The sequence below is a fragment of the Salvelinus fontinalis genome, chromosome 39, assembly GCF_029448725.1.
Source record: "Salvelinus fontinalis isolate EN_2023a chromosome 39, ASM2944872v1, whole genome shotgun sequence".
NCBI lineage: Eukaryota > Metazoa > Chordata > Actinopteri > Salmoniformes > Salmonidae > Salvelinus > Salvelinus fontinalis.
The window spans coordinates 13492016-13608998 of NC_074703.1; the positions used below are offsets into that span (position 1 = coordinate 13492016).

Consider the following 116983-nt stretch of genomic DNA (forward strand, 5'->3'; position numbering starts at 1 on the left):
TATTGGAAACGACTGTGACCACGATGATGATGATGATGATGATGATGATGATGATGATGATGATGATGATGATGATGATGATGATGATGATGATGATACTGGACAGGTTTTACAGGTTGTAGACCAGCTGCAGTCAGTCTGGTGTCAGCTCTGCCTCAGCCAGTAGCACAGTGAGCGGCAGGCCAGCCACTAACAGAGCAGCCATTCCCTGGGTCTTGATGACTTCCAGATGACAGCCCAGACAGCCTGGCCAGAGAGAACTCAGCACTCAGTCACAGTCAGAGAGAGGGGGGAGGCAGAGATAGGGAAGGGGAGGAGAGAGAGAAACAGAGAAACAGACAGGGTGGTGGAGAGGAAAGGATGAAGCAGTTGCATATGAAGTGGTTTAGCAGTGCTCCAGTCAGCGTTCTTACCTAATTCTCCTGATGGTTGTTTGTACACAGCTCTCTCCAGCTGGGGCCTGGCTGGCTGCTTTGATTGGCTGGTGACTGACTCACATTCGGATCCCAGGAAGACAGACAGACGGCAGGCAGTGTCAGTGTATGTGTGCTGGGCCGAGAGTCAGCATGATGCATCGGTGGGGTCTACTCATCACTGTGTTCTACTGCCAGCTGTATCTGGCTGCTGCTCAACACTGGAGGAAAGGTAGGACACCTGAGTACTTCACAGAGTTTAGGCTGACTTCAGGTCAGTTTCAGGGGTCAACATAGGCACGTTTATAGAAAGTTAATGGTTGTTGTGTAGACGTTCTCAGAACTAAGAGCAATAAGATGGAATGAACTGCATTTTGGAATCAAAGGGAAAAATATACAATATGGTTATGTATTAAGTATCGTTGTGTGTTATTATAACTGAACGTTTTGCTGCCAAATAGATTATTTATGTGGAGTTAAGTAGGCAAAAAACAATGTTTGCAGACTTTTATGAGATTTAATGTTATTGAAGAAAAGACAAATGTTTTGTTTGCTTTGGCAAGGCTGTGGGTGTTAGTCTCCTGTATGTATATGATTGTGTTGACGAGAAGGAGAGCAATGATATTTTCTGAATATCTTTCAACAAAGTTCACAGCGAATAACAACTTCACGTGCCTTCTTGTAATTGGATCCAAACATTTGGATCCACATTCATACATTTTCCCTCCCTCCCTCCCTCCCTCCCTCCCTCCCTCTCTCCCTCCCACACACGTCAATGTTTGGTTCCTTAGAAATGTCGACGGCCGAAAATAGATCCCTCCAAATGAAGGAATGTAGGAGGGTGGATTTCAATGGAAATCACTGAATCAGTCACATGATGTTGAACCTGCCTCAGGAAACGCGACTTAGCTCAGGTCTTTGCTGGCAGATGAGATCCAGTCATATGCATGATGTGTCTGTGTGGATACGAGCCTGACATGATTAGATAAAATAATACAAACTTTATTTGTCCCAGCGGGGAAACTGGTCTGTCAATCAGTCATGTGTCTCAGTATCCATTCTGAAAATAGTCTTACATTATTACATCCATGTCATACTAGTACTAAGCTTATCTACTGTATGGCTATTGAACGTCAGATCACCCCTAAAGACCACATCTGCATATTTATGATTTGATAGAGGGGACAGACAGACAGTGATTTAGAATAGGGGACAAACTGTAAGCGTAGCCCATGTGACTGTCTCTGGCCCACTGTGTCCCTCTGACTGCTGCCAAATTCTTCCCCAGCTGTTTTGACTGTAGCAGCTTGGAAGAACATCTGCATATCTGACTTGATGTATTGTTATCCCTTCAATATTGAGACATATCTTGTCCCATATTTGGAGCTCTCAGGTCTTCGGTCCACTGGGAAAGTTCTAATTAGGACATATACTTAGCTTGCTCCAGAGTGTGTGTATTCTGTGGAAAATATCACTTTAGACAATGCAAATGTGTCGACTGGTTAAGCAAACATCATTCATCAGTTGTAGTATGGGAAATGTTCCTGATTTTGGTTTTGGCTCTGACTTTAATCCAAATAACCATTACTGTAAACCTGGAAGGACAGTGACCTCTGTTTTTGCTGCTGTTCTCAAATCACGACACAATTCCAGCCAGGACCATTTAGCACTGCTTGTAATTAATGGCTTTGTGTTTTCCCCTGGCTCATTGCAAGTGCTTAGAGGGAGATTACAAGTTCCCTGCTTGTTTGTGAGGACACAGGGGACAGTGTCCTAGCAAACACTGATTATTTAGTCTAGCAAACACTGATTATTTAGTCTAGCGCTACAGTGGGCCGAGAAGCTCGAGCGATGATTGGTTTCTTCTAGCTCAGAGCTTTGAAAACTGAGATCTGCTTTCATAGGTGGATCATCCACTTTAAATCAGCAACCACTTATTCCATATGTGATCGGCTAGATTCGGACACCGAGTCTACTGTGCATCAGACGACTGTGTTGGCCCGCTGAGCTAAAGCCTAGACATTACACGAGTCTTCAGGTCTCAGGCAAGGTTACACATCACATGGGCATTGCACGTATACGTTTCTTTGTGTTGCTGTCGTTCTGCTGAGGTGGAAAGAAGGTTCCCTCCTGTTCTTCACTTCTGAATCGAGCTCAACACAGTGGACTCAACTTATCATCTGTGTGTGGAATTCCAGCTCCACCTACCTCCACTTATAGATACACACTGGAAGGCATCAGGAAAGGATGTGCTCCTGGATGGAAGTCAACATTGGGGCTTAGGCTTTCCAGTACATACTGAATCAGCCCAAATCTGGGTGAAAACGATGACGGCAATGTCTGGCATTCCTCGCAGCTGCTGCATGTATTGCGCCTGTGCAACTAGTGGTGAAACCCATACATATTGCTGGCCTTTTGGAGCAGCCATTTTGGAGCTAATATCTCCACAGAGGTACAGCATCGCCTTAACATCAAATGATTCATGGAAAACGAAGCATGGAAATGAACCTCATAGACCTCATAACCTCACTGTTCACACTGGCTCTGTGCCAATAAAAGTTGTTGTCCCTATGGGTGTGTTCTGTATGTTTATACATTCCAATGCTGCTTCTTTAACCCTGTTTCTGAATGGGGAGAATGTGGCAAGTGTTGTCCTGTCGAGAGTGTGAGGCCTTGGTGGCGGGACGGTTAGGAATACAGTGGAGGGGGACTGGGAGTAGCAAGAGCTGGTCTTGGATCAGATTACAGTCGAGTACAGTCGGAGAACAGTGGGTGGAATTGTGCTGGGTGTCAGTTGACCAGAAGCTGATTCCTGATCAGTTTCCATTGAGAGGGCCAATGTTTAAACTATGACCCTCATTAAGCTCAGTGAGCCTATATTTCTCTTGGCTCAAACAGCAGATTACTGTACAGTGATTGGATATCTGGCTTAGATTAGTAACAGAAGCACCTTCTACAGTAGTAGGGAATCTAACCAAGCTCAGATAGATACAACACCTGCCAGAGAGTGACATTCTACGAGAGAATGAGTAAACTATGGTGTAAAGTATGGACAAACAGTAGCCCTCCGTGTTATGTTTCATAAAGCTTAGTCACAACAGCGTTGAACTCTGAACTATTGGGAGAAAAACTTAATTTTCCCATTAGTCACGCTGTGTTCCTACCATGACCTTTCTGTTCTGTCCAGGGCCCAGGCATTCCTGAGACAGACTGAAGCACTGCATGATCGATGGTCTGTTTGTGTCCACTTCATACATGCTCCGACTTCCAATCAAGCTTCTTATTTGGACCTTGTCTGTCTGTACCTGACCCTTCAACCCAAAAGCACATGGCCCTGTACTTTCAAAACAGTCCCTGCCAGGTATTCAGTGCTGTAATGGAAAAGAAAGCAAATAAGGTATTGAGGGAGAGATGCTGTTGAAACAAACTTTCTTTGGGTTGAGCTGGGTCGTCTCTAGGTCATGTTAACAACATTTCTCAATGTGTCATATTTTTCTGTTGAGGTCAAATACTTGACCACAAGAATGTCTCTATGTACTGTAGCTGTCTCTCAAACTGGTGAAGGGTATTACCATGTCACTACTGTGACTCCTGCCTCAAATCATCCCCTCACTGTTAAGAAGCTCAGAGTAATACAGAGAAAACACTGTTGAAAGAAGCCGCTCAAAGCCCCATTATCTCACTTAATGTTAATTTTAATTTTCTAGGTCATTTTTGAGAAAACAGGCGAGTCATTTGTAGATATAATAACTACTACATCTCCCCTACAGGTGAAATAATAGGTGTGAAGGAGGTGGTTTAGTGAATGGTTTTATCTGAGATCAGAATACCTGCCTTAGCTGCATTTAGCTCAGGAGCTGCCTTTAGCTCAGCAGTCTTGTGGTATGCAAGAGACCAAGGTTGGAACCCAGTAAGTTTGTGTCCAGGTGTTTCTCTGCTTCTGCTCCTGGTTAGCTCCCCTTATAAATGACAGAGCTGCCTTAGTCTGCGGTCCTGAAGGCTGAGAGAGAGGGCTTTTATGAGGAGCAGACCACAACTCCTGAACTCTCCGGCCTGCTGCGGCACATATGCCCTGACACTTTGAAATCTGACCGCCCTACCCTATAGCCAAGCCCTATAGACACACCTGGCTCTTTGAAAAGAGGGGGCATCTATAACGTGGGACATACCAGCAATTACCGGTGTCAGAGATTTAAGGGTTTCACCCGGTTTCACATAGGGACATCTGCTGCAGTTTACACTGGTTGTCTCCCACAAACCTGGGGCTAGATAGTTTAACCTATGTAGACATGTTTACAGTATGCAGTAAGTGTTGGATTTTACATGACCTATAGCCACTGTGTCAATGTATCTGACTATATTGTATACTGTAGACCTATGCCACTGCGTAAATACTGCAACGTGTGCTGAGTTTGACTGACCTCCTGGTCTCAACAACGGCAACCATATTGACCCGCTCAACGGGAAATTCTGGATCTATTGTATTTCAGGCTTTCTTTTGGTTGCCATTGGTTTAATGAGTCATTCAACTACTCAAAATGCTATCTCTCCTCTTCTCACTTCCTCTCTCCTTTCTCTTCAGCCCTTTACCCATCAGCTTTTACGGTGAAGCGTGGCACACACTCATTGGTCAACCCCACCTTCCAGAACACTGTGGAAGATGTTAACCTGCTGTTTGAGGTGAGTCGAAAATAGCCAGCTCTGCTGAAATTACATTAACTTCTACTTGGTACTCATCCCGGATCCGGGAGCAACCTCATCAGTAAAAAAGCTGACTAGCATAGCCTAGCATAGCGCCACAAGTAAATACTAGCATCTAAATATCATGAAATCACAAGTCCAAGACACCAGATGAAAGATACACATATTGTGAATCCAGCTATCATTTCTGATTTTTAAAATGTTTTACAGGGAAGACACAATATGTATTTCTATTAGCTAACCACGATAGCAAAAGACCCAACTTTTTTTTCCCACCATTTTTTTACTGCATAGGTAGCTATCACAAATTCGACCAAATAAAGATATAAATAGTCACTAACCAAGAAACAACTTCATCAGATGACAGTCTTATAACAGATTTGTTGTATAGCATATGTTTTGTTCGAAAAATGTGCATATTTCAGGTATAAATCATAGTTTTACATTGCAGCCACCATCACAACTCTCACCAAAGCAGCTAGAATAACTACAGAAACCAATGTGAAATACCTAAATACTCATCATAAAAACATTTATGAAAAATACACGGTGTACAGCAAATGAAAGACAAACATCTTGTGAATCCAGACAATATTTCAGATTTTTTAAGTGTTTTACAGCAAAAACACAATATAGCATTATATTAGCTTACTACAATAGCCTACCACATAGCCCCATTCATTCAACATAACGTTAGCTATAGCGAATAAACCAGCAAAATATATGAATTTTTTCACTAACCTTCTCAAACTCCATCGGATGACAGTCCTATAACATCATATTACACAATACATATATGGTTTGTTCGAAAATGTGCATATTTAGCGGCACAAATCGTGGTTTTACAATGTGAATAGTAGCCAAACTGCAAACAAAATGTCGGGAGAAATCTTGGGAGAGGCACCTAATCTAATCAATAACTAATCATAAACTTGACTAAAAAATACAGGTTGGACAGCAAATTAAAGATACACTAGTTCTTAATGCAACCGCTGTGTTAGATTTTTTAAATTAACGTTACTACGACATACAGCTTACGTTATAGCGAGACCGCGCCAAAATTAATGGCGGAATATTAGTCTAAACAATTTCGACAGAAATACGAATTAACATCATAAATTGTTCCTACTATTTGATGAGCTTCCATCAGAATGTTGTACAAGTTGTCCTTTGTCCAGAATAATCGTTGTTTGGTTGTAGAAGGTCGTCTTCAACTGTGTAATTAGCAGCAAACGTTAGCCATGTGGCGCAGAAGTGTCGAATTCAGCATAACGCAGAACAAAGAAAATCCCGAAAATCGCAATATACTGATGTAAACTGATATAAACTCGGTTTAAAATAACTACATTATGATATTTTTAACACATATATCAAATTAAATCAGAGCCGGAGATATCTAACTTATAAAACGAAAGCTTTTCAGAGCGCAATGCAAGACGTCCATCTTGCGTCAGGCCAGACGCTGAAAAGACCAGACCTTCCGTTCCAAGAAGTCTTGTTCGGCCTCAGATCTAGCTAGACCCCCCATTCCAACTCTCACTGCCTACTGACATCTATGGGAAGGCGTATGCAGTGCATGTCGACCCATAGATTCCATGCAAATTAATAAACTGACCCTGGAACAGAGCCCTCGATTTCAGATTTCTCACTTCCTGATAGGAAGTTTGCTGCAAAATGAGTTCTGTTTTACTCACAGATATAATTCAAACGGTTTTAGAAACTAGAGAGTGTTTTCTATCCAATAGTAATACTAATATGCATATTGTACGAGCAAGAATTGAGTACGAGGCAGTTTAATTTGGGAACGATTTTTTACAAAGTGGAAATGGCGCCCCCCTATTGAGAAAAGGTTTTAATGGGCTTAAAGGGGATTTAACTCATTGTGAATGTTACATGGAAACAAGAAGATTGTTGTCAGATAAAGTTCAATCTTCCACAAATGTAAGTTGTATTGCAGGCTCACAGTCTGTAATAGTCTGGCTCTTCTCTCCGACCCACAATGGATCATCTAGAGACCTCCTCTCAGAAAGTTTTGACTCTATTACTTAATAATGTTCTGACATTGAACTCCATATCCCAGAGGCCCCTGCTTCTTCTCGTTGTTGAGCCAGACCATATCCACTGTGGGCACAACCCAGATTCATCCACACATATTACAGCTGGTATATACAACATTATGTCTGGACATATACCGCTCAACCATCCTCCGCTCTGATGTTCGAGTGGAAAACATGCACACAGAGGTTATAGGCTATTCAAGGTTTGTGAATCTTGTGGGGTAGCAGCAAAACATGCTGCATCAGAATCAATGCCACTCAAGATTTTATATTCGCCATTGCTTCTAAATAAAATATCTTAGGCATAACAAGTCAAAATTACCTGATAGCTCATCTCTTGTGCTTTTGGGAAGAATTCTTGACTTTCAGAGACTTCTTGTGAGTGCCAAATATCAAATTGGCCCATATTGCACTTATGGAGATCTGAGAGCGCATAGGGTCTAAGGGCTGATTTGGAATTGGGCAATACAGTATGGGAAGAGGCTACATTTCTACAGTTTGTTATGACAGAGCTCTGAACATAGCTGAGCAAACAACGGAAACCAAGAAGTATGTGTGCAGTAAGCAAAGTTGGAGAGCTCTTGTCTTCAGCAGTGGATCTATGTGTGTAGGTGTGTGTATCTCCTCAGAGTTCCATTCAGAGAGAGAAGTGAAAGTTAAAGACGTATTGAATGTTTGACTCCTCTTCTCCTACTAATTAAAGAGCTGAAACATTTCCTGTTTGATGTGAATCTTGTGGGTACTACCGCTTGTCGTGCTGCAGGGACATGGAGGTTGGAAGTGGGAAGGGCAGAGGCAGAGAAGCTGTAGGCAAAGTGAACAGTCCTCATGGGTTCAAACTTTCTGAATTTCATACAGTTGAACTTGGGCAACGAGAGTCATGGATGGAGCAGGAACGTAGTTTTGACCTACTGGGAAAGGGAAGCTGAAGCCTCAGTCAGCAGTCGTCATCAGTAGCAGTGTGTGGGTAAAATCACTGGGGAAACCAAGACAGGATAAAAAAACATATTACAACCTATGTGTTGTGATAATTGCGTTGTTTGCTTTATAACCTGTTAGTTCATACGCATTGACACCACGATATATAGGCCTAAGGCCGAGACAATAAGAAAACACAGTGGCAGAATAAATTCAACCAGACCTTTGTTTCATCATTACAAAACCAGAGCGCAACCTCTGTCCAGTGAAGTCCACAAAGCATATTGAATGTAACAAACAGTTACATGACCTACAGCATGGTCAAGCAAATTAACGTTTCTGACATTTCCGGACTACTAAACAACTATTGATTTAGAACCACGGAGAGTTACCACAAGTCGCAAAGAAAACAGGAGCTGCCTCCACTATTCCAGCACCATTTCATCTTCAACATTTCAACATTATAAAATCACCTCTGCTTAGTCTAATACAGTGACAACTAAAAGACGCCAAAAACGATTTAGTTCAATCAACGTAAGCTAAATATGATGTGGCTTTCCATGGTTCAGATTTTTCTCTCTCTCTGTGTGTGTGTGTGTGTGTGTGTGTGTGTGTGTGTGTGTGTGTGTGTGTGTGTGTGTGTGTGTGTGTGTGTGTGTGTGTGTGTGTGTGTGTGTGTGTGTGTGTGTGTGTGTGTGTGTGTGTGTGTGTGTGTGTGTGTGTGTGTGTGTGCAAGTAGAAAAAAACATGTTGACTCACCCCACTTGTAGAGAAATGCCAATGCATTCCTCCTCTTTCATGTTGCCTAAACGGTCTATGACTCTGTCATACAGCACATGTTTTTATTTTTTGTTGTCCCAGGCTACCTAGTTAAAATACTTGCTCGCTAGCCTAACTTCCTTTCATGGGCAACATTAGCTAGTTAACCTTCTACATCTAGCTACATATTGAACTTCCATCCTCTCAGGCCAAGGGCACAATGTATGAATTTATCCTTGGATCAGAATCACGGTTATAATAATTTGCCAGTATGGTGAATTAAGTAAAACCACAAGTCCAAATCCCTATCTCCATCGATGGCTAGTTTAGGAAAGGGCCAGTTTTAGCTAGCTAGCTAGCCACCGAAGGACAAGAACACAACGAAATGCAACAATTCAAGTTGTTTTTGTCAATGACGTTTGGGTCTCGATGTGATGTGATAGAAGTGAAGTCTAATCCAAACTGGCTTCCCTTGATGCTTTTTTTTGGTGAGCCAGGACCGGTTTTTATTTTATCCTTTTTTTATCAAGGGAGGCCAAATGCCAAACTATTTTTGACCAGACATCATCAGATAGATGGCCTATACATACAGAGACAAAGGGGCGCAATTTCACTCGCTTTAATGCTTTCTCTGGTGAGATGCATTCTGCCTCTTGCGAATTGAAGTAAAATTCTGAAAGACAGACATGAAAGATACATTTAAAAATAAATATTGGACAATATTTAGGGGAAGCCTGACTTCCCTTGGCATCCATGAATACATTCCAACGGGAGTCAGGTTACTCAAGGTAAATCGTCCCTCTATGCATGGAAGGAACGGAAACCTATTTTTAAGGTCTTAATTATTGAGTGTTTAGTCCGATTCAACAGAGGAATAAGGCAGCAAACATCTTTTGTAATGTATTGTATGACCCCTGGTGGTAAGAGCTTGACTTGTGTTCCAGTTATACCATTGGTGGTGCATGAGATGAGATTCACCCTGACTATGTGTGGGAAATTGCTCTGTTGATTGAATCATTCAATCAGTCAATTGATTAAATCAATCAAACAATCTCAGAACATGACGTTATTGAGATGACAGATGGACAATTGCAAAGTGGATCTGATAGAACCTGTAAAGAATCTGATACAACTGTGTCTGTCTTCTAGATCCTGCTGGCAGGCCTGCAGATCGAGGGTGAGGACAAGCCCTTCGTGATCCCAGACAAGGAGCTGGCGTCTCTGAGGAGGGTCCAAAAGTTGGAGGTTATCTGTGAGGATGTCCTGCCCAAGAGACTCTCCGAGATCAGACGTCTGACCTCCCACATGTCCCAGCGCAGAGGTGCCCTAAGCAGGGAGGACTTTGAGCGCACAGTGCTCACTATGGTGTACACTGCCCAGACTCTGGCTCATACCACCTCCCAACACCAGAAGGCGCTGTGGGGAGACGCCCTGCTGCAGCTGTTCAGGGCCATACAAGAAGATCTGACGCCTCCACCCAGGACACCTCAGCACAACTAGTGTTATGGACATGTGGACACATTCTTTTAGATACTGTAATCTGTAATATACTGATCATTTTATATTGTAACACAAGTCACTTTTTGGCAGAAAAATGAAAGGATGTTTTCTATTGAGTTGTATTGTATAATCAAAATGACTGTTCTGATAATGTAATGTGTTTGGTTATGATCAAATGATATGATCTAATCATATTGAAAGGAGGATGTGGGAAAAGGAGGGATGTGAACAATATCCTGTTCATGTTCTATCTACCGGATTCCACCTTGTTCCAGGACTTCAGATGTAAACAAACATTTTGAATATTTCATCAGTCACTCTGTCATGATTCATTACAGGTCTTTATCAAATCTTCTGTCATAATCTTCTCAGTTGTTTATCACAATCACATAATCTTTTCCAAGCACAGTCCTGTTGGGACAAGGAGCTTCATGAAAAAATAGTTCCATGAGGTGCAGAAATATTGTATTGAACTGTAACATTGCTTTGGTGAAGACAGGGGTATCAATTTGCTCAGCTTATTTCTCTGCAATTGATATTATAATAAAATAATGATCAATATACATATTTTTTTAACTGTAACATGGTTATGGCCATGTTATGAACCAAGCTAAACATTGAAGAAGACTGTTCAGCTGAAAAGTATGTGTATGCTATCCTGATGCAGTAAAAAATATTATTTATATATAATAAAGTAAGCTTTATGCAACATCTTTTAGACTGCAGACCCATTACAATTTTTTGGGCTTATCTGGTTTTACAGGTTTTACGCACCAATAATACTTTTTGGAGAGCACTATGGTCCTCTTTTGGTATGGCCTTGTTATGATTATGTGCAAATGATTGATATGACTTGAGAATGTTCATTCACATTTGCAAAAACGTGGTGAAGGATTTGCCTCAGTCCCAAGCTGTTTTTATTTTGGAATTAGAGGATTTTAGCTGCTCTAGCCTGCAGGGAAGATGTCAGACTAGATGTGAGACATGGGGCCTCAGGCTTTCTACACATCCCCCAGATCTACACATTCCAGCTCTTCAATGGCTACAGAGAAAGGCGAGTGCCTAATCTGTGTCCTGTTTGCGACATAGTCCACCGCTGTTAGAACAGACTTTCCATTGACATACTGTTGCCTACAATATTTCTCACTCTTCCACAGCCTACAGATGACAGGTTCAGGGTGGTGGCCATTTTGCATGGACAACTCCTCTCCTTCTCTGTGTTCAGTTGCTATTGTTTCCGGATGGTGATAGAACTGGTCTAGCTCTCCTGGTGGTCACACATCAAGGCAGGGGTGAGTCCATGCCCCATGCTCCTGGTAGAGCCCACTAGAGCCCTCATTGATGAGAAACTGCAGATTGTGGTGAAGAACGTTTTTCCCCAAGAAAGGAGATCACCCTTCGTTCCTTTCAGCGCTCTGATGGGAGGCGTTCGGCCATTATGCCAGTGATGAAACGGGGATGGTCAAAGGTAAGAACAGGTATGGTTTTGGGCTTGTGTTCCTACTTTGCCAGGTGTTACTATCTATGTTTGTGATACTTCATGCAAATATATTTTTTTGAAAAATTACAATATTTTGACTCGTTTATCAACTGTACAAATTGCTGTAGTAAAGCAACTGAGTTGTGTTATTGTCCTGTACCGTGTGTGAAGTTGCCGAGGACATCCGTTTTTGTGGTTCTTATGTGGGCTTAGAGTCCATGGGCTTACTGTGGATCATGAGGCCAGTGTCTGGCAGTGAAACACGACCCAGGTACACACACACACACACACACACACACACACACACCAAATTACATTAAGATATGCCTCTGCTCCTGTATGAATTCTGAATTATTTTCAGTTAGCTCTCCCTACATAGTTGACTGTTTTTTTTCTCCCTGTCAGGTTGAGGAAGAAGGACATCTGTACTCCACTGCTGGTCCAGATCTCTGTGTACAGTGGCCACATCAGCGCCAGGACTTCAGTGAGCAGGCTGCTGTATCCTGTACAGTCGTAGAGCGCTGGTGTATGGCCCCCGTAGTCCAAAAGATAGACATCAACAAGGACGGAATCCAGGGAACCCTTTTTATACCAGCAGGTGACTAAACAAGATATTTCGTATGCAATTAAATATCCTAAAACGCATTTCGGTATATCATTAGACCAGAATGTTCTTGAAGTGTGACCAGAATGACCTTGAAGTGTGACGGACTGTTAGATAATGGATGCAAGTGTAACAGATATGTATACTATACTATACTATATTACTGTATATGTTTTCCTCTATAAGGTCCTGGACCATTCCCTGCTGTGCTGGAGCTATCTGGGGGAGGAGGGGCATCACTCCTGTTTGAGCATCACTCCTCCCTGTTAGCATCCCAAAGCTACGTCTCCTTAGTGTTGCAGTACCCCACGGACTTCTCTACAACAGTTGCCATAGGATGCAAGTACTTTGAGGTATTTGTACATTTCATTGTGGAAAAAGATGCAACAGGCCTGAAGTGTGTGTGCTCTGGAGTTTCTTGTGAACCTGTCGCCCCTACTTCAGACAGCCTTCACTATGCTGAGACCATCCCCAGGTGGCCAGTGATAGAGTGGCTATAGTTGGCTTCTCACTGGGAATCCTTATCCCTGGCCGTTTACTCTGATGTCATTAACGTGAGTATTCCACACCTTCCTCTTTGAATTTGACTTGTTTGATTGATAACCAGTTAATTAGTGAACGCAAATACTGTAAACAATTATTTTACAGGTGCTCCAAGATGGCGTAGCAGTGTAGACGTCTTTGTCCTGTCGTGTCCCGTGTCCCTTGTATATATCTTTTTACATCTTTTTCTTCGCATATCTTTTAAAAATACTTTCTTAAACCTCAACTTCTAAATACTCTCCTGCAACCCGCCTCACCCAATGTGGCGTGGATCTGCTTTTTTCTAAAGTATTTCTATTTACTTCTGATCTGGAATCCATCTACTGAAGATAGCCAGCTAACTGCCTACCAGCTATCAGTTAGCAAACCATTGCTAGCGGTCATCAGCTAATAGCTCGGAAAGCTCTCGCTAGTTCGAACAACGTGACTAAAACCAGAGCATAACGGACCTATTTCTCTCCATATCCCCGGATTCCTACCGCAAACTCTGAACATTTTCATCTGGATCTTCGCAACTAGCTAACCACAATCCCGGGTGACCACTCCTGGCTAGCGTTTCCATCCCGGAGCAAGCACCAATTAGCCTGAAGCTAGCCCGGCTAGGGCTCCTGTGCTACCACTGAAGCCCACTCCTGGGCTACAATATCCGGACCCCTTTACTGCCGGTACGGAGCACGGAACCCCGCCGATCCTCTACGACTGGAATACCTACATAATCTGCCCGAGGACTCCAACAGGCCCCTCAGGCGTGACGCCCGCCGAAGGCCCATTCTGCTAACCTACTAGGCCTGTTAGCTACCTAGAGCTACCTGGAACCCTACTAATTCCACGACTGGTCTATCGACGTCACCGCACGAAGAGGCAAAACAGACTTCCCCCCCCATCGCGACGTCCCCCAAAGGCTAACTTGCCTGCCCCGGTCTGCTAACTGCTAGCTTATCTTGCAGCTAGCGCAGCCAGGAAGCTAGCACCAGTTAGCAAACACAATTCTACAATTCACAACCTCTCTTTCGCCATCGCTATCCGGCTTGGATTCTCTGTCGACACGACCACGTCTGGTCTGCAGACGTGCCCTCAACTGGTGCCCTCAACCGGCCTCCGTCTGAGCAGACCCCCTCCGTCTGAGCAGACCACCCCCCGGGCTACTAACTTTAAACGCGTGCTAGCTTAGTGGAGGCCTCACTGCTCCATCTACGGCTGCCCCCTGGACACTATGATCACTTGGCTACATAGCTGATGCCTGCTTGACTGTCCATTAATTCATGGTACTCCATTCTGTTTATTTGTGTTTTTTCTGTCGGCTCTGTGCCTTAACTCAGGATCTGTGTGTAGTTAATCCGACCCTCTCTGCCCAGTCGTCGCCATTTTTACCTTCTGTTGCTGTGTTAGCTGACTAGCTGCTGTTACCTCACCTGTTGTTTTAGCTAGCTCTCCCAATCATGACCTGCAATCACTTTATGCCTTATTGTATGTCTCTCTCAAATATCAATATGCCTTGCATACTGTTGTTCAGGCTAGTTATCATTGTTTTGGTTTGCAATGGACCCCGTAGTTCCACTCTCCGTACCTCTGATACCTCCTTTGTCCCACCCCCCACACATGCGGTGACCTCACCCATTGAGACCAGCTTGTCCAGAGATACAACCTCTCTTATCATCACCCAGTGCCTGGGCTTGCCTACGCTGTACCCGTGCCCCACCATACCCTGCTCTGCACATTATGCCCAGAATCTATTCTACCACGCCCATAAATCTGCTCCTTTTATTCCTTGTCCCCAACGCTCTAGGCGACCAGTTTTGATAGCCTTTAGCCGCACCCTCATCCTACTACTCCTCTGTTCCTCGGGTGATGTGGAGGTAAACCCAGGCCCTGCATGTCCCCAGTCACCCTCATTTGTTGACTTCTGTGATCGAAAAAGCCTTGGCCTCATGCATGTCAACATCAGAAGCCTCCTCCCTAAGTTTGCCTTACTCACCGCTTTAGCACACTCTGCCAACCCTGATGTCCTTGCCGTGTCTGAATCCTGGCTTAGGAAGGCCACCAAAAACTCTGAGATTTCCATACCCAACTATAACACTTCCCGTCAAGATAGAACTGCCAAAGGGGGAGGAGTTGCAATCTACTGCAGAGATAGCCTGCAAAGTTCTGTCATACTTTCCAAGTCTATGCCCAAACAGTTCGAACTTCTAATTTTAAAAATTAATCTCTCCAGAAATAAGTCTCTCACTGTTGCCGCCTGCTACCGACCCCCCTCAGCTCCCAGCTGTGCCCTGGACACCATCTGTGAATTGATCGCTTCCCATCTAGCTTCAGAGTTTGTTCTGTTAGGTGACCTAAACTGGGATATGCTTAACACCCCGGCAGTCCTACAATCTAAGCTTGATGCCCTCAATCTCACAAAAATCATCAAGGAACCCACCAGGTACAACCCTAAATCCGTAAACATGGGCACCCTAATAGACATTATCCTGACCAACTTGCCCTCCAAATACACCTCTGCTGTCTTCAATCAAGATCTCAGCGATCACTGCCTCATTGCCTGTATCCGCCACGGGTCCACGGTCAAACGACCACCCCTCATCACTGTCAAACGCTCCCTAAAACACTTCTGCGAGCAGGCCTTTCTAATCGACCTGGCCCGGGTACCCTGGAAGGATATTGACGTCATCCCGTCAGTCGAGGATGCCTGGTCATTCTTTAAAAGTTACTTCCTCACCATATTAGATAAGCATGCTCCGTTCAAAAAATGCAGAACCAAGAACAGATATAGCCCTTGGTTCACTCCAGACCTGACTGCCCTCGACCAGCACAAAAACATCTTGTGGCGAACTGCAATAGCATCGAAGAGCCCCCGCGATATGCAACTGTTCAGGGAAGTCAGGAACCAATACACGCAGTCAGTCAGGAAAGCAAAGGCCAGCTTTTTCAAGCAGAAATTTGCATCCTGTAGCTCTAACTCCAAAAAGTTCTGGGATACTGTAAAGTCCATGGAAAACAAGAGCACCTCCTCCCAGCTGCCCACTGCACTGAGGCTAGATAACACGGTCACCACTGATAAGTCCGTGATAATCGAAAACTTCAACAAACATTTCTCAATGGCTGGCCATGCCTTCCACCTGGCGACTCCAACCTTGGCCAACAGCCCCGCCCCCCCTCGCTGCTACTCGCCCAAGCCTCCCCAGCTTCTCCTTTACCCATATCCAGATAGCAGATGTTCTGAAAGAGCTGGAAAACCTGGACCCATACAAATCAGCTGGGCTTGACAATCTGGACCCCCTATTTCTGAAACTGTCCGCCGCCATTGTCGCACCCCCTATTGCCAGCCTGTTCAACCTCTCCTTCGTATCATCTGAGATCCCCAAGGATTGGAAAGCTGCCGCGGTCATCCCCCTCTTCAAAGGGGGAGACACTCTGGACCCAAACTGTTACAGACCTATATCCATCCTGCCCTGCCTAGCTAAGGTCTTCGAAAGCCAAGTCAACAAACAGATCACTGACCATCTCGAATCCCACCGTACCTTCTCCGCTGTGCAATCCGGTTTCCGAGCCGGTCACGGGTGCACCTCAGCCACGCTCAAGGTACTAAACGATATCATAACCGCCATCGATAAAAGACATTACTGTGCAGCCGTCTTCATCGACCTGGCCAAGGCTTTCGACTCTGTCAATCACCATATTCTTATCGGCAGACTCAATAGCCTCGGTTTTTCTAATGACTGCCTTGCCTGGTTCACCAACTACTTTGCAGACAGAGTTCAGTGTGTCAAATCGGAGGGCATGTTGTCCGGTCCTCTGGCAGTCTCTATGGGGGTACCACAGGGTTCAATTCTCGGGCCGACTCCTTTCTCTGTATACATCAATGATGTTGCTCTTGCTGCGTGCAATTCCCTGATCCACCTCTACGCAGACGACACCATTCTGTATACTTCCGGCCCTTCCCTGGACACTGTGCTATCTAACAACCAAACGAGCTTCAATGCCATACAACACTCCTTCCGTGGCCTCCAACTGCTCTTAAACGCTAGTAAAACCAAATGCATGCTTTTCAACCGTTCGCTGCGTGCATCCTCACGCCCGACTAGCATCACCACCCTGGACGGTTCCGACCTAGAATATGTGGACATCTATAAGTACCTAGGTGTCTGGCTAGACTGCAAACTCTCCTTCCAGACTCATATCAAACATCTCCAATCCAAAATCAAATCTAGAGTCGGCTTTCTATTCCGCAACAAAGCCTCCTTCACTCACGCCGCCAAACTTACCCTAGTAAAACTGACTATCCTACCGATCCTCGACTTCGGCGATGTCATCTACAAAATAGCTTCCAATACTCTACTCAGCAAACTGGATGCAGTTTATCACAGTGCCATCCGTTTTGTTACTAAAGCACCTTATACGACCCACCACTGCGACCTGTATGCCCTAGTCGGCTGGCCCTCGCTACATGTTCGTCGTCAGACCCACTGGCTCCAGGTCATCTACAAGGCTATGCTAGGTAAAGTGTCGCCTTATCTCAGTTCACTGGTCACGATGGCTACACCCACCCGTAGCACGCGCTCCAGCAGGTGTATCTCACTGATCATCCCTAAAGCCAAAACCTCATTTGGACGCCTTTCCTTCCAGTTCTCTGCTGCCTGCGACTGGAACGAATTGCAAAAATCTCTGAAGTTGGAGACTTTTATCTCCCTCAACAACTTTAAAAATCTGCTATCCGAGCAGCTAACCGATCGCTGCAGCTGTACATAGTCCATCTGTAAACTACCCACCCAATTTACCTACCTCACCCCCATACTGCTTTTATTTATTTACTTTTCTGCTCTTTTGCACACCAGTATCTCTTCTTGCACATGATCATCTGATGATTTATCACTCCAGTGTTAATCTGCTAAATTGTAATTATTCGATTTATTGCCTACCTCATGCCTTTTGCACACATTGTATATAGATTCTCTTTTTTCTACCATGTTATTGACTTGTTTATTGTTTACTCCATGTGTAACTCTGTGTTGTTGTCTGTTCACACTGCTATGCTTTATCTTGGCCAGGTCGCAGTTGCAAATGAGAACTTGTTCTCAACTAGCCTACCTGGTTAAATAAAGGTGAAAAAAAAAAAAAAAAAAAAGACACACCCCTCTCCTATTTGCCAACATATTTTGGATAATTCCCCTCTTTTCCAGCCCAGATGTATGGTGTGTATATGTGGCAGCCATGTTTTCCCTTTCAGATTGTCCCTTGTGTCAATAGCTGACAGGTACAACATGTGAATGTGTTTTAACCTATTCCAAAGCAATAGTAAATGACCTCATGTTGGAATGCACTGAAATAGTTTTTTGCTCAAATCCCTAGAAATATGCACAAGATGCACTTTGATGAGAACAACCATTTGATCTGGAGAGACACGATCCAGCCCATCACTGAGAGTGGCCCTAAAGTAGAGGTGATGGTATCTTTCAGACTGCATTGTATGCACACTATACTGTATGTATTTGTACAGTGAGGAACTGACATGTGTTTGGACCTATAAGTGTCCATTACTGATGGTCATTGGAGAAGCTGACCAGAACTGTGCCACTGCAGAATCTGTCCAGGATGTAAGTACTGTACATTTTATTTATTTAGTAGACATTTGTCCAGAGCAACATACATGAGCAATTAGGGTTAGTCACTTCAGGGATTCAAACCAGCAACCTTTCAGTTAATGGCACCACACTTTTAACCACTAGGCTACCTGCCACTACTTGATAATGCATACAAGTTGACACACTAAAAGGCCTATCCCAGATATCACCTGACCTCTGACCTCTATGCACAGATGCGCAGTACAGTATGTTGGAGAGGGCAGGGAACCTGTGTCTTACCCTGGGGCTGATCACCTGATCAAACCTTTCTACACTCCTCACTTCTGCCCCAGCACCTTCCTTAGGCTTTACACCAAGAACAGGGGCAAAGGTGAGGGATTTTACAGAGCATCTCTCATCTGCTCTGACTTACTGTACGGCTAGATCAAGGACCCAGTCGATAGTATCACTAGACATTACACATTACATTACAAGTCTCTGAAAGGGATTGTTTTCCATTAGTATTTTTACCCTACTGTAAAACCGTGATGTGTTGTTGCAGTGATCATGTTGTGGGGAGGGAAGTCCAAATGGAGGAGGATCCTGGAGTTCCTTCAGAAGAACCTGTACCAAAGACAGGACCCCTCTGTCCCCTCAGAGCTGTGATATCCTCCTGGACTAACTCCATTATAGTTGTCGCTTCTCTAGCTTCATTATCTGTCAGGGCCCTATTCTTGAAATTAAAGAGAGACAATATTGGTTGGATTTGTTTTTACTCACCAGGTGGCAGCATTGTACAGTCTCTTAAATGACTTGTAGTTGTCATAGTAGTCAATGTCCTGACAAATACAAGGAGGAAGAAGAGGAGATGGTCGACATCCGCCTTTCATCAAAGTCCTTATGGGGAACCCTTTCTGTTTAAAGACCTTGGGTCAGACCTTGGCTGCTCGGTCACGGTTGAGTTGGGGTCTTCCAGCCAACCTGGTTTGGATTCCAAACTCCTGTGAGGTAGCATGAAGTGTTATTGATATCAGCTGAGTTGGAGAGAATGAACACCGCTGTTTTTAACTCTGATCAACTGCATACTTTTTTATTTTTTAGATGTCACCCATATATTCTCACTTCAGACTCCATTCTGGCAAAGGGGACCGATGGCCTAAACATCTCCATGTGTTGCACATATATTAAACCAATAGCCTGGTCCCAGATCTGTTTGTGCTGTGTTGCTCCTATGGTCATTGTCATCCCAAACATCGTCATGCACAAACAGATCTGGGACTACGTAGGCTACTAAACCAATGCCTTTTCTAGTGATGAAGGATAAATTCCAATCTGGCAACCCTCCGTGCCATTAATCTAAGGCCTTGTCTAGTGATGAAGGAAAAACACCCAATCTGGCAACCCGCCGTGCTGTTAAACCTTTACAGACTCAGCAGCCTTGTGGTGTGACTTGGCATCCCCCCCTTCCCCCCTATTATTATGAGGAGGAAGTAATCCAGCGCCTGTATCCCATGCATCAGACACACTCTCCGGCCCCGCCATGGAAAACATTCCACTGGCAGCCCCTAAGCACGGCCAAAATGGGCCAAATTCCTACTTTTGAAACTCCATTGAAAGAATATGTTCATGTTGTGAGCCGAAAAAAGGGGAATAATAGATTAAAGCGATTTTAAAAGAAAACATTTGCATTAATCATTGTCACACATGGCGGCGGTAGAGAAGAGGACGGAGGGGAGGGGTTTAGAGACACAGTCAGAAACTCCAGATGTTATGTTCAGATGTTCTGATTTATGAGCTATAGAGCCAGGCACAGTGTGATGCTATTACCCAGATAATGATGCCACCTAGTGACCATGGCAATGTACAAATCCTGTAACTCTCTGGTTAGGGTCCATGCCATGTTAAGTGGGCAACCCACAGAACACTAGATCTAGAATCCCTACTCCCCAGGGGCTGATAGTGAGGTAGGATTTTAGAAATGTGACCCACCCACTTTTAGTACAGAGGTGGAAGGGAGGGTTGAAATACTTCCCTGTCCATCCATAGAATTTTGACAGACTGATATAGCATGTATAATGGTTAGGGAGCCTGGCTTTGACAGTGAGAGGGGAGAGTGGGGATTGTGCCAACAGCGTGTGCGTCTGCGCTCACGTGCTTGTGTGTATGTTTGTTTCCTATGTGTTAGTCAGGGAATGGGATACCTCAGTGTATCCAACAGCCAATTACACAGTATGAGGAGGGTAGAGTCCAACCCATAACAACCTACATTAACAGCCTGCATGAGCTCATGAGATCAGCCTGAAATTAAATAAACACACTACCACTACTTTGAATCATGTCACCAAGAACAGTTAAAACTACGTCTCAAAACAGATCAAATAAATAAAAGCTGTTTAGTACATTTACGTATGCCATGCGTTCATTTGATTGGGTTAATATATGTGTCTGTCGCTGTTTTTGCCCTCAAAGGTGAGTTTCACAGCATAGACTGTCAATCTACTTCTTGCCAAGCACTTGCCCGCTTTGATGTGGTTTCTTGGGGAAGGCTTCTCCTCCAAAACCCCATAATGCTCAGTAACCGAAGCGGCCACATTTATCACAGCTCTTGGAATTCTGGCATTCTGCTCCATGTTCCCACAAAATGAATTTGTTGTGCATAGCACCCCTGACACAGTCGATAAGCGATGGGAGATCGTTGTCAAGGAGGGAGTGATGAGGCTTAGGCATGAGGTGGTTCTCTCTTACTCCCCCATACAGCTCTTATCTAGTATTGTTGTGTAGAGGTGCTTAGTTCTCATGAGAGTTCTGGTATTGTTACGTAGGGCTGCTGGGTTCTCATGAGAGTTCTGGTATTGTTGTGTAGAGGTACTGGGTTCTAATGAGAGTTCTGGTATTGTTATGTAGGTTTGCTGGGTTCTCATGATAGTTCTGGTGCTGTTATGTAGAGGTGCTGGGTTCTCATGATAGTTCTGGTATTGTTGTGTAGAGGTGCTGGGTTCTAATGATAGTTCTGGTACTGTTATGTAGAGGTGCTGGGTTCTCATGATAGTTCTGGTATTGTTGTGTAGAGGTGCTGGGTTCTCATGATAGTTCTGGTATTGTTGTGTAGAGGTGCTGGGTTCTCATGATAGTTCTGGTATTGTTGTGGAGAGGTGCTGGGTTCTCATGATAGTTCTGGTACTGTTATGTAGAGGTGCTGGGTTCTCATGAGAGTTCTGGTATTGTTGTGTAGAGGTGCTGGGTTCTCATGAGAGTTCTGGTATTGTTGTGGAGAGGTGCTGGGTTCTCATGATAGTTCTGGTATTGTTGTGTAGAGGTGCTGGGTTCTCATGATAGTTCTGGCATTGTTGTGGAGAAGTGCTGGGTTCTCATGATAATTCTGGTATTGTTATGTAGAGGTGCTGGGTTCTCATGAGAGTTCTGGTATTGTTGTGTAGAGGTGCTGGGTTCTCATGAGAGTTCCGGTATTGTTGTGTAGAGGTGCTGGGTTCTCATGATAGTTCTGGTATTGTTTTGGAGAGGTGCTGGGTTCTCATGGTAGTTCTGGTATTGTTGTGTAGAGGTGCTGGGTTCTCATGATAGTTCTGGTATTGTTATGTAGAGGTGCTGGGTTCTCATGATAGTTCTGGTATTGTTATGTAGAGGTGCTAGGTTCTCCTGATAGTTCTGGTATTGTTATGTAGGGTTGCTGGGTTCTCATGATAGTTCTGGTACTGTTATGTAGAGGTGCTGGGTTCTCATGATAGTTCTGGTATTGTTGTGTAGAGGTGCTGGGTTCTCATGATAGTTCTGGTATTGTTGTGGAGAGGTGCTGGGTTCTCATGATAGTTCTGGTATTGTTATGTAGAGGTGCTGGGTTCTCATGATAGTTCTGGTATTGTTATGTAGAGGTGCTGGGTTCTCATGATAGTTCTGGTATTGTTATGTGGAGGTGCTGGGTTCTCATGATAGTTCTGGTATTGTTATGTAGAGGTGCTGGGTTCTCATGATAGTTCTGGTATTGTTGTGTAGAGGTGCTGGGTTCTCATGATAGGTCTGGTATTGTTGTGTAGAGGTGCTGGGTTCTCATGATAGTTCTGGTAGTGTTGTGTAGAGGTGCTGGGTTCTCATGATAGTTCTGGTATTGTTATGTAGAGGTGCTGGGTTCTCTTGATAGTTCTGGTATTGTTGTGGAGAGGTGCTGGGTTCTCATGAGAGTTCTGGTATTGTTGTGTAGAGGTGCTGGGTTCTCATGATAGTTCTGGTATTGTTATGTAGAGGTGCTGGGTTCTCATGATAGTTCTGGTATTGTTGTGGAGAGGTGCTGGGTTCTCATGATAGTTCTGGTATTGTTATGTAGAGGTGCTGGGTTCTCATGATAGTTCTGGTATTGTTGTGGAGAGGTGCTGGGTTCTCATGATAGTTCTGGTACTGTTATGTAGAGGTGCTGGGTTCTCATGAGAGTTCTGGTATTGTTGTGTAGAGGTGCTGGGTTCTCATGAGAGTTCTGGTATTGTTGTGGAGAGGTGCTGGGTTCTCATGATAGTTCTGGTATTGTTGTGTAGAGGTGCTGGGTTCTCATGATAGTTCTGGCATTGTTGTGGAGAGGTGCTGGGTTCTCATGATAATTCTGGTATTGTTATGTAGAGGTGCTGGGTTCTCATGAGAGTTCTGGTATTGTTGTGTAGAGGTGCTGGGTTCTCATGAGAGTTCTGGTATTGTTGTGTAGAGGTGCTGGGTTCTCATGAGAGTTCTGGTATTGTTGTGTAGAGGTGCTGGGTTCTCATGATAGTTCTGGTATTGTTATGTAGAGGTGCTGGGTTCTCATGATAGTTCTGGTATTGTTATGTAGAGGTGCTAGGTTCTCCTGATAGTTCTGGTATTGTTATGTAGGGTTGCTGGGTTCTCATGATAGTTCTGGTACTGTTATGTAGAGGTGCTGGGTTCTCATGATAGTTCTGGTATTGTTGTGTAGAGGTGCTGGGTTCTCATGATAGTTCTGGTATTGTTGTGGAGAGGTGCTGGGTTCTCATGATAGTTCTGGTATTGTTATGTAGAGGTGCTGGGTTCTCATGATAGTTCTGGTATTGTTGTGTAGAGGTGCTGGCTTCTCATGATAGTTCTGGTATTGTTGTGGGGAGGTGCTGGGTTCTCATGATAGTTCTGGTATTGTTATGTAGAGGTGCTGGGTTCTCATGATAGTTCTGGTATTGTTATGTAGAGGTGCTGGGTTCTCATGATAGTTCTGGTATTGTTATGTGGAGGTGCTGGGTTCTCATGATAGTTCTGGTATTGTTATGTAGAGGTGCTGGGTTCTCATGATAGTTCTGGTATTGTTATGTAGAGGTGCTGGGTTCTCATGATAGTTCTGGTATTGTTGTGTAGAGGTGCTGGGTTCTCATGATAGTTCTGGTATTGTTGTGTAGAGGTGCTAGGTTCTCATGATAGTTCTGGTATTGTTATGTAGAGGTGCTGGGTTCTCATGATAGTTCTGGTATTGTTGTGTAGAGGTGCTGGTTTCTCATGATAGTTCTGGTATTGTTGTGTAGAGGTGCTGGGTTCTCATGATAGGTCTGGTATTGTTGTGTAGAGGTGCTGGGTTCTCATGATAGTTCTGGTAGTGTTGTGTAGAGGTGCTGGGTTCTCATGATAGTTCTGGTATTGTTATGTAGAGGTGCTGGGTTCTCATGATAGTTCTGGTATTGTTGTGGAGAGGTGCTGGGTTCTCATGAGAGTTCTGGTATTGTTGTGTAGAGGTGCTGGGTTCTCATGATAGTTCTGGTATTGTTATGTAGAGGTGCTGGGTTCTCATGATAGTTCTGGTATTGTTGTGGAGAGGTGCTGGGTTCTCATGATAGTTCTGGTATTGTTATGTAGAGGTGCTGGGTTCTCATGATAGTTCTGGTATTGTTGTGTAGAGGTGCTGGGTTCTCATGATAGTTCTGGTATTGTTATGTGGAGGTGCTGGGTTCTCATGATAGTTCTGGTATTGTTGTGTGGAGGTGCTGGGTTCTCATGATAGTTCTGGTATTGTTGTGTAGAGGTGCTGGGTTCTCATGAGAGTTCTGGTATTGTTGTGGAGAGGTGCTGGGTTCTCATGAGAGTTCCGGTATTGTTGTGTAGAGGTGCTGGGTTCTCATGATAGTTCTGGTATTGTTGTGGAGAGGTGCTGGGTTCTCATGATAGTTCTGGTATTGTTATGTAGGGGTGCTGGGTTCTCATGATAGTTCTGGTATTGTTGTGGAGAGGTGCTGGGTTCTCATGATAGTTCTGGTATTGTTGTGGAGAGGTGCTGGGTTCTCATGAGAGTTCTGGTATTGTTATGTAGAGGTGCTGGGTTCTCATGAGAGTTCTGGTATTGTTGTGGAGAGGTGCTGGGTTCTCATGAGAGTTCTGGTATTGTTGTGTAGAGGTGCTGGGTTCTCATGAGAGTTCTGGTATTGTTGTGTAGAGGTGCTGGGTTCTCATGATAGTTCTGGTATTGTTGTGTAGAGGTGCTGGGTTCTCATGATAGTTCTGGTATTGTTGTGTAGAGGTGCTGGGTTCTCATGATAGTTCTGGTATTGTTGTGGAGAGGTGCTGGGTTCTCATGATAGTTCTGGTATTGTTGTGTAGAGGTGCTGGGTTCTCATGATAGTTCTGGTATTGTTGTGGAGAGGTGCTGGGTTCTCATGATAGTTCTGGTATTGTTATGTAGAGGTGCTGGGTTCTCATGATAGTTCTGGTATTGTTATGTAGAGGTGCTGGGTTCTCATGATAGTTCTGGTATTGTTATGTGGAGGTGCTGGGTTCTCATGATAGTTCTGGTATTGTTATGTAGAGGTGCTGGGTTCTCATGATAGTTCTGGTATTGTTGTGTAGAGGTGCTGGGTTCTCATGATAGGTCTGGTATTGTTGTGTAGAGGTGCTGGGTTCTCATGATAGTTCTGGTAGTGTTGTGTAGAGGTGCTGGGTTCTCATGATAGTTCTGGTATTGTTATGTAGAGGTGCTGGGTTCTCTTGATAGTTCTGGTATTGTTGTGGAGAGGTGCTGGGTTCTCATGAGAGTTCTGGTATTGTTGTGTAGAGGTGCTGGGTTCTCATGATAGTTCTGGTATTGTTATGTAGAGGTGCTGGGTTCTCATGATAGTTCTGGTATTGTTGTGGAGAGGTGCTGGGTTCTCATGATAGTTCTGGTATTGTTATGTAGAGGTGCTGGGTTCTCATGATAGTTCTGGTATTGTTGTGGAGAGGTGCTGGGTTCTCATGATAGTTCTGGTACTGTTATGTAGAGGTGCTGGGTTCTCATGAGAGTTCTGGTATTGTTGTGTAGAGGTGCTGGGTTCTCATGAGAGTTTTGGTATTGTTGTGGAGAGGTGCTGGGTTCTCATGATAGTTCTGGTATTGTTGTGTAGAGGTGCTGGGTTCTCATGATAGTTCTGGCATTGTTGTGGAGAGGTGCTGGGTTCTCATGATAATTCTGGTATTGTTATGTAGAGGTGCTGGGTTCTCATGAGAGTTCTGGTATTGTTGTGTAGAGGTGCTGGGTTCTCATGAGAGTTCTGGTATTGTTGTGTAGAGGTGCTGGGTTCTCATGAGAGTTCTGGTATTGTTGTGTAGAGGTGCTGGGTTCTCATGATAGTTCTGGTATTGTTGTGTAGAGGTGCTGGGTTCTCATGATAGTTCTGGCATTGTTGTGGAGAGGTGCTGGGTTCTCATGATAATTCTGGTATTGTTATGTAGAGGTGCTGGGTTCTCATGAGAGTTCTGGTATTGTTGTGTAGAGGTGCTGGGTTCTCATGAGAGTTCTGGTATTGTTGTGTAGAGGTGCTGGGTTCTCATGAGAGTTCTGGTATTGTTGTGTAGAGGTGCTGGGTTCTCATGAGAGTTCTGGTATTGTTGTGTAGAGGTGCTGGGTTCTCATGAGAGTTCTGGTATTGTTGTGTAGAGGTGCTGGGTTCTCATGATAGTTCTGGTATTGTTATGTAGAGGTGCTGGGTTCTCATGATAGTTCTGGTATTGTTATGTAGAGGTGCTAGGTTCTCCTGATAGTTCTGGTATTGTTATGTAGGGTTGCTGGGTTCTCATGATAGTTCTGGTACTGTTATGTAGAGGTGCTGGGTTCTCATGATAGTTCTGGTATTGTTGTGTAGAGGTGCTGGGTTCTCATGATAGTTCTGGTATTGTTGTGGAGAGGTGCTGGGTTCTCATGATAGTTCTGGTATTGTTATGTAGAGGTGCTGGGTTCTCATGATAGTTCTGGTATTGTTGTGTAGAGGTGCTGGCTTCTCATGATAGTTCTGGTATTGTTGTGGGGAGGTGCTGGGTTCTCATGATAGTTCTGGTATTGTTATGTAGAGGTGCTGGGTTCTCATGATAGTTCTGGTATTGTTATGTAGAGGTGCTGGGTTCTCATGATAGTTCTGGTATTGTTATGTGGAGGTGCTGGGTTCTCATGATAGTTCTGGTATTGTTATGTAGAGGTGCTGGGTTCTCATGATAGTTCTGGTATTGTTATGTAGAGGTGCTGGGTTCTCATGATAGTTCTGGTATTGTTGTGTAGAGGTGCTGGGTTCTCATGATAGTTCTGGTATTGTTGTGTAGAGGTGCTAGGTTCTCATGATAGTTCTGGTAGTGTTGTGTAGAGGTGCTGGGTTCTCATGATAGGTCTGGTATTGTTGTGTAGAGGTGCTGGGTTCTCATGATAGTTCTGGTAGTGTTGTGTAGAGGTGCTGGGTTCTCATGATAGTTCTGGTATTGTTATGTAGAGGTGCTGGGTTCTCATGATAGTTCTGGTATTGTTGTGGAGAGGTGCTGGGTTCTCATGAGAGTTCTGGTATTGTTGTGTAGAGGTGCTGGGTTCTCATGATAGTTCTGGTATTGTTATGTAGAGGTGCTGGGTTCTCATGATAGTTCTGGTATTGTTGTGGAGAGGTGCTGGGTTCTCATGATAGTTCTGGTATTGTTATGTAGAGGTGCTGGGTTCTCATGATAGTTCTGGTATTGTTGTGTAGAGGTGCTGGGTTCTCATGATAGTTCTGGTATTGTTATGTGGAGGTGCTGGGTTCTCATGATAGTTCTGGTATTGTTGTGTGGAGGTGCTGGGTTCTCATGATAGTTCTGGTATTGTTGTGTAGAGGTGCTGGGTTCTCATGAGAGTTCTGGTATTGTTGTGGAGAGGTGCTGGGTTCTCATGAGAGTTCCGGTATTGTTGTGTAGAGGTGCTGGGTTCTCATGATAGTTCTGGTATTGTTGTGGAGAGGTGCTGGGTTCTCATGATAGTTCTGGTATTGTTATGTAGGGGTGCTGGGTTCTCATGATAGTTCTGGTATTGTTGTGGAGAGGTGCTGGGTTCTCATGATAGTTCTGGTATTGTTGTGGAGAGGTGCTGGGTTCTCATGAGAGTTCTGGTATTGTTATGTAGAGGTGCTGGGTTCTCATGAGAGTTCTGGTATTGTTGTGGAGAGGTGCTGGGTTCTCATGAGAGTTCTGGTATTGTTGTGTAGAGGTGCTGGGTTCTCATGAGAGTTCTGGTATTGTTGTGTAGAGGTGCTGGGTTCTCATGATAGTTCTGGTATTGTTGTGTAGAGGTGCTGGGTTCTCATGATAGTTCTGGTATTGTTGTGTAGAGGTGCTGGGTTCTCATGATAGTTCTGGTATTGTTGTGGAGAGGTGCTGGGTTCTCATGATAGTTCTGGTATTGTTGTGGAGAGGTGCTGGGTTCTCATGATAGTTCTGGTATTGTTGTGCAGAGGTGCTGGATTCTCATGGGACGTCTGATATGCTCTGTTTCAACACAACCCGCTGCAAGGGCCTTTAACTAAATTCGTCCCGGTGTAATCCTACAACAGGTGCTGGCTTCCCAAGGGAAAAATGTTCATCTTGTGTGTGTGTGTGTGTGTGTGTGTGTGTGTGTGTGTGTGTGTGTGTGTGTGTGTGTGTGTGTGTGTGTGTGTGTGTGTGTGTGTGTGTGTGTGTGTGTGTGTGTGTGTGTGTGTGTGTGTGTGTGTTCGCGTGTGTAAGGGCTGTTGTCCTCCTCTTCCTCAGATGAGGAGAGGAGAGAAGGATCAGTGGACCAATACGCAGCATTAGGGAAATATGCCATCTCTTTATTTGACACGACGGCACACGAAAACAAAAACACTTACAAAATTACAAAACAAGAAAACGACGTAGACGAAAACCTGAACATGAACTTACTTAACTAAAACGTAAAACTCACGGACAGGAACAGACTACATCAAAACGAACGAACAACCAAACAGTCCCGTATGGTGCATACATCGACGACACAGGAGACAATCACCCACAAACAAACACTGTGACAACGCCTACCTAAATATGACTCTTAATTAGAGGAACGCCAAACACCTGCCTCTAATTAAGAGCCATACCAGGCAACCCAAAACCAACATAGAAACAGAAAACATAGACTGCCCACCCAAAACACACGCCCTGACCATAAACACATACAAAAACAACAGAAAACAGGTCAGGAACGTTACAGCGTGTGTGTGTGTGTTCGCGTGTGTGTGTGTGTGTTCGCGTGTGTGTGTGTGTGTGTTCGCGTGTGTGTGTGCTCGCATGTGTGTCATTTAATAATTTTTTTCCCCCATTTTATATTTCTCAGTTTAGTTAGAAAAGCAATGGTAGATACAGTAGTCGCAATAGATCCATGATAGTTATAATGCCAATATGATACTGATGAGATCAATTTGTTTCAGACCATTTCTGTCGATCCATCTGAAATTTGATATATGAGCATTTACATATTTATACTGAACAAAAGTACAATTGCTCATGCAACAATTTCTGGGATTTTACTGAGTTACAGTTCATTTGAGGAAATCAGTCAATTGAAATAAATACATTAGGCCCTAATGTATGGATTTTACATGACTGGGAATACAGATATGCATCTGTTGGTCACAGATATATATTTTTTTAAGTATCTAGTTTGACCGCCCTTTGCTTCATGCAGCGCAACACATCTCTTTTGCATAGAGTTCATCAGGCTGTTGATTGTGGCCTGTGTAATGTTGTCTCTCTCCTGTACAATGGCTGTGCGAAGTTGCTGGATATTGGCAGGAACTTGAACACGCTGTCATACATGTCAATCCAGAGCATCCCAAACATGCTCAATTGGTGACATGTCTGGTGCGTAGGCAGGCCATGGAAGAATTGGGACATTTTCAGCTTCTAGGAATTCTGTACAGATCCTTGCGACATGGGAGCGTGCAGTATCATGCTGAAACACGAGGTGACGGTTTAGGATGAATGGCACGATAATGGGCCTCCGGATCTCGTCACAGTAGCTTTCAAATTGTCATCAATAAAATGCAATTGTGTTCATTATGCCTGCCCATACCATAACCGCACCGCCACCGTGGGGCACTCTGTTCACAACGTTGACATCAGCATACTGCTCGCCCACACAATGCCATATAGGTGGTCTGCTGTTGTTTGGCCGGTCATACTTACTGCCAAATTCTCTAAAACAACATCGGAGGTGGCTTATGGTAGAGAAATGAACATGAAATTCTCTGGCAACAGCTCCCTCAAAACTTGAGACATCTGTGGCATTGTGTTGAATGACAAAACTACACATTTTAGAGTGGCCTTTTATTGTCCCCAGTACAAGGTGCACATGTGTAATGATGTTTAATCAGCTTCTTGATGCTGTTTAATCAGCTTCTTGATATACCACACCTGTCAGGTGGATGGATTATCTTGGCATAGGAGAAATGCTCACTAACAGGGATGTAAACAAATTTGAGCAAAACATTTGAGAGAAATATACTTTTTGTGAGTATGGAACATGTCTGGGATCTTTTATTTTAGCTCATTGAACATGGGACCAACACTTTACATGTTGTGTTTATATTTTTGTTCAGTGTACTTTTTTCTTTGGATCATGTGGTTTAACTACTTGGGTACCCCCAACGAAGAATTCAGGCAACACTAAATCTAGGTCATATCTCAAAAAGATTCCCTTGTGGTAACGGTTGGAATTTGCAGATACTGGATGCCTGCTGGGTCTGTTTTTGTTACACCTCAGCATTTGATTGGTCCATTAAACATGGGATCACAGGTGTTTTACAGGTACTGATTGACTTCCACAAGGCTGGAGAGGAGACCATGAACAGCTCAGACGTGGTTTCTTCAGATATAGTTGCTTACATGTGAATAACTCCATTTCTTTCATCAGGTAAAGATAATCTTTCACAAAACTGATCCTCCTGAAGAGCTATGTCAGCTCACACAAGCCCTGGCAGGTGCCCAAATGAGAGCGGAGCACGCTGCAGTTAAATCACATCTGAACTCATCACTGTCACTGTAATGTAGGCTGTGACAAACAGCATTTTCCATCTCATATCCAGCATTCGTTTTTTTGCGTCGTCGTCATTAATTTGATGACACATGGGATTGATGCAGGCAATATAAACAGAAAAAGGAATGTTTCAAGCAGGCTTGTTCTAATTGAAATGTGTTCCAGATGAGTCAGAGTTATCACATTGTGCGTGTCAAGGTGTGTGTTGGGGGGGGAGGGGTCAAGGTGTGTGTTGGGGGTGTCAGGGGGCGTGTTGGGGGGTCAGGGGGTGTGTTCAGGGGGGTCAGGCGGTGTGTTGGGGGGTCAGGCGGTGTGTTGGGGGGGGGTCAAGGCGTGCTGGGGGGGTTGGGTGTGTTGGGGGGGTCAGAGGGTGTGTTGGGGGGTCAAGGCGTGTTGGGGGGGTTGGGTGTGTTGGGGGGTCAAGGCATGTGTTGGAGGGGTCGGGGGGGTGTTGGGTGATCGGGGGGTGTTGTTGGGGACAGGGGCTGAGTTCGGGGGTGGGGTTGGGGAGTGTATTGGAGGGGTCAGGGGGTGTATTGGGGGTCAGGGGGTGTGTTGGGGGGTCAGGAGGTGTATTGGGGGGGTCAAGGTGTGTGTTGGGGGGGGTCAGGGGGTGTGTTGGGGGGGTCAGGGGAGCGTGTTGGGGGGTCAGGGGGTGTGTTGGGGGATCAGGGGGTGTGTTGGGGGGTCAGGAGGTGTGTTGGGGGGGTCAAGGCGTGTTGTCGGGGTCAAGGCGTGTTGGGGGGGTTGGGTGTGTTGGGTGGGTCAGAGGGTGTGTTGGGGGGTCAAGGCGTGTTGGGGGGGTTGGGTGTGTTGGGGGGTCAAGGCATGTGTTGGAGGGGTTGGGGGGGTGTTGGGTGATCGGGGGGGTGTTGTTGGGGAAAGGGGCTGAGTTCGGGTGGGTTGGGGAGTGTATTGGAGGGGTCAGGGGGTGTATTGGGGGTCAGGGGGTGTGTTGGGGGTCAGGGGGTGAGTGCCGGTGGCTGTATCCCTCAGGGAGTCTTTAGCTACACTCTCTGGTGAGGGTCTGTTGACTCTGTCAAATAGCTGTTGGCATGGCCCACTGATTAAACGGTAGAAGAAAAGAAGGAAGGAGAAGAGGGGGTCAGGGGGACCCAGAGGCCCCTGATCACTTTGGCATGAGGCCGACCGAGACCTACAACCATTCAGCCCGCCAGGGACGTTTTTGCTACTGAAAAAGATCAAATCTGTGTTCTTACTGGACAAGTTTGGTAGTATACCTCCACGTTTCTCTCTACACCAAAATGTTTTCTCTACTGAACACCACCCAGCAGTTAATGCCAGAGGAGCAACAGCCTTATCACGCGCCCACACTGCCCCTTACTGCCCAGTCCCCACAATAGACTCAGTGTATTAGCTATGTGGTTACAGCAGTCTGTTTTTGATAGACTCTCTCACTTTGGACATTGTGCAAATGTATCTGCCATCACAGGCTTGGGTTTCTCTCCCCTTGTTGCTTGGCATCTTTGTGGAGGCGGTTATCACACAACTGATTTTTCTATTGGTTGTCGTCCAAGGAGAAACTCTTGTGTGATTTTCTTGGAAAACATAAGAAGATAACTGTGAGTAATGAGTAAACAACTGGCTCCATGAGGTGTGCTGACTGGTGGAAAACACCTTGAGAATAAACACTGCACTTTCCTGCGCTGAGGTTTAAGGCCAATGGTTACTGACCCAGAAACAGACGGTTGGACTGAAACAGTCAAACACTTGACTGTAAATGAACTCCAAACTGTTTAGGTCCTTGGCAGATTTCCATCCTAGCATTTCCTCTGTTTATTTAAGAAATAATCATTAAAAGGGTAATCTGCAGTTGAAACAATAACAAAGCATAATCCCCGCCCATGTTTCGGTAATACATTTAGCTGTGAGATAGGGCTGGAGAAATGTAACCACTCTCAAATTCATAGACAGAGCTATGGATGCAAGGACTGACCGTTCATGATATAAATATTACAGTTTTTTATAGTGTTTGTTTACATTTACTTTGTTTACAAACATTGGAGTAACTAAGCTCATGAAGCATTTATAAGTTATATTCTTCAAGAATCAATTAATTCGTCATTAATGTATACATCCAAAAATGAATGTATCAGCTGCAGATTGCCCCTTTAAGTGACTATAGTATCTGTGGTCAGCAGGCTCTGTTTTCTCTGTAGCCATCTTTGTATGGTTTTATTGTGCATCGTACTGTTGTGTCAACACATACAGGAAACCCAGTGTTAGGCGTACGGGGAATTAAAGTGTGTCAGTGTGCACATACAGTACCTGTGTGCTTGCGTGCGTGTGCACGTTCGCGCATTCATCTTTGTGTGTGTTCCCCTCAGATGCGCTCCAACCCACCCCTGAGCTGCCAGTCACCAGAGGCAGCAGGGCCATTATGTGTGTGTATGTGTTCAGTGTGAAACTAGCTGTGCAGACGTGTGTGGCCCTCGGGGAGCCAACCTGACCCTGTGAGCCGTTTAGTCAAACTGCTTATCCTTCCATTTCAACACGCCATCTGATTTGTATTTCAGGGGAATGTCCACCTACAGTATGATGGACCTTAGGGGTATGACAGTCTCCACTTGATGACCTCATCAGTAAGAGACACATGTAACATAACCTCCCTAGATCATCCCTTAGTCGTCACCGCTGGGTGGTGGTGCCTTATGGGAGTGGTGCCTTATGGGAGTTTTTAGCGGTATCCATCTGACAGACATTGTTTGGCCAAACACACCCCAGGCTTTATTCCACAACGGGGAAAGTATGTTTACTTGGATCAGAGGGTAGAAAGTAAAAAGCTGTTGGCTTGGTGAATCCCTCTTTCCCCTCCTTTCTTGTTAATGGTGTTTTTCAGGGGAACAGATGTGTTGACTGAGTCACACAAGGACTCTGCAGATGCTCTGGGTTGAGGAGTTGAAGCATTCGTGTCCTGGAGAATACATCACACACAGTAGGAGGGATATATGATGTGGTGATCAATGTGTCCACATGAGGATTCATGTAGAGAGAGATAGAGAGAGAGAATATTAAAGGAAATGGGGATACCTAGTCAGTTGTGCAACTGAATGCCTTCAACTGAATGTGCCAATGTGTCAACTGAAATGTGTCTTCCGCATTTAACCCAACCCCTCTGAATCAGAGAGAGAGAGATACAGTGCATTCGGAAAGTATTCAGACCCCTTGACTTTGTCCACATTTTGTTACGTTACAGCCTTGTTCTAAAATGGATTAAATAAATACAAATCCTTAGCAATCTACACACAATACCCCATAATAAAAAACAGAAATACCTTATTTACATAACTATTCAGACCCTTTGCTATGCGACTCAAAATTGAGCTCAGGTGCATTCTGTTTCCATTGATCATCCTTGAGATGTTTCTACAACTTGATTGGAGTCCACCTGTGGTAAATTCAATTGATTGGACATGATTTGGAAAGGCACATAACTGTCTATAAAATATCCCACAGTTGACAGTGCATGTCACCGCAAAAACCAAGCCATGAGGTCGAAGGAATTGTCGCTAGAGCTCCGAGACAGGATTATGTCGAGGCACAGATCGGGGGAAGGGTACAAAAACAGCATTGAAGTTCGCCAAGAACACAATGGCTTCCATCATTCTTAAATGGAAGAAGTTTGGAAACACTAAGACTCTTCCTAAAGCTGGCCACCCGGCCAAACTGAGCAATCGGGGAAGAAGGGCCTTGGTCAGGGAGGTGACCAATGACTCAATGGTCACTCTGGCAGAGCTCTAGAGTTCGGAGAACCTTCCAGAAGGACAATCATCTCTGCAGCATCTCAGGCTTTTATGATAGAGTGGCCAGACGGAAGCAACTCCTCAGTAAAACGCACATGACAGCCCGCTTGGAGTTTGCCAAAAGTCACCTAAAGACTCTCAGACCATGAGAAACAAGATTCTCTGGTCTGACGAAGCCAATATTGAACTCTTTGGCCTGAATGCCAAGTGTCACATCTGGAGGAAACCTAGCACCATCCCTACGGTGAAGCATGGTGGTGGCAGCATCATGCTTTGGGGATGTTTTTCAACGTCATGGACTGGGAGACTAGTCAGGATTGAGGGAAAGATGAACGGAGTAACGTACAGAGAGAGATCCTTGATGAAAACCTGCTCCATAGTGCTCAGGACCTCAGACTGGGGCAAAGGTCCACCTTCCAACAGAACAACGACCCTAAGAACACAGCCAAGACAATGCAGGAGTGGCTTCGGGACAATACTTTCCGAAGACACTATATCTTGGCATCACTGACAGACTTTACAGTTATGATCATGTTTGCTCCTATCTGTTAAATAGGCCTATGATTGATGTGTAGTCAACTAAGGTACGCATATAGCTCTAGGAATGAGCTTTTACTGTTCCTCATCCCACTGATATATATGTAGGCGACATAGTGTATGTCCATATGCACAAAGCTTCAGCCTGGCCTTTGTGATTCCCTCCCAATACAGCCGACTTGTAGTTTACCCAGGAAATCCTTGTCTGGTTAGTGTGCCAAGATTGCCCAAAGAGAGGTTATCTAGCGAACATCTGCTCTTTGTCCTGAGCGTTGGCTTTGGTTCTCCTGCAACGTGTTCAGTCTCATAGTCCAGACATGGAATCAGCATGGAACTCTAAACACATCATGATTAGATAAGAGGCTTTCTCTTTATCACATTCAAGTCTTTGCTTTACAGCTTTGCGGTGACTCTCAAGGACATGTATGCTGATTATGCAGAACAGTAAATGTGTTCATTAATCTGGTCCAGTATATGGCTTGAAGCGTGGAGTCCTGACCCAGTGACGGCTCCATAAATAAGTCTATGAGTCCATTAATGCAGTCGGTACTGCCTGACATGGAGCCATTCAGCTAGAAACACAGAGAATCAAAACTCACTGTTACTTCTTACTAAACCCTGACTCATTAAAACATTGATAACAGGTTCTAGTGTCCATAACTCAACACACACCATGCAGGGAACCTCTCATACATTTGCAGATGCAGCAATGGAAGAAGTGACCGCTGGCCTAGCGCCGGACACATGGCAGATGAACCTTGGTCCTCTCTGGGGCTGTAATGAGGAAGAGGGCCCATAGCGTGCTGGAGGAATATGAACCACAGGTTAATGTTGACAGAATCAATCAGAGCCTAAGTAGAATTACCTAAGCCTGTCCCGCCCGGGTCCCCAGGTCATCCATTCACATAATTAGCAAAGTACTATTCATCTACAGAGGGACAGGGGCTTGGATACAGCCCCCTCAGCACTCTGAGGCTGGGCCAATTAAATAGCTGGTATTAATACAGCCATGTACACACACACACACACACACACACACACACACACACACACACACACACACACACACACACACACACACACACACACACACACCTCTGGGATTAGAATACAGGGGTGGGCATCCCATCGGCCCCTGTGGATTGGGCCTTATTGATCTGGCCTGAAGTCATCCCCTTTAAAACATGAGGGACTCAATAGGGCGGTCACACTGTTGGAGTAATATAACTGATTGGTACTGTTAGGTCAGAGACCTGGGTGCAATTCAATTGTTGGACGTGGTAGTAAAAGAACTAGCAGCATACTCAAAATATGCCTCTTCAATTGAGTGAAAGTGAATGGGAAGACTAGGGGGTAAGGATGGCTTGATTGAAAGAAAAAAAGCTCCCGGCACACTGCACTTTCATAGTGTCACATGTTTATTTTGTGCCAACGTTTCACCTTCACACCCGTAGCTTGTGGTGGGAGAACGGTCTGTGAGTATGAGGGTGTTCTTGTTTGTTTTCTGTTTCCAATATGTATGTCTTATCGTCACCTTGCTCCCAGCCTTGCCTCATGTTGTCCACATGTGTTTCTAATCCACCCTGCTGACTGCCTGATCGTTTGGTGTAATGAGCATATATCTTATGATGCAGAGCTGGCCTTAACACTGCAGCAACCCTCCCTCAGAGAATGAGCTCATATCTAAGCTTCCAACATGAAGAAGAAAACAAGCAATCTGTAAGTGATTCCAGGATATGGTCAGGAAGATATTGCAATCAGCGGGCTATACGGAAAGTCTAAGATCGTCAAGATGTACTGGTGAGAACGCTTATGGAAATTGTAAAAAGTTGCACGTTGTCTAGCGATTTACAGTATATCCACATACTGTATCATTAAATTAATGTATATTTGATTGATGGTAACACTTATTGAATACCAGAAATTGTAGGACATTGTTACATGCAGTATACACCTACTACTTGTTATTGTCAGACTTTACGGATGACATTTCAAAAAGCCTGGAATGAAAGGAATGGGTAGGTTTAATTGGTCACTTATCTCTTTATTTAGCTGTATTTGCTTGATCAGTGGCTTTCAGGGAAGTTTATTTGTTACTAAGCTATTTTTAAAATGCCCAGAATAAAATAGCTATAGGGCCGTTTTTCTTTCACTTATCTGAAATATGAGAGGAGACAAAGGCAATGCCTTTCTAATTCAAAAAGTTAAGACTGGAATATGTTAAACCTAATCTGAAAAGACGTAACAGTGGATAGACAAGAGAACTCACTTCCTGTTCAAAATGCAGACACCAATCAGAAGTAGTACTTCTGCAGAGAAACCTATCCACCCACCAATAATGCAGTTATTGATTAACATGTCTGAGGCTCAAATCAGTCTCTTTGCTGCTGATTGGTTTGCTCTTAGGGGACCTCCTGATTGAAATGTGGACCCAACATAACTAATGGTCTGCTGGCATAGACCGAAAGAGCTTCTGGAACGCAACTGGTAAGCGGAAATCAAGTGTCACTTTTCTCCTCTTTCCATTAATGCACTCGCTGCAGTTCCTTTTCACATGAGGAGGCGTGCAATCCTAGCAGAGCCTTCGCCTGTTAAAAAAAACATTCATCAACAAAGTAACAATGAGGCTGATAGCAGGCCTTTAAAATGAATTAACCCTAATTGAATTCCACTGTGCTGATGACAGAATGCGTTCAGATCCTGATTTGTGGCTGTGATTGGTCATGCACGCCTGTTGACCCCTGGCCCCAGGAAGCATATAAAACAGCAGGATGTTTGCACAAGGCCAATTCATAAGTGCTGCGTGACACAGTGGCCAATATCCCATCCCCTCCCTTCTCTGTGCTAGCCTGCCAGCCCACTCTAATCCGATAAATTTGTCTTTGTTTCTACCTAATTTATACAGCATGTGGAGGGAGGGACCACAATACACAGGGCCCCTGCCTGCAGTTACTCATGGAGAATGAAGTCACTAGGTTAAATGAAAATGTATAGCTTTATTGATCATGTGATTTGTAGATAAGGCACTCCTTGGTGAAGGGAAAGCATGGTCACAATGCAATTCCATTTGTTTTGATTAGGGATTGGGTTACATTTTGTCATGTTTGGCTGGATGTTAGAGGTTAAAAGCATTATTCCTGGTGACTGGGGTTCCTGGAATGGTATCTGCTCGTAAACAAAACGTCACTCTGAAGTGGAAAATCAGATCTAAAACATCAGATTTCTGGAAATAGTGAAGCACTTGGCAACACACTTTTGTTCAGAATTGGGTCTTATTCGCTTTCAAATTCTACACCAGCTCCATAAAACCAATGATTATCCAATAATGCTCCAGATAGCGAACCGTAACAATGCCTGATAATATTGTGCAGATGATTTAGCCGTGGAAACATTGGTCGGGCCTTTGCTGAATCGTGTTTATCTCCCAGGAAGCGAGACATCTGGGTTGGGAAAGAGTGAAGGCCACGGCAGATTGCAAATTGAATCCCTGACCCAGGCCTAGGGAACATGCTGACCTTCACCTACACTCTGTGTTCAGGCTTTCTACATCCACAGGTGAGTGGCTTTAGTGGGTATCTGGAGGGCGGTCTGGGGTAACCTTGAGTGGATGTAGGTTTGTAGGTCTACATAGCTCCATAGGGATGGATGAAATAGGGCTGGGTACATGGGGCTAGTTAGTTTGAGTTCATGGTGAGTGGTTGTTGGGGTTGCCGGTCCGTGGGGAGGGCCACGGTCACAGGCTCCACCGTGAGTCTCCCAAGGCAGCATCGGCATGGAAACTAACGTCATGCATCTGTGTTTAATGCCCAGACCGGGTAAGGGATATGGCTTGAACCCTGACCTCTAGAGAAATCCAGCCATTCGTCACGCATCGTTGGATCAGGGGGTGGCAGCTCCGAGCACATCTGTTCAGAGGCAGGCAGCATGTGGGGCCACTGGGCCGAGGCTTCTGTGCATCCATAGCAGTCTGTTGGTGTATGGAAATGAATGGAAGTTGGAGTTGTAAGCTCTGGGATAGCCTGACCCTTGTTGATTTATGTTGCCTATCCTGAGAGGTTTACCTTATCTAATGCAGTGGTTTTTCTTGAACTTTGAACTTTCTATGAAACTCAAACAGCTTTGCTTGAGTTGAAAGTCAGGCTAAACTCAACATGTATTTATATATTTTGATTCATTTGCTATCTAGATAGACATTTCAAATAACGTTGAGGTTGTTCATCTGTGGGCCATTCAGGTCTCCATCCATGTTGAAAGCTATTGTGAATTTGAGTCTTTGGGGAACGTGAGGCGTTTACATGTTCCAAGATGGATGGCACTTACTTTCCCTTGCTCTGAGACTTTGTGTACATTATACCTTATTGTTACCATTGACGTAGCGAGAGGCTTGGACTTCCACATACACAAACTGGGCTTAGACTTTGGGCTGCCAGACAGACCATTGACAGCTATTCTGTGTTGAATGGGTAGAGATGAACGATGGAGGCACATGTAGTGAATCAGGCATTCTCTCCATTTCCTCAGCGGTCAGAAAGGTCCTGCCTCCTCAAGCATGACCATTCCCAGTTGACGTTGACGTGATCTGCTCAGGGAAGAATGGCCATAGAATACTGATTGGCATCTGCTGCTTTGAGCAGAACGACTATTGAGCGATTCGACCCCGCCGTGACCCGATTGAAGAAGGAATGTCCCGTTGAGAATTTTTCTACATTGACACGAGCTGATTAAAATTCCGGCAGAGGATCCCAATGAACAGCTGAAGATCCCGGTGATGATCCACATGATCCAAGATGACAGTCAAATTACAGGAGTCTAGATGCAGAAGATAAAGCAGAACTAAAAACACCCTAAAGGAACCTTCTGCCTTCTTCCCCATGTTAAACTGTCAGCTACAGCCAAGTAGATTATGATGGATCGGTCTGTGTGGAATGTTGTTTTCTAATGGTTCTCTAGGCTCTGATTGGTTCTCTAGTAACTCATCAGCGTCCGTCTTTAGGGATGTTCAGTGTCAAAGTAATCAGAGGTATTATCAAAAGCATTTGACCCACCAACCAAATCATTAGCACAATGCTGATAGGAGAATTTAGTCAGTGGTTAAAAGCAACAATCCCCGGAAAGACGGAAAGCTGCTTTTCATACCAGATTTTCAGCTTCCAACTTACCGGACGGGTCGGCACGAATACGGCTGCATTCTTTCAGAGGCTTTGGTTGTGTGTGTTTAAACTCCATCTGTAACCTCTGAGTAGGAAGAGTTAACAAGTCCTCCACCTGTCTAAAGGAAGGTCAAACTACGTCCTGTGTGTTCACTTGTTTTCTGTCCCAGTAGAAACTGTCGGCAGGGTCACATGAGTTCCAGACAGGAGTGCTCCATGTTAGATCCTGGGAACTGATACACTCAGGATTGAAGGAGAGTGTTTGCAGGTGTTCCTATTCCAGGAGTATGAGCCCAGCTGGCTGTGCTGTTCTGATCTGTTCATACTGTGGTATTTTACCTCCTTTGGCCACTTGCTTTGATATTGTTTCAATTTTCCACCACAAAGGCAGTAGAACTCTCCATCAGTACTAGAACTCTTCACCAGTAGCTCTTGTTGGCTTATGGGAGATGAGGAGAAATAAATGAACACAATATCAGTGATGTCAAATGAGGGATGAAATGTGATCAAATCCAGTAGAAGGCAGAAGTCATTGTAATGGAATTGAATGGTGCTTTAGGGGAGGGTAATGACTCATAACCATGTACTTGACAAGCATAGAGGAAGCTATGATAATGGAAGAGAATGAGAAGCACTATACTATAGCTCTGGTCATGAGGTGAAACCTACTGTGGTATCTGCGTATCGGTCAGTCTTTCTGTCCCTCAGCCCCATGTCTCGTTCCCTCTCTGTGTCTCTCTCTGTGTCTCTCTCTCGCTCGCTCTCATCATTTGAATAACTTATTTAGTAGCTGGTCACATCCGCTGAGTAATGCTACACAGTCTGTGGCTTCTCAATGTGAATGGAGCACTTTGAGCAGCTGAAACATGGACAGAAAGAAATAGACTCATCCATTCGCTATTATGAAACATTGGAAGAGGCTATTATTCTAGTGTACATGGGACATTGGTCCTTTAAACTTGACCTTTTCCTGATAACTGTTATCCTCATGACATAAGTTACCATGCATCTGTACTAGACCCATTGTCACCCTCCAAAATCCATGAAAGTGAAATGATATGCCATAGATCCCTGGATAGGAAGGTCAGAATTATCTCTGCTAGTAACTGTAACTGTACCCTTTATCACAGACCATGGCTAGACAAAACTACAGGAAGTGGTATAAATCTTATAACTCAACTCCAATATGCTTTTCCTATTGAAGTTAATGCCTGCACTAGAGAGATGTTATTGAGAAGATAAAACCTGCGAGGGCGCGTATGATATTATTATACTGTACCCCCTGCTGAGGTGTCTGGCACTGTGACAGACAATATTGTTCAGTGGCAGGGGGTGAGGGGTGGGGTTCTCCATACATTTCACTGTGCTGTATACCAGACCTGGGTTCAGATACTATTTGAAATCTTTCAAATTCTTCTAGTGTTTGTTCTAGCCTGCCTGGAGTGACAGATGGTCAGGGTTTGCACTATTGTGACTACTCTTTTGGCCAGGAAAGCTCATTCAAGCCTAGCGGAAGTATTTACAAAGTATTTCAAGTAGTGTTTGAACCCAGGTGTGGTGTATACATGTCATAAACAACAGGAAGGCCTCACACAGAGCCAGTCTAGGTCACAGACAACAGACGGACCAGTTGAGATTAAAGTTGACTTGTACAGTGCACCTTAGGGAAGAAAGAGGAGAGTAGTAGGAAGGTGGAGATAGTATAACAGTTGATTGATTCCCTAATCTAACTCTGGCACTTCCTGTGGGACTTTCTGGGAGCTGGTACGTATGAGACTGTGTTGGCAGAACTAATGGTGAGAAGCAGGGCTATTATTAGACACCTGATGTCTGTCTTTCCTCGCACCCTGGCTGCCTTAGTCTTCATTGGGCGACATCGAGGGTATGAGATTCATAATAGGATCAGGTGGGGAGATATTATGAACAGTGTTCTGGGTTGAATTCAGTTTGTAGGATTCATGTAGCCTGGGATCAAACAGATGTCAGCCAGAAGCTAGTTTAGAAGTCATTGTTCCTTTTGACACAGACTCGATCTTATGAGTCTGTCTGGGTATTATGAGTCACTTAGTTAATTAATGGAGTTCCTCGTCTCCTTTCCTTTCTCCATAGGCTGTTATTTTAGGACCTTCCGTCCAGCCTCTACTGTGAGATGATGTCCTTTAGATATGGAAATGCACTCGTTTGTAGAAAATCTCCCTCTGTTTCCCTCAAATGCCAAGTCATTCCACATTAGACTGAAGAAGTAGTCTCGGCTGTGCTGATTCCACCAGAACTGCAACTGTACTACAGTAATGGAATTCTTAAACACGGTCCGAGGGGAACGCTTTCAAAGACGAGTGTCTGAGGAGATCTACCTCAAGCTGTTTCAACACCGACCGTGACTCCGACTGAATTCCTCCTCTCTCTCTCCGTCCAGGGTGGCTACGGCCAATCTATTAATCTAACACACGGTGCTTTTCAGATCAGATTCCCCCCTCTCGCTGCCTGGTAGGTTATTACCTATCCACTATTCATCTTTTCTGCTATTGTTATTGCAGTCTTTCATGGCTAAGTGGCAGCGGCGGCCTCAACTATGTGCTGTGTGGACAGATGGAGGGAGGGATATGCAAAACCAGAGCAGCTGCACCAACAGAGAAAACAATATGTCCTTATTACACCTCTCGTAACACGCAAATCAATCCATCATTAGCTCGTTCAGGCGTCCACCACTCACGCTCCTGCCTCGTTATCACACCCGTCATTCCCATGGTAATTGAGGAGAGGGTTTGCAATAAGCTTCAGTCCCTTGATTGGAATGTCGTGTGGAATTTGGGTAGTATTTGTCAGAGGTACATAGGCTGTCCGAAATGGCATGCTATTCTCTATACACTGAGTGTACAAAACATTAAGAACACCTTCCTAATATTGAGTTTCACCCCCTTTTTGCCCTCAGAACAGCTTCTGGTTGTCGGGGAATGGGCTCTAGAAGGTGTCAAGCGTTCAACATGGATGCTTTCCACAGTTGTATCAAGTTGGCTTGGATGTCTTTTGTCTTGCCCATTCACTCTCTGAATGGCACACACACACCATCCATGTTTCAACATCTCAAGACTTAAAAATCCTTCTTTAACCTGCTTCCTCCTCTTCATCTACACTGATTTGAAGTGGATTTAACAAACGACCTCAATAAGGGATCATAGCTTTCACCTGGTCAGTCTGTGTCATGGAAAGATCAGGTGTTCCTAATGTTTTGTATACTCAGTGTATAGTGCACTACTTTTGACCAGAGCACTATGGAGCACTTGTGGAGGGGTTGTACTCCAGCTGGCGGGGGTTCAATACCTATGTGGTGGATACACAGTGGGGGAGCAGGCCAAGGTCAGCTCTCTGCCTCACATCTTTTATCATCTACAATTAGTTGTTTATTGTAGCTAATTAGTTAGAGCCTGTAGCCATGATAATGACTTCCCAACTGTACTGTTTCACCAGGCACTACTCACACAGTAGGAAGCAATTGGAGGTTTCATTGGCTCAGTGGGTTAGAGCATGATGCTGGCAACACCAGGGTTGTGGGTTCAATTCCCACACAGGCCACCGAATATAGCTATCTTAATCACTTTTGCACCCGTAACCCTAGCCATCGCTCAATGTATTTAACTTTGGTGTGGCAAACAAAAAGCACATGCGTGTGTGTGTGTGTGTGTGTGTGTGTGTGTGTGTGTGTGTGTGTGTGTGTGTGTGTGTGTGTGTGTGTGTGTGTGTGTGTGCATGCGGCCTGCTTGTGAAACAAAGACACAGTCATAAGTATAGGTGGACAGTCCAGATTGCCTGATAAATTCTCTAAACTGAAAGATATATTTATTCTCCCAACAAGACGTTTTTGGAAAACTCCAAATGAAGCATTTCAATGTTTTATCATCTCTGGCCTTTAGAATTTATACACAGAGCAGACATGTTTTACATGACACCACAGAGAATGCATCCTATTCTCAGTGTGAGAGAGTTGCAGCTACCTACATCGTTTACAGAGAGGGCTGTTATTCAGAAAGGTTCAGGGCATTTCCCTCCTCTCGTCCTCTATAATAATGTCTCTAATGTCTGTATGTAATGTCATGAAGATAGTTGCAGCCCATCCCTTCTGTCTGGGGCTGACGTGCTCTCAGCTTCATCACAACCATTAGAGTCATTTACTGCTCCTCCCTCCTCTCATCTGTAGAGGGGCTGGATAAAGAGGAGACCCCTTCTGCCTCTATTCTCTCTAGGTGAAGAGAAGAGGCTTTACGGCCCAATGAAATGGTCTCTCCCGCTCTGCTGCTCCGTATCCTGACAGTTTAATTGGAGAGGCATAAATCAGCCCATCTGTCAGAGAGAGGGGTAATTATTTCCCTGTCTCCGCTACTAGCGTTACTGCCCTCTCTTCCTCCCTTAAATAGACATGTAGGAGCACACCCATACATAGTAGTAGTAAATACACACACACTCGCTCACACACACTAAATTAAATTTGTCTTATTGTGTTGCAATGTATTTTTAACAAATTTTCTCTGACTTAGTTTCAGAAAACACATTTGGAATGCATTTTTCGAGTTTATTGTATATTGAAAATGTATTGAAACCATAACACATTTACAAATATACATTTTCAATGGGGCGGTTTGCACCAAGCTCTCAAACTCTGTGAAAACTAAACCTCAAAGCTGTTAAAATGTAAAAGTGTAAATCCTGCTTGCTTGCCTTTACCCATAAACTGGCAGGAATTCAAGTCATTCCAAGAGCAGCACAAATGTGCCCATTCATGGAAACACAACCTGGGTAAGGTGTACAATACTTCACAGCTCTCTGGAGCACACTCTGGATATATAGCACGCATTGGCATGTGGCTTCTATGTGTGGTAACACATCTCATTCATGTATTTAAGTATGTGTCAGGCCTTTGAACAATGTGGTTTTGTTTTGGCACAATTCGCTGGGCAGTAGAGGTACAAACGAGGAGATACCATTACATATCTCATCCTGAGGTTCCTACTCAACTCACTGGTGGAAAAAACAAGTAAATGCTCCCTCTTTTCAGGACCCCCTTAATTGTAACCCCCAAAGCTGACTCAGCACAACATGGTTGTGGTCATTAGGCACCAAACTGAATAAAATGTACTGAAACAAGGAGAGACTACCTAAACTTGTTTAATGAGAAATGTACATTTTCATATTATGTTGCAAAACGTTTGAACATGACCCAGGAACATGACCCAGGACTCCAATGACCCCTTTAAAGTGTGTTTGGTGGGTGGGTTTTTAGGTGACTCTGAAAGTGATATGGTCTCTGCATGGTATGGTTGCATGCTTCTGGTCTAAGAGAGGGCATACCACTCAGATAATGAGCCATATGCTCCCAGAGGCAACCCAACTATAGTGGATCTCTCAGGGATGCACTAGCCTACCCTATGACTTAGAATGTAGGCTTCAGGCTATACCTTAGTACCTTAGTATCCCAGAACAGCAGCAAGGACCTTGTGAAGATGCTGGAGGAAACAGGTACAAAGTATCTATATCCACAGTAAAAACGAGTCCTATATCGACATAACCTGAAAGGCCACTCAGCAAGGAAGAAGCCACTGCTCCAAAACCGCCATAAAAAAAGCCCGATTACGGTTTGCAACTGCACAAAGATCGTACTTTTTGGAGAAATGTCCTCTGGTCTGATGAAACAAAAATAGAACTGTTTGGCAATAATGACCATCGTTATGTTTGGAGGAAAAAGGGGGAGGATTGCAAGCCGAAGAACACCATTCCAACTGTGAAGCATGGAGGTGGCAGCATCATGTTGTGGGGGTGCTGTGCGGCAGGAGGGACTGGTGCACTTCACAAAATAGATGGCATCATGAGGGCGAAAAATTATGTGAATATATTGAAGCAACATCTCAAGACATCAGTCAGGAAGTTAAAGCTTGGTCGCAAATGGGTCTTCCAAATGGACAGTGACAATTTGGAAGCATACTTCCAAAGTTGTGGAAAAATGGCTTAAGGACAACAAAGTCAAGGTATTGGAGTGGCCATCACAAAGCCCTGACCTCAATCCTATAGAATATTTGTGGGCAGAACTGAAAAAGTGTGTGCGAGCAAGGAGGCCTACAAACCTGACTCAGTTACACCAGGTCTGTCAGGAGGAATGGGCCAAAATTCACCCAACTTATTGTGGGAAGCTTGTGGAAGGCTACCAAAATGTTTGACCCAAGTTAAACAATTTAAAGGCAATGCTATCAAATACTAATTGAGTGTATGCAAACTTCTGACCCACTGGGAATGTGATGAAAGAAATAAAAGCTGAAATAAATCCCTCTACTATTATTAAAAAATGTCACATTCTTAAAATAAAGCGATGATCCTAACTAACCTAAGACAGGGAATTTTAACTAGGATTAAATGTCAGGAATTGTGAAAACTGAGTTTAATTGTATTTGGCTAAGATGTATGTAAACTTCTGACTTCAACTGTGTATATATATATATACATATATTAGAATGGAGTCAGGCTATAAAAACAACAAAAGTGGAGGAAATGAATAGTTTAGGAATATTTGTATGAATGCCATAGTAACTTCCTTAGGATATCAAATTATCATCAGAATTCATATAACGTCTCACAAGCGATTTTAAATATTTCAGCATGAAGAAAACATGTCCCCCGACTAACTCCAAATCTGGGCTGTAACATTTTATGACACTACTATGAAATAATGAATGTGTTGTTTTTGAAACTGTCTCCAGCCCATGTTAGTTGTGATTTTTATTATTTGGATATGTTCAACAGGAATCATATGTAATATTGTGTTGGTGTGTAGATAGTGAAGAAGGAAGGGTCTGTGTTTTAATTTAATCTACTGCTAAAGGGCATTATGACTGAATGTGTTTGGGCAGTGAGTGTCCATAGATAAACTGTCCAGGGCTCTGCTGGACATAACTGATTGGTACTGGCTCAGTTATGTTCATATACTCTTGCTTTCTCCCTGGTTGCCTCTGTCTGTCTGCGTGAGGTAGGAGTCCTCTGTCTGTCTGTGTTTGTGTGAGGTAGGAGTCCTCTGTCTGTCTGTGTTTGTGTGAGGTAGGAGTCCGCTGTCTGTCTGTGTTTGTGTGAGGTAGGAGTCCTCTGTCTGTCTGTGTTTGTGTGAGGTAGGAGTCCTCTGTCTGTCTGTCTGTCTGTCTGTCTGTCTGTCTGTCTGTGTGTGTGTGAGGTAGGAGTCCTCTGTCTGTCTGTCTGTTTGTCTGTGTGAGGTAGGAGTCCTCTGTCTGTCTGTCTGTTTGTCTGTGTGAGGTAGGAGTCCTCTGTCTGTCTGTCTGTCTGTCTGTCTGTCTGTCTGTCTGTCTGTCTGTCTGTCTGTCTCTGTCTGTCTGTCTGTGCGAGGTAGAACTCTGTCTGTCTCTGTCTGTCTGTCTGTCTGTCTGTCTGTCTGTGTGAGGTAGGAGTCCTCTGTCTGTCTGTCTGTCTGTCTGTCTGTGTGAGGTAGGAGTCCTCTGTCTGTCTGTCTGTCTGTCTGTGTGAGGTAGGAGTCAACTGTCTGTCTGTGTCTGTGTGAGGTAGTAGTCCTCTGTCTGTCTGTCTGTCTGTCTGTCTGTCTGTCTGTCTGTCTGTCTGTCTGTGTGAGGTAGGAGTCCTCTGTCTGTCTGTCTGTCTGTCTGTCTGTCTGTCTGTCTGTCTGTCTGTCTGTCTGTCTGTCTGTCTGTGTGAGGTAGGAGTCCTCTGTCTGTCTGTCTGTCTGTCTGTCTGTCTGTCTGTCTGTGTGAGGTAGGAGTCAACTGTCTGTCTTTCTGTCTGTGTGAGGTAGGAGTCCTCCACCAGATGAATGTTAGTACTGGGAGGGATTGGGTGATCAGTCCGCTGTCTCGTTAGCTGACGGAGGGGGAGAGAGAAAGAGAAGCGAGGGGGGGGACTTCAGTAGAGTATGTAATAGGAAACCAGCCCTTTCTCTCTCTCCTCCTCTCTCTCCCCTTCCCTCTATCATCTCTTTCTCTTTCACTCATCAAGTCAGTCCTGCAGGCGGTTGGATGGAATAGCAGCAGCTCTCTCTTCTCTGCCTTCTTTCTGGGAGAGTCACCAGGGAACCGTCTCAGTGGTACTAAAGTGATTGAAGAGGATAAGGACTGGGTCAACACAAGAACAAACAGGGAACCAGGGCTTTGGGATCGGGACAGAGACAGAGCAGGAGAGGAAACCTTATAAGGTGGGTCCTAGGCTGGGCTGTCCTAGGCTGGGACAGGGGTGTGTGGACAGTCAATCTTTGTGACAGAGAGATCACTCACCAGGGCCGTGAAAGAGAGGCGGTAGTGGGAGAGAGCTGCATGGACTCGGGCTAACAGGTGCAGGGTCCCACTGGTAGACAGACTGAAAGGGAATAAGAATGGCTGAAAGGGAACACATTTAGACAAGTATTAAGAAAAGCTCCAAAAGACTTGATCCAAATGTAGCTAAATTTGTGTCTTGTTAATTTAGATACCTGTTTGCAGTTTGGTGGTTTATTTTCTCCTTTCTATAATGATGGATAAGGGGTTTTCTGTGTTGAGGTTTGTGAAGATATGTCTGAAATGACATGCTGTGAGGTGTCTGAAAAGTAATGCTGATCATTGAATGTGTTTTTGATTGTTCTTCATCACTGATGTTCGCACAGCGTATTGTATTTGTGGTGAGATAAATGTTATATTAACATTTACATTGAGTAGAAGGAAGTATAATTGTTATGGGACGTACTATTACAAATAAATCAGGGTGATCACAAGTGTGCCTTTGCTCTGGCACTGAGAATGTCACGTTGTCTGACGTTTACTATATGAGTAAAAATAGAAGGTTGTGAGTCTGAGATGATTGACTATAAACCAAAGATATTTTTTAAAAGTATTATTCAATTCTATTCAACGGGTTACTGTTGAGCCCTGAATCCCCTGTTTTCGTAATACAATCACTCAGTTTTCCTTAGCTCTCCCTAGTCAAACGTGTGCTTGGCAACATGTCCATGTACCCGAGCCGTTAACTTGTGAGTGACAGGGTGTGGTGTGAACACTCGGAGCCCCTCTGGCAGATCCTGTAGGCAGAGGGATCACTCCGATACAGTCAATTTACACAGATCAACTCTATAGTCTGAGTATATTATTATTTTTTACCATCTGTTATTATTTACATGCTCTAGGTCTAAATAGCATCTCTGTCATGACTAGAGAGAGAGACACAGTCTCTCATGTAATTTATGTGTTGTAATTACAGTGTGGTTATCTATATCTAAAGTAGGAATCTTTGTACAAATAGAACCAGGAAGAAGAGCGAATCTAGACCAAAACAATCCATTTATCAAGTCGTAACCCAGATGAGACTGCTTTTTCCTCATTACGTTCCTTGTACAGTGCATTCGGAAAGTATTCAGACCCCTTGACTTTTTCCACATTTTGTTACGGTACAGACTTATTCTAAAATGTATTAAATTGTTTTTTTCCCCTCATCAATCTACATACAATACCGCATAATGACCACGTTCTAGTGTACAAAGCCATATGGAGAGCCATAAATATTCACATTCATTTGTCTGGCAAGACTGTACTCTGTCCAGAAATACTGCTGCTTGCAAATGTATAAAAAAAACAGAAATATAATTTTTATATTCAGACCCTTTACTCAGTACTTTGTTGAAGCACCTTTGGCAGTGATTACAGCCTTGAGACTTCTTATGTATGACGCTACAAGCTTGGCACTCTGAAGATCCTCTCAAGCTCTCTCAGGTTGGATGGGGAGTGTCGCTGCACAGCTATTGTCAAGTCTCTCCAGAGATGCTCGTTCGGGTTCAAGTCCGGGCTCTGGTTGGGCCACTCAAGGACATTCAAAGACTTGTCCCAAAGCCACTTCTGCATTGTCTTGGCTGTGTGTTTAGGGTCGTTGTCCTGTTGGAAGGTGAACCTTTGCCCCAGTCTGAGGTCCTGAGTGCTCTGGAGCAGGTTTTCATCAAGGATCTCTCTGTACTTTGCTCTGTTCATCTTTCCCTCGATCCTGACTAGTCTCCCAGTCCCTGCCAATGAAAAACATCCCCACAGCATGATGCTGCCAACACCATGCTTCACCCCAGGGATTGTGCCAGGTTTCCTCCAGACGTGACGCTTGGCCTTCAGGCCAAAGAGATCAATCTTGGTTTCATCAGACCAGAGAATCTTGTTTCTCATGGTCTGAGAGTCTTTAGGTGCCTTTTGGTCTGTCATGTGCGTTTTACTGAAGAGTGGCTTCCGTCTGGCCACTCTACCATAAAGGCCTGATTGGTGTGTTGCAGAGATGGTTGTCCTTCTGGAAGGTTCTCCCATCTCCCCAGAGTAACTCTGGAGATCTGTAAGAGTAACCAGCTGGTTCTTGGTCACCTCCCTGACCAAGGCCCTTCTCCCCCGATTGCTCAGTTTGGCCGGGCGGCCAGCTCTAGGAAGAGTCTTAGTGGTTCCAAATTTCTTCCATTTAAGAATGATGGAGTGATCTTGGAGACCTTCAATGCTGCAGACATTTTTTGGTACCCTTCCCAGATCTGTGCCTTAACACAATCCTGTGTCAGAGCAAAAACCAAGACATGAGCTCTACGGACAATTCCTTCGACCTCATGGCTTGGTTTTTGATCTGACAGCTGTGTGCCTTTCCAAATCATGTCCAATCAATTGAATTTACCACAGGTGGACTCCAACCAATTTGTAGAAACATCTCAAGGATGATTGATGGAAACAGGATGCACCTGAGCTCAATTTCGAGTCTCATAGTAAAGGGTCTGAATACTTATGTAAATAATGTAAAAACCTGTTTTCGCTTTGCCATTGTTACTGTGTGTAGATTGAGAAAAAAAACATTAATTTAATACATTTTAGAATAAGTCTGTCACAAAACAAAATGTGAAAAAAGTCAAGAGGTCTGAATTCTTTCCTAATGCACTGTAAACACGCTCAATTGTGTGAAATATGAATAGTCCATTACAAAAGACAGACAGAGGAATTGCACTCATTCAATAAAGAAATTATGGCAGAGCCAGACGATCAGATCTCCTGTTCGGCACCTAGGAAAAACAAATCGCTCTTAAAATGTCATCATACATTCATCGAATAGTCGTTTTTGAAAAGAGAGACTCCCTCTGAAGTGGTCAGATGGAACATTCCTTGGGCAAAGGGCCAATCAACACACAATAAACCCAATTATTCTTATACCCCTTCGGTAATGTATTGCTGTATTTATTCAAGTTCACCTCCTTTGAGGAGACCGATTTAATTGTCATCGCCAGGATTCCTGGCAAGGCTTCGACAAGCAGCAGTATTTCTGGACTGACTACAGTCTCGCCAGACAAATGAATGTTTATGGCTATCCATATGGCTTTGTACACCAGAATGTGGAGCATTGCTCCTTATAAGGCTGTTATGTACATCAATGTGGAGTTTGGTTGTGTACATGGAACACTACCAGGCTGCCAGACATGCCTTAGGAGGTTAGGCGGGTCAGTTGTACTAGCTAGGTGCCAGTCATATTTGTAGAGATCTCCATGATATCACCTGACAGGTTATACAGTATGACCGTGGTAGATGTAAAGCAGGAGAGAAGTTCCAGTTGTATGTGTCTCTAATCCTGCTGAGGTGGCGTGTCATGGTAGGCCTGTCTTCTCTCACTGTAATGACTCCTGGCACTCAGCAGCAGTAGAGGCTCCGTTCTCCAGCGATGGCTTAAGCAGCTGTGAGGCTGACATCTCCAGTCCAGCGCAAGGGCTTCTCTCTCCGTGAACACCCCAGCTAGGGTGGGCTGGGATAGGGAGGGCTGGGGCTAGGGCCAGGATTAGGAAGCCATGCTGCCAAAGAGATCTCAACCCTTCTGCACTTTTCCATATGCGTTCTAATTCTTCACACGCGGCCGCTCAAACGACGACCCAAGCCCGTCATGCAGGTTACATTTCAGCTGGGTGGTATATGGTCCATGGTTCATCTGATCCCAGTGCCTCAACCTTTCTGTCAGCTGCATCCCAAATTGAAAGTTTCATAGATATCCCACCCTCCTCTATTAGCCATGAGAATATAGATCTGCCTTTGTATGGGTGCATTTTATTATCTCCCCCATTTTTGTTTTTTATTAAACCGTACAATACATTGAGTGGCATGGCCACTTGGTTAGCAGTAAGAGAATCTCTCTACAGGAGAAGATCCCCTGGTAATACCTGTCTTCATCAATAATGGAGCTCCTCTTGTCCAATAATGGAAGCAGAGTGAAGGCAGACAGGGGATTCTCCCCCAGCTTTTTTGTGTAGATGAATCTCATCCATATTTAACAGTGAGCCATGTTAAAGGATGTGGTAACTGATGGATTTAACTGTCATGTGACGCTCTCATCTCTCTCCTTTAAAACTGATCCTCCTTATTTATTGTTATTATTAGAGCAGGAAGTAGTCACCATAGGACAGGAAGTAGTCACCATAGGACAGGAATAGATAATGGAGGGCTGCAGCAATGCTAGTTTTCATCCTACCTTTCTAATCAGGAATTGTTTCAGACCTGGAAAACCAGTTGAGTGAATCAATCAATTACTGGGATCTATTAACTACTGGGAAGAGAATAAAATCAGCAGTGCTGTAGCCCTCGTGGACTGGATTTGAACATCCCTGCCGTATCTGTGGTACTGTAGTCTGACCAGTGATGTACCTCTCTCCTCCTCCCTCAGGTTATTTGGACTAGGTGTGGTTCCTGAGGCCCTGCTGTCATGAGGTGGCCGGAAGGGGTCGTGAAGACCCCGCCCTGGATAAGAGTCGGATCCACCCTCCTGGCTCTCTCTCTCCTCCTCACTTGTGTCTCCAGCTTCCTCCAGCCACTGCCAAGAGTCTTCCTCTCCTTCGAAGGTAAAGAATTGTCCTGTTTACTCCAACAGTGAATCCCTAAGCATCGGACAGACATGCCCTCCATCTAACCTTCTCCAGAACATCCGTAAAGCATTACCTCAGGCTTAGTCTCATCCTGGTCTGCTGTGTTTCACCACAGCTGTGATGAGCTTACAGAACACAATGAAGCTATTAGTTTATGGTGTCAATGGGTCACATATGGTCAATAACAGATTGATGCCCAACCAGAGGATGTACAATCATCTTTGTCATTTTGAACTAATGAGAAAATACTCTATAATTACCTTCTCTGCAATGTCTAAGATGAGATCGTTGAATGTTCCCTTAGATGTTTGCGTTTGATTGACATTTAATCAGCGTTCTCCACCAGATAGTGGGAGGCTGGCTCTAACCTTTATAGTACCCATGCTGCTTAGTTCCTGTGGGCCTTAACATCGTCATGTTCTTGGTTTCGGCCTGTGAGACCCTGAAATCATGGTTCCATTTTTTTTGTTCTGTTCCATGTCATTGAGGCGAGCCAGCCGTACCTCTGTGAGATTGTACTGTACTGTGTCAAGACTGACTGCCCTGGCTCAGCCTGGTCCTGGTTCAACTTTAAACACACACAGTGGGTGGAGGCACTGTTTCCTTTCCCTGTGAGTGTTGTTACAGCCTCTTGGTCTGATTCCTCTTTTATTTAATTTCCATGACACAGATAATTGGATGAATTATTAACCCTCTGAACTAGGAAGGAGTTTGCGGGGGAGGAGGGGTTGTTTCTTGTTTCTCATGCTTTCAGGAACCACCTACCCCTCCTCATAAGTGGTGTAACTGTACACTGGTGTTGATGTTGTACAGGAACTGATGGGTGTGTTTGATCATCTTTCAGTACCCCCAGGCCCAATGCAGGAGAGACTGTGTGGCTGTGCTAAACTCAGCAAAAAAAGAAACGTCCTCTCACTGTCAACAGCTTTTATTTTCAGCAAACTTAACATATGTTCAAACAAATATTTACACAACAAGATTCAACAACTGAGACATAAACTGATCAAGTTCCACAGACATGTGACTAACATAAATTTAATAATGTGTCTCTGAACAAAGGGGGGGGTGTCAAAATCAAAAGTAATAGTCAGAATCTTGTGTGGCCACCAGCTGCATTAAGTACTGCAGTGCACCTCCTCCTCATGGACTGCACCATACTTGACAGTTCTTGCTGTGAGATGTTACCCCACTCTTCCACCAAGGCACCTGCAAGTTCCCGGACATTTCTGGTGGGAATGGCCCTAGCCCTCACCCTCTGATCCAACAGGTCCCAGACGTGCTCAATGGGATTGAGACCCAGGCTCTTCCCTGGCCATGGCAGAACACTGACATTCCAGGAAACCACGCACAGAACGAGCAGTATGGCTGGTGGCATTGTCATGCTAGAGGGTCATGTCAGGATGAGCCTGCAGGAAGGGTACCACATGAGGGAAAATGATGTCTTCCCTGTAACGGACAGCGTTGAGATTGCCTGCAATGACAAGCTCAGTCCAATGATGCTGTGACACACCACCCCAGACCATGACGGACCCTCCACATCGATCCCGCTCAAGAGTACAGGCCTCGGTGTAACGCTCATTCCTTAGACGATAAACGTGAATCTGACCACCACCCCTGTTGAGACAAAACCGCGACTCATCAGTAAAGAGCACTTTTTGCCAGTCCTGTCTGGTCCAGCAACGGTGGATTTGTGCCCATAGGCGTTGTTGCCGGTGATGTCTGGTGAGGACCTGCCTTACAACAGGCCTACAAGCCCTCAGTCCAGCCTCTCTCAGCCTATTGCGGACAGTCTGAGCACTGATAGAGGGATTGTGCGTTCCTGGTATAACTCGGCAGTTGTTGTTACCATCCTGTACCTGTCCCGCAGGTGTGATGTTCGGATGTACCGATCCTGCGCAGGTGTTGTTACACGTGGTCTGCCACTGCAAGGACGATCATCTGTACATCCTGTCTCCCTGTAGCGCTGTCTTAGGCGTCTCACAGTGAGGACATTGCAATTTATTGCCCTGGCCACATCTGCAGTCCTCATGCCTCCTTGCAGCATGCCAAATGCATGTTGACGCAGATGAGCAGGGACCCTGGGCATCTTTCATTTGGTGTTTTTCAGAGTCAGTAGAAAGGTCTCTTTAGTGTCCTAAGTTTTCATAACTGTGACCTTAATTGTCTGTAAGCTGTTAGTGTCTTAACGACTGTTCCACAGGTGCATGTTCATTAATTGTTTATGGTTCATTGAACAAGCATGGGAAACAGTGTTTAAACCCTTTACAATGAAGATCTGTGAAGTTATTTGGATTTTTACGAATTACCTTTGAAAGACAGGGTCCTGAAAAAGTGGCGTTTCCTTTTTTGCTGAGTTTATGTCTGTGTTGCACATGTGTCTGTGCGGCGTCTGAGTGCTCAGACAGTATTAAGAGGTGTTGTGACTGTGACTCATTGTCTTTGGAAAGGCTGTGATGTACTGTGGTCATCTTTTTCCTTGACTCCAGGCACCTTTCTCTTCCTCTCACTGGCTCTCATCCTCTCTCCGCCCCTTCTCTCCTACTGTCTCTCCTTTCTCCTTTCATTTACTGACTTTCTCTCTCCTCTCCCTCTCTTCTTCTCTCTGTGTTTCTCTGTGATTGTCTCGAGTGCTGTAGCCCAGCTGTCAGACAGAGACAGGCAGTGAAACGCCCCACTCAGCAGAGCTGCTCACAGACAGGACCCAGGCTGTATACACTTGTCTAGGGGATGTGTGTAGCATTAGGGGTGGCTTGGAAAAAGCCTGCTCACTCACTGCAAAAAGACCAAACCACTCAAATACCTCTGTGGCTTTTCCATACAACCCCGGTAGGCCTATTCACTCCTGTCCTGTTAAAATGTCTAACCTCCAGGATTCACCGTCAACATGCTGGAAATGAATCTATCCCTGCTGCTGATCATGGGATTGGTCAATCCCTTTTCCATGTGTGGATTTGATTTGTCCCCTTTTCTTGCTTTAGTTCGGTTCTACTGTATCTGAGTGAAACGCAAAAGGGAGCTATTATCAGTCAAATAGGTTCTAAAGTGGTTCTTGGTTGGTTAGCTCTGGTTTTGTGGTGGACCGGTAGAAGCTTTTCTTCTTTTTTTTAAAGTCAGATGTGTGTCTGTCACTTAGGATGATCTATGTAGGTGCTTCGCTGTGCTTCGTTCCCATGGGACTCATTGGATTGAATTAGTGGGAAAACAGAAGCGGAGGGGATTTGGCAGTGACTAGAAGGACGTTTCAAAGTAAAGAAAGGAATGGAGATGTGATTGAAGCCAAGGTTTCAGGTGTTGGTTAGCTTCCATGCTGTGATTTTAGAGCTATTCTGTCCGAGATGTTAAGCACAGGGGAGTTGAGCTGAACTCATCTATGTTGGTGGAGATGGAAATCATTTTCCGTTGGAGCGGACAGGCTCCATATTTCACCCTGCCTTCAGTGGAGCTTCTGCCTGGGAGAGGTCCAGATGTAAGGAGTTGGAGACTCCTCTGACCCAATGAGAGGGCTCTTCTCTCCAATAAACTCCAGTGTGGATTTCCCCACTGAGGGAAGTATTTGGGACGCATGGGCTCTCTCTAATACCTCTCCAGAGAGGGTAACAGGTGGGGGGTCCAGTCAGCAGCAAGTGTTAGGATGTGTGTCAAAGGTTCTGCACTGGAGGCGAGATATATTGTAGTTCCCTAGAGTAAAGACTCTTAACTTTTACAGCCTAAACTGACTAAATCAAAAAAGAGAAAATAAACTCTGGGAGGAGGCTTGTGTCAGTATACAGTATCTCACTCTCTTTCTCTCTCTCCCTCCCTCTATCTACCCATCTTTTATTCCCTCTCTCCTGAAACTTTAGCCGAGGGTAAGGCAGGTTCACGTGGCTGAGTGAGTCAGCTTGCGTCTCCAGGCGAAGTTGCCTTCACTGACATTCCTGCTCCCTCACACTGCTTAATCTTGTCTTGGAGAGGCAAACACAACGCAACAGGACGGCGACCAAAACACAATAATACAGAGTGAGAAACGCAGGCCCCAGAACGCAGTCCTATACAATAAACAGTCAAATACGGCCATACGTTTCAGTGAAGCTGGAAAATAAACGAGGGGCTTCTTTGCAAACATCATCATGGATTTACTAGCATGATAAGGGATTTGTTTATAAACTTTTATTTTCAATCACTTTTATTTTCTCCAATATTTAGTCTCGCGTCCCCTTTCATTTCATATATTCCAAAACCCGGACTCCATCTGTTGTCTCAGTGAAAGGTAAAATAATGAATAGCAGAGTGTTCCGAAGTCTGTGTTTTGTCAACCACGGATAAAAGAAGATAAGAGCCATATTTTCCCATGAATCATTCAAATGTGAGAATGGTACAAAGCCCAGGACTAAGGACTGAATAATAAACCACTAACAGTGAGACGTCCTATAGCTTTTTCTGAGCAGGTGAGGTGGAGATTAGACTGGACTAGGTCTAATCCAAGGCCAGGATTCAAACAAAAGCAGAGAAAATGTAATAAAATATTTGACTGAATCCTGGGCTAGGATTACCTAGTCCAGTCAGATTTACACTTCACCTGCTCAGAGAAGGCTTTGTGATTTGGAGCCCTTGGCGTCGTGATTTGATGGCTACTACTACCTCCATCTCTGTCATGATCTACAAGTCAAGTGCACTGCGATGTTGATAATCTGTGTTTATTTAAATCACTGCTATAGATTATATGGAGATTTGTTTCAATTTCAACTAAGGTGGAAAATGAATCTGGATCTGGTCCAGCGGTCATATAGCATTGTCCTTTCTCAAATGGATTCAGTGACATAGGTGATACGCTTTTAATCAGAAACAGAATGAACTTCTCTCTCTTGGCTTTTTACCCCGCAAAAAAAGACTTTCAAACATACAGTATCTGGATTTCATCTCAGTTTATTTGGCCAAATTGCTGAGCGTAGAAGAAACCGTTAGATCATCAGTTTCTTGGTCAGAAAGGCTCTGGCTCATGCCATGTTGATACTTTCTGTTGTTTGACCCAGGTGAAACATTTCACAACCTTTGTTAGGCTGCGTTCTGCACCTGCCAGTGAGGTAACAAGCCAATAAGACAATGTTTTAGCCCTCATCTAATTGTTAGGAGGCCATATTAACGAGTTGCCAGCCCAGGGCTATGGCTGTATGGTACTTCTTCTTAAGCCTAGGCGTCCCGCTAGTGGGACAACTTCCGGTGAAACTGGAGGGCGCACTATTCAAATAAATAATCATAAAAAGTGTGAATATTAAACAGTTAGGTACATATAAAAGTGTCTTATATCGGTTGAAAGCTTAAATTCTTGTTAATCTAACTGCACTGTCTGATTTACAGTAGCTATTACAGTGAAAGCATGCCATGCGATTGTTTGAGGACGGCGTCCCATATCAAAATATTTTTCCACCAGCACAGGTTTCATAAATTCACAAATAGCAATGAAATATTCACTTACTTTTTGAAAATCTTCCTCTGATTTGTCAATAAAAGGGTCCCAGCTATAACATATAGTGTTGTTTTGTTAGATAAAATCCTTCTTTACATCCTAAAAAGTCAATTTAGTTTGCACCATCGATTTGAGTAATACACTCGTTCAACATGCAGAGAAAGGAATCCAAAAATCTACCCCTAAACTTTGTTTCAACAAATCAAAATACGTTTCTACTTACTCCTCAGATACCCTGAAATATAATAAAACTATATTATTTCTTACAGAAAGAAGTATGCTCAATAGGAAACCGATTTTAGCAGGTGCGTTCTGTCATGGCGCGAGCAAACACAAATTTCCAAGACTGGGTCCCTGTACTAAAACTGATATTTCTTCTTCGTTTTTGAAGTTACAAGCCTGAAACCTTGAACATAGACTGCTGACACCCATTGGAAGCCATAGGAATTGCATCCAGGGAGCTAATTTTCAGTATGCCCTTATACTTTCCATTGTAAGAGCATGGTCTCTCTTTAAAAAATAATTCTGGTTGGTTTTCTTTGGATTTTCTCCTACCATACCTATTGTGTTATATTCTCATACATTATTTTAACATTTCAACATATGGTCTGGTTGGATGATTTTGGTTTTGTTTCTCTCTGGGTGATTGTGAAGAGGATTATACACTAACACAGTGGGTGTTGAGAGTCATGGTCATTGTCACCACTTACAGGGTGCGTGTGGCTCAGGGTGGGTGGTGGTCTTTGTTTAAGATGTCATTAATGTCCTTCTATCCTGGTAAAACACTGCTGGCGGTCAGGGTGTCACTATGGAAATTACATTGAAGAAAATATTAAAGTACTTGGATATTAAAAAAAAATGTCAAATGTGTGTGTTCAGCAGGTGTCTATTTGAATCCTCCTGTCTAGTCCTTGGTAGAGAGCCTTGGTCGCTTAGCTGCAGTTAGAGACGTGTGGGAGATTGATTAAGATAGTGTTCTTGTAATGAGTGTTCCCTCTCTCTGGGAGCTACCCCTGTTCTCAGCCAAACCCTGAGTGGAACCAGACCTCACACACACACAACCGCCTGTCTCACAGCCTTTCACCATAGAACGGATGCTTTGGTTCCCCAGCTTCCTCAGATTAGTTCCTTCTTTTATCATGCGTCATTAGAATCTCTTCCTAGCCCTCATTACTCATAAAGGATGACTATCGGGTGCTCGTCCAACTGTGAAGTATGTTTATTTAATTGTGGGATGGTGTGTGGCTGTGTGCATATGCAAATTATTCACATTTGATTAATTTCTGATGGTATGCCTTTCCGCTGAATCACCATGGAAACTGACCAGGGTTTTTTTTGTCCCTCTTTATATAACAAATTGAGGCTGTGAGCTGTTAAGTGAATATTTGGAATACTTCAGGTATCCTGAAAAACCCCTTTGACCCCTTTCAAATTTAACCCTAATAACACTGCTCAGCGTTTTACTGAGGAAAATCAAGAGGTGCATTCAGTGGAACTGAAACACAGCCAAGGTAAAACATTTTCTGAATTCCTACGTGAAGGAATCATTTGGAAGATAAACAGCAGAGCCTTGCCAATGTAACATTCACCTCCTGTAAGATAATGTCTCAAACTTTAAATCTAATGGGAAGGTCTGAGCCAGTGGTTTGATGTTCAAAGTTTTATCCTTGCCGAACCTAAACCTTTAAACCTGACCATAAATCGCCTAACTTGCCCCTGATCTCATGATAATGTGTCCTCTCTGGGTTTGCCCTTTTGTCTTGTATCCCTGACCCCTCCGCAATTACGGGGCCTGGATAGGTCAAACAGACTGCTGCCTGCATGGTCGTCAGCAGGGTCAATAGGAAGTCAAAGGTCGTCAAAGGTTATAGGCAGGGCTGACGCGGGTCAAAAGTGGACCAGTGTGTCTGCATTAGTGCTCAGGGGCATGGAAGTAAAGTAAAATGCTTATAATTTCACAGAGCATCCCATATCTGCTTTACACTATTTTTCCCAGAGTGCATCTAAACTTGTAATTTGCAACATAATTTGCCTTTTGAAGTGAAATCACAAATCCGTGATGGTATGCTCCAGGGAGTTCAAGGCTATACAAACCGGTGACCTGTCAATATTGTCGACAGAGAGATGTTTAGACATACAAATAACCAGGCTGACAAGGGTCTTTTTTTTGTGTGGTTGTTGTTTGTGTCTCCAGGCATGTGTCCTGTTGCTAGCCAAGCTAATTGATTGAGTTAGAAACAGAACATTCTCTAGTGAAGGTTAGCGGGTACAGGCTGCAGCAAAGCCTACGGTTGCTGTGTTTGCAGACAGGGTTTGACAAGCCTTCTGTCAGTCATACTTTTTCTCTCCTTTCTCCTCCTTTCTCTTCCTGTCTCTGTGTTTTGACATTCCTGTCTTTGACCTTGCCGCCCCAGATGAATGTTTCTTAAAGGTAATCAATGCCCATCAATAGGGAAGAGACAGTATCTTTCTGGAAGATACACAAGGTCAAATGAAAATGGTGACGGTTGGTCTTTGGGAATTTAAGCCATTGATTCTGTGAAATGTATTCTCAATGTTGTTTTTCTGTCTTTTTTTACAGATGTATCATTAAATATTTTATTTTGCACACAGAACTATTCTCATACTGGCTTTGAGCTCAAGTGAGTTTCCATAGAAAAAGACCAAGGTTATCTACATAATAAAAGGGAAAAGGTTAAACTAACACAGCTATTACATACTATTACGTACAGTGCATTGGGAAAGTATTCAGACCCCTTCCCTTTAACCACATTTAGTTATGTTACAGCCTTATTGTAACAAGGATTTAAAAAAAAAAATGTTCTCATAGATCTACACACAATACCCTATAATGACAAAGCGAAAACAGTTTTTTAGACATTATTGCAAATGCATTAAAAAAACAGATACCTTATTTACATAAGTATTCAGACCCTTTACTATGAGACTCGAAATTGAGCTCAGGTGAGTGCTGTTTCCATTGATCATCCTTGAGATGTTTCTACAACTTTATTGGAGTCCACCTGTGGTAAATTCAATTGATTGGGCATGATTTGGAAAGGCACACATCTGTCTATATGAGGTTGACAGTGCATGTCAGAGCATAAACCAAGACATGAGGTTGAAGGAATTGTCCGTAGAGCTCATGTCTTGGTTTTGCTCTGACACAGGTTTGTGTTGAGGCACAGATCTGGGAAGGGTACCAAAAAATGTCTGCAGCATTGAAGGTCTCCAAGATCACAGTGGCCTCAATTATTCTTAAATGGAAGAAGTTTGAAAACACCAAGACAATCGGGGGAGAAGGGCCTTGGTCAAGGAGGTGACCAAGAACCAGATGGTCACTTTGACAGAGCTCCAGAGTTCCTATGTGGCGATGGGAGGACCTTCCAGAAGGACAACCATCTCTGCAGCAATCCACCAATCAGGCCTTTATGGCAGAGTGGCCAAACGGAAGCTACTCCTCAGTAAAAGGCACATGACAGCCCGCTTGGAGTTTGCCAAAAGACACCTAAAGGATGTGAGAAACAAGATTCTCTGGTCTGATGAAACCAAGATTGAACTCTTTGGCCTGAATGCCAAGCGTTTCATCTGGAGGAAACCTGGCACCATCCCTACGGTGAAGCATGGTGGTGGCAGCATCATGCTGTGGGGATGTTTTTCAGCGGCAGGGACTGGGAGACTAGTCAGGATCGCGGGAAAGATGAACAGAGCAAAGTACAGAGATCCTTGATGAAAACCTGCTCCAGAGCACTGACGTCAGACAGCGGCGACGGTCCACCTTCCAACAGGGCAACGACCCTAAGCACACAGCCAAGACAACGCAGAAGTGGCTTCGGGACAAGTCTCTGAATGTCCTTGAGTGACCCAGCCAGAGCCCTGACTTGAACCCAATCTAACATCTCTGGAGAGACTTGACAATAGCTGTGCAGCGACGCTAGCCATCCAACCTGACAGAGCTTGAAAGGACCTGCAGAGAAGAATGGGAGAAACTCCCCAAATACAGGTGTGCCAAGCTTGTAGCATCATAACCAAGAATACTCTGTAAACTCTACCAAAGGTGCTTCAACAAAGTACTGAGTAAAGGGTCTGAATACTTATATAAATGTGATATTTAAAACATTAAAACATTTTCCATTTGAAAACATTTCTAAAAACCTGTTTTTGCTTTGACAGTATGGGGTATTGTTTGTAGATTGATGAGGGGGGGGGGACAATTTAGTCAATTTTAGAAAAAGCTGTAATGTAACAACATGTGGAAAAAGTCAAGGGGTCTGAATATATTCCGAATGCACTGCATTCACTAACAATGGAACAAGGCTTAGAGTGACTCTTTGGATTAACCTTCTATTATACCAGTGGAAATCTTTGTAGTGAAGTAAAAGTAAAAGTCGTCAAAAATAGTAAAGTACTTTACACCACTGACCCTCACCATCATTCAACAGCACTGAGATGACCATTTGACCTGCATGATGTCAGACAGGAAATATTGACGTTGTAATCCAACAAAACGACGATCTCAACATGTCATCTCCTCCCCATTCGCCTAAACTTTACTCAGCCTTTGCTTCTCTTCCACCTCCATCACTAATAAATCAGAGAATCTCATGGCCCAATACTGTCTATTAAACCTCCCCCGAACCTGACAGTTTCAAGTTTTATTAGTCGTATGTACGGGATTCAAATGGTATACACCGTCCAACCAAATGCTTACTTGCAGGTTCCTTCTCAACAATGCAACAAGAATAAGATATCGAAGTTAAGAATACGAACGTAAAGTAAATGGCAGTAGAATAGAAGAAACATTTTAGCATAATTATAATACAGGAAGGAACATTTTATAGTCCAATATTGACTCTCCCTCTGGTCTCATGGGGCCTGTAGTCTGTAGCTTAACTGACAGTAGAAATACATTTGATTTGGTATCTGCGGGCGGGGTGAAGGTGTAACCGGAGGACTGGTTAGGTGAAAGGTTGTGAGAGGCCCTATAGGGGGTTGGTGGGATTCTGTGGCAGGTGAAGAGGCCAGGTGCTAATTAAGGCTAACGCTAGCTAGTGTGATGGACAGGTTGATTTGCGTCTCCGGTTTCACACTCCTGGAGGGAATATTACCCAAAGCCGCTGCAGCGCAGGTCATCCATGTAATGAAGACTGCTCTGGCGCTGGTGCTGAGAAACCTCACCCTGTAGAGTTTCAGAGAGCCACACTCTGAGACTCTCGTTCCCTCTTGTCCTACACTTGTGTCCTACGTAGTGAAGATGGAGTGAGAAATCAATGATAGGGAGGTTATACCAAAGGCTAATAGGAGAATAGTCATCCTACATATGACCATGAGGTTCCCCTGACATTATGTCTGGAGACTGCTAGATAATGCAGTAACTTACAGAAAATTGTGGGAAGAGGATGATGACATTGGGTGGGATGAGAGTTAGTCAGCCGAGCGGTTGTCCCTCTTCCTCACAAGCAGTCCCTGTATGTCTATGGAGAGGAGTGTGTTGATGCTTGAGCGGTGAGTTTGTGTGCTCCTGGTCCTCTTGCCTGGCCGAGAATGTGGTGAATGTCAGACAGACGGACAGCCAGACGACTCTGCACTGGCCACTCTGGGTGGTCCCTCTCTACGGGGGGGACAAGGAGGAGACCATACTCTGGCACGTTACCCAACCCGCCCCCTCTGCTTTACCTGTCTATATACCACCTGCCAAAACACTGTATATCGTAGAGGTACTGTAGGCTAGGCCTATATCCCCATGGAGATGGAAGAAATGTCCTCGTGCCGGTCAGCGTCTCCAGAGCCAGACCGAAGCTTTGAGTTGCCAGGATAAAGGTTGTGAGTGGCGCAGTATGTGTGACTGTACCAACATTGTATTAGAGAAGTGTAGCCATGCAGAACTGAACCCAAGGAGATGTGGCATTGTCCTCACAAAGAGCACCGACACTTGGCAAGAGGTCTAAAGTCAGACGTTTCTAAAGAAACCCACTCCATCTTCAGTGGGTACATGAATCAGGGTGCGGGGGTGTACTAAGCCCATGCTTCAATATTTATCAAGGCGAGTGATTGGGATCCGCCTACTCCTGCCCCTGAAAACAGTGGAACACAGGTCCTATTCGTTGAAAAGAGACGATGCCTCATTTGCATGTGGTTAATGAATTCATGATGGCCTTCGAGGGTGCGGCCCATTTGAAAAGGACTGCATTGAATCTGAGGCACAAAGGGAGGTTTGTGATTGGCCGCCTGCCCAGCTCTGTGGTGTTAATGGGGTCTGAAGACCTCTGGCCCTTTGGCTCTCAGACACTAAGGTAGCCAACATCCAGCAAGAACTCACACTCCACAGGCCTAGTTAACCATTTAACCTAGTCTAGCTTTCCAGTACTCCTATGAGTAGAGTGGATTAAATCTTGGTTGTGTAGACTTGGTTCTCTTAAACTTCATACCCACTGTGTACGGCATCCATATTAGGAAGTTGTCAGTTCACACAATGCCGTAATCCTGATGTTTTGATACCTCTTCTGCCTCCTTGTGCACCTGATCCTGCCTGGACACAGCTGGACTACAGGTGGCATAGCTCAGTACAGCCTGAGAGTGTCAGTCCCCAGCTGGTGCCCCCCACATAGAGAAAGGGAGAGTAGAATGAGTCTGTCAGGGTGGCTCAGTGGGCCGACCAGCACAGACTGCTGGCTCCATGTCCTTAAACCCGATCTTGGGGGGACCCACAAAGTCATTGCTCTTGTAAAAGCCAGACGGCGTACTTTCCAGCGGCGCTGAATCTCTATTTTTACGATTCTGCAATGTGATAAACTGTTCCTTGTATGGCGAGCCAAACCTAAAACACCACTGGCCTGTTTACTGGTGGGGATCATGGTGGAGGCCCGCTTCTTTGATCAGTCTAAGAAATGGGAGAGTTAGTCTGTCATTCCATGTTATGGGTTTTCACTTCGCCGGAGGGAAACTTCTTATTCTCCCCTCAATGTAATCACAGCACTGTGAAACAAGACAAGGCCTATCCCCATCTACATTTAAAAATTATGAAATGAACACTGCAATCTCTTCCATGATTTTAATTACAGTAGAACCATCATGGGCGGAAGGACAAGTCCCTGCTGCTGCCCAAATCCTTCACTTAGATCCTAAAGACTGACATCACAACTGTTTTGTTCCTTTAGGACAATACTATGTGGCATGCAGGACGGTTGTTGCCTTTCTCTGCTATCCTCCCTTAGTTTACAGAGGACTCCTTACAGAGGGAATGATGATCACGGCTTGTAGTCTGGTCATGTCACTAGACGTTCCTGGTGGGTACATTTTAGACTGGATTAAAAGCATGCTGTCAAACAGATTTGCCCTCTGTGCAAGGTTCACTGGACTGGGGATCAATGCAAATGTGAATCGAAAGTGTGCTAATAAGCTGATGAAATATAGATCATCTGAGAACCTGCTGTAATGTCAAGGTGAATGTGTATTCATTAGGCTCATTAGTTACATTATCACCATCGAGGATCTCTGACCTGATGTCTTGGGTGACCGCTAGTATGGATTTATATCTGGGTTTTAGTCTTGCATGCGAAATATGTAGTCTACTTCACTCAGACTAGATAACATCTGCAGTTGCTCTGCGGCAGTGTACGACCACGCGAAGCCCGCAACCCACCACTAGTCTTAAATATTGAATGACCGTTGTGGTCTCTTGGCCCCTACAAAAGGTTTTTGTGCCGCTTCTGCTTGACCAAGCTCTCACAAATGAACCACTCTTCAAAGGGACTAGAGGTATTACTGTGCGGTCACCTGTAGCGGTCGGCTGCTCTGCAACCCGAAGTCCACTACATGGATGACCGCTCCTGGTCAGTCAAAGTGGACTCGGGAGTCCTACCAGGAGGCACACGGGGGAAGGTGTGGCCCACCTGCCCACATAAATAATAGACTACCCACAATCCTCTACTCAGTCCTCACCACTGCTCTGCGTTGTCCTCCTGCGGGCGTGTTCTATAACGAGGCCAGAAATGTTTTTGTATCCTGTCCATGATGCCTAAACAACAAGGGATACGCCATTTCATCCTCAGTCATCACCACAGCAGCTCAACCTACATACCAGACCTCCCCAACGTCTTACTGTCAAGGGTGGTGTCCTCCCATTTTACGACCCCTGAATACTTCAACCGAGCCAATAACAATGACCAACATTCTTATTCATTATGTTTAACATTTCGAGCCAGTTTATCCTCAAGCCACATCTGAGTGAATCCAGTCTACATAAACAGCACCAGCCATAGCAGACTGGACAGACAAGGACAATTTTGCCAATTATATCCACAAACACTTATGACATACTCAGGATCTCTGCTGGTGATGTCATCGTAGTGGAATGCAGGCTAAGCCCATGACTAATAAATCACGTGGCTCGGGAATATTACTACAACCTAATGGATTTATAATTCATTGTGATGAGAGAATATGGGAGCTCCCATTTGATATGTTGGTTTTCAATAAACAGGCCCGAGCTCATCGTAAGAGCATGGGTTTCATTGTCAACCCAATGATTTATATGGCAACAGACAGTACTGTACATGTATCAGCCACTGACCTCAAATGCTTTAAGCGATACTTCTGGAACTCATTATCACTGATCTATGACAGCCATTATATAGTTTAAGGCTTGATTACATTTCCACAGCCACGTATTCATGTTATGGCGTCAAAATCTTAACTCGTCCCACAAGGATGACCTCCGATCCCATCAGGTCAAAGGTTAATGGGTAGTAGAATAAACATCCACAGACTTGCCTGCCACCATCTCTCTTTGTAAGCCTATCTCATTATAAATTAGACCCATGTTAAATTGTGCAAATCCCATGTATCTCAGGCAGAAAATGATGGAGAAAGCACTTGAAGTGAGTCTTGTTGTTTTCTTTAGAGAGTGCAGGTGCACTACACTAACGGCTATTGTGACATTTTGATAGAAGGCTGTAATGCTTGCCCAGGCATGACTCATGTGTTTCCTGCTGGGGTAATGATGAGCAGACAGACACTGGATCCCATGGTATGCACCAGAGGCTATGCTCTCCTCACCGTGGATCAGTTGGATGGCGGGGTCATGTGACGCACGCCTGCCACGTTTCCCCCCAAAACACTGGACTTAGTTAGGGCTTCCACCCACGGGATGAAAAATGAAAGTCTCCAATTCCTCCACTGAGAAAACAATACAGAGTTAATGATAATAATAACAGTTATTTCACCCGGGCCACCTCACCCCACACCCCTCTGAACACTTTGTTCCCCTTGTGAAATGTTCCAGAGGGACAATATGGATAGAATCAGACTGTACCAAGAGCATTGACTTTAGGGGGGATTCCAGATCCACATTGAGCAGGGCTACAATAAACCCTACTGTAAACAGGAATCATTAAGTGAGAGTCAGCACCTTTGGCTCCAGGAAAAACAGAAGCAGGAGACCGCAGGCTTGTAAACTGAACACTCCTTTCCCTCAAGCATAAGAAAAATATAAAATAAAACCCTTTCCAAGGTCTTTACATCTCTCCCCTGCCTGCTTATTCTGGAGGGATGTAGGTAAGAGTGGTTTGGAGTGAAGCATGGTTTTAATTAGTTCTTATAGTTACTCCTTCACCCCTGGTGGCACGCCTGGCTTCCCTGATCTCTGGCAGAGCTGCTGTTGAACATCTTTAGCCTGATGAGCCGAAGGCTTGAGCTAACCCAATATCTCCCTGAGCCCAATGCGACACTATCTCCTAAGCTGTAAAACTTTGGAGATGTGATCTTCTCCCTTTTCCAGAGGTTCCCTTTATTAAATGCACATTGGCTTGTTAGAGTTTGACAAGGGCCTTCGTATTAGATTTGAGTCTGGTGGAAACAAAGCATATTTTGTGTGTGTGTGGTGTGTGTTCTTCATTCCGCACTGTGAGAATACTCATGCCTAAAATTATACATGATACACCAACCGACTAATTTATGCTTTTTTAACAATATAGCTTAAGTTGATTTCTCTACATATGATTGGAGCGTAGGATATGAGGAGGCTTATAGAGGTATGTCAAGATCAATAGAGTGAAGAGGCGTGGGAAATGGTACTTATTCATGTAAACAACTCTAGCTTTCTTCCATATGGCAACAGCACTAAACACACATCCATGATCAAAAAGAGAGGGGGAGGAGAGGCACTGGAAAACAGCTTTCATTCAGGATAAAAGGGCCTCGACCTCAAAAGCAATGTGCAATACTATTGAATAGAATAATGAAAAGTGACTTTAGCCTGGAGGCCTGAAGGAGAGCACAGCCAGCCTGTTTGTTGATTAGAGAGAGAAGACAAAGGAAGAAGGATCAACTTGCTCTCAACTCCTCCACTCCTGCCCCATGTCAATAGTGATGAATATGCATGAGTTTGGCATAGACAGTGAAGGCCTTTGATGGTTTGGATGGAGAGCTCTCCGTCTCTGGACGCTTAGAGACAGAGGATGTTTACTTCTTCCTTCTAGCTTCAGGACAATACGGGCTTTTACAGTAGCTGGTCGGTCAGAGAGACAACCAAGGAAATGTTTTTTCCACAGATCTCTTTTGCTCACCATGATAGTCGAGTGTTCATAAAGTGGCTGGAAAGTTGTGTTGTGTGAAATCTAGTGCAGACGTTGCAAAACGGATGCAATCACTTTTTATGCACTTGTTGTTTAGTCAGTGTTAGCTGACTTGGTATAGTCCGGCTGTAAACGCTACAGATTCCTCATTATTTCCCACCATAACATTGTCTGTTTGTATCCCACAGACCTGCAGGCCTCCCAGACGGTGGAGTACTACAGTCTGTCAGACAAGGCCATGGACTACAGGATCCTGTTGATGGATGAGGACCAGGACAGGATGTATGTAGGCTGTAAGGACCATGTCCTGTCTATGGACATCAACAACATCACCCATGGGACACTCAAGGTGAGGTCCTCTGAGCAGTCCGTTAAACTGCTAAGAGGATTTTCCTTACAGCATCAGGGAAATGTTTAGTTGATCATTGTTTGTTGTGATAGTATTGTAAGTAGAGAATGGATATAGCAGGATACTGACTTCATCTGCCTTACAGTATTATAGTATGATGGTGTGTTGACTCATAACTCCCTACATTACATCCATTACTTTCCATCCTATTTATCAAGGAGACAAAATGATGTTGATCTCATTCAGCTTTCCTTGCATGTGGCAGATCATGGCTGAATACATTAGGGTAATTATACAAGAGCAGTAATGGTGGTAATTAAATTATAATATAGTACATTTTACATGCTAGATCATACCCATTTCATGGAGCAAAATATATGACATATATTAGTGGTGCTTGATGCAGCTCTGGGATTCTGTAACAGAAGTTCCATGCTAATTGTATCTCTGTGTGCAGTGAAGGAGCTATCCTGTCTATAACTGACAGGCGTGAAGAGCAGAACAGATGGGAATGCATTTAGTTTACCCCAGAGAGAGCTGTAGCACATCCATTTGCAAAGTAATTGCCTGATACGTTCCCAGAATTAGATCCTTCAAGCTCCTCACGGGATTGGAAATATAGCATTTACTGTAGACAAGTTATCATCATGATTGGGAAGTTCACTACAGTGTAGAGCATCCATATTAGGAAGTCACTACAGTGTAGAGCATCCATATTAGGAAGTCACTACAGTGTAGAGCATCCATATTAGGAAGTCACTACAGTGTAGAGCATCCATATTAGGAAGTCACTACAGTGTAGAGCATCCATATTAGGAAGTCACTACAGTGTAGAGCATCCATATTAGAAAGTCACTACAGTGTAGAACATCCATATTAGGAAGTCACTAGAGTGTAGAACATCCCTATTAGGAAGTCACTAGAGTGTAGAACATCCCTATTAGGAAGTCACTACAGTGTAGAACATCCCTATTAGGAAGTCACTACAGTGTAGAGCATCCCTATTAGGAAGTCACTAGAGTGTAGAACATCCCTATTAGGAAGTCACTACAGTGTAGGGCATCCCTATTAGGAAGTCACTGCAGTGAAGAGCCTCCCTATTAGGAAGTCACTAGAGTGTAGAACATCCCTATTAGGAAGTCACTACAGTGTAGGGCATCCCTATTAGGAAGTCACTAGAGTGTAGAGCATCCCTATTAGGAAGTCACTACAGTGTAGAGCCTCCCTATTAGGAAGTCACTAGAGTGTAGAACATCCCTATTAGGAAGTCACTAGAGTGTAGAACATCCCTATTAGGAAGTCACTACAGTGAAGAGCATCCCTATTAGGAAGTCACTAGAGTGTAGAACATCCCTATTAGGAAGTCACTACAGTGTAGGGCATCCCTATTAGGAAGTCACTAGAGTGTAGAGCATCCCTATTAGGAAGTCACTACAGTGTAGAGCCTCCCTATTAGGAAGTCACTAGAGTGTAGAACATCCCTATTAGGAAGTCACTAGAGTGTAGAACATCCCTATTAGGAAGTCACTACAGTGAAGAGCATCCCTATTAGGAAGTCACTAGAGTGTAGAACATCCCTATTAGGAAGTCACTAGAGTGTAGAATATCCCTATTAGGAAGTCACTACAGTGTAGGGCATCCCTATTAGGAAGTCACTAGAGTGTAGGGCATCCCTATTAGGAAGTCACTACAGTGTAGAGCCTCCCTATTAGGAAGTCACTAGAGTGTAGAACATCCCTATTAGGAAGTCACTAGAGTGTAGAACATCCCTATTAGGAAGTCACTACAGTGAAGAGCATCCCTATTGGGGGTCACTAGAGTGTAGAACATCCCTATTAGGAAGTCACTAGAGTGTAGAACATCCCTATTAGGAAGTCACTAGAGTGTAGAACATCCCTATTAGGAAGTCACTACAGTGTAGGGCATCCCTATTAGGAAGTCACTACAGTGTAGAACATCCCTATTAGGAAGTCACTACAGTGTAGGGCATCCCTATTAGGAAGTCACTACAGTGAAGAGCATCCCTATTAGGAAGTCACTACAGTGTAGGGCATCCCTATTAGGAAGTCACTACAGTGTAGGGCATCCCTATTAGGAAGTCACTACAGTGTAGAACATCCCTATTAGGAAGTCACTAGAGTGTAGAACATCCCTATTAGGAAGTCACTACAGTGAAGAGCAACCCTATTAGGAAGTCACTACAGTGTAGGACATCCCTATTAGGAAGTCACTACAGTGTAGAACATCCCTATTAGGAAGTCACTACAGTGTAGAACATCCCTATTAGGAAGTCACTACAGTGTAGAGCATCCCTATTAGGAAGTCACTAGAGTGTAGGGCATCCATATTAGGAAGTCACTACAGTGTAGAAAATCCCTATTAGGAAGTCACTACAGTGTAGAGCATCCCTATTAGGAAGTCACTACAGTGTAGAACATCCCTATTAGGAAGTCACTACAGTGTAGAACATCCCTATTAGGAAGTCACTACAGTGTAGAGCATCCCTATTAGGAAGTCACTAGAGTGTAGGGCATCCATATTAGGAAGTCACTACAGTGTAGAAAATCCCTATTAGGAAGTCACTACAGTAAGTGAAGTTTGTCAGTTTGCTTCAGAGTCTGTTTATTTCTGTTCAATATGTTCTCATCTCTTCCTTTCTTCCGCTCCCACAAGCTGTCCATTGTTTCTGGGTTTTAAAAAATTCCCAGCTTTCCAAGAAGACCAGGATGTGCAATGGTCCCTAATGAAGCTGTTTTCTGTGTTTCTCACCAGGTGTTTTGGCCTGCATCTGTTAGCAAGATTGAGGAATGCCAAATGGCTGGCAAGGACCCCACGGTAAGAACACTAATGCTCAATATGTAGCACTAACCGCTAACTAAATCCACTGAAAGTCATTTGTGACGCTAACCGCTAACTAAATGAATGAACACACTATACTGAGGATGTCTCTGGTCCTTTTCCATTAGCAGGTATTAGCATGTTAGCATCCTGTGTTCCAAACACGTGGGGCTGCAGATGTGGAGTTGAGGACTCCTCCTGGCATTCCTTATGTTAGTCGATAGAAGAATGAGGCGTAGGAGTGCTCAAATCCACCCAGAGAAAACAAACAAGCATGAAAGCAGTATGTTAACCACTGTGACTGACAACAGATCTCATAACCTGGCCTGAACCCTTACTGCACTGCGTCTCTGTATTAGCATATACAACATTGACAATCTCAAAACAGCAGCTGGTGATTCAGTTTTCTGTAACTAATTAGGCTGTTTTGCATGATAGGACAAAAGTTCTGTTTTTGTTCCATTGTTTTTATTGGACTGTGTTGGCCTGTTTTTATTTGGACTGACTTCAAAGGCATGCATGTGGTGTACTGTTACGAAGCTAGTAGCCGTAGTTAGTAACAAGAGCCACCATGGCAGAGAGCTGTGGTCTTGTACAGTACTATAGAGTAGGACCATAGACTTGTACTGTAGGAGTAGAGAAGAAGCTGTTTCCAGTCAGTGGAGGGTGATTAGTGCTGCCTAGAGTCACGACTCCAGCTCTGTGGACAGCCTCGCACAAATATTTGTGTGGAGAAGACCAGTGGTTGGCTTACCTCCCTCCTCCGCCTCTACTCTGCCATCCCTCTCTTTTGCAGCCCTGCCTGGTCTCTATCTCTTCCATTCTCGGCCTCTCCCCCCTCCCTCGCTTTACTCTTACTGTCTCGCTCTACCCCTCACTCGCTCTTTCTTTCTCTCGCTCTGTTTAAACTCTGTTTTTAAAATGCAGTTTCTTCCTGACATTTTATTTGTCTTCCTGAATCGCAGCCCTTGTCAGGTTGTTATGGTTACCCTCCTGATGTGTATATATTCAATTCCTCCTTTACGATAGAATCTGGGGTCACCGGGCCTCCAAACTACGACCACACATTGTTAAGCACTGGAGGATGGCATTTGGGGAGAAATATTCCTTTATTGTATGTATAAAAGGTTGAGATTGATCAAATCCATGTTTAAAAGTTCCATCACTGTGTGATCCTCCCTTAAAGGCCATCAGCCTGGTTTTAAATCCCCTACTACAGTTGCTCTGGCCTTTCTCTAAAGGGGGGCTGTGGCTGGATAGTTAACCCAAGCAAGCTCTGGGACATGAAATGAGTTAATATGTAAATCTGCTATTGGATATGAGCAGACAGTGGGGGGCGTAGAGTTGATGAAGGGTGTCGTCTGAAGGGTGTTTATCTGCTAGGAGGAGAGGGAATGAAAGAGAAAGTGAAAAAGCGAGAGAGGGAATGAAGGGTGTGGGATGTTGGACGTATCATTGTTTTTTTCGGTAGAGTTGGTGTGCAGAGTGTGAGCGGACGCAGCTGCCCCGTTTCCGTGGGGATGGCCAAGTTCCTAACGGCTCCCTGGGTGCTCCTCTCCTCCGCTGGCTCGCTCCGCGGTCTGAGTTTTTATTACGCACAAAGCCCAGTGCTCCGGCCACTCCCACCTCGTGCTGAAGAGGGAAAGATCTCGATTGGATCTGTAATCAGATCACAGGGCTGTATATACTCAGCCCTGAAGACGGGGCTTTGACAAGATATCACTTTCACTGTTGACACGCTTTTTTCCACTCTACCAGTGCCAGGGAGCAAACTGGAAATAGCTATTATGATTGTACTTCATGACAGTATATACAGTTGAAGTCGGAGGTTTACATACACAAAGGTTGGAGTCATTAAAACTTGTTTATCAACCACTCCACAAATTTCTTGTTAACAAACTATAGTTTTTGCAAGTCGGTTAGGACATCTACTTTGTGCATGACACAAGTAATTTTTCCAACAATTGTTTACAGATTATTTCACCTATAATTCACTGTATCACAATTCCAGTGGGTCAGAAGTTTACATACACTAAGTTGACTGTGCCTTTAAACAGCTTGGAAAATTCCAGAAAATTATGTCATGGCTTTAGAAGCTTCTGATAGGCTAATTGACATAATCTGAGTCAATTGTAGGTGTACCTGTGGATGTATTTCAAGGCCTACCCTCAAACTCAGTGCCTCTTTGCTTGACATCATGGGAAAATCTAAGTAAATCAGACAAGACATAAAAAATAAATGAATTGGACACCTCCACAAGTCTGGTTCATCCTTGGGAGCAATTTCAAAATGCCTGAAGGTACCACGTTCATCTGTACAAACAATAGTATGCAAGTATAAACACCATGGGACCAAGCAGCCATCATACCGCTCAGGAAGGAGACGCGTTCTGTCTCCTAGAAATGAAGGTACAACAGCAAAGGACCTTGTGAAGATGCTGGAGGAAACGGGTACAAAAGTATCTACTGTATATCCACAGTAAAACGAGTCCTATATCGACATAACCTGGAAGGCCGCTCAGCAAGGAAGAAGCCACTGCTCCAAAACCGCCATAAAAAAAGCCAGACTACGGTTTGCAACTGCACATGGGGACAAAGATCGTACTTTTTGGAGAAATGTCCTCTGGTCTGATGAAACAAAAATAGAACTGTTTGGCAATAATGACCATTGTATTGTTTGCAGGAAAAACGGGGACGCTTGCAAGCCGAAGAACACCATCCCAACCATGAAGCACAGGGGTGGCAGCATCATGTTGTGGGGGTGCTTTGCTGCAGGAGGGACTGGTGCACTTCACAAAATAGATGGCATCATGAGGTCAGAAAATGATGTGGATATATTGAAGCAACATCTCAAGACATCAGTCAGGAAGTTAAAGCTTGGTCGCAAATGGGTCTTCCAAATGGACAATGACCCCAAGCATACTTCCAAAGTTGTGGCAAAATTGCTTAAGGACATCAAAGTCAAGGTATTGGAGTGGGCCATCACAAAGCCCTGACCTCAATCCACCAGAAAATTTGTGGGCAGAACTGAAAAAGTGTGTATGAGCAAGGAGGCCTACAAACCTGCCTCAGTTACACCAGGTCTGTCAAGAGGAATGGGCCAAAATTCACCCAACTTATTGTGGGAAGCTTGTGGATGACTACCTGAAAGTTTGACCCAAGTCTAACAATTTAAAAGCAATGCTACCAAATACTAACTGAGTGTATGTAAACTTCTGACCCACTGGGAATGTGATGAAAGAAATAAAAGCTGAAATAAATCATTCTCCCTACTATTATTCTGACATTACACATTCTTAAAATAAAGTGGTGATCCTAACTGACCTAAGACAGGGAATTTTTACTCTGATTAAATGTCAGGAATTGTGAAAACAGAGTTTAAATGTATTTGGCTAAGGTGTATGTAAACTTCCGACTTCAGCTGTAAGTAGCAAGTGAGGAAAGTTGGAATAAAATTGGTAGCTAACCATTTGGAACTGTGTAATTGTTCTTTATGAAGCGTAGTCCCTGACCAATCACAACTTGGCCACTGTTAGCTTTTATGACCTTCTCAACATTTGCAGTCTGGAAGTATTTTGCTGTTGATTGATTGATTGACTGATGTGCGGATACTTTGGTTATTTCATACATGTACTAACCAATTTCCTCCCCATCACTCTGCAGCATGGATGTGGTAACTTCATCCGGGTGGTCCAGCCGTTCAACAGAACCCATCTGTTCATCTGTGGGAGTGGTGCCTACAGTCCTGTCTGTGCCTTCATCAACAGGGGCAGGAGACCAGAAGTTAGTATGCTCCTTGACCTTAGTCAGACCATGACAGCTATGCTATACTTGACCTACAGTACAGTCTCTACCACCATATTCTCATACAAATGGAAATTCCTGTGTATATGTGATGTGGATATTGCTGAAACGAAAGCTTCGTAGGTTTACGGCCGGGCATCTGCTTCTGAAACCAAACTATGGGATTTTTTATGTTTCATCTGGGGCAAGAGGAAGTCTGTCGTAATCCAAGACATCCTCAGGAAAGCAGCCATTTGAGTTTAGTCGTGTGTGTCAGTCTCTCTGAGACAGAGAAGAGAGGGATGGAGGAGCTGTCTGACCCGGTCTCTGGCCACCCGGCCCTGGAAACGAGACTGAGAAACCCCTCCAGGAGAAAAGCGCTCACTGAACTCATTCATAGTTACAGCAGTCTGCAGCGCCTGCCAAATGCTAATCGGCACAGAGTTCGAAACCAGGCTCTTTCTGCAGTATGGTGTCTTCTGTCATTTAGGGTTTTGTTTGAAAAGCTGCTTTGCTCTGTTTTTCCCATCAGCCAATGCTTGGATGTGTCAGTATTGTGTCTCATACTGGGTTTGCTAACAGTATCAAGCTGCTATTGTGGGACTTTGACGCATAACTCCCTGGGCTCTTTGACCCCTAAGCGTGTGTCACATTGTTGTATGGGAGCCTAGTGAGGAGGATTTCAGTGTCACAGACAGGTCACCTTTTGTGTGAAGGTGTCGCCGTACAGACCCTGTGATGAATGGCCACGGTTCACCGCCAGAGCCACGGGGAATCTTCACGCAGTGGAGAGCAGTCGCATTTTTCTGGAGAACGTCCCTGGGCTGACGACACCACCTTCCCCTTCATTCCCCCAGTCAGAACTGTCGAAGTGCGGGTAGGACCAAATCGGGGGGATGGGACGGGGGGATTTTCCGCTGACCGCCAAGATTGTAAATTCCGATGATCCATTTCACTGTGAGGGGTGGCAGAGGGCCAGCTCTGAGATGGAACCACAGCATCTCAGCCCATCAGAGGACATGTTCTTTTAATGTCCCGTACAGACCAGTAAAGGTAAAGCCCAGCGCTGGCTTTGTAACTCTTTAAACCAGAGGGATAAAACCTTACTCTTGATTACCTTGAGAACATTTGAAATGCTCATAATCTCATATTTATTACTAAAAAGAGCGGAGGGTAGAATTCTGCCAAATTCCCATTCTAAAATCTGTTATTTACATTTTCTTTTCCTGTAGGAGCAAGTGTTCCACATTGACTCCAGAGCGGAATCTGGGAAGGGAAGGTGCTCCTTCAGTCCTAGAGTCAACACTGTCTCCGTCATGCTTAGTAAGTTCTCTGTCCCTCTATTGGCTCTATTTATGTCTCTGTAGCATGCGTCATCCAAAACACAAACCGCTATACTTCAACACCCTATGGTTAACCCCACTCCCCATCCCCCTTATCGGTGACCCTGCCGCAGGTCGGGCCGCACACCCTCCTCACTCTGTGTCGTCCTATGGTCTCTGATTGGTTGATAGGTGTTAAGTTAATGATGAAATAGCCAGAGTCACCGTGTCGCACGCACAGCTCGCCTTTCTGACACCTGAGCCCCGTGGCGTCAGCAGCCCTACCCATCATCAGCCCCTCAAGCCCGGGCCGTCCGGTCACAAGGCGGGGGTTGGCAGAGAGGAGGGGTAGTGGTGTCAGAGAGAAGGCCTCTGAGTCAGACTAGTGGACAATCAGGCCTGTGTCTGGGATAGATAAAAAGGCTCTATCTCCATACTGAACCCCTCATATGAGCCTGTGCTGTCTGGGGGATGTTGACACCACTGCTCCCCTCAGAGCAGCCAACCACATACAAACACTCACACTTGGACCTGAGCCATACTGCCAGAGTACAGGCTGCTGCATGCTGGGCTGGGGCTGATGGAATGATGAAGTGACAGAGTAATGAAATGATGAAATGCACAGAGGTTGTGGAGAGAGGAAAGAGAGAGAGAATGCGGGCTCACAGCCAGGGTCATTAGCAGAGTACAGTGAGATCAAACACTATGGCTGTAAATCCACTGTTGGCTCCATTACTGTTTACTGTCACCATTCCCTGTCCACAGTGATGTACTGTCTCTGTAAATAAAGGCTGTCATTGTAAATAAGAATTTGTTCTTAACTGACTTGCCTAGTTACATAAAGGTTAAATATTATTATATAGTTGTGTTAATTCCATCACCATTGAATTCACCATTGCATATGAACCCAGAATGTCCTTTGACACAGGCACATCTTTGTTCCGTTGGCCGTTAATAGTCAGTGATTGATCTTGTGTTGCCAAGTCTCCAGGGTCAGGGGCTTGGGGGGGGGTTCTGTTTGGTCAGATGGGAATAAGATGGTTCAGCTATGAGGCAGGGTTGTGTTCATTAGGGCAGACTATATGGCAACACTTGTTGCAATGGAAAATGAAAACAAGCTTTTCTCAGTGGACACGTTCAGGTAGTACCTCCTTGTTACACTCTGTTTTCTTCCATGTTGTGCCATAATGAACACAGCCCTGTATGTGTCTCTGTGTTCCAGACCAGGAGCTGTTCTCAGGCATGTACATAGACTTCATGGGGACGGACGCTGCCATCTTCAGGAGCCTCACCAGGAGGAACGCAGTGAGGACAGACCAGCACAACTCCAAGTGGCTGAGTGGTGAGCACGTACAGCAGAAACACATATGAAGCACATGTAATGTACACCAGAAGTCTCCATCTGTGACCCTGAAAAACTAGAGTTTGGGCAGGCTTTTATTCCATCCCTGCACTAACACATCTGGAGTTGGAGGTCCACATTTAGTACATCAAATGGACAGAACGTTATACTATGACATTTTAACCTGTTTATTTATTTTCCATAGAACCCATCTTCATAGATGCCCAGTTAATCCCAGATGGATCGGATCCCAACGATGCTAAACTGTATTTCTTCCTCCGGGAGAGACTGACGGACAACAGTGGAAATACCAAGAACATCCACACCATGGTCGCTAGAGTGTGTCCTGTAAGTGTGTGAACAGGAAGTGTGTGTGTACGTGCGTGTGTGTGTGCATTGCATATGTTTGCATGCTTGAGACATTAACATGCATCTCTTTCAACGTCTACAGAATGACATAGGTGGCCAGCGTAGCCTGGTGAACAAGTGGACCACGTTCCTGAAGGCCCGGATGGTGTGTTCAGTTCTGGAGGAGGACGGCACCGAGACACACTTTGACGAGCTCGGTGAGGAATACGCCAACACCTACCTACTGTGTTCACCAAGGCCTGGAACATTCTGTTCCAACCCAAACCACTTCTCCTGTTTATCTAGAACTAAACATCTCCCTGGCCAGTCTCTACAAATACCAATGTATCTCAGATTCTCAGGTGTTTTGGATTATAAGAAGGGTCTTTACATCTGTTTCTTGACCTTCTCAGTATTGAAAGAATTCATGGTTGCACTTTAGTTGGCTAGTCCACCTGTAGATGCTCTACAGACTATCTACAGACTATTAGTAACATGTAAACTATCTACTAACCCTAGCTCTAACCCCAACCTTAACCCTTACCCTAACCTTTATTCTAAACCTGACCCTAACAAGAGGTTGCTTATCAACAGATCGTTTGTTGATAATATGACACTCCGGACTATCCAAACAGAGTGACCCAATTCATCCCTTAGTATTATATTAGTCTTCTGTGAGTCTATGGAGGTCTGTCAACACGGACATTCATTCAATTCATCTCCACTTCAGACTCTTCCGTTCCAGGAGTCTTAAACGATAAGGTGCAGGATGAACGCTGACTCCATAACACAACGTTGTGTTTTCCCTTCCAGAGAGTGTGTTTTCACTGGAAACCGATCACCCCAAGAGCTTCCTGGTGTTCGGCGTCTTCACGTCCACAAGGTGAGGCCAACGGTAATGTTGCTCGAGCCTTAGTGGCTATGCTGACTGGCATGGCAGCACCGGATATCACTAGGAATGAAGCAGACATGACAGGAGCTCCTGGATAGAGACCCCCAGTCAGCATAGCATTTAAAACTTTTTTAAAAATTTAACCTTTAACTAGGCAAGTCAGTCAAGAACAAATTCTTATTTACAATGACGGCCTACACCAGCCAAACCCGGGCGACGCTGGGCCAATTGTGCGCCGCCCTATGGGACTCCCAATCATGGCCAGATGTGTTGCAGCCTGAGATGCAGTGTCTTAGACCACTGCGCCACCTGGGAGCATACTCTAGTGACCTGCATGTACTACCAGGGGAGGCTGGTGGGAGGAGCTATAGGAGGAGTGGCTCATTGTAATGGAATAAATGGAAGGGAGTCATACATGTGGTTTCTATATATCTTATACAGTTCCATTTACTCCATTCCAGACATTACAATGAGCCTGTCCTCCTATAGCGCCTGCCACCAGCCTCCTCTGGCACTACAGTATTTGTCTCATTGACTTAACTTTAGCATACCGTTTTCATTACATTGATCACTTTTCCTTATGTACTAATAATGCAGTTAGTGAGGTCTGCTTCCTTTCGCAATGTTGACAGCAAGTTCTGCATGAGTATCACCATGCATGAGTATCACCGTGTAGTACCCCTGGTGCTTCCTGAGGTCCACTGTTACTGTATGTGGTAACTCACACTATATGTGTCCATTTACTTTATTTATCCTCAAGGGCTTTTGCTGGATGGCTATGCGTGCCTGTTACGTGTACTCACTGGGTTGTATTCACTAGGAACTAAACAGAAGCAAACGCATAGAAACGGGAAGGGAACTATCAATAAGAAACACGTTTTCTTTTTTACATTGCAAAACATTTTGTTTTGGTGTGCACTAATGAATACAACCCTGGTTTCTTTAATCATCAAGGCTAATTGGGCAGTATCTAGATCAGGGTTACTCTACCTTGTAGCGTGACCCTTCCATAAATCCTAAGGAAACGCTTGTATCTTTTGACCCTGCCCATAGGGCTCTGTAGTGCACCATATAGGCAGGAGTGTGCCATTTGAGACTCATCCTCTCTCTATAGCCAACACAAACAGTCTGTAGTCTCCAGGCAATGTTGTCATTCGCATCTCTCTCTCCATAGACAACACAGTCTGTAGTCTATATGCAACACTGTCATTCTTATCTCTCTAGCCAACAGTCTAGTCTCCAGGCAATGTTGTCATTCCTATCTCTCTAGCCAACACAAACAGTCTAGTCTCCAGGCAATGTTGTCATTCCTATCTCCCTCTCCATAGACAACACAGTCTGTAGTCTATATGCAACACTGTCATTCTTATCTCTCTAGCCAACAGTCTAGTCTCCAGGCAATGTTGTCATTCCTATCTCTCTAGCCAACAGTCTAGTCTCCAGGCAATGTTGTCATTCGCATCTCTCTCTCCATAGACAACACAGTCTGTAGTCTATATGCAACACTGTCATTCTTATCTCTCTAGCCAACAGTCTAGTCTCCAGGCAATGTTGTCATTCCTATCTATCTAGCCAACACAAACAGTCTGTAGTCTCCAGGCAACATTGTCATTCCTATCCCTCTCTCTCTAGCCAACTGTTACGTACGCCTCTGAGAAGAGGGAACGCAACACCCTGCTACAACTCAACTCCCCGTGGAGTAAAAGAGGTATGGGATTGTAGGTGCGAGTAAGGATGACAAAGGCAGAGAATTTATTGTTTACTGGGAATTTATTCCTTCACACGGTAAATTGGGGGAAAAGGGGCTGAACGGAACCTAAGCAAAGAAAGTAAATGTCAAAGCCCCCTCCTACCTTACCTGCCTACCCACTACTTATCTAACCTTTTAGCACCACCTGGTGCGCTAACCAAAATACAGGGGGTGGTCCACCCAGGTCTTACCTAGTGTGTATAGACAGTAAATACTACAGGTTATGTATGCCCGCAGGCCTCTTGCCTAAGCACTCCCTAGGTGCCTTCCCCTTCCCCCCTGGGAACACATGACACAGAATAATACAAACATCAGTAATCAATTTCAAGAATCAAAAAATCTGCATCTTATTGGCACACATAACTCAGATCAGCGGATACAAAAAGCTGTCTCTGAGCAACAACCAACACAGGACATCACCTTCAGCTCTCAACAACAACCAACACAGGACATCCCCTTCAGCTCTCAACAACAACCAACACAGGACATCCCCTTCAGCTCTCAACAACAACCAACACAGGACATCCCCTTCAGCTCTCAACAACAACCAACACAGGACATCACCTTCAGCTCTCAACAACAACCAACATAGGATATAACCATCATCTCTCTTAACAACAACCAACACAGGACACACTAATCATCTCTCTTCTGAGCAACAGAACACTGGCTTATATAGCTGGAGAAGGAGTCTGTAATGGCATACAGCTGTATCCTCTGACGAGAGGGCGGGGTCAGCTAGCAATAGGGGACGACCAATCAGCTGCTTGGGGGAATTTCCGGAAGTCATCCTGAAACACACATTCAAACAAAACCACAACACATAAACTGGGGATACGTAACACCAACACAAACAGTCTGTAGTCTCTATGCAATGTTGTCATTCATATCTCTCTCTCTCTCTAGCCAACAGTCTGTAGTCTCTATGCAATGTGGTCATTCATATCTCTCTCTCTCTCTAGCCAACACAGTCTGTAGTCTCTATGCAATGTGGTCATTCATATCTCTCTCTCTCTCTAGCCAACACAGTCTGTAGTCTCTATGCAATGTGGTCATTCATATCTCTCTCTCTCTCTCTAGCCAACACAGTCTGTAGTCTCTATGCAACGTGGTCATTCATATCTCACTCTCTCTCTCTAGCCAACACAGTCTGTAGTCTCTATGCAACGTGGTCATTCATATCTCTCTCTCTCTCTAGCCAACACAGTCTGTAGTCTCTATGCAACGTGGTCATTCATATCTCTCTCTCTCTCTCTCTAGCCAACACAGTCTGTAGTCTCTATGCAACGTGGTCATTCATATCTCTCTCTCTCTCTAGCCAACAGTCTGTAGTCTCTATGCAATGTTGTCATTCATATCTCTCTCTCTCTCTCTAGCCAACACAGTCTGTAGTCTCTATGCAACGTGGTCATTCATATCTCTCTCTCTCTCTCTAGCCAACACAGTCTGTAGTCTCTATGCAACGTGGTCATTCATATCTCTCTCTCTCTCTCTCTAGCCAACAGTCTGTAGTCTCTATGCAATGTTGTCATTCATATCTCTCTCTCTAGCCAACACAGTCTGTAGTCTCCAGGCAACGTGGTCATTCATATCTCTCTCTCTCTCTAGCCAACACAGTCTGTAGTCTCTATGCAATGTTGTCATTCATATCTTTCTATCTCTAGCCAACAGTCTGTAGTCTCTATCCAATGTTGTCATTCATATCTCTCTCTCTCTCTCTCTAGCCAACACAGTCTGTAGTCTCTATCCAATGTTGTCATTCTTACTCTCTCTCTCTCTAGCCAACACAGTCTGTAGTCTCTATGCAATGTTGTCATTCATATCTCTCTCTCTCTCTAGCCAACACAGTCTGTAGTCTCTATGCAATGTTGTCATTCATATCTCTCTCTAGCCAACACAGTCTGTAGTATCTATGCAATTTGTCATTCATATCTCTCTCTCTCTAGCCAACAGTCTGTAGTCTCTATGCAATCTTGTCATTCATATCTCTCTCTCTAGCCAACACAGTCTGTAGTCTCTATGCAATGTGGTCATTCATATCTCTCTCTCTCTCTAGCCAACACAGTCTGTAGTCTCTATGCAATGTGGTCATTCATATCTCTCTCTCTCTCTTGCCAACACAGTCTGTAGTCTCTATGCAACGTGGTCATTCATATCTCTCTCTCTCTCTCTCTAGCCAACACAGTCTGTAGTCTCTATGCAACGTGGTCATTCATATCTCTCTCTCTCTCTCTAGCCAACAGTCTGTAGTCTCTATGCAATGTTGTCATTCATATCTCTCTCTCTCTCTCTAGCCAACACAGTCTGTAGTCTCTATGCAATGTGGTCATTCATATCTCACTCTCTCTCTCTAGCCAACACAGTCTGTAGTCTCTATGCAACGTGGTCATTCATATCTCTCTCTCTCTCTAGCCAACAGTCTGTAGTCTCTATGCAATGTTGTCATTCATATCTATCTCTAGCCAACACAGTCTGTAGTCTCTATGCAATGTTGTCATTCATATCTCTCTCTCTCTCTAGCCAACAGTCTGTAGTCTCTATGCAATGTTGTCATTCATATCTCTCTCTCTCTCTCTAGCCAACACAGTCTGTAGTCTCTATGCAATGTTGTCATTCATATCTCTCTCTCTCTAGCCAACACAGTCTGTAGTCTCTATCCAATGTTGTCATTCATATCTCTCTCTCTCTCTAGCCAACGCAGTCTGTAGTCTCTATGCAATGTTGTCATTCATATCTCTCTCTAGCCAACACAGTCTGTAGTATCTATGCAATCTTGTCATTCATATCTCTCTCTCTAGCCAACACAGTCTGTAGTCTCTATGCAATGTTGTCATTCATATCTCTCTCTCTCTCTCTCTAGCCAACACAGTCTGTAGTCTCCAGGCAACGTGGTCATTCATATCTCTCTCTCTCTCTAGCCAACATAGTTTGTAGTCTCTATGCAATGTTGTCATTCATATCTCTCTCTCTCTCTCTAGCCAACACAGTCTGTATGTTAAGGCTGTCGCTTTCCTCATCCTCGGATGAGGTGAGGAGAGAAGGATCTTCTGACCAAAATGCGGGTTCAGGGAAATATGCCATCTTTATTATATATTTGACAGCCACGAAACAAAACAAAACACTTTCAAAACTACAAAATAACAAAACGACGTAGAACGGAACCTGAACATAAACTCACATCACAAACGTAAACTCACGGACAGGAACGTTACATCGAAACACACGAACAGCCAAACAGTCCCGATTGTGAAAATACATCGACAACGACGAAGACATCACAGGAGACAATCACCCACAAACAAACAGTGAGAATGCCCTACCTAAATATGACTCTTGATTAGAGGAAAACGCAAACCACCTGCCTCTAATCAAGAGCCATACCAGGCAAACCAAAACCAACATAGAAACAAATAACATAGACTGCCCACCCAAAACTAACGCCCTGACCATAAACACATAAAAACAACATAAAACAGGTCAGGACTGTTACAGTACCCCCCCCTCAAGGTGCGCACGCCGGGCGCACCAGCACAAAGTCCAGGGGAGGGTCCGGGTGGGCAGTTGACCACGGTGGTGGTTCCGGCTCAGGACGCTGTCCCCATACCACCATAGTCACTCCCCTCTTCTGTCTACCCCTTCTAATGACCACCCTAACACTACCCTCCCCTAAATAAACGGCCAGCACCGGAACAAGGGGCAGCACCGGGACAATGGGCAGCACCGGGACAAGGGGTAGCACCGGGACAAGGGGCAGCACCGGAACAAGGGGCAGCACCGGAACAAGGGGCAGCACCGGGACAAGGGGCAGCACCGGGACAAGGGGCAGCACCGGGACAAGGGGCAGCACCGGGACAAGGGGCAGCACCGGGACAAGGGGCAGCACCGGGACAAGGGGCAGCACCGGGACAAGGGGCAGCACCGGGACAAGGGGCAGCACCGGGACAAGGGGCAACACCGGGACAAGGGGCAACACCGGGACAAGGGGCAGATCCCGGCTGAAGGACTCTGGCAGGTCCTGTTTGGACGGCTCTGGCAGGTCCTGGCTGGACGGCTCTGGCAGGTCCATGCAGGCTGACGGCTCTCGACACTCATGGCAGACTGACGGCTCTCGACGCTCATGGCAGACTGACGGCTCTCTACGCTCATGGCAGGCTGACGGCTCTCGACGCTCATGGCAGGCTGACGGCTCTCGACGCTCATGGCAGGCTGACGGCTCTCGACGCTCATGGCTCTCTGACGGCTCTCGACGCTCATGGCTCTCTGACGGCTCTGGCTGCTCATGGCTCTCTGACGGCTCTGGCTGCTCATGGCTCTCTGACGGCTCTGGCTGCTCATGGCTCTCTGACGGCTCTGGCTGCTCATGGCTCTCTGACGGCTCTGGCTGCTCATGGCTCTCTGACGGCTCTGGCTGCTCATGGCTCTCTGGCGGCTCTGGCAGATCCTGTCTGGTTGGCGGCTCTGGCAGATCCTGTCTGGTTGGCGGCTCTGGCAGATCCTGTCTGGTTGGCGGCTCTGGCAGATCCTGTCTGGTTGGCGGCTCTGGCAGATCCTGTCTGGTTGGCGGCTCTGGCAGATCCTGTCTGGTTGGCGGCTCTGGCGGATCCTGTCTGGTTGGCGGCTCTGGCGGATCCTGTCTGGCGGGCGGCTCTGGCGGATCCTGTCTGGCGGGCGGCTCTAGCGGCTCCTGTCTGGCGGGCGGCTCTAGCGGCTCCTGTCTGGCGGGCGGCTCTAGCGGCTCCTGTCTGGCTGACGGCTCTAGCGGCTCCTGTCTGGCGGACGGCTCTGTAGGCTCATGGCAGACGGGCGGCTTTGCAGGCTCATGGCAGACGGGCGGCTTTGCAGGCTCCTGGCAGACGGGCGGCTTTGCAGGCTCCTGGCAGACGGATGACTCAGATGGCGCTGGGGAGACGGATGGCTCAGATGGCGCTGGGGAGACGGATGGCTCAGATGGCGCTGGGGAGACGGATGGCTCAGATGGCGCTGGGGAGACGGATGGCTCAGATGGCGCTGAGGAGACGGATGGCTCAGATGGCGCTGGGGAGACGGATGGCTCAGATGGCGCTGGGGAGACGGATGGCTCTGTAGGGAGGAGAAGGAGAGACAGCCTGGTGCGTGGTCTAGGCACCGGCTGCGCTGGAGAGGAGGAAACAGCAGGAGAGAGAACCCGGAGAGACAGCCTGGTACGGGGGGCTGCCACCGGAGGACTGGTACATGGAGGTGGCACCGGGTCTACCGGACCGTGAAGGAGGACACGTGCTCTTGAGCACCGAGCCTCCCCAACCCTACCAGGTTGAATGGACCCCGTAGCCCTGCCAGTGCGGCGAGGTGGAATAGCCCGCACTGGGCTATGCAGGCGAACCGGGGACACCACCTGTAAGGCTGGTGCCATGTACACCGGCCCGAGGAGACGTACTGGAGACCAGATACGTTGGGCCGGCTTCATGGCACTCGGCTCGATGCCCAACCTAGCCCTCCCAGTGCGGCAAGGTGGAATAGCCCGCACTGGGCTAAGCACGCGTACTGGGGACACCGTGCGCTCTACCGCATAACACGGTCTCTTACCAGTACGACGCCTTCTACCTCCACGGTAAGCACGGGGAGTTTGCTCGGGTATCTTACCCGGCTTTGCCACACTCCTCGTGTGCCCCCCCCCAAGAAATTTTTTGGTCTTACTCACGGGCTCCCAACCGCGTCGTCGCGCTGCCTCCTCATACCAGCGCCGCTCAGCCTTCGCTGCTTCCAATTCCTCCTTTGGACGGCGATATTCCCCTGGTTGAGCCCAAGGTCCTCTACCGTCCAAGATCTCCTCCCAAGTCCAGAAGTTCCTGTTGCTCCGTCGAGCATTCCCATACCGCTTGGTCACTGTTTGTTGGTGGGTGATTCTGTTAAGGCTGTCGCTTTCCTCATCCTCGGATGAGGTGAGGAGAGAAGGATCTTCTGACCAAAATGCGGGTTCAGGGAAATATGCCATCTTTATTATATATTTGACAGCCACGAAACAAAACAAAACACTTTCAAAACTACAAAATAACAAAACGACGTAGAACGGAACCTGAACATAAACTCACATCACAAACGTAAACTCACGGACAGGAACGTTACATCGAAACACACGAACAGCCAAACAGTCCCGATTGTGAAAATACATCGACAACGACGAAGACATCACAGGAGACAATCACCCACAAACAAACAGTGAGAATGCCCTACCTAAATATGACTCTTGATTAGAGGAAAACGCAAACCACCTGCCTCTAATCAAGAGCCATACCAGGCAAACCAAAACCAACATAGAAACAAATAACATAGACTGCCCACCCAAAACTAACGCCCTGACCATAAACACATAAAAACAACATAAAACAGGTCAGGACTGTTACACTGTAGTCTCCAGGCAACGTGGTCATTCATATCTCTCTCTCTCTCTAGCCAACACAGTCTGTAATCTCTATCCAATGTTGTCATTCATATCTCTCTCTCTCTCTAGCCAACACAGTCTGTAGTCTCTATGCAATGTTGTCATTCATATCTCTCTCTCTCTCTAGCCAACACAGTCTGTAGTCTCTATGCAATGTTGTCATTTATATCTCTCTCTCTCTAGCCAACACAGTTTGTAGTCTCTATGCAATTACATTTACATTTAAGTCATTTAGCAGACGCTCTTATCTAGAGCGACTTACAAATTGGTGCATTCACCTTATGTTGTCATTCATATCTCTCAATTTTTAGCCAACATAGTCTGTAGTCTCTATGCAATGTTGTTATTCATATCTCTCTCTCTAGCCAACAAAGTCTGTAGTCTCTATGCAACGTGGTCATTCATATCTCTCTCTCTCTATAGCCAACACAAACAGTCTGTAGTCTCCAGGTCTCCAGGCAACTTTGTCATTCCTCTCAGCACAATGTGTTTCTTCCTCTCGCTCCTTCAGGCTTTCTCCTCTGTTTCGCTCGCTGAACAAAGACTCTCTCTGTATTACTGATGGTCATGTGGTTTTTAGGGTCCGGTCCAAACCACATCATATCCTCATAACCTTCTGAGTGGTGTGGCAGTAAGCTTCACCCGGATTTGATGGCTTGGATATCCTATGAACAGCAGGGTTTAAAGGACTGTGATGTTTTAACTGGGTGGATCTGGAGCCTTCTGGGATGTCAGTTCACGTCACACTGACCGCCGGAATGTGTGTGTGTCATTTCCCACAGCTCAGTGTTTAAGGGCTCGGCCGTGTGTGTGTACAACATGGCGGACATCTTGACAGTCTTCAATGGGCCGTTCGCTCACAGAGATGGGCCGAACTTTCAGTGGGTGGCGTACCAGGGACGGATCCCCTACCCCCGGCCTGGAACAGTGAGTTTAGGATCTAATATCGGTATTGAACTCAAAATAAGACGAGCTCCAATGCAAATGTACAGTTCCCTGTTGTTCTCCTACACAGTATCTACTGTGTATCTACTATGTATCTACTGTGTCTCAGTGTGGTTGAGGAAACCATGTCAGAGAAACATTATGCAATGAGGATGAGGACAGCAGAGTTCAGGGTCAGGGGTAGGCTTTTCCTTTATGTACCTTTGTCACAGAGCTGAGTAGTATGGATGTATTCACCTCCATAACAAATCTCTCTCTCTCTTGCTCTCTCCTTCCCCCTTGCCTCCCTCCCTCCAGTGTCCAGGCGGAGCCTTCACCCCTCACATTCAGAGCACCAAGGAGTTCCCTGATGACGTGGTGACGTTTGTCAGGAACCACCCGGTCATGTTCAATTCTATCTACCCCGTGGGCAGGAGGCCCCTGGTGGTCAGAACGCAAGCTGACTACAAGTACACCTCCATCGCTGTGGACCAGGTGACCGCCGCAGACGGGCACTACCAGGTCCTCTTCCTGGGCACAGGTTTGTACTCAACGGTACATCCTTATTGATCTATTAGAGACAACAGGCACCCATTCCCACCACACAACATACACACACCACAGGCTGGGAGCAGCACAGGGTCAAGCCTGTACATCGCCTACTACAGCACCTAAGTAGCTGTTCAGGATGCCTCTTCATGATCTCTCATTCAGACTAACATTCTCATATTCCTCGTCTCGCCACTTGTGTTCCATAACCATCAGAGTTACACTTTAAAGAGCTCTGACTAATGCGGTGGGTTACATGAGTGGGATGCTTCGTAAAGAGTGTGGCATCATCCATGATGGAGCACCCATGTTGGCTACGGATGCTAATAGATCTCCAGGCCCCAGCATGACAGCCTAAACGACCTGTTCTCTCTGCCACCAGGGGGTGGCGCCACCACAATGCCCTCATTATACATAACCCACTTAATTCCATTATATTCTATATTATAATAATCTATCTCTGCCCTCTCATGCCATAACACAGGCGTTTCATAGGCAAACGATTACAGAGGGGATATGAACTCAAGATAAGTAGTCTGTCTCGCTCTTCAGTGAATAGAACAATAGACTACACTATAACGAGCTGCAACAGAGACAAATAGACGTTCAGGAGGGCGATGCAGCCCACTGGGTGGAGGAAGAGAAAGAGGACAGGTCTGAGCAACAGAGGGGCGTGTGGAGCTGGCTGTACGACCTGCATCCCAGGGAGCCTCTCTCCTTTCTCTCACCCACAGCTGTTTATGTTTATCAGCCTTCCAGTCCTCCAAGATTCCTGAAGACATGCCAGTAATGTCAGACTGCAGGGCGGAGAGGTGGAGGCTTTGTTTCAGGGATGTGGAGAGTTTTTTTTCAGGGATTTCCAGGAGATCTTGCTGTAACTCTCCTCTCTCTTCCCTCTGCTCGCTAGCTAACTCCTGGAGAAGCAGAGTTCTGCCCCTTTCGTGGACTTTGTCCGTTCTCTTGTCTGTGGGTTCTAAAGATCACACACCAACTGACTTCACTGTGGATGCCGGTCACAGCAGTCGAGTTTCATTTAAACCCAAATATGTATTATTTTTTTTTACATTTTTGAATTGAACCTTTATTTAACTAGGCAAGTCAATTAAGAACAAATTCTTATTTACAATGATTTCGCTAGCACTCTAACTTTGCTAATTTCGCTAGCCACTCTAATTTCGCTAACCACGTGTGTCAGTGTTCGGTCTGTGGTGAGGTTGGTGTGTGTTTAGTGTGTGTAGGGGTTTGTGCCTATGTATATGGATATGGAACCGATAGATGCACACACACTACAAGTTCATGTTTTTAAATGTATGTCAATTGTAAAGTCTTTTGTCTGTAATGTTTTTTTTTGTTATGTGTTGGAGCCCATTAAGACTATCTGTTGCCATTGGCTAATGGGGATCCTAATAAATCAAATCAAAATGTCTCTGTGTGTGTGTGTGTGTGTGTGTGTGGTGTGGTGTGTGTGTGGTGTGTGTGTGTGTGTGTGTGTGTGTGTGTGTGTGTGTGTGTGTGTGTGTGTGTGTCCTCAGACAAAGGGACAGTGCAAAAGGTCATCGCTCTCCCCACAAACCGCTCCCTGGACCAGGATCTGATACTAGAAGAGCTGGAAGTGTTTAAGGTTTGAATTCTCTCTCTCAAACACAGACAGACATCAAAGGCAGACAGAATAGGAACTCTTGGCTTCTTCACAAGGGGCCGCAGACTGTACTCCTAAGGGAGAGGCATTCAGGAGAGTGATGACCCGGGCGCTAGACCACCACACAAGACTGATGGGAAGCATACTGACATTAGAGGGCGTTGCCAGTCACCCATACCAACCCTCACAAGCTGTGTTTTATCTCAGCCTGATAAACAAAGCAAGTCATTTGTGTGATCAAGGCCCAACCAAGCTAATCTCTCTCTGCACCTGGACTACACCAGTCTCCCACTAGTGTGGAGGTCTCACATAGTGTTCCTACTAGTGCCGTGCGGTGGAAGGTTACATGGTATTCAATAGGATGCAAGATAACCTGAGTGTGTGATGAATGAGTGAGAGTGTTGATTAAAAGATCCCTCCACCGAATGTAAAGGACCAAATGTATTTCCTAAGATTTCCGGTGTGCAACAAGGACTAGGTCAAACACACGTACCGTCTTATGTAATATGACATGAAAGATAAGAAAGTTATTATGGTCCATTACTTTTATGACATTGGGTCACAACATTTGTTACATAAGATTATTGACATTGTGGCATGTTTCTCTCCTCCCAGAACCAAGCTCCAGTGACAAACTTGAGAATATCTCCCAAAAAAGTTAGTATATGCAAGCAGTGCTTAATGTATCTCAATATTGTTTCAAAATGCTTCTGATTAGCTCATTGCTATTGCCTAATGCAATGGTTTATTTTCTGCATTAAAATTGTGACTCAGCTGGAAAGCCAGCTAATAAGCCATAATTGTCCGTGATCTTAACTTAATTAAGTCACTCTTCCACTTATTAAAACAAACAGTGTGGTTGACATTTGAACTGTTTTGCCTTGCAGCAACAGCTGTACGTAAGTTCAGAGCATGGCATGTCCCAAGTGTCTCTGCACCGTTGCCATGCCTACGGCTCAGCCTGCGCCGACTGCTGCCTGGCCAGAGACCCCTACTGTGCCTGGGACGGCCTGAGCTGCTCCCGCTTCTACCCCACTGGCAAGAGGTACGGTACTACAGACTCTGTTTGGGGTCAACATCAACAGTACAATACCAGCTGTGAGAAAGGAGCGCTCTGAAGCAAACTGAGCGGCACAGTTAACATTTGACCGTGTTATTCCACTCTATGCTGCAGTCTGCTTTTACCCATAAAACATTGGTGCTGAGGACCCAGGTTGTTAAGTGTTACAGTATAGGCTAACACTTCACATAGCTTAGGTGTTATTCATGGGGAATGAGTACAAGTCATTATACAGCTCTTAGTTGTTTGTTTGGTTTTCCCCAAAATACAAAAAGGTTTGAGCTAACAACATACTGATGTTACTGTAAATACATGGCTAGGTTATTCTACTGGTATAAGGCAATGTATTAGGCTGGTTATACAATGTATCTGCAGGTCGGAATGATAACATACACTATAGAAAACATTAAGAACACCTGCTCTTTCCATGACCGACTGACCTGGTGAATCCAGGTGAGAGCTATGATCCCTTATTGATGTCACTTGTTAAATCCATTTCAATCACTGTAGATGAAGGGGAGCAGACAGGTTAAAGAAGGATTTTTATGCCTTGAGGCAAGTGAGACATGGATTGTGCCTTTGAACGGGGTATGGTTTGTGTCAAACCGGCAAAACGGCAACACAGCTGGGGTTTTCACGCTCAACAGTTTCCTGTGTGTATAAATAATTGTCAAGCCTGCTCCCGCTCTCCCTCCCTGGCGCTCGAGGGCGCCAGGCTGCCCAGCACTACGTACTCCTGCCACCATCATTACGCATACCTGTTTCCTTCGTCAAGCGTGCATCAGCGACTCACCTGGACTCAATCACCTGCTTTCATTTCCTCCCCTATATCTGTCTGTTCCCGAGGTTGTTCCCTGCTTCAGCATTATTGTCGTCATGTCCTCCCGGGTGGCACAGTGGTCTAGGGCACTGCATCGCAGTACTAGCTGCGCCACCAGAGTCTCTGGGTTCGCGCCCAGGCTGGGCTGGGTTCGCGCCCAGGCTCTGTCGCAGCCGGCCGCAACCGGGAGGTCCGTGGGGGCGACGCACAATTGGCATAGCGTCGTCCGGGTTAGGGAGGGTTTGGCCGGTAGGGATATCCTTGTCTCAGTATGTAAAAATGTAATGAAATGTAAAAAATTTAATAAAAATGTATGCACTCCACTGTAAGTCGCTCTGGATAAGAGCGTCTGCTAAATGACTAAAATGTAAATGTAATGTCGTTTTGTTCCCCCTGTTCTGACGCTGTTCCTGTCCTAGTAATGGTCCTCCACCCAAAGGACATCCAGCCAACTTGACACAACTGTGGGAAGCATTGGAGTTATCAAGATCCAGCATCCCTGTGGAACGCTTTCCACACCTTATAGAGTCAATGTCCCGACGAATGGAGGCTAATCTTAAGGCAAAAGGGGGGGGGGGGGGTGAAACTCAATATTAGGAAGCTGTTCATAATGTTTGGTATACACCATGTATTCTTGAATTGATCCAACCTTGACCATAACACAGCCGTAGCACAGTGAGTGATACTGTTCTACTTTGAACAGTCCCCCCTCTGGTTTCCCTCCTCACAGGCTGGTCAGCTGCCATTGCAGTCAACCGCAGTTCAAGTTTAGCTTGGTTAGGGAACAGAGGCTGCTGGAAATGTGGCTGCTGTTTAAGCTCTCTCTCCCTGTAGCTGTTGGATGAGAAGCGACTGAACCATACAGTAGAATAACACTGTCAAATGTTCCTCACACCGCTGTGTCTGGCTCAGTGGTCCTTCCTCACTGTTGATATTATGGAATTTTAGAGATTTTCATAATGGGCTAGAGGGTTGGTATAACCATGTTTCTAAGCTACTGGGCTTTGTGAAATGTATGTATTCTCCAACTAGTTTGTGTAGGCAATGAAACTAGATATACAATATATTTGACAGGATTCAACGTTTCTGCCACTTCACAGTCCATAACATATATATACGGGACTGTATTCTGGCATTGTAAATATTTATGGATGGTTATTTTTTCTATACAGAAGGAGCAGAAGACAGGACATCATCCATGGCAACCCACTGACTCAGTGCAGAGGATTCAACCTGAAAGGTATGACAACATCCAGCCAACGTGTACCCACTGCCTGAGAAACCCACAGCTCTGTTGAATTTGCCGACAACTGGATTAGCATACCATGCGCTCTATCTGATTTCCTTGACTCATTTGCTCTGTGGCTGGTCTATCCCAGCTGTACTCATTTTACTCTAAAAGGGTCTAACATAGATTCTGTTGGTTTATGGGTCATTTGAGTTCAGGCCCTCTCGTGGTTCAGCAGCAGGTGCATAGTGTTTTACTGTATTGTCCCCTTGAGAGAGAGTGTGTGTGTGTGTGTGTGTGTGTGTGTGTGTGTGTGTGTGTGTGTGTGTGTGTGTGTGTGTGTGTGTGAGTAAGAAAACAGACTATACAGCGATGATTCACTCAATCAGCTGTCGGCAAGCGGTCTTACAAGGGGAGGAGCTACGGTCCCCATAGTGCCACATTCCAGTATAAGTCTGTGTAATTGAACATATGTCATGGGACTAAACCATATGGTCATTGGTGCTAATTAGTTTATACCCTGTCATCCATCCAGCATGGGGATGAGCTAGTTGGCTGGGACATAAACATCAGATGACAATGCTGTCAGTTAAAGACCAGGTCAACCTAGCTTGTTCTACTATACAGATATGAAGTGCATCTCAGTGGGGATGCAATCTGACAAACAAGTATACTTGGGGGATAATCTTAACTTGAGTCAAATTTCTTTAGTACATTGAAGTCAAAGGGAGACACGTGAAAATTAGACTTCAGTGGAAGATAGGATTCACCCCCTAGTGACTGGGAGGGTTTGGTTGTACTGCAGGTGTCACTAACCCTCAGGTCAACTTTTGACCCTGACTCTTGGGACCTACATCATACAACTGTGTGGTTAATGTCTCAGTGAGTTGACGTGTGTGAAACGCTCTTGTTTCAGCGTACAGGAACGCGGTGGAGATGACCCAGTATGGGGTAAAGAACAACACCACCTTCCTAGAGTGTCTTCCTAAGTCCCCTCAGGCCTCCGTCCGCTGGCTCATCCACAGAGACAATGACAGGAGGAAAGAGGTCAGACAACAACTTCCTGAGTCAAAGTCAATTGAGAAGCTGGGTTGAACCATAGAAATGGAATGATTCATTCTGTGTGTTCAACGTCAGAGCTGGCTCAATTGGCTCAATTCCGACTCCAGTTTCTTGCAAATCAATGACTTTCTAAGCAAATATGGAATCCCATGACGTGAAGGAGGATTGAGGAGGCATCGTTTTTCCTCAGTCAGTAACACATGGGACATTATCAAACACGTCGTTACAATCGAATGATTGTGTCGAATAATTGTGTTGCATGCATTGATCTAGTTGGAACTAGATCAAGGCATTTGACACAATCCTTCGATTGTGATGACGTGTTTGAAACAATATCAGACCACTATCCTGGCACGCCTCGGGGATGACGTTGCAAAGTATTTATTGTCTGTGTAACAAGATAATGAGTAGTGATATACTGTAGATCAGATGTGATATGGGACCTAACTAATGAGTCTTTTCTCAACGGGGGAAACATTTCACATTACTGACACCCTCTAAGACTTCCTGCTGCCCATCAGGCCATGAGAAATGACACGGGGCTGTGCAAAGAGAGCACCTGCTCTTTGATAAAGATTTTTACAGATTTCACTGTTTGTAGCTCATGAATAATATTTATATCAGAGATTCTATGAGAATGAGTTTTCCAGGTGTTTAAAGACGTCCTCCAGTGATTTTTGACCTTTTTTTGTTGAAAAGCGATATCCCCAGTATACATACAGTAAAGGACACACTAGAGGGTAAAAAATGTTCGTTTTCAGCAAAATTGTGTTTTTTAGACACAACTGCAAACTTCAAGGAGCAGGACATTCATGGCTGATGGGAAATCGTGATGTCATGGGCCACCCCCCTTGCTTGAGGAACAATAGAGAACAAAAGAGGAAAGCCCCACCCCCCTTGTGCTATGTTATGACATATCTGGACCACCTATTGAGATGTGCCTTACATTAAGTAAATCCAGTGTTAAATGAGGTGAAAAGGAGACTGGAGTGCCACTTGAAGTTGATTTGTCTTTACTCGATTTACTTGACTATAGATCATGCTGTGGGATAATGTTATGCTATAGGACAATTAAGACCATTCTGCTGACACCTCTCTTTCCACCTTCCAGGTGAAGCTGGGTGATCGTGTGGTCGCCACTGACCACGGCCTGCTCATCCGCTCCGTCCAGCTCTCCGACCAGGGCCTGTACTATTGCCTGGCCACAGAGAACACCTTCAAGCGCACCGTGGCCAAGCTCCGCCTGCGTGTCCTGAGTGAGGCCATGGTGTCAGTGCTGATGGACAAGCAGCAGTCTCCCTGGGCCTGGGCCAGCACCCTGCACCCCAAGGCCCTGCTCTCAGCCTTCAGCCCTGCAGAGAGCCTGGCCGTACAGCAATACTGTAAGGAGAGAAAGCAGCTCCAGAGCTTACAGGGGGCCAAGCAGCATAAGGGGCCGAGGGCAGGGCCTCCTCTCCGGGGAGACATGGCCAAGCTCAAGCCCCTGCTAGACCTCCGGAAGAGCCGCAACCGCAGGAACCACCTGGAACTGCCTGATGATGTTTGACTGGGGGAGACAAGGGGTTAATAGGGCTGTGGAGAGGGGGGTATACATGAACACACACACACCTGGCCACACACACAACCCCCGAGCTCCCACCCTGCCCAGAGGTAATGGACCTGAACTGAACGCTTCCCCAGCTCTAGCAACTATAGGTTTACAAGGAGGAAGTGGGACTCACCCTGCCTGGGGCTGTCTGTAGTCTTATATGCATGAGGTACGCTGACCAGATTACTGTGATATACATACACACCTCACATCCTGTCACACTCGCCATTTAGACAGAGGTGTGATCCCTGACCCTGGATCAGGACACATGGAGATGTGTGGATTTAGGCATCAGGTTCAGGTGTCTTAGGCTACATACACAGGATGACTTACTGCATTCACTGCTGCTCACGTAGTTGTATGATAATACTTGCCACACATGTATACTGTAGTCACGCTATACAGTAGGCAATGGTCTGATAGCAGTAATGTAGTATATTGCAGTATAGACATTTATAGAATGGGGAAATGTATCAGGCAGCATGTAATGGCTTAATATGAATGGATGTCTGGTCCAAGGAGAACAAACCTGGAGTTACAGATGGTGAAGATTGTGATTTGAGTAGGGAAATCCTTGGCATATTAATTTGCATATCCAAGAAGGATGTTTTATAGGGAGCACCCTAGCTGTTTACACTCTGCTCTGCAACTGTACATTGACTCATATTCATCCATATGAACACTGTTTACAACTACCACCTATTACAGTTTTACATTTGACAAAACGACAGGGCTATCGTCAATATCAGAAACAAATCTCTCATTGTATGACCCGTTTCTATGTACACATTGTAGCTCTGTCTCTATGGAGGAACTCTATCCCTCCTAACACCAGATAAAATGGCAGCACTGTCTATACAAAGGGCATATTGTCCATTCTAAGTGGTCCCAATAAAAATATTCCAGCCTTGGAAATGAAAACATAGTGGCTAGGCCAAAGTACACCTCCAGCTCAGCTGCCACCCATATGGATAGTACTGTTACACTAGAACATGTAGCGCTGTGTGAGCAAAGAACCTTTGTTGAGAGGGATTCTGCTCAATTTATTACAGGAACACAGGCAAGACCACCCTACATGTTCACAATCCTTAGTCATTTTCTAAACATCACGTTTAATAGGACAAAGGTCATGTAAATGTTAGGTCACAGCATCCTTACATTCTGTCTTCTTTCCTGTATTTATTCACGTTACTTGGAATATTTATGTTCTTAAATGGTACGGGACATTGTGCCATACTCTACAAGTATCTTTCCATTATCTCTTTGATAGTGTATGATACTGTGTTATCAGCACATAGGCATGTTAATGTATATAAAATCCATCTAAACTTTGTGGCTATTTGCAATACATCGCTGGATTGGTTTTATACCGATGGAGTATAGCAGTCACGCACATCCTAGCTTTTGTATTCAGGTACATGCATGTATACACTCCTGATTTTGGGGTTTGCATTTTCTTGATCCATGATTTGATGAGATATATTTAATCTCCTTACTGAGTTTTAATTTCACGTACAGCAAGACAGACATGCACGATCAGAAATAATCATGAAGAACATTTCACTTGAATAACATTCTAATCATTTTGAATAATGCATTTAATTCACAGTTTGTGAGATGGTCAGATTGGTGCACTCTGTTTATAAAGTGTGAATAGCTCTTTCCTGTTTGTCTCAGAAGTATAGTCTGTGTAGATGTATTCATGGTTGGTATGTGTACAGTGTTTTTCATCCTATATTTTCATCATTGTAACTTATGTCATTGTGTCCAGTTTTTGTGGATCTGCGCTTTTGAATGTGACCCTAGTGTATATAATTTAACATATTCAATCAAATATTCTAGACCGTATCTGCAAATCGTAGAGATACTATTTTAAATTTGACAAAATATTTTTTGAAGGTCTGGCTTTTCCTTAACATAAATCTCTAGACTGACGACTCATTTAAGTTTTGAGATCAATTCAAACTTTTAACAAAGAAGTGTCGTCATAGTGAATGTTCAATGTCATGTCCATGTTATCATAAAACTGGTGTATTTCTATTTATTAACGTAATGACAGCCTGAATAAATGCATTTAGAAAGTACTTTGAATTTCATACATTTTGGTTGTAAGTAGTCATAGATGAATCTGACAGGAGAGGAACAGCAGGGTCATCCCAATGAGCAGTAAGTCCCCATATTTCACTTATCTCTTCAGATGTGATACACTTTCACCGGTTACAGTCACGCTTAGGAATTACATAGATTTATTGAATGTATGAAATTCATATGAGGTTGGTGGCACCTTAATTGGGGAGGACGGGCTTGTGGTAATGACTGGAGCAGAATAGGTGGAATGGTATCAAATACATCAAACACATGGTTTCCATGCCATTTTTTTTGACTCCATTCCAGCCAGTATTATGAGCCATCCTCCCCTCAGCAGCCTCCACTGATGAAATTGTATGATGACTGAAAACAATCACATTACTGTTCTATTGGCTAGATATTTGACATGTTCATGTGCTAGTCGGAACTCTGAAATTTCCATCTTGCTAACTGGTTGAACGCGGCATGTGTATAATAAGTACAACCATTTAGCAAGTCGAAAATGTAAGTTTCCTAGTTCCGACTAGCACATGAACACGGCAATTATGGGTAGGAAGAAGCTGCCCATGTAAATGGGGTGGATATGGGAAATGGGTAAGAATTCTGGGAAACAATGTAATGACTCCAAGTGATAGCTGAATAGATTTACAATGTGATTTATTAGGTACCCACAAGTTTAAATATTTTACAAATTGGCCTACTTTCCTTCAGAATATTTAAATTAAGATATCAGTAGCTGCTGTTACACCTAGCATTACATATTGGTTAGTTTCCGTTTGTAGATTCATATTCAGTATTTAATATTAATTTTCAAACACATCTTAGAAAATATGGCTTAGAAAGAAAATGGCTTCCTTACAGAGTGCACTGGTGCAGAGAAGGCAAGAGAGCTGAGGAGCACTAAGGCAAGTAAAGATGTCTCCTTCAATCTCACTTTCCACTGTTACTGTACTCTCTAGAGTAGACAGAAGTATCAAAGAGCCCCGGGAATTGGCAAATGGTCATTTAACACCCCCTAAAACTAAGAGAGGTTTCCTGCAGGGCAAAAACAGTGCTTTCTCACCAAACAAACCCGAGTGCCATACAGAAACCACAGAATAATCATCCGTATGGGGGTGTTTTCACTCTCATTTTGATTTACGGGCCACATGAGGTGAAAGGGAAACTGAATAATTTGGCTTCAAATGTACAAAAGAGCGGTTTGTTCCAGCAATGAGAGAACCTAAGCTGGTTGCTTCCCATGGGGATGAGGGCCAGTTTTGCTAGACTCATGCCGTGTTATAACCCTACTGAAGACCCCTTGAGAAGCAGGGTATCATAAAAAAATACCTTCACTTCCTTCCCGTTCCTGCCTCCATTGATATTCATGGCTCAACTTCAGCGTGAGATGAGATTAAGTTGAATACTTTTGAATCAGCTTGATTTCTTTTTATTGGAGTCATGAATGTCCGCAACATTAATGTCATAGCAATTTCAACCGCTGTATATTCTAGCTTTCAAGATCCCTGACCAAAATCTAGCAGGGAGGTGTGTGCAAATCAAATTACAATAACATGAAAGAACAGTTTATAAGAATTTGTACAAAAAAAAGTAAGTTCTAACTCACACAATGTCTACAATATATCCTCGCTATATAAAAGAGCAAGAATTTTACAGCACACTGACATCCTTGTACCCCCGCTGTTCCTCTGTTGTACAGCAGCATTGTCCCTCTCACACACGCTTGTTGTTTCTGCTTACCAAACAATGTGCCACTAAGCAGAGCACAAAGGCTGCTGACCCTAAGCCTATCAGCGTGAACTGCACCGTCTCCAGCATGTCAACACGAGATAACAGCTCCTTCTTAAACCTGTCCGCTGTCTCGTCATCCAGGGATGCCGTCTGTAGAAACAGGCAGTCGTTAAGGTATAGCAAATACAGAAACGAGAGGTTATATACTCAGGAAATACGTTTAGAAATATGCAATAACAAAGGCAAGTTAAAGCTTTAGAAGTAAGACCAGGCAGCAGTAAGACTTATATCTCCCTCACTAGCTTTAGGCACCAGCTGTCAGAGCAGCTCACAGATCCCTGCACCTGTACATAGCCCATCTGTAAACAGTCCATCTATCTACCTACCTCATCCCCATACTGTATTTATTTATGTATCTTGCTCCTTTGCACCCCAGTATCTCTACTTGCACATTCATCTTCTGCACATCTACCATTCCAGTGTTTAATTGCGATATTGTAATTACTTCGCCACCATGGCCTATTTATTGCCTTAACTCCCTTATCTTACCTCACCTCATTTGCACTCACTGTATATAGACTTTTTGTTTTCTTTTGTTCTACTGTATTATTGACTATGTTTTGTTTATTCCATGTGTAACTCTGTGTTGTTGTATGTGTCGAATTGCTATGCTTTCTTGGCCAGGTCGCAGTTACAAATGAAAACTTGTTCTCAACTAGCCTACCTGGTTAAATAAAGGTGAAAAAAAAAAAAATTAAAGTACAGCTCAAATGACTTACCTCGTTTAGCCAAACTATAGGTAGTATGGTGTAGTCCTTCACTTTCTTTAACACCCTGGAGAATATGTAATGAGAGAGAGATATCCTTGGATGAGTGGCTGTATATACAATAGTAAAGTACGGGAAAATAATAGACCAAGACATTAAACCTACGTGATGATCTTGGAGGGGCCGTACATCATGTTCACCTGTAGTCTCTTGGCGAACCTCAGACTGAACCCTGTTGTCTGACAGAAACAAACAAACACCAAATCAGACACATTTATTCCCACAACAGTTAGGCCTACTGTAATGTACACGCCAGCAACAGACAATCACGATCTGTCAAAATCTAAATAGATGCGAGAGCAAAAGGATGTCGCTTATTGAGAGAACAGCACAAGAAGACCATGCGTGCTAAGACTTTTCTGGGAGCGTTAGCATATTCACAGATGACTGCATAGTTGGGAAGGTCATTTGACATGTCCTAGAGGTCAGAGGTGAAAGGTGAATGGACACAGGGCTCTCACCGGTTCCACATCCAGGAACGTGACGTGATGCTCCTCACTAGGACCAAGGCCCTCCACATCTTCAATCAGATATGGACTACCATGCAGGAAGTGAGGCAGGGAGATGTAGACTGGTTGTCCTGGTTGAGAATATCAAAGATGGACATGTTGATCACCTGGTACTGTACACAGTACATGCATACAGTATGTGTAGAACCCACAATTTTCCCTGACCAGGAAAAACTCTGGGACTTGCTTATAGTCCAACGAAACTGCAGTAATTGCTAGTTGCTATTAAACATTTAGTGCTCCTGTAAGTCTCTCTGGATAAGAGTGTCTGCTAACATGACTAAAATATGAATTTATTAGACTTCTGTGCCATTCATACAGTGCTAATAGATCATTAGATCATAATATGATTTTCATCTGCTGATGTCCAGCAGTGCAGGAACCAGTTAGTGACTGTTGCCCGTGTCCCTCACCACGAGAGGAACTGATGTCCAGGACTCCGGCCAATGTGCAGTTCTTAGTGACCACGGGGTCCGTGCAGAAGCACTGGTTGTCTGGGTTGACTGCAGGGGAGGCTAGGGTGAGCGGGGGCAGTTTGAACCGGTACACCTCGATCCCCTTCAGGTCCAGGCTCCTCTCATACTCAGCTGACACAGACCTGAAGACATTGAAGAACAGTGCTTTTAGGAGACAAGGCTCTTTGTTTTTGCCGTGCCCTGACCTCTTGTGGTCATGATTAGAAAGGCATCTTCAAAAGTGAGGATGGGAATAAAAGATCAGGGGCCCTAATGTATGTATAAAGCTTCTCAGAGTAGGAGTGCTGATTTGGGATCAGTTCAGCCTTTTAGATTAATGAATAAGATTGCATGGAGGGAGGATGCTAGATCAGCACTACTCTGAGATGCTCATTGCATATGGCTCCAGATCTGACTACAGTATCTGTGAATATTAGGCCAAAGGACATAGTGAAAAGTCCCTTCCAGACTTTAAGGGGTATGATAAACAAGTAGTACATTTCTATTGGCTGTATGATGGCAGTGAACAGGATTAAAGCTGATAGAAGTTGCTTTACAATTAGGGCCATTGCAAAACCTAAATCAGTTATCATCTCCACTTATCTTTGTTTACCATAACACCACAGTCGACATGAGATCTGAACATTACTATCCACTCCAATAGGTAAATGAAGAACAGATCACTCCACCTGCTGATGTCAGGGGAGAAGAAGTACAGAGGCTTCTTCTTGTCCAGGAAGGGAGAGAATGACGAGCCATCTGATGAAAATAGTCAGAACAATGGTAAAGTTAGTCAGAACAATGGTAAAGAACATCGGATTTAATATATTAACCACGGGAGTATAAGATGACTTAGTAATGATTCTCCAGTTTTCTTAATTAATTTCTTACGCATTTGAAATGTTTCGGTTGTGTGATGATAGAGTAAAATGTAATTCAACAAGACAGTGATGCAATGCAAGTTGTCTGCTGCCTGGGTATTTGGGTGACTGTACCTGTGCCGTTGATCATGTCGCAGTATGTGTTGTTCCAGAAAGACACCTTCCTATTAGAGAGAAATGGGCTCATCATTAAAACCATCAGTTACTGGGTAATAGGACCCAGACAAAAACTACCTACAATCAGGGGCGGACTGCGACAATAAATTGGCCCTGGCATTTCAAACACACCAGCCTATTTTTTTCCCCTTGAGGCCCCCACACGGGCCCATTTCTTTTCTTTGAGGCCCCCATTATTAGCCAGATAATTATTTGGGGCAACAAAAAAAACTAGTTAGACAAGCCGACTGGGCTACAAATGGACCAGCCCATCTGGCATTTGCCCAAAATACCAGATAGCCAGTCCGTGCCTGCCTACAATCACCAAAGACCTGTGGTTTTACATGGTTTGCCAGGAGAATTCTACAGATGATGCTGCAAATCCATGATGTCATTAGACTGAATTGACAATATGGACCCTACGGTAATGGTAACAGACTCAGATGTAACAGACTCAGATCACTTTAAAATCTATGCCAAACAAAAATCATTGATTTCAAAGTTTACTTTGAACAATTTACACAGAAATTGTCACAAAAACACATTTACTAGAACTGTGCAGATGCAAATTTTTCGAACAGAATTACGGTATATTTATTTTTTATTTTGTTTATTGATATTACAGTAGGTGAAGTGGATTTACATCCGGTAAGGGAATAACGGTAAGAGAATTACATCATGGGTCACTGTTATGATGTGGGGGGAAGGTTAGTGTGTAGTCATTGCACTATTTGGATTTAATCCTCACAACAACTCTCCATCAACTTTAGTGTGTTGAGGCTCAAGATAGACTCACTTTTCCCCCTGCCAGCTGTCAATGATAGACACTTTAGAGATGTCATCCTTGCCTGTGAAGACACTGTATGGCCCGTCATAGGTGCCGTTGTACTGAGGAAAGAGCACATCACACCATAGTACAGTTAGGTAGCTACACAACTTACATTTCATTAAGTTATTCTTACATTTTCAGTGAATGTCTACATAAATAATCTAAATTGGTAATTTTTTTTATTAAATAATGTATATATAAAACGAAATAAAGGATTTGTATTATTCTATATAGGGAAGGTGTATGAAAATGATATGCTGGTGAGCTTACAGGAAAAAAGAGTCCCAGTTTTCCTTTCAGAATGGGGTCTTTGTAACCCCAGAGTATTTCCCTCACTGTCCGTCGCTGGAAGAGTGAGACATTGTTTAACTTTATTGCAGCTTCCAGTGCCCATGGGGGAAACAACTTGTACCCACCCTGAAAGGAAGGAGAAGAAAAATGAAGTTGCATTTCCATTATTCAAAACGAGTACATTACATAATGTCAGCACACGTGCATATTACTGCTTCCCTGGCTCATAAAGATAGAGGATTACAACAGCAACGTTCTATGACTGACATGGTGACATGCGAGAGAGGGCTGTGTCCTACAAACGGTTGTATTTATTGCCTCTAACCTTATAGATCCTTGAACATATAGGATAGAAAGGTCCCAATCTGTTATCTACAGTGCCTCCAGGAAAGTAGTCAGACCCCTTGACTTTTTCCACATTTTGTTAGGTTACAGCCTTATTCTAAAATTGATTAAATAAAGAAAATCCTCAGCAATCTACACACAATACCCCATAATGACAAAGCAAAAACAGGTTTGATTTTGCAAATGTATTGCATATAAAAAACTGAAATACATTATTTACATAAGTATTCAGACCCTTTGCTGAGACTCGAAACTGAGCTCAGGTGCATCCTGTTTCCATTGATCATCCTTTTTTTTTTTTCGATGGTCACTCTGACAGAGCTCTAAAGTTCCTCTGTGGAGATAGGAGAACTTTGTAGGAAAACAACCATCTCTGCCACACTCCCCCAATCAAGGCCAGCATCCCGGAGTGGCCTCCTCACTGTTGACGTTGAGACTGGTGTTTTGCGGGTACTATTTAATTAAGCTGCCAGTTGAGGACTTGTGAGGCGTCTGTTCCTCAAACTAGACACTCTAATGTACTTGTCCCTCTTGCTCAGTTGTGCACTGGGGCCTCCCACTCCTATTTCTATTCTGGTTAGAGACAGTTTGCGCTGTTCTGTGTAGGGAGCAGTACACAGCGTTGTATGAGATCTTCAGTTTCTTGGCAATTTCTCGCATGGCATAGCCTTCATTTCTCAGAACAAGAATAGACTGAAGGAGTTTCAGAAGAAAGCTCTTTATTTCTGGCCATTTTGAGCCTGTAATCGAACCCGCAAATGTTGATACTCCAGATACTCAACTAGTCTAAAGCCAGTTGTATTGCTTCTTTAATGAGGGCAATAGTTTTCTGCTGTGCTAACATAATTGCAAAAGGTTTTCTAATGATCAATTAGCCTATAAAAATGATAAACTTGGGCCTCCCGGGTGGCGCAGTGGTCTAAGGCACTGCATTGCAGTGCTAGCTGTGCCACCAGAGATTCTGGGTTCGAGCCCAGGCTCTGTCGCAGCCGGCCAGGAGGCCCATGACCGGGAGGCCATGGGGCGGCGCACAATTGGCCTAGTGTCGTCTGGGTTAGGGAGGGTTTAGCCGACAGGGATATCCTTGTCTCATCGCACACTAGCGACTCCTGTGGCAGGCTGGGCGCAGTGCACGCTGACCAGGTTGTCAGGTGTGGTGTTTCCTCTGACACATTGGTGCGGCTGGCTACCGGGTTGGATGCGCGCTGTGTCAAGAAGCAGTGCGGCTTGGTTGGGTTGTGTTTCGGAGGACGCATGGCTCTTGACCTTTGCCTCTCCCGAGTCCGTACGGGAGTTGCAGCGACAAGACTGTAACTGCTACCAATTGGATACCATGAAAAAGGGGTAAAAAAATGTTTTTTTAAATGATAAACTTGGATTATCTAACACAATGTGCCATTGGAACAGGAGTGATGGTTACTGATAGGGGCCTCTGTAGAAATTCCATTAAAAAATCTGCTGTTTCCAGCTACAATATTACAACATTAACAATGTCTACACTGTATTTCTGATCAATTTGATGTTATTTCAATTTCTAAAAGCCTGTTTTTGCTTTGTCATTATGGGGTATTGTGTGTAGACTGATGAGGGGGGGAAACAATTTAATTCATATTAGAATAAGGCTGTAAAGTAACAAAATGTGGGAAAAGTCAAGGGGTCTGAATACTTTCCGAAGGCACTGTACATGTGCACTTCAACCAAACATTCACAATAACACTGGAGCGTTGTGAGACCACCACAGCCAGACTCACAACTAAATAAGTTGTGGTTTGTAAAAACAGTGAAAGCTAGGGCCCCATAACTTATGTTGTGCTCGTACATTCCAGACACTTGGTTCCCTTCAACCCCAGCTCTCCTTATTGTCCCGTTTCTCTACTCCAGACAAAGTAACCCCGACAGAGGTGGAATACACAACATCCACTCAGACAAGTAGAGAGCCATCACAAGGTAATGAGGTGTCACCCACTTACAGCCACAGCCAGGTTGAGGGAGGTGACACTGTCCTCCTCAGACCCCACAGACATGGAGGGCTCAAATATGGCCCCCGCAGGGAGCAGGAAGGAGATGGTGTAGCTCTCTGGGTTGGCCGTGATGTTCTCTTTGGGCAGGTACCGCGTCCTGATGGGTAGAGAGAGACACACGAAAGATTGTCACCCACCCTTTCGTCTCCTGCTTTCTCACCCAGTCGCTTTTAATCTCTCGTACATTATATCATATTAGATTGGATTCTAGATTAGACTTAGTCAAATATAGGTGTTTTCTCTTCATCTATAGTAATTGTAGATATTAAAGAGCAATTTATAATCCAAAGTCATCCAATTATATTTAGAATAGAAAGTGATGTTCACCATAAGTTTTTTTCCTCTATACAGCATTGAAATCACCTAACAGAGATGATGCACATCGTATATATATCATGTTGTGGATCTTTTAGAGGCATTTGAGTGAGTAGGGACCTACTTGTATGTGTAGGGCCCTTTCTCCGCCAATTTTGGCTTTGACCCATTCTCCACCACGTCCAGTGGGTTCTGCACGTCAAAGAGCCAGAACTGTCTGTACACAGGTGCGTCTGCAGACACCCAGTTGTCCCAGGCTGTGGTCCCAGGCTCGATGACCGATTCCTGCATTCGCCAGACAGACATCAACTTTGCTTCAACACAGTGCCCTGGTTTTAAGTAAAGCAGCAATCTTTTCACTCATTTATTTAAGTTATGACCAAAGTGGCTGTCAACTTTTTAGATGCATTTGGAAAATATATCCTGGGACCTAGTAATGCAAGAGAGTTAACAAATGAAGATGTTTCTTTCACTTACTATTTAGAATCTACTCTCAAGTCCCTTTCTTGCTAGCAGAAAACCACTTCTTACTAAATGGACCTTTCTCTTGCCCACCTCTCATGCACTTTGATTAACCTCCACAATGATTACAGCTCTAGCCAGCTGACACTCACCTTTGTAACAGTCTCACGGATGATATTGTTCCCCACGGGGATAAGGATAATACCTAATATGGCCACTGCAATTCCAGCCCCAATTCCAGCCTTTAGCCCACACAGCTTGTTACAGCAACCCATGGTGGTGTGTGTTTCTGTCTGTGGGTGTATGTAGGTCCCAGCAGCAGCCGTGCCAGTGGAGAGACCGAGAGACTGAGACGGAAGGACAAGTACAGACAGATGTAGCTGGTCCTAAACCAGGCCACCTACTGATAAGGGGTATATAATAATGTGATTGCTGGGGGTTGAAGGTTTGGTGATGATGACTCATGACCTACAGATATCACTACACTATATGACAGCTGATTAGAGCTCTGCTTAACTGAGGAGGAGTCAAGAAGGAAGGAGATGCTCTGAGAGGTGATTTCTGTACCTTTAAATACAGAGCAGGTCTCTGTATATCATGTTGTGTTAACTGGATATTCTATTCTAATATTATGTCCTGATAGGATGTGGGTTGCTTTATGCTCTCCCCCTGCTTAGAGGAAGAGATGAGATGGTCACTGTTGGAGGTGTGTCGGAGGAGACAAATTGGGTACTTTTCAGATAATATATCCACAACTGTATGTTTTCAATGGAATTTGCAGACCTTTATTAATCCCATGCTGATAACGAAGAATGAGAAGCATAATCTTGATTATATGATTATTGTAAGAAATTGTAATAGAGACTGGAAACTAGTAATAACTACAGACACATAATTCCCCTCCCCCATGATAACCACAGACACACACAACTCAGGGTTGGAGCTCAAGACAAAGAACTATCTCAGGAACCAATGGAACGTGGACACCAGGCCTGTTCAGGACTACCCAAGACCCAGATCGACCCAGATCGACCAATCGGAAGGCCAGACTCGCAGATCAACCTACTTTGCTTGTTGTCTATATAAAACTGTACAACTGTTGAAACTACCCTCTTTTCCGGACGGTTCCATAAGAATCAGACAGAAAGAGCCTTGCTGCAAGATTTTACTAAGATATCTTTACATGTGATTAAACGGCCTTATTATAAAATTGTCCACCTCGTCCTATTGTCTCCTCTTGTTCTCCTGTCAACAGTAAACGTTTTATCAACATTATGGCAAACCATGTTTATGACAGCCATAAATTTGAGTGATATTGGCGTTATCTTTTCCCTCGGTCTGGTCAAATGTCAGTGTAGCTCCCTCCAGTAACCACGCGCACAACCGTTCCTTGATTTTAACTGGCTGCTTTATTCTGTAGATTTAGTCAGAATTATCACCTTCCGTGAGAACTATAAAGTAAATGAACAATACAGTTAAGCACACTCTTACAACCTTATCTTACGAGTGACTTATTAGCTTGGTATAACTCTGAAGTGCTTACATACATAAACAGTTTAGCCGGCGCTATAACAGTTTTAGATTAAACACATGAATAAAGGAAAAATACCTCATTGGCTGCCTATTACAGAAGGGAGGAAATCAAACTTCACACTTATTATTCCTGGCATGAATTCACGCTTCATCCTTAATTATTATAACGTTACCATCCTAACATATACGCTTCAAACTTTATGAACTACACCCGATGACATGAAAACTTAGCTAACACAGCGCGGGATTGCCTTCCCTCCAAAAGTGTGTTGCTAAAATAAGAATCCCCGTTACAACAGTTATTAGCTACGTAGTTCCGCTTGTCTTATCATTTCCCCGCACAGCGGACACGTAAACAATTCAAACACAAAACAACGACATAACCTGTAAGTCTAACTGTCAGTTACACAATTCAAACACAAAACAACGACATAACCTGTAAGTCTAACTGTCAGTTACAGTCAGGTCATTCATTATGTGGGAGATTCTGTGTCACAAATATGCCCCCTGGTGTTACAAATACAGACCTACATCTTTTGTTGAACAGGTGTATTTATTATTGCAATACCGTACTGACATGCGTTATTCAGGTGTTGTTATCTTAGAGTTAATAGGTTCCTCCTCTTCCCTCCAGGTGACCCTCAGTCCCACATCCATATCTCTACTTTACTAACCACCCTGACCCAGAGGAAGCTGGTGGGAGGACATATAGGAGGATGGGCTCATTGTAATGGCTGGATTGGAATTAATGGAACGGATTCAAAAGTATGGTTTCCATATGTTTGATACTGTTCCATATATTCTATTCCAGACATTACAATTAGTCCATCCTCCTATGACACCTCCCACCAGCCTCCTCTGCCCTCCTGACCTGCCACACCCTGTTCTTCCCCTTTACGGGCACCAGGTAGCCTAGTGGTTAAGTGAGTTGGGCCAGTAACCAAAAAGTTTCTGGTTTGAATCCCTGAGCTGACTAAATTCAAAATCTGTTGATGTGTAACACTAATTGCTCCTATAAGTCACTCTGTATAAGAGTGTCTGCTAAATAACACATTTTTATTTAAATGTATTTAATTCACAGGAGGGCATCAAACTCCACCTGAAGAATCACTACAACAGGTGCACAAACCTGGGCCAAACATAAATAAAGCGTATGTGTGATTCCTTGTTCAATATGCCAAAGCAGCATGTGCATTCTACATAATAAACTGGTATCTGAAAGAGGCTGATCAAGCAAATGTTAATTGTCAACAACAACAAATACTGTCAGTAAAATATTGTCACGTTCCTGACCTTATTTCCCTTGTTTTGTATTTATTTAGTATGGTCAGGGCGTGAGTTGGGGTGGGTTGTCTATGTGTGTTTTTCTATGTTGGGATTTTGTGTTCGGGCTGGTATGATTCTCAATCTGAGGCAGCTGTCAATCGTTGTCCCTGATTGAGAATCATATTTAGGCAGCCGGGTTTTCACGTTTGGTTTGTGGGTGTTTGTTTCCTGTCTCTGTATTTTCTCTGCTCCAGATAGGGCTGTATCGGTAAGCCACGTTTGTTATTTAGTATTTTGTAAGTGTTCACTGTTTAATCGTCATTATTAAATCATGTTGAACACGAGCTACGCTGCGTCTTGGTCCGATCCCTGATACACCTCCTCTTCTCTTGAAGAGAAGGAAGGCTGCCGCTACAGAACCACCCACCAATTTCGGACCAAGCAGCGTAGCAACGGGCAGCAGCGGCAGCAGAAGCAGCGGGACCAGGAGAAATGGACTTGGGAGGACGTGTTGGACAGAAAGGGTTGCTACACATGGGAGGAGATCCTGGCTGGTAAGGATCGCCTTCCATGGGAACAGGTGGAGGCAGCTAGGAGAGCGAAAGCAGCTGAGAAGGGAACCGGTGTTATGAGGGAACACGGCTGGCCAGGAAGCCCGAGAAGAAACCCCAAAAATTTCTTGGGGGGACTAAAGGGTAGTGTGGCGAGGTCAGGTAGAAACCTGCGCCCACTTCCCATGCTTACCGTGGAGAGCGGGAGTACGGGCAGACACTGTGTTATGCGGAAGAGCGCACGGTGTCTCCTGTACGTGTTCATAGCCAGGTGCGGTACATTCCAGCTCCACGTATCGGCCAAGCTAGAGTGGGCATCGAGCCAGGTGCCATGAAGCCGGCTCAACACATCTGGTCTCCAGTGCGTCTCCTCGCGCCGGTGTACATGGCACCAGCCTTACGTATGGTGTCCCCGGTTCGCCAGCACAGCCCAGTGCGGGCTATTCCACCTCGCCGCACTGGCCTGGCTACGGGGAGCTTTAAACCAGGTAAGGTTGGGCAGGCTCGGTGCTTAAGAGCTCCTGTACGCCTTCACGGTCCTGTATATCCGGCGCCACCTTCCCGCCCCAGCCCAGTACCTCCAGTTCCGGCACCACGCACCAAGCCTCCTGTGCGTCTCCAGAGCCGTGTACGCACTGTTCCTTCTCCCCGCACTCGCCCTGAGGTGCATGCCTTCAGCCCGGTACCACCAGTGTCGGTACCACGCACCAGGCCTATAGTGCGCCTCGAGAGTCCAGTGTGCCCTGTGCCTGCTCCCCGCACTAGCCTTGCGGTGCGTGTCTCCAGTCCGGTACCACCAGTTCCGGCACTACGCACCAGGCCTACTGTGCGCCTCAGCAGGTCAGAGTAGGCCGTCTGTCCAACGCCGCCTGCACTGCCCGCCTGCCCAGCGCCGCCTGAGCTGCCCGCCTGCCCAGCGCCGCCTGAGCTGCCCGCCTGCCCAGCGCCGCCTGAGCTGCCCGCCTGCCCAGCGCCGCCTGAGCTGCCCGCCTGCCCAGCGCCGCCTGAGCTGCCCGCCTGCCCAGCGCCGCCTGAGCTGCCCGCCTGCCCAGCGCCGCCTGAGCTGCCCGCCTGCCCAGCGCCGCCTGAGCTGCCCGCCTGCCCAGCGCCGCCTGAGCTGCCCGCCTGCCCAGCGCCGCCTGAGCTGCCCGCCTGCCCAGCGCCGCCTGAGCTGCCCGCCTGCCCAGCGCCGTCTGAGCTGCCCGCCTGCCCAGCGCCGCCCGTCTGTCCCGAGCCACTAGAGCTGCCCCTCTGTCCGGAGCTGCCCCTCTGTCCGGAGCTGCCCCTCTGTCCGGAGCTGCCTTGAGGGGGGGGGGGGGGGTTCTGTCACGTTCCTGACCTTATTTCCCTTGTTTTGTATTTATTTAGTATAGTTGGGGTGGGTTGTCTATGTGTGTTTTTCTATGTTGGGATTTTGTGTTCGGCCTGGTATGATTCTCAATCGGAGGCAGCTGTCAATCGTTGTCCCTGATTGAGAATCATACTTAGGCAGCCGGGGTTTCACGTTTGATTTGTGGGTGTTTGTTTCCTGTGTCAGTGTTTGTGCCACACGGGACTGTTACGGTAAGTTATTTTGTATCGTGTCTTGTTTTCGTATTATTAAAATCATGGAAACTTACCACTCTGCACATTGGTCCTCCAATCCTTCTCGCCTCTCCTCGTCGGAGGAGGAAGAAATAGACTGCCGTTACAAATATTGGTTGAAGTGACTGTCTTTCACACATTGAGATACTTCAGAATGACACCATCACCACAACAGCCTACCACAGCTATGTGTTATTACACTACAGTCCACCTGTTGGATCCTTCATCTACAGAGCTTGGCTTCCTCCTCTCTCCATTCCATTTCCACAATAAAAGTTCTAAACCTATTTTAATGTTTGGTCCTTGCTTTGCAAACAGGCACATAAGCATGCCTCTCTTCATGTGAAACCTGTTGGAATAGTTACAATATATTAGAAATTACATTAGAAGATATATTCAATTAAATCTAGTGAATATAGTTATATTTAATGGCATTGCAAGACTGGGGTCATGACTAACATTACCATTTCAGACTACTGCCATGATTATTAACAGGCGCAGGGTTCGCAGATCAGTCTCGTTTGCTTTTCATTTCACATAGGTTGGAAGAGCTGTCAAAGGTTAAAAAAAAAGTGCTGTGAGCTGTACCTCTGTGGCATATAGTGTCTGTCAATGAGCTGGTTGTTTAGGAATTGATTGAGTGTGCATTAACCCATTGAGACATGACATATCTAACCATGCAAATGATCAGAGGCTTGAAGATAATAATTGCAGGATTTGAACCCGTGCCTCACATGTAGTAGTTAGCCCTTGTCCTGTTCTTTCTGATTCTCTAATACCCCTGTTTGTCTTCACCTTTGCTAATAGCCCCTCCTTTCCTCCCCACTATCCGCAGGGGAGCCAGTGCCCCCATCTACCCCTCCCCTATGGGGTATCTCTACCAGTGCACCATCCTGGGCAACCCCAGCCCACTTACCAGATCCTGGATCCAGCAACACCTCCTTCCACTTCACAGTGAAGGAGAGACAGACTGAGTGGGGCTCAAACCCACATTGCAAGAAACGTGACCTTGAAGTGCTAGGTGTGTAAAACCCAGCATATACCTCATGAGCCACTCTTGAGATCTGACAAGTGCTCCTCCGTGATATTTAACCAGACAAGTCTCAAACTTAAATAAAAACATCTTGGGAAAAGCTAGCATTCAAACCCGTGTTGGAGTTGGCTTGATCTCCAGCACTAACATGTTGAGCTATCGAAGAACTCAGGGGTTCAGAGCTTCAAATGAGTATTCATCACTATGTTCTCTTCACTTGTATTCTCCATCAGATGGCCAGCAGCATGATCCTGTGCAGTTTAACTGAGAGGCCACTGAAGGCTCCCAGTGTATTAGTAAGTGAAAAAGATCCTGTTCATGGCCAAGTTTAATTTTTTTAATTGATATCACTGTAACATCTGCTTCCAACTCACACCCTCAAACACCTAGATCCCCTGAACGCAGCTCACTTTCCAGCCCACTTTCCAACTCACACTCTCAAACACGTAGATCCCCTGAACACAGCTCACTCTTCATCCCACTTTCCGACTCACACCCTCAAACACGTAGATCCACTAAATGCAGCTCACTCTCCATCCCGCTTTCCAACTCACCCTCAAACACGTAGATCCCCTGAACGCAGCTCACTCTCCATCCCACTTTCCAACTCACCCTCAAACACGTAGATCCACTAAACGCAGCTCACTCTCCAGATCCCAATCACCTGAATTCTAATCACCTGTTCACTCACCTGTATGTCATTATCACACACTATTTAGTGCAGTTCTTTGCAACCCATCACTGTGAGGTATTGTTTGTTTTGTGACACGTCTTTCGGAGTGCTGTTTCCCTTAAGCATATTCTGTTGGTTAGCTTACTGCTTGGGGTCAAGTGTTGGTTTGTGAAGATGGCCCCCAACTGTAGAAAGTAGGTTAGAATGTTCATTCACAGCATTACAACTCAGGCGAAGGACAGTATAGCTAATTAGACTGCTGCCCAGGTTAGAGGTTACAGGAGCAGCCTAGAGAGTCACTGTCCAGCAGGTCTCAGCTCCTGTTTCACCATCCTCTCAATGTCCTTGCCCACGTCTGGGTCCTCAATGGTAGGAGTGATCTGTGGAGACAGAGGCTTCCACAGCAGCCTTTTTTATACACTGCTCAAAAAAATAAAGGGAACACTTAAACAACACAATGTAACTCCAAGTCAATCACACTTCTGTGAAATCAAACTGTCCACTTAGGAAGCAACACTGATTGACAATATATTTCACATGCTGTTGTGCAAATGGAATAGACAACAGGTGGAAATTATAGGCAATTAGCAAGACAACCCCAATAAAGGAATGGTTCTGCAGGTGGTGACCACAGACCACTTCTCAGTTCCTATGCTTCCTGGCTGATGTTTTGGTCACTTTTGAATGCTGGCGGTGCTTTCACTCTAGTGGTAGCATGAGACGGAGTCTACAACCCACACAAGTGGCTCAGGTAGTGCAGCTCATCCAGGATGGCACATCAATGCAAGCTGTGGCAAGAAGGTTTGCTGTGTCTGTCAGCGTAGTGTCCAGAGCATGGAGGCGCTACCAGGAGACAGGCCAGTACATCAGGAGACGTGGAGGAGGCCGTAGGAGGGCAACAACCCAACAGCAGGCCCGCTACCTCCGCCTTTGTGCAAGGAGGAGCAGGAGGAGCACTGCCAGAGCCCTGCAAAATGACCTCCAGCAAGCCACAAATGTGCATGTGTCTGCTCAAACGGTCAGAAACAGACTCCATGAGGGTGGTATGAGGGCCCGACGTCCACAGGTGGGGGTTGTGCTTACAGCCCAACACCGTGCAGGACGTTTGGCACTTGCCAGAGAACACCAAGATTGGCAAATTCGCCACTGGCGCCCTGTGCTCTTCACAGATGAAAGCAGGTTCACACTGAGCACATGTGACAGAGTCTGGAGACGCCGTGGAGAACGTTCTGCTGCCTGCAACATCCTCCATCATGACCGGTTTGGCGGTGGGTCAGTCATGGTGTGGGGTGGCATTTCTTTGGGGGACCGCACAGCCCTTCATGTGCTCGCCAGAGGTAGCCTGACTGCCATTAGGTACCGAGATGAGATCCTCAGACCCCTTGTGAGACCATATGCTGGACCTGGGTTCCTCCTATGCAAGACAATGCTAGACCTCATGTGGCTGGAGTGTGTCAGCAGTTCCTGCAAGAGGAAAGCATTGATGCTATGGACTGGCCCGCCCGTTCCCCAGACCTGAATCGAATTGAGCACATCTGGGACATCATATCTCGCTCCATCCACCAACGCCACGTTGCACCACAGACTGTCCAGGAGTTGGAGGATGCTTTAGTCCAGGTCTGGGAGGAGATCCCTCAGGAGACCATCCGCCACCTCATCGGGAGCATGCCCAGGCGTTGTAGGGAGGTCATACAGGCACGTGGAGGCCACACGCACTACTGAGCCTCATTTTGACTTGTTTTAAGGACATTACATCAAAGTTGGATCAGCCTGTAGTGTGGTTTACCACTTTAATTTTGAGTGTGACTCCAAATCCAGACCTCCATGGGTTGATAAATTTGATTTCCATTGATCATTTTTGTGTGATTTTGTTGTCAGCACATTCAACTATGTAAAGAAAAAAGTATTTAATAAGAATATTTCATTCATTCAGATCTAGGATGTGTTATTTTAGTGTTCCCTTTATTTTTTTGAGCAGTGTATATTAAATCAGCTTAAATTGAATTACATTTTATATTTGATATGATCCTCAAACTTTTATCCAATTTGTTTGTATGAATTCAATTTATCCAACAACTGGCTCACCAGAAAACTGAATTGGCAGCTGTACAGGAATCTTACTGAATAATTCCACCTTTGTTGTCCTGAAACAACCATTATTAAATTCTATGCAACCATCCCTCAAAGTGTGCCTGAATGTCTCACTTTTTTTATATGATTCAATGGGCTTGTTGAATTCATCCTAAATGTAGTTTAGGTGAATGGCTGGTGAAGGGAGTTGGATTCCCGTTGACGAGGAGAGAAGAGAGTATGGATTCCCGTTGACGAGGTTGGCACGGGGATCTTCCCAGAGCC

General features: G+C 44.9%; 3 protein-coding genes and 1 pseudogene across 3 annotated transcripts in view; 3 read left to right on the plus strand and 1 right to left on the minus strand.

Annotated features, from left to right (window-relative positions):
- The window catches only part of LOC129838794 (protein FAM180A-like), a 12143-nt gene extending 1133 nt beyond the window's left edge, over positions 1–11010 (plus strand). Inside the window, exons 1-3 of the mRNA XM_055905970.1 lie at positions 1–645; positions 4996–5093; positions 9998–11010. The exon at positions 1–645 is cut by the window's left edge and continues 1133 nt beyond it. Of these exons, the coding sequence (XP_055761945.1) occupies positions 543–645; positions 4996–5093; positions 9998–10348 (552 nt within the window). The 5' untranslated portion in view covers positions 1–542 and the 3' untranslated portion in view covers positions 10349–11010. The remainder of the gene's footprint in view (positions 646–4995; positions 5094–9997) is intronic.
- A 796-nt stretch (positions 11011–11806) lies between these two features.
- Positions 11807–19199, plus strand: LOC129838377 (bile acid-CoA:amino acid N-acyltransferase-like; annotated as a pseudogene).
- Positions 19200–48135: 28936 nt separating this feature from the next.
- Positions 48136–99162, plus strand: LOC129838424 (semaphorin-3C-like). Its single transcript, XM_055905361.1, has 18 exons — positions 48136–48467; positions 52949–53123; positions 69356–69516; positions 72289–72351; positions 76017–76136; positions 77369–77459; positions 78681–78800; positions 79006–79148; positions 79252–79366; positions 79962–80031; positions 88991–89135; positions 89451–89673; positions 91214–91302; positions 91936–91977; positions 92208–92365; positions 94373–94440; positions 95345–95475; positions 96602–99162. The coding sequence occupies exons 2-18, from the start codon at positions 52988–52990 to the stop codon at positions 97034–97036; spliced, it is 2310 nt and encodes a 769-aa protein (XP_055761336.1). The 5' UTR covers positions 48136–48467; positions 52949–52987; the 3' UTR covers positions 97037–99162.
- A 644-nt stretch (positions 99163–99806) lies between these two features.
- On the minus strand, positions 99807–109981 carry LOC129838425 (platelet glycoprotein 4-like). The gene is made up of 13 exons (XM_055905362.1): positions 109598–109981; positions 108141–109439; positions 107651–107811; positions 107161–107308; positions 104825–104971; positions 104522–104613; positions 103684–103733; positions 103378–103447; positions 102647–102831; positions 102186–102304; positions 101830–101903; positions 101677–101731; positions 99807–101047 (listed from the first exon to the last, which is right to left on the minus strand). Exons 2-13 carry the CDS (start codon positions 108261–108263, stop codon positions 100880–100882), a joined length of 1392 nt encoding a protein of 463 aa, XP_055761337.1. The 5' UTR covers positions 108264–109439; positions 109598–109981; the 3' UTR covers positions 99807–100879.
- Between the last annotated feature and the right edge of the window lie 7002 nt (positions 109982–116983).

Bases quoted from the DNA above. Each gene is read 5' to 3' on its own strand.
- LOC129838424 (XM_055905361.1), top strand. From the start codon at position 52,988: ATGAGGTGGCCGGAAGGGGTCGTGAAGACCCCGCCCTGGATAAGAGTC. The intron at 53,124-69,355 runs GTAAAGAATTGT...TGTATCCCACAG, and splicing joins AGTCTTCCTCTCCTTCGAAG to ACCTGCAGGCCTCCCAGACG. The intron at 79,367-79,961 runs GTGAGGAATACG...TTTCCCTTCCAG, and splicing joins GACACACTTTGACGAGCTCG to AGAGTGTGTTTTCACTGGAA.
- LOC129838425 (XM_055905362.1), bottom strand. From the start codon at position 108,263: ATGGGTTGCTGTAACAAGCTGTGTGGGCTAAAGGCTGGAATTGGGGCT. The intron at 104,972-107,160 runs GTAAGTGGGTGA...CCTTCCTTTCAG, and splicing joins CCCTCAACCTGGCTGTGGCT to GGTGGGTACAAGTTGTTTCC. The intron at 102,832-103,377 runs GTGGAGTGATCT...CAATGTCTTCAG, and splicing joins TTCTCCCCTGACATCAGCAG to GTCTGTGTCAGCTGAGTATG.